The sequence below is a fragment of the Aptenodytes patagonicus genome, chromosome 4 (genome assembly GCF_965638725.1).
Source record: "Aptenodytes patagonicus chromosome 4, bAptPat1.pri.cur, whole genome shotgun sequence".
Taxonomy (NCBI): Eukaryota; Metazoa; Chordata; class Aves; order Sphenisciformes; family Spheniscidae; genus Aptenodytes; species Aptenodytes patagonicus.
This window is the reverse complement of record NC_134952.1, coordinates 52,468,933-52,573,305: the sequence shown is the minus strand read 5'-3', so window position 1 is coordinate 52,573,305 and position 104,373 is coordinate 52,468,933. Positions and strand designations below refer to the sequence as shown.

At 41.4% G+C, this 104,373-nt stretch overlaps 1 protein-coding gene across 1 annotated transcript; it reads left to right on the top strand.

The window, feature by feature from the left end:
- Window positions 1–32,577: 32,577 nt before the first annotated feature.
- On the top strand, window positions 32,578–103,472 carry SNCA (synuclein alpha). Its single transcript, XM_076336756.1, has 6 exons — window positions 32,578–32,859; window positions 34,673–34,818; window positions 41,242–41,283; window positions 50,140–50,285; window positions 101,758–101,847; window positions 102,838–103,472. Exons 2-6 carry the CDS (start codon window positions 34,698–34,700, stop codon window positions 102,868–102,870), a joined length of 432 nt encoding a protein of 143 aa, XP_076192871.1. The 5' UTR covers window positions 32,578–32,859; window positions 34,673–34,697; the 3' UTR covers window positions 102,871–103,472.
- Window positions 103,473–104,373: the final 901 nt, after the last annotated feature.

Genomic DNA, 104,373 nt, shown 5'->3' with positions numbered 1-104,373 from the left:
AAACACTTTTGTATTTAACATCTGCCAATGGCACACACTCAATACTGTGACTTCAGACAAATCCCTGCTCATCTCATTGAATAACTTGAACCGTCTTCAGGGACTTTCAACTCTCCCAAGCACTGTAAAGGGAGCATCAGGTTTGCTCTCTTCTGCAATTATCAGACTGCACAGCCACTTTGGCAGAGCTACTGTTGATTCTCCAGATTATTTAATAACTTCTACAAGCTCACCTCTGCTGCACAGCCGCGGTCTGTCTCACAGCTATCATCCTCACTCTTTGGGGTTTACCGGTAGTAAAGCTGTCCCCAGTTTCAGTCAGAGTAGTCCAAATGCACAGGGGTTAGGCACCCCAGAACTATCCAGGCCAAGGACTATACAGCCAGATCATCTTCTCTACCTATGCTGGCAGCTACAATAACAGCGGTAAAACGCTGCTCAGACCATGGGCTGTATGCCTGCTTAGCACCTAGTGTCACAAGCGATATGGTAAAAAAATGAGAGTTTCTATGTGAGAAAGCTGTTATTGAATAGCACTTTATTCCACTGGCATGCCTACTGCTGGGAGAATTTGGCTTTCCCTTGCCCCAGTTAAAACACATTTGTATTTGAGATAATTTTTCACATTGCTTGCAGTGCCTTTTGGTACCAGCTGAACTGGTCCAGTGAAAAAGCCACTTTGCTTTCTTCTCTCATATACAGATGGGATAGGGCAGCACTAAAGACATGAAAATAGGCACATGAGGATCAGGAAGAAGAAATCACTTCCATAGTCACTCTGCAACGATGCAGAAAATTCTCATCAAGTTATACGAAGAGCTCTAACACCCCTCTATATCAGAAGAGAAAGTATCTTGTTCTTGTCATAATGTTTCCCCTGTAAGCTCCAAAAGCATATTGAAGGCATCTGAGCAATTCTGAATTCCCCCTTTTTTTTTTTAAGTTAACAACTTGTATCCAGTGTATACAGCTGAATAGCATGAATTAAAAGCACACAATATAAGCCACATCATGCTCAAAGTGGCTACATTTTACTGGTTGTAACCATTGTGTACTTAGACAAGAATATTTCTCTATAAAAGTCAATCCAGGAAGTTCAAATTTTACATCTAAAATAAGATTCAACAAATCAATAAGATTTCTTTAGATTACTTTTGATTGCATAATACAGACCACCGTGTCCCTCTCAAAAAATGACTCCTTTGAATCTTACTTTGCTTAGAACAGCAGTAACAGGAAAAATCATTACTTTGTGTAGAAAGGACATAGCAGCAGAGGGATTTTCCGATTAAAGGTCAGTATGTGAAGTTTGCATGCTTACAGCATGAGTTCTTAGTGGTTTTGATGACTCAGCTGCAACCTGGATCCAGCTAAGGCAGAGAGTCATATTCCATCATCAGCATCACTCTTGATCAAACTAAGCGTACAAAATACCCTACACTATTTGAGTACACCTTTGCTGAAGTATCATGTAATAGCTGTGATTTTAAAATGTATTCCAGTATATTCTTTTCCTTTGCCTGTGGGCAAGTTTTTAGCCTTCAGAGACATCTATGTATTGAAAACATCTTTTATGTGGGAACTGTGGCAGCCAATGAAGGAGATTGCTCTCTGCTCTGCTCTAACTTCAGCCTATCCTTAGGGCGAAGTCGACATCAGGTAAGTGGGAACTGGCAATGGTCTGGGTTACTTTTAAAAAAAACCCGTGAGCTGTTCCTAGCATTTCCTTTCTAGAAATGAATTTGACATGCAAATACACCAAAGAACGCTAGGATTTTCCTAGAACAAAAGAAATAACTCGTCGGTGCAGCACTCTAACCTTGGCCATTTCCTTCCCTGTACTGCCTCCCAAGTGTGATGGAGACACTGATCCTTGGTGAGCATTGTAGCCTCTTTTAGCAGCCTCTAGGGGGTGGTGCTAAAAGACAGTTTAGCTTAGGGAATGCTCACACTATTCTGGAGACCAAACCATTCCCAACTGCCAAGAAATCAGCAAAAGACATAGGAAAGCAACAGTTACTTATATAGCCTTTAAATCCAACACTAATAAAAGCTTGGCTAGCCCCAGGAGTCAAGGCTTTATCTTCAGGAGAATGTGGCAAGCTGGGGACTAAGTAATCATTTCTGAAGGACAGAAACTTCCTGGATGCACTTTTTGTCCATCTGATAGTGTGAAATTCCCACACATATCTGCTACTGACAAAGCTTCGTTAGCAACACCCTGTGAAAAACAAACTGGTGCTGCTAGAGATAAGCACTGAAAAGCTCCCATGCTACCTCATTCCCTAGTATGTCGATCAGTAATGTTCTGTGGAAACTAGAAGGAAGCCAGGGCTGTGACAAAAGACCAGAGCAGTAAAAATTTCCTCTGTTGGTAGCACACATTCATATCTGTGCTGGGCTGTTTTCTCACAGCTGAAGGTGGCTCCACAAGGAGTGACCAACCCTCCTGAACAGCAGTGCTGGAAGAGCAGCATTTACCTGAACACTGGCAGCAGTCAAACCCCTTGGCATTCTTATTATGGCAGGTCATCAAGTGCTGCTAATTCCTCTGGAGCGTGAATCATGTCTGTTTTGCAGAGTCTAGTGCTAACAGACTGCATTCAGCATGTGTGTCTCTCTGCTTTGGCAAAAATGGCTCCTTGGTTTGGCTGGGGTTTTGTTCACGTCAGTAGGAAGGAGAAGGGAGATTGGGGTGCTTCCACTACAGCTTTGGTAGCAAAAAGAAGGGAATAATGAAGTGAGAGAGAGGCGACTGAAGGGGAACAGGGCACCATATGGAAAGGAAACTGATAAGAGGCAAAGAACAGAGAGATGACAATTACAGAATTGGTGACAGTTCTGGAAAGGGAACCCCATGCTAAAATTTGGATTTGCAACTTCAATTGAGCTTTCTTCGAGCTCGGAGGTGCTTTTATTTTCAAGCTTTTCCTGATATGGATGAAACAAAAAACCTCAAAAAGTAGAACACCAGAATAAGGCCTACACTGCGTGGTCTCCAGGGCGTGTCCAAAGAAGTCCCTCTCCTTCCTTATACTGTGTGCCTGTGCCAGGATGTAAAGAAGCAGGCAGATGAGTAAATGAAATGTCCATCAGGGCTACTGCTGGCCTCACAAAAATGAGGTGGGAGTCCAGTCTAAGGTGAGAGCCCTTTCCACCCTTGCTTTCTCCTCTCCATTTCACTCCTTATATTTCCTGAATATCATAAAGGATACCTACCTTTCAAAAGTAGCAGCCAGAAACGACCCATAATTACCAAGGTAATAAAACTGGCGAGTCTATCAAGCTGCATGAGGAGCAGCCTACAGTTTGCTACGTCTGCATGCTGGAAATATCAGACTGAAGTGATAGTTGATATTCCTCCCATCACTGTGTTTCTTATAACTGCTGTTTCCATGGCAAATATACAGGCTTGGCTTTCTACAACCACACTCTTTTATCACTTTTCTTGTAGGTATGTATTTCATGGAAAATAGATTTCTTCCCCCTACCCTGAGCAGCTCAGTCTGGAGTGAGAGTCACAGCTCCTTTAAGGGACAGTGAGAAGCCATTTGCTTTTTTTTTAAGCAGAAGGAACTTTGTGCAAGATATGCAAAGAACAAGTCTTAATGGATACAAGCAAGATAAAAATTTGCTATAAAAAGTCTGCATGTGATTTCCTAAGATCACAGGAGTTCTGCTCATGATGTTTTGGTTTTCTGCATTTTCCTCATCTGAGGCACCTATGGGTTGATTTCATTTTCATCACTTTATACACAGAATTGCTGTTTCCGTTTTCCAGCACTGAGGCCCCAGTGTTGCAACTGGTAGTGCCCGGATAGCTATGAAGTTCTTCCATTACGCATCAGGCTATGGCCTGGTGCCAAACTCTGCCTGGGGCATTTGAAAGGTTTAGTGGGATAGAAACCTAAAAGGGAAAGTGATAATACAGCTGTAGACATTTCAGTGTACATAAATTTAATTCTAAGTTTATCCATAATTCTGTCTCCTAATTTTTGCTGCTGTGCTTGAAATTTGTCCAGGTTTGGTTGGGTACGTGACTAGAGCTTGTTGCTGTTCATAGAGTGGGTGTATGAATTGCACAGGAATAAATGTGTCAGGCTCTAGTTTTTGTAGTGAGCTTTAGTTTGCTATTGATGTTCTCGTTCAGTAAGGAAAGAAACTTGATTTGCCTGGTGTTTCCCAGCTGGCATCTCTGGCTTGAAGTATATTGGGTCAGGCTATGGTAGCATCTTAATTTCATTCAGATGTGACTCAGGGGTAAGTTGAGTCCCAGAACTGAACCAGTTAGCTGCACATTTCAGGGGGATCTGCAAAAGTAGCTCTCTCTAGAGTGGAGCAGTCCTGTGGCAGAGGGATGTTTTCTCTAGCTGGATCTGTAAGCGGGTTATTATATGAATAGACTTGGTAGAAGAGCTGAAGATGCTGAATGCCTATACAAGAGATTAATCTGATTTGCAATGACTGACTGGAGCCAATTTCCAGCACTGATTTTGATTTAACCTGCTCAGTTTCTTTTATAGAATTTGCTTTATCATGTTGTTCTCCCTTTTCCTCTACTTATAAAGATACTTGGGGATCTATGTTCCTTAAGATTTGGCATTTGAAGGTAGGGCAAATTACCTCCAGATGTGTCCAGTGAGATCATGTTCTAATTTACCAGTCAGAAAATGGTGTATAGCCATGGGGAAAGCCTAAAAACATGGATTTGTCAGAAAAGATACTCCAAACCAGCTGAAATTTACTCTTCATTGTAGCCTTTGACACAGGAGTTTCAAAAATATCCTTCCCACCCAGACTTAAAACCTCGCATGCTGCTACTGTGTGGATTGCTACTATATGGGGCCATGCTTTGTTTTCCTGGAAACCTAGATAACATGTGAAACTTATCTATATTGAAGGCTTCTCAAAGTCCTCTGATCTTGCAACAGAAGGATGTTGTTCCAAGCTCTAGGAGTGAGCCCTCTGCTATTTACAGAGAAGCTTTCCCCATCATATGGAAAATAGATTTGAGAGACTTTTCTCTGGCCCGTGCAATTAATTCTATTCCTAGAAAATTAGTTAGCAGTCTTGACATGCCCCTGGAGAAAAACAAAAAGAGGGCAACAGGAACCTCTGTGTGTAATCTCCAATTTGAGAAATTGTAGATTTGTTGTAGTGACTAATTTTTCCCTTGGAACCAAAAAGCGAAGGAGGGTTGACTAATGTGCTATGCAATTGTTGCTGCAGCTGGGAGTTTAGAGTTGGACTGATGCCTGAAGGAGCCTAATTTAGAAAATAATGAGCTTCGGGAGTGAGTACTAAATCTAAATATATGTATGTATGCTAATGTATGGTAGCCATGACACCATAAGTGCCACATGGGCGCTTGGATTTGAAAGGTCTCTCTTTCTTAGCTGTATCAGTAAGAGGAAAACTGGAGGTTAAGAGAGGTTCAGAGGAGGTAACAGCAAGCGGTAATGGCCACCAGCAACTGATTTCAAATGGAAGAGCTGGAAAAACTTTTACCAAGTATATAAGCATGATTTCTTATTTCTCACCCTAGATTCTTTGTTTTGTTCACATTTCAGGTTGAATACCCAGGAGTATGCCAGTAAATCCACAGAATAGGTTTATTTCTTAAAAAAAAAATAGAAATAATAATAAAGTCTTATTTCATCAAATTGTTTGGGGGTTTGTTGTTGTTAGAAAATCCCCAAATTAATAAGGTATGTTTTTCATCACCATGCTAGTCACCAGTGGTGAAAAGATGAAAGGGAAATAAAAATAAGAGAAACAAATTGAATAACTGAGAAAAAGCTTTCAAAATAAAAATCCCTTACAAAACAAAACAAAAAAAGTGAATGTAAAATTGCTCCACTTTTTAAGCTAAGAATTTTAAATTTCAAAGCTTCCTGTGAAACTCTTTTCCTCTCTTCTGTCAGCTCTGCTACAGAGCTAGACTGGAGATGCGTTGAACCTGATATGTTTTATCATGTGTAGCTAAAAGGTAGGACCTGCTACCAGCTCTTTTAGCAACTGAGAAATGTAAGACCGTAGTATGACACCTAGCATGGTGTTCCTACAGGAGGTACAGCAATATAGGCCTGTCTGATCTATCTTCTGGAGTGCCTTTAAATGCTTATGAAAAGATCAGGCAGCCTCCCTGAGCCTTGCCAGGAAGGCACTGAGATTTGCTCAAGCCTTCTACATAATGTTCAGACACCAAAAAAGAACAGAAAAAGATGTTTTCCAAGCATCGAGCAACTGCACTGTTCACACTTGGTACAGGAATAGCAAAGGGGCTTTGGGAACCCAACCTCTTGGAATGCCCAGCGTGAACCCGTTTTGAAATGGATAGACAGAAGAATTAGGAGTGAGCAAGGCCTGACCTTCCCTTTAAGACTAAAGCTTAATCCAGTATTTCCCTTTCTAGAGGGAATGGGAAACATCTATTATGAAAAGCCCTGGGTTTCATTGCCAGTCACATTGATGGGCCATAAGCACCAGGATCTTTCAGAGACCTAGAAACAACACTGCCACTAATTTAACCAGCTGCTTCTTGGCCTGGGAGGGGGGTGACCTGGACTTCATATATTGTATTGCAATGAATATCACTGGTGAGAAAGACCATGTAACTTTTCTACATTATTTTAAGCTCTTCCGATCTAATTTTAATAGAGCGAGAAATCCTGTCCTGCTCTTTCAACATCTGCAGAATTTCTTTCTCTAGCTGTTCCTACTGCATGTGCAAGTGTCTTTCTACTCCTGGGGAATGCCGGAGCTCTGAGCCCTTTGGGGACTGATTATTTCTATCTCCCCTAGCTCTTTTTTTCTATTCAGAGGAAGCGGGGTGAGCTAGATGCTTCTCTATTTGTACCAAAAAGCATTTCTGGAATTTCTGAACTTGTTTTGGTTTCCTTGAAGCTTTGTTTTAGCTTGTTTGGTTGTAACAGTACTTAGCTAATGACCAGGTAACTATTACTGACCTTGGTTTAGTGTTTGCTTATCTTTGTACTATTGTGTGACGTAACACTTATTATTACGGATTAAGCTGTAGTCTTGAAGGGAAGGTCAGGGCTTGCTCACTCCTAATTCTTCTGTCTATCCGTTTCAAAATGGGTTCACGCTGGGCATTCCAAGAGGTTGGGTTCCCAAAGCCCCTTTGCTATTCCTGTACCAAGTGTGAACAGTGCAGTTGCTCGATGCTTGGAAAACATCTTTTTCTGTTCTTTCTAGGACATTTGTGTATGGCATTTTTAACTGTATTTCATTTGAACTGTGTAAGTATCATTGTAACTAGCAAGCAGTTATTATGTGTAGAATGAATTATCTATGACCCTCAAATAAAATGCAGCATAAAGGACCACAGGCATGGAATCAGAGCAGGAGCTTTAAAGCACAGGCACAGGATCATATCAGCGGACCCACGACAATGAACAGCTCAGCACTGGTCAATTATTGCTTATCAGAGGAAAGCAACCTTGGCAGCTGGGTAAAACCAGTTCTAGTGGTAAGGGAAGAGAACAAAGAATTAGTATATAACGTATGTTAAACACACACATGTGGCTGTAACGTGGTATCACAGACCAAGGAAGAAAGACCAGAGTGTAGATGCTGTTACCAAACATAAAAACGACCCCAGCCACAGATCCTGGGTTGAGAAGGAAGAATCAATATCCCACTCCTCCCAGAGAGGAGATGCTGACTGTGCTGCAAGCCCCTGCCCACGGCCTGAAGCCATCAACCTTCATACCAGAGGGGCAGTGCAAGGGTGAGCACAATACCAGAGAAAGGGGTAGGTTCTAGGACATTTGTGTATGGCATTTTTAACTGTATTTCATTTGAACTGTGTAAGTATCATTGTAACTAGACTACAAATAGTTATTTGATTAAATGGCTTAGGGTTTAATTAAACTAAAAATAAGTTCTTGGTTTTGCATAAAAGCTGTGTTCCCCTTTTTGCTTATGGATTTGGAGTATAATGATGGATAATTCAGGCAATCTAGTCTTTAATATGGATGCAACAAACTGGTGTAACAGTGCAGAGCAGAGTCTGTCCTGTGAGTAGCAGACTGGAGGCAGCAGGAAAAAAAACATCAGTGTGTGTTGCAGTCCAGCACAGTAACTGGGGCTGTTAACCAGGAGTGTTTCCAACTACTGGAGGGGGAGTTTCGGTGGATTCATTTCTTGTAAAAAGACTCACTGTCAATGATGTGCATTGCTGGTGAAAATCCAAAGAAAATGTAGCAGAACAGGGCAGGCCAGGCTGTGCCCGGCTTCCTGGGAAGCTCCATGGTTCTATAAAATGGGTTGTGCGGTCTGCTGGGAAATATAGGCCTGACAAATTTACAAGGCACAGTAAAAGGAAAAGACGATGGCTTATTCCTGGCTTTTCAAACTGCTTGAACTGAGCAGCACATTTTACTGTCGTGTGGCAAGTCAGGGCCTAAGATACTTGTTTACGATTGTGTGTGAGCTATGCTCACCCTTTGCAACAACAAAATTTTCCCTATGAGCCCCATTTAAATTTCTACATGTTCTGCTTCACTGTTGGTTTCCACTGCCAGCTACATTTGCTGAGTTTCAATCAGTCCTAACTGATAAATTTGTGAGACAAAGGGGTGGAAAATATAGCTATACTTTGGGATGATAGCTGTTGCTGTGCAACAAAATATGCATATCTAAAGCAGCAGGCTACAGCCTTCCTACAGCCACTCAGGTAGGCATTGTAGGGTATATAAAAGAATATGGGAACACCTGACTGAGGGTGCATCATCATGTTGAATAACCCACAGTGGCAGGCATGTAAAAAATTGAGTTAATACACAGAATCTGTGTATACTCCCCTTAGTGTGCCCCAGCATTCAGCCTCACTGCTGTCCGGCTCAGGTGTGGAGTGGCAGTGCATCACGGCTCCCCTAGCCTGAGGGCTGGATCTCCTTCTTAGGGCCACCGGCAAACTGGTGGATAGGCTGGGAGGTGGCTAGGGACCCCTAATTTGACCAGGTTACATTTCGATTTTTTTTCCCCCACTTTGTATGGTGAACTTTATGTTGATAAAAGAGGAATGAACCATCTCTTTATTCAAAGAGAAGAAGTAGGGGGAGCCTCAGAAGTACAATCCATGCCGTTTTAGTAGTATGTTTCCATGGGATTTTTGAACTCTTACCCTTCATAATGTATGTGTGACGGATGTGCTCGATCCCTGACCAGACTGGCGGCAGTTTGGTGAAGGCTCCAGAAGGGGTAAAGGCCTGAGCCGTAGCCAGGCGTGAACTCCTCTAGTTTCCACCTGTTCTCTGAAAACCCACAAAGGAACAGAGTGACCCAGTGAGCATCGATGCATATGAGCTTGGAACACCGATCATGTGATTAACACATGAATAGCAAGTGGCTTTTCCAAGACTCATTTATCAAGGAACAAAGAAAGTCGTGGGTACAAGGAGTCTCATGCATACCTTTTCCATCGCATGGAATTTGACTACGAGCCAACCACTTTATCCCATAAATATGACAGCCTCGGTGAGCCTTCTTTGAGCTCTCCCTGCCAGGCAGCGTGGCTGCATGTCGGTGATCTCCCCTTCAGCTGGGACACCTCTCAAGGTTGCTCCTCGAGGCAGAGAGACCTTTTACCAATGGCAGATCTTTGGTAAGCGACTGATATCGCACATAACCTTGTAGTATGGTGACCTTGACTTTGTCTTGGTAAATTTGATTGCATGCTGGATTGATGCTAATGAAACATTGTATATACAACCCTTCAGACATAAACCGTTGACACGTCCGAGACTAGGTTTGGACCTAGCCACACCTAGACTGCTGTCTGAGAAGGAGTTTAGAAAGCAAGGGGGTCCACTCTGAACTTTGTGACTCAACAGGAGGGTCTTCCTTACCCTTTGTGTCTCCGGTCTCTCTGTGAATCATTCTAACTTGAGTGTAACTCAGTTTTCCTTTGTATGTTTCTTCCATGCAGTAATTAATAGAGTGGGCCTTGCCATTGGACTTTGTTAAGTTGCACTTTTACAACAACGTATTAAAACCACTTTTGCTAATACCTTTGACAGTGATTCTTTAAGCGAGCTAAATCACTCATTCCGTGACAAATTGGCGTAATCGGCAGGATGGCAAGTAGTATCACTGATTACATATGGAAGCATGGAATAAGTCCCAAATTCTCAGAAGAATGGGCTTGTGACCACTGGCATGATTGGAAAGCTGTGGAAGAACAGCTAAAGGAGGCCAGGGGGCATAGAAAGAATGGAAAAGGAGAAATTATTTGCAAAATGCTAGGTACCTGTTTAGAAGCTGCTTATCAGGATAGGAAGAATAACAATAAAAGGGAGCAGGACCTAAAAGAAGAAATAGAAGGCAGAAAGGCAGCTGAATTAATACTGTCTTTGAAAACTGAGCAGCTGCAGAAACAGTTACAGGAAGAAAAGGAGAAAAAACAAGAGTTGGAAGAAAAGATCGAGATGATGCTCATGCGGGACCCACACCTGCCTAACCCCATGCAAATGAGGAAATTAATAGTGGCCCCAGAGGATTGGGATGGTGATATTTGGGGTGATCCTGATGACTGTGATGAGGGAACTGATGACCCCTTGCTCCCCTCAGATTCCTCTGAATATGAGGCTAGACCCATCATTAAAGCAGAATACATTCTGACTCTGGTTGGTCCTCAACGACAATTGGTAAAATTTCTAATAGATACGGGAGCACAAATTTCAGTACTAACACAACAGGATGCTGAGAAACTGGGTATGCAACCCGGACGGCAGAGAGTTAAAGTCACCGGAGTAAACGGAGCAAGTGTTATTTGCCAAACTGCAAAAGTTAATTTATGGCTCCTGGGCGAGAAACGCATGTTGTCTACTTGCTTTGCGATTAAAAAGCACAATGAAAATATTTTGGGTTTTGACATCTTGACTAGGTGAAACTGGTGCCTGCCAGATGGCAGCGTGTGGTCCTTCGGTACAAGTACTGACCCCCGCCTCGGCAGAAATTGGGAGGCTACAGTACGTGTACTCCGCGCAGCCCCTGCATTCCCCAATTCAAAAATCATCAATGTCCCGCAGTACCCAATTTCTGCTGTGGCACAAACTGGAATTTCTGAAGTAACAGAAGATTTGGAAAAATGGCACATTATTTCCAGAACCCACTCCCCGTATAATTCACCGGTCTGGCCAGTCCGAAAGCCGGATGGGAGATGGCGTCTGACAATTGATTATTGGCGCCTAAATGCCAACACAGCTCCGCTAACGGCTGCAGTCCCTAATATTACAACTTTAACAGCCACACTACAGGCAGCCGCACACCCATGGATGGCAGTGCTATATGTGAAAGATATGTTCCTTATGGTCCCCTTACAGGAAGAAGATAAAAAGAAATTTGCTTTTACTTGGGAAGGCATACAATACACCTTTAACAGACTCCCACAGGGCTATAAACATTCACCTAAAATTGCTCGTGCTGCACTTGCTGAACTCTTACAGACAGTCTCACTCTCTCAAGATGTGAAATTGTACCAATATATAGATGATATCCTAATTGGAGGGACCTCCCCTGAAAAACTCAGAGGAGCGGCAGCAACAGCGTGGCAGGCACTATATAAAGCAGAAGTTGAAGTCCCTCCTGAAAAATGTGAGGGATCAAGTAGAGAAGTAAAATTTTCAGGTACTTGGTGGATTGCAGGTAGTGCAGCAATTCCACTGGACAGCCTAAGTAAAACAGAACAATTGCAGATGCCCCAATCTAGGAAAGAATTACAACACAGGGTACTTCAGGGCACTGGAGGAAACGGGTACCTGGATTTTTTATCATTGCTCGCCCACTGTACTCACTTTTACGAAAGGGAAAACCGTGGAAATGGAACCCAGAACATGAAGAGGCAATCAAAACTCTAATACAGGAATCAAAGACATGTCAGTTAAGGGGGCCAGTACACCCCCGCGATCCTATTATAGCAGAATGGGGTTTTGCAGAATATAGTACTTATTGCAATCTATTCCAGACCAGGCCGAATGGGCCAAAAATACCTTTAATGTTTAACTTGACTGCATTTAAAGAGACAGAACAGAGATATTCTGAGTGGGAAAAGGGACTTTTGTCTTTAGTCCGAGCAGTTAAACAAGTTGAGCCACTAAGGGGAAAAACCCCGCCAAGACTTGTATTGTTTTCCCTTTCCAGGAACGATACCGGGAATGACACCAGCACACCTGCCCCTGGAGATTGGGTCAATGGGCAGAGGATTGCTTATCCTTCTCGCAATCACCGTCAGCATGGACCAAATTTGGCTTATACGCCAACAAGCCCGATGCACGGGGTGGAGACCCTCACTTCCTTTATTCGTGCTAATCAGTATGGTAACTATAGTACATTTGGCACCATACATGTTTCTCCGTTGTGGGCACAATCTACTGTGACAGCAATTGTAAGGGAAGGCGATGAGGACACCTTGCCCACTGAGATTTGAAAGGTAATCTGGGATAATGCAACTGAATTTGAAAGGGAATTCCAATCCTGGTGGCGTCTGGTTAATTTCATTTACGACGCCACAGCTTTTGTTTTAACAATATGCAATGCTTCAGTATACACCATACACCCAATCGTTGCTCTGGGATGAAATCACCACGGAACTGTCCTCTATCCAATGGAACATAGAGTCCACTGGGCCCAACAAAATGGGAACAAATGGCAAACTATTGATGTTGATGCATGTGTTGTACGGGAGCAACAGGGATTTATTTGTGAAAGTAATACCATTAAGGCCCAAGACATTTGTCTTGACACTGAACAAAATGTTTGTCATTTTGAAATACATTCTGATGAAACCCCTGAAACTATACTTATATATGTTGGAAATGGTTGTGTTTGTATGAGAATTCTTTGTGATTCTATATTTATAGACAACACCACTACAGAGACATATAATAACTCAAACATCTGTATTTGTAATTTTACCAAAATTATGGGATGCGACTAACTATTCAGCTCCTGTCACAACCCACCAATTGCTACAATCTAACTATACATTGTATCAAGATTTATCGCCTACCCCCATTGAAATGAATCTCACATTGGTGAGAAAACTGTTGCAACATGATGACCTGAGTCAACTGCTAAAACGAATTCAGAAAAACGGACAAGGGACCCTTGTTAGCGTCCATCGTGATGCAGAGAAGATACACCAAGTCCTAGAAAGAATGGAGAAAGATGGAGAACATCACTGGTCAGGACCTCGTTTTGGATGGTCACCAACAGCAACTGGAATGTTGTATTTGATGCTGCATTCAATTGTAGCTTTATTAGTTTTAACCTTATTATGTTTATTGCTTATAATTCTATATATCAAAGTCTGGCAAAAAATGAAACAAATTACATCCATCCACCATGTAAAGTGTATACAATCAACTGATTCTGTATGTAAAATAATATATAACTAACATGAATTATGACACTTAAACTAAACAGCTTATCAAATAATTGGACTCTTACCACTGATGTGCAATACGTCACATATTTATGACAGAGAGGCAAGATGTAACCGTACCACCACTCTATAAGTTGATAAAGCCATCACGAAGATGAGAATACATCCTGTATGTGACTTTTAGACAGTCAAAGTAGTTAACTGGAGAAATCATTTGCAGAAAAAATGAGCAATATGCAGCTGAGCCCCTCTATTTGTCAGGGTCCTGAGGGCATGAAATGGCCTTCTCCGCCCTGAGCAGCCTCACCTGAGCCCACTGAGCACATGTGCCCAGCCCTAGCCCCAGTCCCCTGGTGGTGTGACCCAGGCCACCCTTGTCCCCTTGCACTGTTCTGGTTGTCCCTGGGCTGGCAGGAGCCTGTTGCTACCACCAGCCCTATCCTGCCTGTTGGCAGGGTGCATAATGGAGCCACCCTGCACCCTGTCCCATCCCTGCTGTGTGGGGCAGCCCCCCTTCTTGCTGCTGCCTCATGGTGAGCTCAGGCAAGGCTTTGGGGCCTGGGACCAAGCTTAAATAGGACTCTTAGGCCCTTGCACAGAGCATATGGGGTGGGGGCCCCAAATGAAGTTATTCCGGGCAGTTAAGGCTATTGGTGCTCTTAGGGCCATGATGCTATTCTCATTAGTCATGCAAACATTCATACAGCCTCTCTATGCTACCCTGAGAGCCAAAATGTTTGTTCATTTAAATACCATACCCTGTTCAGAATGAGCTTTGTTGCAGGGAAGCAGCTGTGTCACGTGCACCCTTGTAAATCTGGAGATATTACAAAGCTCAGATATTGAACTGAATTCCCACACTGAAGATGGTGACGGTCTGAGCATGCACAAAGAAAATTACATATTTTAGCATGGATCATTGACCCAAGTGCTAATGACACAGTCTGTCTAAACTGTAATGCAGGGGTTGAGACTTTTTTCATCTGCTATTGTGATTACACATTTTGGACAGACAGCCTATATATGATACAGGGAGAAAATTGGGAGAGCCAGAGCTGCTTGAGAGAACAAGGCTTCCTGAGAGAGCAATGAATGTAGCATTCATGGTTGTTGTGGTTTAACCCAGCAGGCAATTGAACACCACACAGCTGTTCGTTCACTCCCCCCCTCAGTGGGATGGAGGAGAGAATCGGGAAAAAAAAAGTAAAATTTGTGGGTTGAGATAAAGACAGTTTAGTAGGACAGAAAAGGAAGGGAAAATAACAACAACAACAACAACAACAACAACAACAACAACAATAATAATGATAAAAGAATATACAAAATAAGTGATGCACAGTGCAATTGCTCACCACCCGCTGACTGATACCCAGCCAGTCCCCGAGCAGTGGTCACCCCCCCCAGCCCACTCCCCCCAGTTTATGTACTGAGCATGACATCACATGGTATGGAATGTCCCTTTGGCCAGTTTGGGTCAGCTGTCCTGGCTGAGCCCCCTCCCAGCTTCTTGTGCACCTCCAGCCTTCTCAGTTGGTAGAGCATGGGAAGCTGAGAAGTCCTTGACTAGTGTAAGCACTACCTAGCAACAACTAAAACATCAGTGTGTTATCAACATTATTCTCATCCTAAATCCAAACCACAGCACTGTACCAGCTACTAGGAAGGAAATTAACTCTATCCCAGCTGAAACCAGGACAGTATCCACTCCTTATTCTATACCATCTATGTCATGCCAAAGCCCGATATATCCCAATTAATCACCACCACTTTTCCTGTCTTTTGATATATACACACTGATATCATTCCCTTAGTCTATGGGCCATCCCTATAAAATGTTCGTTGAGTTTATTTAGTCCATGACTTTGGACTCCATCTGTCATAACAGTCCTTCAGGGCAGGAGAGATGGTGTGTGGTGTTGGATTGTTGCATTCTGAAGCCAATTTTGGTTCCATTGTCACTGCACTTGTCCAGTTCTATCATCGCTGCACTTTGCTCAGTTTCATCAAAGTTCATTCTTCATTAATCTAGGTGATTCTTACTGTAATATAGCCACCATAGAAGTGATGATATACAGTATTATATAGCAATTAACATCATATAATTTAATTCATTGGCTATTCTCACCCAAAATCAAATCCCCTTGAGGTACACATCGGACTTCCCCAGCCTCCCGCATCACCCACCAAGTGCACCCAGGTCCTTGAGCAAAAACAATCCCACCGATGGGTTTGCCTCTGCCCGAGGCAGGAATAACCCAGACTGTCTTCCCCAGCATATTTTTTACGTGCACTACAGGGACTTTATCCCCATCTACAGTACGTAAAAGTTTTGACTGGGCAGGGCCAGCTCGACTGGTAGATCCCCTACTGTTGACTAACCAGGTGGCCTTTGCTAAATGTGTGTCCCAATGTTTGAATGTCCCAGCACCCATTGCTCTCAGCGTAGTCTTTAACAGCCCATTGTATTGCTTGATTTTCCTGGAGGCTGGTGCGTGATAGGGGATGTGATACACCCACTCAATGCCGTGCTCTTTGGCCCAGGTGTCTATGAGGTTGTTTTGGAAATGAGTCCCATTGTCTGACTCAGTTCTTTCTGGGGCGCCATGTCGCCATAGGACTTGCTTTTCAAGGCCCAGGATGGCGTTCCGGGCAGTGGCATGGGGCACGGGATATGTTTCCAGCCATCCGGTGGTTGCTTCCACCATTGTAAACACGTGGCGCTTGCCTTGGCGGGTTTGTGGGAGTGTGATACAATCAATCTGCCAGGCCTCCCCATATTCATATTTCAGCCATCGTCCTCCATACCAGAGAGGCTTTAACCGCTTGGCTTGCTTGATCGCAGCGCATGTTTCACATTCATGGATAACCTGTGCAATAATGTCCATGATCAAGTCCACCCCTCAATCACGAGCCCATCTGTATGTTGCATCTCTTCCTTGATGGCCTGAGGTGTCATGGGCCCACCAAGCTATAAATAACTCACCCGTGTGTTGCCAGTCCAGATCCACCTGAGCCACTTCAATCTCAGCAGCCTGATCCACCTGCTGGTTGTTTTGATGTTCTTCAGGGGCCCGACTTGGGTACGTGAGCATCTACATGACGTACTTTTACAACCAGGTTCTCTACCCGGGCAGCAATATCTTGCCACAATGCGGCAGCCCAGATGGGTTTGCCTCTGCGCTGCCAGTTGCTCTGCTTCCGTTGCTGCAACCACCCCCACAGGGCATTTGCCACCATCCATGAGTCAGTATAGAGATAGAGCACTGGCCACTTTTCTCGGTCAGCAATGTCTAAAGCCAGCTGGATGGCCTTTACTTCTGCAAATTGGCTTGATTCACCTTCTCCTTCAGCAGTTTCTGTGACTTGTCACATAGGACTCCATACAGCAGCTTTCCACCTCCGATGCTTTCCTACAATACGACAGGACCCATCAGTGAACAGGGCATATTGCTTCTCATTTTCTGGTAGTTTATTATACATTGGAGACTCCTCAGCATGTGTCACCTCCTCCCCTGGCGATATTCCAAAATCTTTGCCCTCTGGCCAATCCATGATCACTTCCAGGATCCCTGGGTGACTGGGGTTTCCTATTCAAGCCCGTTGTGTGATTAGTGCGACCCACTTACTCCATGTAGCATCAGTTGCATGATGTTTACAGGGGACCCTCCCTCTGAACACCCAACAACATCCAACAACATCCAACCCCCGACAGCACCAGCAGTTGGGGTGCCAGGAGGAGCTGTGCTTCAGTGCCGATCACTTCTGAAGCAGCTCGAACCCCTTCATATGCTGCTAATATCTCTTTTTCAGTTGGAGTATAGCAGGTCTCAGATCCTCTGTATCCCCGACTCCAAAACCCTAGTGGTTGACCTCAGGTCTCCCCTGGTGCTTTCTGCCAGAGGCTCCAGGTAGGGCCGTTCTCCCCGGCTGTGGTATAGAGCACATTTTTTACATCTTGTCCTGCCCAGACTGGCCCCAGGGCTACTGCATGAACTATCTCCCGTTTAATTTGTTCAAAAGCTTGTCGTTGCTCAGGGCCCCATTTGAAATCGTTCCTCTTCTGGGTCACTTGATAGAGAGGGTTTACGATCAGACTGTAATTTGGAATGTGCATTCTCCAAAAACCCACAACACCTAAGAAAGCTTGTGTTTCCTTTTTGCTAGTTGGTGGAGACATGGCTGTTATTTTGTTGATCACATCCAGTGGGATCCAACAACATCAATCTTGCCATTTTATTCCTAAAAACTGGATCTCCTGTGCAAGTCCCTTGACCTTACTTTGTTTTATGGCAAAACCGGCCTTCAGCAGGATTTGGACGATTTTCTTCCCTTTCTCAAAAACTTCTCCTGCTGTGTTGCCCCACATGACGATGTCATCAATGTATTGCAGGTGTTCCAGAGCCTTACCCTGTTCCAGTGCAGTCTGGATCAGTCCATGGCAAATGGTAGGGCTGTGTTTCCACCCCTGGAGCAGTCAATTCCAAGTGTACTGGACACCCCTCCAAGTGAAAGCAAACTGTGGCCTGCACTCTGCTGCCAAAGGGATTGAGAAAAACGCATTAGCGGTATCAGTTGTGCCATACCACTTGGCTGCCTTTGATTCCAATTCGTATTGAAGTTCTAGCATGTCTGGCACAGCAGCCCTCAGTGGTGGCGTGACTTCATTCAGACCACGATAGTCTACTGTTAGTCTCCACTCTCCACTAGACTTCTGCACTGTCCATATGGGACTGTTAAAGGGTGAACGAGTCTTGCTGATCACTCCTTGGCTCTCCAGTCAACGAATCAGCTTATGGATGGGAATCAGGGGGTCTTGGTTGAAACAGCAGAATAGCATTAAGCAATAGAACAGTAGGATCCTGTTGCAGTATTACTTTGTAAGGAGAGAGAAAGATAGTTCTTGCAATAAAACCCTACCAATATAAGTCCGCAATGACAGGCTTATTTTTTCTAGCTGACAATCTGGTGAAGATGAAATGTATTTTTCTCAACATGTCTGCATAGGCACATGTAGAAAGACCTGAGTCTGCTGGGGAGAGTGAGATCAGTCTGGGAGGCTGTATAGCAAAACCCAGCCCTGCTAAGAGGCTCAGTGTGACGTACAGCTTCCAGATCTAAGTAGGCATGCACGGAAACAAAAGGTCCCCTTCTAGCCAAGGGTATTCTACATTTGCAGGCTTAGCTAGGGAAAAAGTTAGCTTGTCTATGTTGCCGCACCCTGTATAAAACTGTTAGTGAGTCTCATTTACAGAGTAGATCAAGACTTCAGCTTGCTTGCCTCCTGCATGTTAGTCTTGCCAAGCTTTGCCTTAGTGTCATGGTTTAACCTTGGTGGGCAGCTCAGCACCGTGCAGTAGCTCACTCACTCTCCCCCGGTGGGATAGGGGAAAGAATCGGAAGGGTAAAAGTGCAAAAACACGTGGGTTGAGATAAAGACATTTTAACAGGTAAAGCAAAAGCTGCACACACAAGCAAAGCAAAATAAGGAATTCATTCACTACTTCCCATCAGCGGGCAGGTGTTCAACCATCTCCAGGAAAGCAGGGCTCCATCACATGTAACGGGTACTTGGGAAGACAAATGCCATTAACTGTGAATGTTCCCCACTTCCTCCTCCTTTCCCCCAGCTTTTATTGCTGAGCAGGACATCGTATGGTCAGGGATATCCCTTTGGTCAGGTGGGGTCAGCTGTCCTGGCTGTGCCCTCCCCCAGGTTCTTGTGCACCCCAAGCCTACTCGCTGGCAGGGCAGTCTGAGGAGCAGAAAAGGCCTTGACACTGTGCAAGCACTGCTCAGCAATAGCTAAAACATCCTTGTGTTATCAACAGTGTTTCCAGCACAAATCCAAAACACAGCACCATACAAGCTACTATGAAGAAATTTAACTCTCTCCCAGACAAACCAGTACACTTAGTTATGGTTGAATTATCTTTCAGTCTGGTTTGCAACCTTCTAGGCTTCCTTCCAAACACGTGAACTGCCGTTACCGTTAGAAGCTCAACTCTACATCTGTTTACCAAGCTCTAAGCTCTGAGATGCTCTGCTGTGACACTACCTCTCCTATCCTCTATTATACTTTGTGAGTTACAACCTTGTCTCTCTCTTTTTAACGTACAAGACTTGCATAGGGAGACTTGAAGAGTATGTCATTATGTTGTGGTTGAAGAAGTGGTTCAATAACTTGGGCAGACTCATCAAGCATTTTCTCCAAAGGATTAACACTTCTCTGTATTTGACCTTTTGCTATGTTCTTTCCAGTTTTTAGATGCTGAACTCTCTAGTCAGCCAAAATGTGTTGAGTTCAATGAGAATTAGGCTTAGATTAAAATTTCTGCTGGTTCCTTCTTCTGTTACCTTAACAACCAGTATGTAAACCTCACAAGTAACATTTTCATCTGAAAACATACATTTCCATTCTGAGTATTCACTGAAGAATGATACTGGAAATCAAATACTACATATAATTTATATGTTCTTGTTTTCCCATAGGAATTAAAAATGTCAGGTATCAAGCAGCTCTCCTGCCAAGTTGTTTTTTTTTAATTTACCCCCATCAAAAAGGGAAAACTTCTTGTTTAAGCAATTCAACGCCGAAGACAAGATTGCAAAATGGAGGAGATCAATGGGAGGTTCTCCATTTTCTCCAACAAGCTTTGGATAAGGATAGACAGGTGTGTTTCAAAAATAATTTCCTTGAGAAGCAACCAGTAACCAAAGCAGAATTAATAACTGATCCTCAATTTCTTCCTAAGAAAAAAAGTTCTGCCATGTTCTACATTAACAGCTCCAGGAATAGTAGTTCTCAGTGGAGGACTGCAGATTTTTTAGATGTAAAAAAAAAAATCTTCAAAATTCAGCTAAAGCTGTAAGATTCTCAATGATTATACATGTAAAAGTGCCACCAAATATATACTAGCATGCAGTCCACAACATCCTTCAATATGGTAAGGCTTAAAAATTGTTATATTCCAAGAAGTTTTATCTGGTAATCTGCCTGTATGAAATAATTTCTCTATATGGGAACACTGGTAGCTCAGACTCCTCAATTCAACAGTGCACATCAGCGTGTTCTTAAATTTAAAGTACGCACAGGAGCAACCCCGACTTCATGTATGATTAATGCTCAGTTCATTGACAAGAGTCCTGATATTACTGACCGTATTCTACTCATTTTCTATAGATGGCTGTCTATAGGACTTTTAAACTGTTGTAATACTAAGTTTGCTATAAACCCTATCATGAATGCACTTTGAGGATATAACTAATGTGTATTACGCTTGTGAGTCATCCTTCAGTATGGTGTGCAAATCTTCAATGCCAGTAATCCTTTTCCGACAAATCAAAACCCTTAAGTCATCACATTAAAATGTCTTGCAATGACATTATACTTTTAAAAATTATGTTTCAAACTTGTTAAGGCCTCAATCAAAGAAAGGATTTAACCCTTCCTGAAGTGTTTCAACACACTCTATCAAGTCATAAAATAATGGATTTATAATCTGTTTGAAATGTGTCAGCAAGGCTTAAAGTGAGGAAAAAACAAAACAAAACCCAAAACATTTTCTATTACATTTGTTTTGAAATGGTTACTATTTAATTTTATTTTGTCAGCAGGATAAATTACTCTCCTTAAAATTCCAAGGAAATTTTACTTGGCAAGTGCTTAATGACAGCTAGGTGCTGCTGGAAAATCCTTGGCTAAATTCATAATGCTTACTATAAAATAGGTGACTGCACTTGCAGTTCTTGCCCTGATTAGCTGTCCTGCTGAAGGCAGGTGTGTAGATAAGACAGACAATCAGTTTCTTGCTTTCCCCTCTCTCCACCTTCCTCAATCTTCTTAAGTCTCAGATTTGCTCATGGGCTGGAGTTCCTAGTTTTGTCTCGAGGGCTGATTGCACTCACCTCAGTCATCACACCAGATGAGGCAAAACGGAGAAATAGAGCGATGTGTAAAATCAGTTATAAGCTCTGCTTCCAGCTCATCTCTACCCCAAATTCTTTTCCTCTTCCTCCTCTGTTCTTAGTGGCTTCTTCAGGTCTACACCCACAAGAGAGTAGATTCAGATTTTATCTTCAGTATTGTTTCCATAAATTTGTATTGGGATTACATTTGTGCCAGGAAATGTGCTTAAAGATTGTATAGTTCAGGTGTGCACTTGTACCCTTTGCTGCTTATTGAGCAGAACTCTTTAAATGTTTCTGAGCATCTGGCAATAAGAAAAAGATTAACAAAAGAAAAATCCTCAACCTCCTCCTGTTTTGCTGAATACAATAGCTGAATTACACTAGGAATGCCAGAATTCCTACATCATCACTGAGAATCTCAGTTTACTGCTTTTAGATTAATTGGTATGTGTTTTACACAACATTTGAAGCTAGCAATAACAATTATCTTTAAAACTGACCCCTATTTCCACTCTTAAGAGTGGTAAAATTGACTTAGACATAGAAGAAGAGGTAGTATTGTTGCATAATTGCAATACAATAGTTGTGTTTTCTGACAATACTGGAAATTCCACATTAAAGGTGTACTAAATTTATCATACAATGTAAGAACATTATCTTCTACAATCCCAACCCCACATTTTTAGCAACAAGATAGACCATAAAAAGACATTCTCTAACTGATATAAAATGAGCCTTTGTTCATTCTGTAGTTGTGTGCATTTGTACAATTCAGAAGAAAATGAGAGTTGTACAAAATTGGTGGGTGTCGGTCTCTTCTCCCAAGTAACAAGCGATAGGACGAGAGGAAATGGCCTCAAGTTGCGCCAGGGGAGGTTTAGATTGGACATGAGGAAAAATGTCTTTACTGAAAGAGTGGTGAAACATTGGAACAGGCTGCCCAGGGAAGTGGTTGAGTCCCCATCCCTGGAAGTATTTAAAAGACGTGTAGATGTGGCGCTTAGGGACATGGTTTAGTGGGCATGGTGGTGTTGGGTTGACGGTTGGACTCGATGATCTTAGAGGTCTTTTCCAACCTTAAGGATTCTATGATTCTATGATTCTATGAAAATTAATTGATGGATCCATTGTTCTATTGCTGGACAATGATGTTCAAAATTGGTTTAGGCCATATGATAATTATTTTTTTTTAAATCACAATTGTATTAGGGGAGATTCATCTCAGTGCATCTACATTACTGGTTTAGATCAGATCAGGAGAGTACTTTTGAAGCAGACCTCCCACTCTGTCTGACTTACTGGTTTGCATCACAGACCAGTCTCAGAGTATGCAAACTTTTCCTTTTGGATGAAAATAAATTGGAAGCTGTGCTCATTCCACTCATGGGTATCCTGTCCATGGGACCAAATTAGAACTACTGTAGAACACCTTTGTTCCAAAAGTGTTCTAGATGCTCTAGATGTTCCACTCTAGAACATCTTTGTTCCAAATATATATCTTATGGACTCTGGGTCCTAGCACCAATTTGTTTCTACAGATCTTTCCTTACAATACCATACTGCTTCTAAGTGTAGACATGGCCCAAGAAAACTGTGTCAGGAAGACCTTCTAGAAGGCAGAAGGAGATTGCAACTTCTCTTGTGGAGCTACTGACCGTTAAGGGAGAGAAGGTCCTATGGCAGGGTCATACAGCACCACCTGGAGCCAGAAGCCCGTAGCTCACAGACTGTGGAACTGCTCTGAAGAGCTCAGAGCAGCCAACAGGCCTCAGGTGGGGCTGAAGAACTTCACAAGGACCAGAGGTGAATGTGCAGGGCTTGCTTGCTGCAGCTCAGAAAGACACCGAGTTAATCTGAAAGCAAGTCTGGAAGCAAGAGTTGCTGCCAGAACATGGCAATCAGGGAGTAAGTCGAGTATAAACTATTTTTATTTTCTGTTGGGCTAATTGGTTGGGCTAATCTAATTGGGCTTCACTAGTAAGTTGGGTTTACTTGCCTAGATTTTATTCAGGTCATACCCGGCTTTTTGAACGTTTTGATCTTCTTTAGGGAGCTTCTTTAGGGAAAGGGACAAGGCAGATCCACCTCAAAGCTTTGGTTGACTCAGTGTCTCATACCAGGCCATGTGTAAAGTTAGTTCTGTGGTCCCTGCAAGGAACCAATCTTCCACAGAGCTGGACTAAATGGTAGCCCCAGTCAGACAGGTAAAGTCAAATGAAGATCACTGAAGTCAAAAGCATGCGAGGATGGTTTTCGGTAACTACACACTAGATGTGTCAAAACTGCAAAATTATAACATTGTGTTGAGAAGTTCCTGGATGGGAGCAATATAGCTGACTTGTGGAAAATGTTGAAGACACTGGAAATGCTGTTCTCAGGCTGAGATGGCTTAATGAAGTGTCAAGGTCTCATTTTCTCATTGATGCTGTTAGTACCTCACTGCACAGATGACCCTCACAGAGTGAATGCTATATTATCCACAACAGACAAAAGTAGCAGTGACTGAAACACAATCGTTTAAAATCACTAAATGGAAATATAATACTCACCATTTCTTTAAGGTGTTCAGCACACTGATTTTAAGTGAAAAAAATTAAAGTTCATTTAGGAAGCTGAATGTTCAATTTAAAAGTATGTCATCAGACAAATTTCAAACTGAAACACAAGCTTGCTGATGATGGGGAATGCCTTTCTTTAGCAGAGCATTCAAGCTAGTCATAGAATAATGAAAGCTGCATTTGGGTCATGAATAGCAAGAGGAAATTCTTTACAATTCCAATTTATGCCCATTTCAAGTAGTACTGAAAGAGTCTAATATTTCGAGGGAGTTTCATAAGTACTTAGTAACATGGTTATGAGGATGCCGGCAGAAGATAGTACTGATGAGTATATGTCACAGGTACAAACAATTTACTGCTTGGTTAGACATTAGCAGTAAATAATAATTATTAACAATTGATTAACATTGAAAACACATTAGCCTTTTATAAGTGGTTTATATACAAAAGCTTAATGTAGATTGTAGCCAAAACATATAAACTATTACCTGTGAGACGGCCCTGATTAGGCACAACAGCAATTAGCTTCTGCTGCTCCTAACCGGAACAGCACTGTGCCTGATGGCACGGAAAGGAAGAAGGTATTGAATGGGTTTGTGTGTGGTGTACAAGAGGATGCATCAAGTTCAATGCATCTTGACACAGACATTTTTGAGCAACGGCATAACCAGGAATCTTTTAATTATACAACAAATCAGATCAGTCTCTTTCAGAGAAGCCTGAAACTGCGGCAACAAAGGCAGCCTCTTGTGGTGCGTTAGCCACAGGTTGAACACATGCAGACCTTGGCTGCAAACAGCAGAGAAGATTACAGTGAAAGCTGAAGAGAAACAATCCACTCCATATTCCAAGTTCACCGCTAAAAAAGCTACAGGGATGCTAAACTCTCATTTCACAGGGCACTTGGTACCTAGGCAGGCAGTGATCTGTGATTATCGGTTACTGTGAATGGTTCACCTGTTTCATTCTCACTACTCCTTCTCACATCCTTCATCTGTGCTTTATTTCCCTGTTTGTATCTTGTCATGAAACCAAGATAATAAGCCCTTTGAGCAAAGAATATTGTCTGATCATGGCTGTAAAACATCAAGCACAACGGGGCATTCATCAGCAGTTATGAATGCTAATAAGAAGTGAATGCAAAAATATATTGATAGGGAAAACAAATTTAACTCTGAAAAGACTTTGAATATCTGCTATAGATTAGGACCATGAGGAGCGGATAAACTCCTGGGATACTGGTTCTGCTCAAGTTCTGCATCTGTGTTTCAAAACACAAAAGGAAACCTGCCTAGGGAAAAATGCAGATGCCCAATATGAAAGCAGACCAGTCTTTTAGGATGTTTTTCCTGGAGATACAGGGAACTGACTACTTCTTTTAAAAAAGAAGATTCAGCTGTTTCAGGCAAGATCATTTGGATTTCTTACACAGAGCACATAGCAGGGGAGGGACTACTGAGGTGTCTGAGCCACAACATTGCCTTCAGGACAGTGCAAAGCCTTAACTGTCCAAATGAAAAAGCCTATTTAGATAATCTAAATCAGTAGCCCTATTTTGGGGGGCAACCGATTTTGGGCTGTTACAGGCAACAATGCTGAAATCTGCCCACTTGTTTAGCTGCTTTGGGTGACTGACTTCACTCACCCAAGCATTAAAATCTGAATCTCTCTCTGTCTGACAGTGAGTTGCCTTAGGGTCACTGATGGTAGGAACAGCCTGGGAAGCAAGCACTCCTACGGCTGGGACTTAGGAACTTTTATCCTAGTAGAGGTAGGACGTGATTGCTGTAACTCTGACCTTGCTGGCTTGGGGCATTTAAAATGACCTGGTCGTCTGACAGCTTGTAGGCTTTGGCAAATACAGCTTCTACTCTGACTTTGACAAATGCAATCTTTTTCCAGTATCCCCTCAATAAACTGCTGGAGAAATAATTTTCCTAGCACACTGCTTCCACCATGTCACCTCTCTTTTTGCGTGTCCTCACTGTCCCTTCTTTTTCCTGGACAGCACACCTCAAGGCTTCCTGTGGCCTGTCCTTACCCAACCGACCACCTCCTGTCTGCTGCCAACATGCCAGTTCTTGCCTCCCTTCTGCCAGGTTCCTGTGCCATCTGACCATTAATGATCGTTTGAAAACGTTTCATGCCCTCTCCCCCATCGAACTTCATGCACGAAAAGTCATTCTCCAGAAACTTCTACTTAGCCCACTGACAACTTGCAATTCCTTTCTTGACAAAGCCCTCATTGAGATGCCTACGCAAATTTGACTTGAGTTTGACTGTGGCCTTTCGTTGTGACTACTGCCACCACATTTGCTGCTTTGTCCTCCCTTTGTCCCTTACCTAATTAACTTGTCCCTTACTTAAGTGATCTTTCTAGTCTTTTTCTCCTGCCTCCTGGGAGTCACTGCAAATGCGAATGCTTCAAGCTGCTTGTGAATTGAAACAAATTGGAGACCCTAACAGAAATTAAATGTTTCTGAGGTAGGTTTTTTTCCAAGATCTAAGCTTGAGGCGGTAACTGGAATGGTAATTTAAATTAAATTAATTTACAGGTACATTTATTTTGTGCATGAATATGAGGAAAAATATTCTTTTTTTTCTATTGATTGTCTACATTGCCCAAGCCTGAGTATACTTCCCCTTTTGAAGAAATCTGAAACGGCTCTGAACAGTCACCCTCTGCCCTGCTTAGTGCTGCATATAGATAGATCTTAATAGCCCAGGTGTTGCCTTAAAATTAAGAATTTTAAATCAAGACAAGTGCCTAAATGTTTTGTGGCAATAAAAACATAGACAAGAAGGTACAGGCCTGTGGGTTGGATAGGATAGGATTCCAATAAGTGATTCCGTGTAACAAATGATGGAGCCAAAGAAACGGGAACAGATAATATATGTTCTTATACAGACATTTCCTTTGTCATTCTTGGTTCCCCCGATTCAATCTCTGGTTTGATGTCAGCATGAATGGGAGTTGAATTGGATCTGTAGTTGGCGTTACAAAAAAAGCGCTGGCAACTGATGACTGTGTCATGAGTTTTTGGTGATTGGAGTGGCACCAGCAACCAATATCTAAGGGACCTACTTGGCTGGGAAGCTTGCCTGTTGGAATCAGAGAAATGAGAAAGGAATGATGTGTTGCCTTTTCCAGAGAAGACTTTAGGTTTTCCCTATGGGTTAATATGGCAAAACATAATAAAACAAACTATGTAGTCTTTACGTACTTGTTCCGTATATCATTGTTTATACATATATTTTTTGTACACGCTGAATGTTCAAAAAGGGAATCTCCTTTTTGTGCAGCAAATGTTGGTGAACATCAGATACAGAGAACTGTTGTTTTTATTAAATGCATCAGATAACAGACTTCTAGCAATAAAGCAAACTTGTTCACAAGCAACATGAAAAACAAAAATTTCTGTGTGAAGATGCAGTCATGTGTTTGGATTGCTCATATGCTTATCACCTCTGGATTATTATACCTCTGTCGGCAAAAGTGGGATCTGAGTGAAAACTGTGACTTTTCTTTTGTGTGATGTCTACTTTCCCTTAGAAATTGTAGAAAGAAGACGGTTTGATAGAATGAAGTATGCTCCTGTCTGGGTTTGGCACTTGTTTAAACAGTTTGCTGTTAACTGACTTTAGTATCTAATTAAAGCTGCTGCCTTCCTGGTGTATCACTTGAGAAATGCTGCCATCCAGGTAATTAACGTGCTGTGCCTTCACTGGCTCCGATACCTGTATTTGCAGCAGGCTACTTTAGAGCATGCAGTCTTATCACTGACCCTGGAGACATCCGGTGCTGACCTCTCACTCAAGCAGGATTTGGGACAAGACACAGACATCAGACCTGGCCCTGCATGACGATTCCCACTTTTCTAGCATTAGCATTTTCAGTTATATGAGATACTGCTAACATGTTGCATCACGTGTGAGGAAGATGATTCTTTCTTTCAGTTACAATCAACCCATTGGTGCTGTGTAACGGGAAACATCTTAAAGAACAATCAACACTGATTTTGCCAGGCACCCTTAGGTCAGCCTCATCTGATGTACTGGGCGTCTCTGAGTAGAAACATGCTGCCAGATGGCCTCCTGGGCACTTAAGCTGTTGCTTTTCAGAGTACAGCTTCGCTTACGGTCCCAGGTGCAACAGACAGAGTTGCTTTGCCCTTCAGCACTGAATTTCTAGCCCAGATAAATTAATTAATTTATGAAATGTTACCATTGCCTATGAAAGATGTGATGTCTCTGTAACTTCAGCCTTGACTGCAAGTAAAGGAGGTGAAGGTCTGGCAGGCTTTGCCTGTAACAGAGGTGGTATAAAGCTGTAAGACCCTTCTTTCTGTTGGTTAGAGTTATGTCAAGATTAGTGTAGCTGGGCTGATATTTACCAGGTCAGAGACATACATCAACCTTTTTTAAATATATGTATACATACACACGTGTGTGTATGTGTGTACATACTTCCAACATGGTATTTTGGCATGTATGTCTCTCAATTAAAACATTTTTAATATATATACCTTGTAAATATTCTCTCTCACATATACATATACATATACATATACATATACATATACATATACATATACATATACTAAATCACCCAAAATGGCTGAGCTATGCCTGAGTAGCTTTTGGGGAGAAATCTTATGTTTTACCTATGCTAAACTATTGTGGTGAACGTTTAGTTTGAGAATGTTTATATTGTTCATGTTTGGAAGAAGGAATTTGAGTTTTAGCAACCTCAGTCGAAATATACATGTGGGGTTTTTTCAGATATGCTTTCAGTTCCTGCCTAATTTGTTCAAATGCTAAGACAGGGAAGAAGCCCTCCTTCTTCCGTGATCTCCACCCATGCACCTTTTTCTTGGTTAGGTCTCTGATGCATCCACCTGCACTGGACATGTTCTGGCCTGAAGCTGAACATGGCTTGGCCTGTAGTTTGCAGACATGAGATGGTACATGCTGCACTGTGTGCACCTGAGCGGGGAGCAGGAAGGACTAGACCAGTTGTCTGATCTGACTAGGTCAAATACAAGGGCTGGAACTGCAGAGAAATGAGATTTCTGAGAAAGAACCTGATGCCAGAGAGGAGCAGGTAAATCAGAAGCAGACGAGAAGCAACAAGAATAAAGGCTGGAGCTAGGTCTGGTCATGGAGGTCTATCTCTGTGAAGTGTTCTGTCCGTGCTCTGGTTTTGATCTGAGATGAAGGACTCCGGATGCACAAAGACATCAAGAATGTCGATCTGAATTTCAAACAAACCTGCTTCAGCTCTATTTGTCTCTCTTGTCAATGGTTGCACGGCATGACAGTGGACATCCAGTGACCCAGCCCATAGTCAGCACCCAGTTATATCTATCAAAACAGTTCACGAGCAGAAATGTTTGCAATAGAAATGAATTGGAAATGGCAACTGCTGCATAATAATAAGCAGAATGCTTCCACTGGAAAGCTAACTCTGAAATGATAACTTGCAACTTGATTGCACGAAGGCTTTAATACATGTGCTTAATTTTCAGTTGCGTAAACATCACTGGAAACACCATGCAAGTGAGGCACATACGTGCTCTGGAGTGTTACATTACAACACTTATGAGCATGCTAAGGATTAAGATAATGATGTGCTAAACCTCAGGCTTACCTGTAAGCAAATGAGAGGTCATACTCAACTTTTTTTGAAATTGAGCATGTTTTTGAGTTCTCAGGAATTGCTCATGCACACAGGTAATTACAGCATGGTCAGTGATGACAGCAATGGCCCACAGAGGGACCTGAGTGGGAACAGATATGCAAACGTTGTGATGCAAGAGTCTATGAAAATGGTCTGAACTCCCAGTTGCCTCTAAAGCAATGCACGTAGTAAATTGTTCTGTAAGAAATCCAAAGACTGAAATATATTTGCATAAAAATTGCACTCTTTCACACAGTTAACGGATTTATGAAATTAAGACCATTTTCAGATTATCGGCAATCAGTAGAAAGACCCTGCAGCGGAATAATCAGTGTTACCTGTGAATAGCCTGCCCTAAGACAGCTTCCTTTCATACTGCAGCTTTTCAGGTTTTCAAAGGTACCTTTCTCCTGAGTAACATCACCTATCAGTTCTGTGGTAACAGAGAAAGCCTGTGTGAGTCACTCTTTGAATAAACGGCGGAAAGCTTTCAATTTAGTGTGTAGTGTTCAAGGGGAACACCTTTCCAGTGTTTCCACATGAAGAGTTTTACATTTGAATTTTTTAACCTGAAGACAGTAAATTCTCATCAGTTTTACTCTGCAACATTGTTCAATTGTCAATAATTGTTCTTTTCATAGTGATAAAGTAGATTTACTTGATCACTAGCAACTAAACCAATAAGTTAGCCTGCAACGCAAGGTGGATTGAAGGAGTTTTTATTAATGCTTAATTGATTTTTGCTCTAGATGCTCATGCAAAGTAAACAGTGTCATTAAATAAAGATTTGTTTAAAATGCGATCAGTGGGCAATCTGCTTGCTACTATCCTTTCTTCAGACAGGAAAGGCTTCAGGGGAGAACTTACTGTGATACTAATAGTACTGAGGAGACGACCTAAAAAAAAAAACCACCCAGCTGTTGTAGACAATGTGGTTTAAATAGGAATTACCTTGGAGATGCAATGCTAATTCCCTACCATATTTAATTCTGTTTTCCACTTAAGTCCCATCCATTTTCAGAATGAAGAATTTGTTGTGTCAACGTTCGTACTCTATTTTTTTTTCTTTCTGTGCCTCTTGCCCTCTGATTTAGAATTTAACAGCTGCCTATTTTGAATGCTACAGCTGAAATTTTAAGCTTTATTTCTGCTGTGGTAACTGATCCCTCTTGCCTTTACCTCTCTATTTCTAGCTGCATGATTTTATTAACCGACAAGCTGTTACTTCGTTTAACAGCAGAACATAATGCCTTCCTTTGATAAACACAAGGCAAAAAAACAACCCTTGCAAAAGCTAGGAGTTGCAAACATCTGAGCTCTTCTTTGTAAAGTTTTCAGAAATAGAGCCATAAATATACAAGAATATTTATCGTACTAGATTCTCTGTTATTGCTAACATAATTAAGTAAGTCTATCCAGATTTATATCAGCATAATAAAAAGCAACATTTCATGCCCACAGTTGCTTGCAGGCTAGAGAAACAAAAGGCTTCTTTAAATCCAGAAGATAATACTTGCATAAGGAGTGCAGTATTCACTTTAATTCTAATTTGGGGTCTAAGTTTACTGGCCTGGGTAGTAGAGAATGACTGAGGGAGGGGCTTTCAATGAGCCAATTTATATACTAAGGTATATAAATTGCTGGGCCAGTTAACAACATGTGGAAAGAATATGATTTTTTATTCACTTTGATTTACTGTCTGAAGCTATACCTATTTTCCTCCCCCCCAAATTGGGAGGGAATAGAAATACCACATCTAGTTCTTGCACTACTAAGTATGAATGTGCTGCACGGGATGAATGAGATGAGGCACCTTACGTAATTTAATTCCTGGGGTCCTTTTTTTTTTTTTAAAGGCTTTTCTTGAGGGCAGAATTATGAGGGAATGATTTGTATTCCCAGTCCAAACCTTCTTACACAAAGAAATAAAATATATTGCCGAATGCTTGGTTGATTAAAACTAGTAGTGAAATGAACCAAAGGAAAGTTTACCAAACAGTATAGATATATTAAGGCTTATGAAGAAACCTGAGAAGAGGAAGACTGCACTATGTGTTCAGAATGAAAACAAAACCAGGGATGCATCAGCTGTCTGCACGAGATGATGGATAAAAGATGCTCCTTGCAGCTCACAACCTTTTATCTCAACTATACCATGTTGTTTCTCCTTTTGGAGTGCAATAAAAAACAAACTGTTTCTGTAGGTCTTGCAGGATTTTATACAGCATATGAACTGATGTACTGAAGCTGAAGGTCCATCTGTTCTAATGCCTTGTCTCCTACTGGTCTTGGCTTTTCATGCCTAAATTCTGCTACCAAAATAGAGAAGTTTGATAGCTTTCCCTTTCTGGGGAAAAAGTGACTTCTGTGCATCAGGTTAAGATTTGAATAGCAGAGGCCATGGAGTATATGGTGGAGGGTGCTAGTAGAGGTGTAGAGGTGGGGCAAATCTGGCAGGAGTGAGACGGTGCTTCTCATAGTGTTCCTGATTTGGGATGAAGACTTTTTTTTGGTGTGCAATAGGGTTAAGACTCAAATTACAGCTGCAAGAGCATCACCTCCCACACTTAAAAATGAGCTGGGATCATGCACCTTGTGAGAACACTGACATTGAGCTCCAGTCACTTAGGGCAGAAGATTTCAGAAGTAGAAGAAAAAGCAATTAGATGCTTGGAGAGATTTTCTAAGGCTTTAGTGAAGTGAAACGTAGGTGTACTGCAGTCACCATCAACAGCTTCCTTACGCTTCTTCTAAGATGTGGTGCTCCAGCGTTTTGGGCGAGCGCTGGGTGTGGGGAGTCACAGGGGGACCAAGTCGCCTGGTCTCCCTTTTACTCTTGCCCCTCTCTTGGTCTGCGTCGAAGGAACAAGTGCTCCCAGTTTATCACGCCTCCCACTTCGCTCCCACGGAGGACACGAGGGGGTGGGCGCAGGAGGCCGGGCGGGGGGCGCAGCCCCTCCGCGCAAACCCCAGCACGGGGTGGGCCGGGAGAAGGCGGGTGAGCGTGGCGGGAGCCTCCCTGCCTCCCTCCGCTCCTCCTTCCCTCCATCCCTCCCTCCCGCGGCGCATCCTCTCTCCACCCCTCGCCCTTGCCTCTCCCTCACACTCGCCGCCTGCGGGGCTGCCGTCGGGGGTGGCGCCAGCAGACCCGGCCCGCTCTCCCCCGCCTCGGGGATGTGCTGAGAAGGGGCAGCTCCCCTCGGGCCCCTCCGCGCGTCGCCCTCCGCCTCCCCGTCCCCCCCCCCCCACCGCCCCACGCCTCCTCGGAACGGGTCGGTCGCCGGTGGCGGAGGAGCCCGGCGGTAAGTGGCGGGGCGGGGTGGGCGCCGTCTCCGGCGGCGGCCGGAGGCGCGGGGGCCGCTCGGCTCCGCGGCGGGGCGGCGGCGGCCCCCCGGGGCGCTCCGGGCTCGGTGCGGGAGCGGCGCGGCGGGCGTGAACGGCTCTGCTCCGTGTCGGTGCTGCCGAGGGCTGGGCTTTCTATGTCTGTGTAGCCATAGGGGTGCGTGTGTGTGTATATATACATACACATACAATTATACAGATATAAAATATCTGAAATGTTTTATACATATATATTTCCTGTTGAACGTCCTCTTGTGGGCGGGGGGGGGGGCGGTGGGGGCGGAGAAGCCGGGCGCTGTGGCCGCCTTGTGCCGACGGCGTGTCAGCTGGAGCCTGTGGATGCCCATACGGTCGCGTCGCCCTGCCCTCCTCGGTAGGCGCCTCTCTCTATATATATGCATATATATGGTCACGACGCCCTGCCCTCTCCCTCCCTCTGCAGGTGCCTGTGTATTGTTTGATATACATCCGCGCCGCCCGCCCGCGGTCCACAGGTGCCCCCGCACCTGGTCGCGGTGCCGCCCCCCGCCTGGGGACAGGCCTGGGGACCCCCTTGGTGGAGGAGCCGGAGGGTCCCGCGGGCTGGCGCCTGCCTCCCCCCGTCTCTGTGTGTGTAAGGCACACCGCCCCCCCCCCCCCCCCCCCCCCCCCAGCCCCAAGGTGACAGGTACTGTAGGCAGTTTGGCTGGAGCACAAATACTGCCTTTCTTCACACGCTCATCACGAGTTAGTAGAAAGCTGCAGCAGCCCAGATGCCTTCCTAGACATCCACTCCTCCTACTCAGCCTCCGGCAGAGAAAAGAAAATAACAGGCAGCGCTTCTTTCTGTGTGGGTGGAGGAAGAGAAAGGACTATCAATAACGGATTCGTTGAAGGGACCCTGACTTCTTGGTTTTAATTACTATTTTAGTAGTTTCAGTGTAGCGCTGGGTTGTATCGCTGCCATAGAACTTGCTTGGTAGCTTTAGTGCAGTGCTTTTAAAATCCTGCATTCTTGCTTTTGCTTTTTAGTAAAATGTTTTCTCAGTCCTGATAAATGCAAAGAACCCATTCGGTAGAACTCAATTTCCAGAAGAGTGACGTGGACTGTGCACAAAATGCTGGACTACTGGAAAAGCAGCATTTTCTATTTGCTCCAGTCCTTCTGGGTTGTAATGGCAGTTTCTTATAACAAGTGGACATTTGTCATTTAGAAGGTGGTTGGGTTTTTGTTTTGTTTTGTTTTTTTTTCTTTTGAAGTTGCTAGTGTTTCTTTAAGATGGCTTTTTTCCTCTGGAGGAGAGGTGGAGTATCATCAAATCATGGGGCTAAATCTTGCAATCAGCACATGAACAGAACTGTCCTTTGGAGGAAATGATGCCTTGGTAGGCAAGGAAGGGACTTGTATCAATGAGTCCATCTTCCAACCAGAGCTGTGTTATCAGCAACCTCTCTGTAGGATTCGGTGGAAACAGGATCCCCAGGCTTTTCTTGGATTGAGGGAACTGGTCTTGCAGCACTGTTTAACTTGCTGTGTATGGCAGCACGTGAGAAAATGTAAAGGTGATTCATGTAACCGTATCCCTGAAATACTGAGTGCAACCTCACATACAAGAGAGTTGTTTGTGTATTGCTAATAGAGATGTGGATGAAAGCTACATAATATGGGGGTATAAATAATATAATTTTTAAGTAATTGTGATCCCATTCAGTTTGAATGAAGTTTTCTTCCCTTTCTGGGATAAAAAGCTGAAAAAAATCTTACTGAAAGTGTACTGTCTTTTTCTTCTCTAGAGCTGTGTGAATAAATTCTTCAGCCATGGATGTGTTCATGAAAGGACTTTCCAAGGCAAAGGAGGGAGTCGTAGCAGCAGCAGAAAAAACCAAGCAGGGTGTGGCAGAAGCGGCAGGAAAGACGAAAGAGGGCGTCCTCTATGTGGGTAGGTGGGCAGCAGAGATCACGCTGCTGGTCGGTGTGCTCTGACATTCACTGCTGGATCCTCATCAGACCTATTCTTCTGCAAAAAAAATATGTAGTCACTCATAGGAGACCATTGCAAAACAAACGAGGAGAGTTGTGCCCTCCTGAGCTCCAGTTCTTTGAAGCCAAATGTGGGTTCTTCCATCACTGCGTTGTGCTGGCCATGCATGACTGCTCTGTAGAGCCACATGTGTAATGCCATACTGAACAAGGTCGTGTTGTAGGAGGTGCCTTACAGTACAGGTCACTAGCTGGCACTCTGTTCAAGAAGTTTGCTAGGTTAAGGCTGAAGGGGTAGTTGGTACAGTAAAAATAAATTTAAAAAGATCATGTAAAAGCTGAAGTGGAAGGTAGCTTCACAGCATCCCATAGAACACGTGGGTTTTAAGTGGGATTTTAACAGAAGAAACTTGAGAGGTTAATTCAGGAACTGAGCATAAGCCATGCTGACTGCTTGGCATGTCGACAGTAACATTTTGTATGGCAAAGTGTCATCCTCTCATCTTTTGAAATTAACTTCATGTTCTGTACTTACTATTGCATATCCGTAGCAGATATTTCCCATGACTTCTCAAAGAAGAGCCACTACAGTTAATGAGGTAGGGCAGGTAGACCCCAAGGTCGCAAAGCAGTTGTTAAGTGACTTATCTAGGCCACACAAGAGTCTTGCACAGAGCCAGGGATAAAATTCTTTTCAAATCCCAGATCAGTACTTTGATTGTGCAATCATCATCTTCACTGAGCAATTACCGGGCTTTAGAGGACTATCTTGCAAATGCGACCATGAAAAATTCACAGGAAAAGAATCTGCCAAGACCATATGAATAAGTTGTTGTTTAAAAAAAAAAAATATGGATCTCTTTCTGCTATTCATCAAATAAAGTTGGTCTATAAAAGAATGGAGAGGAAAAGATACTCTTTTCTGTAGGTCCTTTCTTTTTTGCTGATTTTGTAGCAGGTCAATTCTGTAATGGTCGCTGTGTGTACCTAGGGGGATGTGCACAGATACCAAAGAGAAGTGAAACAGAGTTGAAAACTAGAGGCATTTTCTTTTAAATGGGAGCACTGAGGTCTCTGCAATTCTGATGTCTTTTCAGGATTCCCTTTGCCCTTGCAGGCTAGTGCCAGTCCGTAACAATTTATTTCTGCTCCAGATAGTTTGGACTACTCATTTGGAATACACTTTTCTTCTGCTGAGCCATAGCAAAGCTCGGTGCTCTCGCCAACAGAGATGGCAGTCATTTTGAAAACTAATTGTAAGATGAGTCTATTTTAAAATGAGCGTCTGCTCATTTTCAGTGTATCAAAATAGATGTTCTTTCACTGTACGTTGTGCTTGATTTCAGAGTTATTTTTCAGGGGTAGGGCTTTCTTTTTTTATTTTCTTTTCTTGTAGTTCCTCATCATGCTTCTAGAGTCATTGATTTATTTGTATTAGAAACCTGCATTGTATGCTGAATTAATCTTTGTGTCTGACCTGTTCTCCAGGCCATAATAATATTTGAACCTAGTTCTGCTCCCAAAGGCAACAGATTTCCTATTGTCTTCAGAGACGCTTTTGCTGAGGTTGAACTTTGGAGGGCAGGCTCGCTATTTATTTCAAGAATAAAATACTGAGGACAGCGGAGCCCTGAGCCGTGATAGGGACCCGTGCATATGACTGTAGTAATGGTGAAGGATCTTTCCCACAGCAGATGCCTGCTTTGCAGGGGGAAAGAGCTATATGCACGGTTGCAGTCGTGCAGGTAAAAAAGCCCTTGGTTGGAAGCTGTCTCCGGGAGCTCTGGCAGCTCATGTGTCTGGGTGTGTGCCTGCCCATACCTGCTTGTAGGGAGCCACAGTTTCCCCAGCTGAAGTTTGAACAGGATCGATCAGGGTAAGGGGGAAATGAGGAGCTGGGTATTTCTCTGTCTACTTCCCAACCACACAGCAGGGGTGGCTCTTCTCCTGAGCAGCATGAGCAAAGGCTGGTGCGATAATCTCTCGGTTCTGTAGGTTGATAACGCTTGCAATGCAAAAGGTGGTGAAACTCCTTTATGAGCAGAGGAGAGGAGCAGCACACTGCATTAGAGCTCCTGAAGGTTTTTCTCTCCCTTTCTCTGTAGCTGGGTTTTCAGATATGAGTTTCACAGCCAGATTATGCTGTGAAAGCTGCCTGACATCTTGCAAACAAGAACCTAACAACACTGGGCTGAGAGGGACCTGTTTATCGTTTTTGGTTTCGGCAGTCAGCTCCACAACATTCAGCCTTCCATTGCTGTTGGAGAATTAATAAGATGCAAAGTCTTTGGTCCAGATCCCCTAGGTGATATAGTCTCCACTATGAAATCAGTGGAATTTAAGTAAATATTGAAAGCATCTGGACCTTTCTGTCCAGGTTGCCGTTAGCTATAATGGGAAAGATTGTAACATAATTCTACCTGGTAAGAGTTCTGTTAACAAAAGCTACTGCTTGGGATGAAATGTGGTGGTTGTAACTTATTTCTTCTTTCCTTCTTTTTTTTTTTTTGGCACAAGAAAAGTTCCCTTTGGCACAGGGGAAAACTTAGAGCTGAGGGAGAGTGGCGTGTTGGAGGATTAACTGGGGATTTTTTCCCCTCTCTATGCTGAAGTCTGTTCTTTCTTCCCTCAGTCCACTGTCTTTGTCCTGCTTTTTAATACCCCAGATACTGTTCAATACAGTCTGTATATTTTTATGCTTTCAGTTATTTTTTCTCTAAATTCCTCTGCTGATGTACTTCAGCATTGGCCAGCTGAAATCAGTGGCTCTGTCTTGACTCATACAAGCACAGCATCAGAACCTTTCCCTATGTGTCAAAGAATGGCCTGATCACTAATTAGGAAGGAGGACTGACACTCAGCAGTCTTGGGCTGCGTCGTGTATGCCAAAAATTTAAAACTGGGTCTCTATGTGTCCTTCAAGAGCTGTCGGTGTGAAGCAGTGAGGAAACGAGTGGCAATACTTACCCCCATTCGCTTTGAAACCAGGAACTGAGAGCAAGAAGGATGCCCTTGCATGCTTTCAGCGATGTACTGCTCAAGAGTACCTCTGAGCTCTGTGTTGCTACCAGGGAGCTGAAGTTTTTGCTCAATTGACTCTTGAGTGCACGTTCAGTGTTCAGGAATGGAAGTTTCCAGTCTGATCATTTTTGATGTGTTATACCCTAGCAGAACAAAGGAATAGTTTATCAGGAGTGGGGTGGCTAGTGGATGAGTTGTTCACTACTCCCTGTGCTTAGCTGGCACATGGCCTTAGAGTAGAACAGTGCAGTCGTGACCTATTTGGCAAGACCATCCAAATTCCCCTGCTGCACTCTTTTGTCATAAGGTTTCTTATTTTCCTTTGGTAATAGAAAAGCCAGCGGAGTAGTGAAGGGACGTGAAGTCCATCTGGTGGAATAATGGGGCTTCAGCACTTGGGAGCAAGTGTTTTCCTTAGGTGATGATTTCTTCTTCCCCTAATTTGGGCTTATGTCTCCCTGTCTTTAACCATCTCTTACTAAGTGACCTGAATCTCAAGGAGGGCTTGCTTGGAATAGTCTGTTTGTCTCTCAAAAAGCCCAGAAATTAGTATATTGCCAAACTGCTGATATCACTGTCATTATTCCAAAAGGAAAGTGAATGATAATAAATAATGAAGAGAGTCTATTGTATTTTTTTTTAATAATTACACAAAGGTAAAAAATTCTGGTTTTGGCTTCTCCCTCCCCTCGCATAAATATGTATTATAGCAAGGAAAAGTAGCATTACCATGTACTACTATTGCTTCTGCATCACCTAAGTAGTGTAGGTCAGTGTTAGGTTCCTTGGTCTTTTTATTATCCCTACTCTGATTCCTCCGTTCCGTCTCTTACGCAGGGTATAATGAGCAAGATTATTGATGTTTTGGGAATGCCAGAATGAAAGGCAACTAGTTTCTCTCAGAAACAATGTGGATGACCAGCTTTCCTTCATTGCCAGCCAGAAGTCGTTCTACAGAATTCAACTGTTGTATTTATAGGCCTGTTCCGGCAGATCCTATTGTACTTCTAGATCCTGTTGTAGCTGTGACTGCAGAAACAGCTACTTCTATGCAAGTGTGCAGCAGTGGGGGAAATAGTATCGAGCTCTAACACTGCTGTAAGGTCTGGACCACCACTTAGCTGGTTGTTTGCCAATTAATGGATTTGGCTATACATATCTCTGTTCTGTATGTGTCTGTGAGCCGAGCTTTCACTAAAGAAAAGCCTGTCTTTCACTAACAGAAAGAGACTAGCATTTCTATGTTATTTGTGGTTATAGCAATGTTACGTCAGGGTAAGTGAAGTAAGAATCAACTTGCCTATGTCCCTCTGGAGATAGATGCATCACAGAGGTCCTCAGGGAGTTCTGTTATATCATCCATCTCTTACCAGCCCTAGGGAACTGAGTACTTGCTATTCACAGGTTTCCATGTGTTAGTGGCTTGGCTTGCAGACAGTAACTTCAACAAGTGAGTGAGATATTGGCCAGGTCTAACAATACATTTAAAAGCATATGCTTGATGTTAAGTATTCTGATAGACACACTGTAGGCCTGAAATGGTGTTTAGTCTCTTTCCAGAAGTTGGTAGAACCATCATCTGCTTAGATTCCAGCATGAGTTCAAAGTGCTTTGCTTCCCTAGGTCTCATGGTGCCGCAAGATTGAGAACCAAAGTCCTAAAACAAGTCCTTAGACATTAACACCTTGGATTTAATAAAATGGATGATTCTTTCAATGGTAAATATTTTTCACTGAGATAAAACAAGCTTTTTTAAAAGAGAAAATCAGAATGAAGGGGGGAAAAGATTTCTCAGCTGTTTAACCTCTTCATTTGCTAGTTAAAGGAACATGTCATTTTACTTGATGCAACGTTTTTTTCCCTCTTATTTATCATGGATTATTATTCTGCTCTAGCTCATAGATAACAGACCCTTTTCAATGCTGTAATCAATCTGATAGTGCCATAAATACATGGCTTAAGTTCCATAAATTGGCGCTAGCAGCAAGTAAGACATATTGATGAATGAACTTACATTTTATTTCAGTGTTTAATTGTATTATTGTAAAGAATTGTGGACAAAGTTGCTTTCTTTAATATATTTCTGCTCATACATTTTCTTATAATATATTTCTGCTTATATCAGTTTGTATATGGTTTTATACATAGTGTTAAACTAAAATTATATAGATGTTAGAAGTATAAAGTCAGAAGTATAATTTTTGATGTCTCAAGTACTGAATGACATACAGACAAAAAAATTGCATTACAAATAAGGCAATTTCTGTTTTGGTAATAAAAAAAAAGTCATTCTATCTCAGGCAGACTAGGGTAGGATGATAAACTAGGAGCCGTAAACTGTCTCTGTAATGCTTAATTGCACATTGTTAAGCATCGTAGTCCACAGATGAGTACTAATCCCTGAAATGTAGCCAAATTACAAAACCTGACAAGGACAAGTGGAGCTCTGGCAGGGGAAAAGACATGGAGTTATGTTTTCAGCAGCAATACGTGCCAATTTGTTTCTCTTCCCATTGAAGACAGGAGAGATTGTTCCCTTTCATGCAGCGTGGTAAAAAGTCATGATATTTTTACATAGGTGTTCCAGAAATTGGTTTGGTCTTCAGGGTGGCAGAGTTACATTGCTTACACAGGTCTTGTCTTACGTCTCAGTCTAGTGCTAGGTCTAGGTTTCTGTCTGCAGAATCTTTACTTAAGTTGTCACACATGCCTGTGACAAGGAGGACACTGGATGCGGCAGACCTTGGGTTTGACCCCGGTGGCATTTTCATGTTTGAATCCTATCTACTCTTTAATGTTTCCCTTTCAGATTAATTTTTGTCTAAATCTGACTAGCACTACCGGCTCCCCATGATTTTAACCTCTAGGTCTTTCTGTAGTTCAGTAACGGTTGTTAACCCCTGCAAACTGAGATCTGGAGAAGAGTTGTAAGATGGAATTGTAAGGACCTTCTGGAAACTTTGGCTCTGATCTTCTGCAAACGCATGCATGAGTCTCCTTAGGACGTTAACAGTAACATGGTTTCCGTGCAGTCATCCATGTGAGTTTGCAAAGTGAGAGGCTTAATTAACACGTCTATTAAGAAAATGGCAAGAAAGTCAGTACATACAAGAAATAAACTGCAGAAGTGTTTCCAGTATTATTTACCTTTCCACAGTCAATATACATTCGTGCAGTTGTTCTTTATTGATGGTTTTGCCCTTTCCTTTAGATTGAATTCTCTTGAATTCATTTTAATAATCTTAGGAAATACTGTATGCAACTGTATGTAATCTATATATTCATCCCTCTTTATCATCCATCTAGGCTTTACCAGTACTTAAGAACATGTATTTTCAACCTAATATTGTTCTTTCTTTAGGTTCCAGGACCAAGGAAGGAGTTGTTCATGGTGTCACAACAGGTAAGACAATTTTCTCTTAATTTCAACCGCCTCCCTACGTTTGATTAACCAATCATTTAGCTGTTAAAAATTCTGTGTATTTTTTTGAGAGCACTCCAATTTATGAATGATAGAAAAACACAGAAAAATTTAGAGGCGGAAAGCAACATTCTTTTTGTCAAAATTCATACACTGTTTTACAATCAAATATATAAATTTAATATAGTTGTTTCTATGTGAGAAGGGTTTTTTGAGGGGTGTTCTGAATCAAAGTCAAGCTGTGTTAGTACGAGCTAGGAGACTGATGAAACCAGATTCCTAAACAGAAGGAAATAACTTGCTTTTGTAGAAATAGATAAATCAAGGGTCTTTCTGTTGTTTTTTTATTGCCAAAGGTGAAATATTCTGTGCTGGAAAGTTATAAACTAGTTGGCGTAAAAAAGTAAGTGTCTTTCTTAATTTTTTTTTTTTTTTGCTATGAAGAGCTTCGACCTATGGAAAGAGAAAGCCTGGCTTGGGCGCCCACGTTTGTCTCCTTGGGATCTGAGGAGGCAGAAAAGTGGGATCTGGAGGTGGGAGTGAAGGGGAGGAATGCCTGGAGGAGGACTGTGGAAGGCAAAGTGGGGAGGGACTTGGGCATGTGTCGGGAGGACTTTTAATCTGCCGATTTAGGAGCTCGTGGTCGGACAGGGCCGATGCTAGGGACAGGAATTACCGCAACAAATGAAGGAGGGAAAATAATGTAGGAGCCTCCTTCGTACAGTAGGGACTGTAAGAGCTAGGTAGAAAGGAAGAACCACAGGGCGTGTTTGCAGTTAAGGCAAATGAGGTCAGCAGCGTCTCCACACGTTGGTCTTTTCGACTGTCCGCAGCGAAGCTGGGATGCAGCAAAATGGAGTTTCACCTCCGCAGCCGCTAACTCAGCCCAGCCGTACGATCGCTGCTGTTCGCTGCAGCCTGTGTGAGGGCACCCAAGCTGCCGCTAAGGTGGCTGCCGTACGACTGTAGCATGGTCTAACGGTCGCCTCAGGATGGCGGCCTCGGCGGCGGCGGGGGCCCCGCCCGCCCCCCACGCGGGCAGGGAGAGGCTGCGGCTCGGCAGGGGGCGTTCCCCGCGCGGCGAGCCCGGGCCCGCTGATTGGACGAGCCGGCAAGGGGCGGAGCCCGCGCCCGGCCGCGCGGGTGATTTACACCAGCTGAAGCCACGAGCCCGCCTGACGGCGGGCTGGGCCGGCCCTCCCCTGCCCTGCCCTGCCCTGCCCTGCCCTGCCCTGCCCTGCCCTGCCCTCCCCTCCGCTCCCCTCCCCTCCCCTCCCCTCCCCTCCGCTCCCCTCCCCTCCCCTCCGCTGCTCCCGGCGGAACCGCGGCAGCCCCGCGGGCGGAGCCCCGGTCGCAGCGTGCAGCCGTCCGGGCTTCAGGCTGCGGGTTGTGTGCGGGGGGCGCTCCCCGAGGGGGAGGGCGATAGCGTGCGTGCCTGCGGGAGGTGTGACCTGGCGGATGAGCTGCTCTGCCCGGTGGCCGAGCCGCAGGAGGAGGTGGGCGGGACGGGTTGCATCAGAGGGTCTGAGAAGGAGATGGACCCGTGGAGCTGTGCGCTGCCATCTCTGGTGCCCGCGAGCCAGCTCAGCGTGGCCGCTACGGAGGTAGGTCCAGGATCTGTTTTGTGCCAGGAGGAGGGCAGTGTTACGGGGCATAGGGAGGGGTGGAAGCAGGTTACTGCACGGAGCTGTAAGAGGAACCCTCTCGGCTACCTTCACAGAATAGGTATGAGGCTCTGGGTACGGTAGACAAAGCACACGATAAGGCAGAAGAGGAGAGACCTATGTGAGCACCCTCGCCAAGGGCGCATCAACCAACCTCTCGCAGCAAGACCTGCATTAAGACCAGCGCCGAGAAGAAACAGTGGCGAGTTATGGTCACTGGTGACTCCCTCCTGAGCGGAACGGAGGCACCCATTTGCAGACCAGACCCTCTTTTCATGGAGGTTTGCTGCCTCTCTGGGGCCCTAATCAGGGATGTTACCAGGTGACTGACGAGCTTAGTACAGCCCTCAGACTATTACCCACTCCTGATCTTTCATGTGGGTGCTAAAGATGTTGCAACCAGAAGTGCAAGGTTGATCAAAAGAGCTTTCAGGGCCCTGGGAAGACTGCTAAAAGGTTCACAAGCACAGGTAGTGTTTTCCTCAATCCTCCCAGTAATGGGGAGAGACTTTGGAAGAAACAGGCGTGCCCAAGACATCAATACTGGTTCCAGGACTGGTGCCTCTGCCAGAACTTTGTTTTTTATGATCATGGAAGAGTCTGAAACACAAGGTATGCTGGGGCCTGATGGGATCCACCTGTCCCAATGAGGAAAATGTGTCTTTGCTGGTAAGCTGGCAGGACTGATTGAGAGGGCTTTAAACTGGTACATCTGTGGCTGCAGAGAATTCCATGTGAGCTTAATACCTGGGCATCACCTGTGCTCTCAGTGGTTCTTCATCCCAGCCTGAGGTCTGTTTCCGACAACACACAGGTAGGGCAGTTTCAGATAAGGCGTGCCTGCTGCACCCCCAGTCGTGCTGCCGCTGCAGTGTGGACATGCCCCATCGCTCCCTCCATTCCTGAAAGATTCTTGTGACTCATCAGTGTGTCCTACTGGAGCTGGTTGGGTGGGAAGATAGAAGGGAAATGGCTTACAGGAAAGAAACAAATTTCAGAGTTTCGATAAACTGATTTGAATTTGTCACAGTTTTGAGGGTTTTGAAATGTTTTTTAGAACTGCCTAATCTCTCAGTAGCAACAGCACTTTCAAACTTTGAAGTTAATGTTGGGCATGTATATTCACATTAGCATTTCTACACTGAAAAAGAGTAAATTTGCATTTTAAATTGATTTGCAGGGATCATTTTAGCTATGAACTGAAACCAGTAACCAATAATTTGTAGTAAGTGGCAAAATGAATGGAAGTCTTTGATCTGTACAGAGTGTAGGAAAACCTCAGCTGACCATAGTGCATTGAATAGAATGTGTAATTTTCTGCTGTAGAATATGGGACTTCTGGACATGTGAAGAAAATGCGTGGTCAAGAAATTTAAGGTGTCTTTCCCCTGAGAAATTAGAAATCAAATAAGGGAGTAGAAAAGGATTTCTTTTTTTGTTCTGTGTATAGCCAGTGTATCATTCACCTGTGCTCACATAAGCCAATGCAAAGGATAAACAGCTGTAGGGAAACTTGGAAGCACTTAATATCACAACACAAATAAATGACTGAGAAGTCAGTCAAGAGTATTTTTAGTAACAAAACTGAGCATCTATGATGGTCCTTCAGAGTTTAGCCTCAGGCTAAACATGCACGTTCTTGTTATGAGGTTTGAAATCTCAGCTTGTTAGACCTCAATTAAGAGAAATATTCAGAGGGATCATTACCATAACCAGTAGAGGATTGCAGTAGAATGAAGCACATATATCTAATATCACAGATGTGGGAACAGCAACTGACAGCACTAGCAAGCAAGTTAATGGAGGTGATGTTCACCAAGCTGGGCTGTGGTAGAATAAGTCAAGGGCATTTGCACATGTATGAAACTTCCTGAAGCACTGGGACTCTCTAGTAGGCTAGTTTAGTGAGGAATTTCTTTCTCTCCTCCTGAGAGAAACACCTGGTCCCGAATGCTGTGAGTATCCATCTTTATCTGATTGCAATATGTGTAGTGAGACAGGAAATTTTAAGTAGATGAATAGAATTTTTGACAGGTTTCAAAAGATGTTAAATTCAGAAAAGTTACTGCAAATTTTAGGCAAAACAGTGGTCGCTCCTCACCAACTTTACGAAATGGGTGACACAAAGTGAAACACCCAAAGCTTGGGAATAATGGGTTCTGTGCCACAGTTTGCTTCCTTCTGGCCTATTAAACTGTTCAAAAGGAGTTTGGCTGTTGAATGAAAATGGAAAATGAATAGAGGACATGCAGGTTGAAATGTGGCAGTGAGAAGAGGAGACCTAATGCAAAATCCAGAGAGCATGGTTTCTAAAATGAAACAGTATGGGCTTGGTAGTGTAAGAACAGAGGAATTGCTTGGGTACATATTTTAAAAATAAAAAAATTTTAAAAATTGCAAGTCTATGAAGAGTTGCTCTGGCAAGCAGAGAAGGTAGGTAAAAACAGATTTGGGTTCACTGTAGCGATGCTATGAGATATAATACGAAGACACTGAGAAATGCTAGTGAAGTTGTCTTAGAAATCAAATCCATTTAAATCAACGCTATTAAAATTGATGTGACAAAACAGCCTTTAGGGCACCTGTAAAGACCTACTTGTCTCTCTTCACAGGACTAGGAGTTTGCCAGTTCTGGTGGTCTTATGATGCACCAGGGTGTTAATATCATGTGAAACCTGAGATGAAATAACATGTTTTGTTATGTGAATAAAAAGGATTCAAGAGGTTGGAGACAGTCAAATGCAAACTAGAATCGCAGATCAAAATGAGTGTGTGTTCACAGTTGTGCAGTCAGTCCTTTATTACTGTCTGACTTCCAAGGTCTTGCTAGTTTTGCTATTTTTTAATAGTTTGTGGTTTAAAACCCTTTGCTGGTGAAGGGACTGGGAGCTGACACACCTCAAAGTGCTGAACAACTAAATATGCTTTTTGGTCAGTTGCTTTCCAAATGCAGAAATACTAGACTGAGATGTTTCTTGCTTTAAACAAAGTATGACCTGATTGTACCAGGTTTACTGGCATCAAGACACTGTAAAATGAGGATACCAGGCTGTGATTCACAGGAATACGGTGAGCATGTTATTCGTCAGGTCACCCATTCTCAGAACTTCTGAAGATGAAGAAGCTTTGCTTATTGGTTTTATGGGGTGTTAGCTTGCGTATCTGACTCGCCTGCCTAATTAACATGTCTACTGGCCTTTGACTGTAAATGCATAATTCATCTGTCTTGCTTATCTCCCAGGGATAAGTATCCAGAAATGTACAGTATCAAAGATGAAATATTTACAGTCCATATCCTGATAATCAAAGTAAAGCACTGGTTTGTACAAAAGATCAGGGCCAAAAAGCCCTTGATAGTTCAACCACCTGACTGTTTCCTGAAGCTGAGTCAAGATACAATATCAACAGTTATGAAACATAGTCAAGTGTTTTGCTTAATTCTTTTATCTGATCACTCTTGTATTTCTTAACATTCTTAGTCACTGATATTCCTGTTGTGTTTGTTTTAAGTCCATCAGGTACCTTACAGTAAATTGTATGAATTAAAGAACCCCCAATGTATTTATGGCTTCTTTGTAAACAAATTCTTCAAGTACCTCAGGCAACCTTGTTGTCTGAAATATATATTCAAAAGTATTTTTAGTGCAGTAAGAGTAATTTCATTAATTCAGAGAAACCTTGTGGTTTTCATCCACTTTTATTGTTCAAAATTGAAAGCAACTAGTTCTCATTTTGAATTGCTCCAAAGGTTTCTCATTAATATCGTATGTTACCCAGTTGTCTGTAATAAGTAGGGAAAAGAAAGCTTCAATGCTAATAATTTTTGCACAGTGCTATAGTCAGTATTAGAACTTCAGTTTCAAAGTTAGCCTTGGCATGGTCATTGTACACAATCCCAGGATCGTTTACTGGAGTGGACAGTCTCTGCATAGATGGACAGAAGTAATCAGGCTGTAGCATGGCAGAGCTTTGCAGGCACTGATTTACTCTGTTTCTCAGCACTGTGATGCAAAGCAGACATCAGCTTTAGAAAGACTTAATGGCTTAAGATCGTTAAACAACCTGGTATTCAGATTAATTTAATTAGCTGGTATCAATCCCCTGCATTCTGAACTGATTTGTTTGTGCGCACTTAAAGCTTTTCCCCTGTTGCTACTTAGTGTAAGCAATAAAATATGAGACTGGAAACCTATTTTGTGTTTTTCTCCTGTCACTAGGGTTCCAGAGCTGAAGGGTCACCAAGCTGGAGCTTATTTAGAGTCACTCTGGTAATAGGGACTTTGATGGTGTCTAGGTATTCCATAGAGACAGGAAGGAAGACTCTCTTTCTCCTACTACTATGAGTGCTTTTGCAAATCTGTGCTATGTGTGTAGTTTACCGGATTTATTGTCATGGCTCTGATTTCTGAAGCAGTGTATGAGAGATCTTTCATGCTACCTTCTGTGTCAGCTTTCTTAGGCTACGTCTGAAGTAGAAGCAATCTTAAATATACTGCTTTTGTTATTGCTTTTATCAGGTGTCTTGTTGTTGTGCCAGTAACAGTGCTAGCAGCCTGATTCTTTGCTTTTTTGTTTTGTTTGCGTGTACCGTGCCTTTCCTAGGGTACTGTGTTTCTGGGAGGAGAAAATAGGCTTCAGACAGAGCTTTCCCGAAATGCTCCAATAGTGGGAACAGCAGCCACTGGATAGTTGCTCTTGGTAGGTGGTTGTACTTGCCATGACAACATAGTCTGAGAAATGGGGTTTTAATAGTGGCATCAGGAATTAGGTGTTTTATATTGTAGCATCCACAGTGCGCCAAACTTCACTCTCTTTCTTCACATTTTGCTTTTGAGGTACATTTTTTTAAGATCTTGAAATAATGAAACTAGTTACGACTGTTGACAATGGACACAGTGCAGCCATGCTTTATCATTTTATCAGAAGGGAGGAGTCTGCTTAAGAGTGGCTGAGCATGTGATCCTTTGTCAGCATCAAGCCTGCTGAATTTGTCTGTTTTAAATGCTCTGCCATTCAACTTATTTTTGGAAAAAGGAGTTTTCAAAACAGTGTATGTCACTTCCTTTAAAAAAAAAAAAACCCGAAGAAAAAAATATATACATAAAAAAGGACCTTGATGTATATATCTTCTGTTGGGTTTGTTTTCTTTTTCCTTCTTTTCCAGAAAAGAAATGAGACAGACAAAAAATAAAAAGCAATACCAAAACTTACCCAAAACACATCTCTCTTTTTTTTTTTAATTTGTTGGAGAATATTACTTACCTTAAAGCGTATTTTTGCAAGATGCTACTTCTTTACATAGCTCTGTTTGAGATTTCTTCTTGCCATTCTAAATAATATGAAAGTGTTCACAAGTTTCCATCTCATAGTGTTACTCAGTTTGTTTCTGAACGACTCCGTGCACAATCAGATCTTAATATTCTTTGGAAGATATAACGTGTTACTAGGACACGACCTTAAGATATGTGTTTGCAAGAACTAGTGAAAAACTTTCTATATAGACTTCATGTGTAGAATCCAGAGCTTTTGTAGTCTGTAGGTGGTAATAATGAAATAGGGCATCTTAATAGATATCTTCCTGCACTATGTCAAACCTTCCCTGAGGGCAACATTTGCTTTTCAGCAAAACCCATTTTTGACTTTTTTTCTGGAAAAAGCATGGCCATAGAGTACTGGATGGATACGATGAAATTTCTTGTGGATTTATATCTTATTAGCATGTATAGGTTGAAAGGTCTTTGGAACAGGCTGTTTTTCTGTTTCTAGTTTCAGACAATGTATAGTCCATTGTTGTCCTGCTCTATAATGAAAGCTTCTGGTGTTGGTCATAATAGAGATAATACTCAATGGGTTACTAATTTTTCACTTTAAGTTAGTTAGAATGAGTGCTAAATGATCTGCCTCCATTTTCAGTCAGCAGATATTTATTATTTGGGTCTTTAAATAACAATTAGGAAAAAGCTAGAAAGGTAAACAATGTGCCTGATATGTGATTTTTATTACTGTCAATCATAGCAATCTCTGCTGTGTGCCCTGTGATATGGACAGCTGATATTCTTTATGTAAGGAATTAAAGAAATCTAATTTATCCACAGAAAGTCTTCTCTTCATGTGTGCTTCCCAAAAAAGTCTCTGAAAGGGTGGCCTATCTGCCAAGTAGAATCCATGCTGTGCTCATAAAGGGTGCAAATAGAGCTATGAATAAATTTTGTGGATCAGATGGGATTTGGGCTGAAGGAAACTATAGGATTAGTTAGAACTACAAAGCTATCCAGTGGATGTTTTTGAAGAACGGTCCCTTGTTTAGATGAGTAAATGCGTTTTTTTTTTTTTTTCCTGAAAATCTGGCCATGTAACTTGAAGGCATGAAGTCATCCCATCTCTTTTCTTAGAGCGGTTTCACTATAGTGCAGGCTGCTATCAGAAAGAGCCCTTGGGGATGAATGAGCAGAAAGAACCCAGTAATATTCTGAAAGGTAGAATGGCAACCACTGATGTATATGTAGGCTAAATGAGTTGTTGTTTCCCTGGGGCTTGGAAGTTAGCTATTAATTCAGTTTGCCTAGGCATCTTTGGCATTCAGTCTTTTTGTAGATTAGTATGTTATGGATGGACACATCAGCAGTGGGGCAAAAATCTTAGAGAACCAGATAAAAGGTTGTGTTAGAAATTCTCTGAGCAACAGTAGCTCTGCTTATTAATCAAGTATATTTTAAAAAATAAAAATGAAAGACTAATTAATGGATTTTGAGTCTAATGTAAACAATATTCTCTTCCTTGCCCTGTAACATGCAGTAAGTGTTTGGTGGACTAATTGGAATGCATTTACAAACTGGGATATATTGAATGCAATTATTACACATTACACAGTGAGTTGGGCATAATAAGGGCCCTTAAGTAATAACTTTTCTTCGCTAAAGTACAACTAGACATGAATGAAATTGTCATGTCTCCCACGTGAAAGAAATTGAGCCGCAAATAAGGCTTATTTTTACCTCTGTTGCTCCAGTGTTACCAGATGGATAGTCTTATTTCTTAAGATCTGCTTGGGGTACACAAAGTGTAATGGCCTTATGGCTCTTCATGATGTTGGGCTGTCAGCGATAGATACGATTCTCTGAAAAACTTACAGCTCCCAGAGCCGTAATGTGTTTTTCCATCTTCTGCTTCTCAGTGGCTGAGAAGACCAAAGAGCAAGTGTCTAATGTTGGGGGAGCTGTGGTGACAGGAGTGACGGCGGTGGCCCAGAAGACAGTGGAAGGAGCAGGGAACATTGCTGCAGCCACTGGCTTGGTGAAGAAGGATCAGTTGGCCAAACAGGTTGGTTTGTTTACAGTCTTTTCCAGATGAGGAAGTGAACAATGAGCGGCCTCTCTGAACTGAAGGGCAAATGGAGTGTTTTCTTTTGTGTCTGTCAGTGGTATGAGTGCAGGATGATTTGTGTTACGCTAAACAAATGAACAGCAAAGGAAATACCTGCTGTTTATAGCTTGTATTTTGAGTGACTTGCAGGATTTGGGAACTTGAGTACGATTGGGCATCTAGCTTTGCTATTCTGAAAAGTCTTAACAAATTTGGATCACTGTTTAAAGTGTGATCTAGTGGTGATTCTGAACTCAGCCGCCTCCAGTGGGGGCCAGCAGCTGTAGGATCGCTCTACGGTTGAAGGGGAAGATAACTACTTTTCCAAATAACTCAGGATTGAAAAGCAACCTGCTAGAGCTGAAAGGTCAAACAGCAAACCTCAGGTTTAACAGCACAATTTGTATCCCCTGCAGATGAACAGCAGAAGGGATCGTGTACCAATCCACTGACTGGTTAGATACATTGCATCTACAGTCAAGATTTAACTGGAGAGTCACTATCTTCCATGAATATAGTGACATGAACTCAAAAATGCCTCCAACTGTTCTGAACTCTTCACATTAAATTTGCTCTAGCTCATCCTAAAAAACACCCTGTAGATATTTTTATTCCAGCACTGAGGTGAACATTAAGTATTTGCACAATACCACGAGTTACTACACTTCTGTTGCTGGTACACTGCAGTCATATTCTTCCATTTACACTAGGTGAAAAGTGACCCCAGATAGCTAGTGGGAATGATGCTTTCCAAAATGTGTATAGTGTTGTTTGGACACAAAAATAACCCAAAATAGTCCTTTTTTTGTTCAGCTATAAGTAAAATGTGGCCATGGTCCATTGTAAAAGCTGTGTTGAAGATTTACAAAATCGAGTATCTAATAAACTGCCAGGGGACACACAAGTATGGCCTGGCCACAGTAGTCTATGCCCCTAGTTTCTGCTAAAGCTCTTTTGTAGTTTTACGCTGAGAATATTCTCTTCTGTTCATAGCTCTTCAAACTCAGTGTCATAAGGATCATCATTGCTGTAATACGCAATTACCTACTTTAGTATTGGCCATACCTAGTATTTTTTTATCTTAATGTTAATATATACATATAGATCCTTATAAAGTATGACACAAATCTCTGCTGACTTTCATTTAATTCTGTTCTGTATATTGTAAGTCTTAAATATGAGTCATGATGGCTGTAACAGAATAAAATCACATCTGTGAAGTTAAAGAATATCCATAATGTACATGCATATTATTCCATAGCCCTATAAATAGCATCATTATTCTGAACTGGTGCTTTGTTCTTTAGATACGCAAAACCATTCATTTGATTCTTGATACTGGTATTTTTAGACTGGGATTCTTGGTTGTCTACACAGTATGGCCACCTAGCCGATTAGTATCTACGGCTCCTAGCAGACTGCTCTGCGTCTCTGTCTCTTACTGGTTTTGCAAGGGATGAATAGCTATTTCAAAAGTGTTAACATCAAAATTGAATCGTGTAAAGGCATTCTAAAACCTAGTATTTTTGCATTCTGTGCAGTTCAGAGGCACATGAGAGAGATTTTTTGCTTGGATTTTCCAGGTAAACTGACAGTTGGGTGGGGACCAGGCGCAGGCATTCAGAATACCAGTGAGAGACAGGTCCCTTGTAGGAAACAGGGTGAGCCTTTTGAAATAAAAGAAGGTGCCAACCAGGCACACAATCAAAATATCAGTGTAACTTTGTGTATTTTATCTCTGTAAGGTTATGTCTTTTAAGGCTGTGATATCGCTAGTCTACTCTAAACTGGGAATAAGAGACCACAACTAGCAAATTCATTCCTTGAGCTTCAGCATGGCTAGCCAGTGCCATTGGCAGGTTATTCTTCCTATGGACATCTATTTGGAGTTGTCCTAAAGCAAATGGCTGGGTGTCCCATGTGCAAGATAAACACTTACCTTGCTTACACAGTGTAAGCAAGTCATGGGATTTGACAGGGAATTGCAAATGAAGCATATCCATTGAAAGTGGATAGAAGTATGATTACAGGCTATTTTTACACAGAAGGCTGAAAGGCATTAGCCAATAATCTGTTATTTTAGTTGGCTTCTAAACTTGTGACAAATTATTTCTTCCAGTTCACATGGACCCACATAATCGAGTCCAAATCCTCCAACTGAAGGTAGCAAACGGTGACCTCCTGAGGCCCTTCCAAACCAAATTATTCTGTGAACTGCTATAAACTCAACCTCCACGCAACTGGAGGAGTTTGCTTTTTTGCCATCAATTACAGGATCAGGGACTGAAATAAATATAGAATCATAGAATATCTCAAGTTGGAAGGGACCCATAAGGATCATTGAGTCCAACTCCTTGCTGGGATCAGCTGTTTCTAAGCATGTGTCTGGAAGCCCAGCTAAACTAATGGTCGTTGCTGGGATCTGCTACTAGTGATCTGCTCGCCTGTGTGAGAGCCTGCAATCTTGCACAGTGACTGGTATTTTTCTTGTGCTGTGATGGAAGTCTGGTCTTGACTGTCAACTAATTGAAAACAGTCGTAGTGTTTCTTTATCTGTGGGTACAACAATATTTATGCAAAGGAAATACTAAGTAGATTATGGGTAAAATGCTTTCTCGAGAAGCTTGTCTGAGGTTGCCTAGTGCAGCCTTTAATACTGGCATGCTTTGGACCATGAAGCACAGGTTTAACCATCCAACTGAGGCCGGGCTGGAGGGCTGCTGTCACACCACTCTGTCACCTGCCCACCCCACAGCCAGTGTGAGCGGGCAGTGCGGAGTGACAGCTGAGACTACTGAGTGACAGGGCTGACTTGATAGTGCCCGTCTGAAGACTGCCTGGGGGATTTATGCTTTGGCAGAAACTCTCACTGCTTAACACAGCAAGGGTAGTGGCAGTTAGTAGGCTTGAATTAATTATAAAGGGGTTAACATACTGCAAGTAGTATTTTAATAAGTGACAAAACAATTCTTAAGATTATTTAGATTCCAAAAGTTCTTTCATGCGTTGCCAGCACGCATCTACTCACAAATTTTCTGATGCACGCTAGCATTTAGCATGCAGCCTATTAAAAATCGATTAACTCTTTATAAACTAGTTGTAAATTTGAGCCTAATTTTAAAACCTGCCTGTAATAATACTGTTATTTATAATCATTGGGACTCTTCCTGGAAGCAGAAAAGAAGTTGCTTCTCTTTTTCATGCTTTCTTCTCTCTGTTAAGAGAAGATGATAAGCTGAAGTACTGGGTTATACAGATAAAACATTTATTTTAAATTTACTCTGTGCCTGTGCATGTTTTATTTCTGTGTACAGTGTGAGTATGCTTCTAAATTAATTGAGTTAAAAAAGGAAGATTAATGGTAATTGCATTTACTGTAGAAATGAACATGTTTTTTCCTAAGTTAAGAAAGCTGTGGAAGCCTTTGAATATTGTATTTTCAGCTCAGCATGAACATATAAATCCAGATAGTGTGGAAGGATACTAGCTAGTGAATATCTAGTGTGTAATATGCCTGAGAACAAAATATGGATTACAAAGTTTATTATTTTCAGATAGGTAATTAACTAATTGAAGTTCTTAACCTCACTAAATTCATGTCATTTGGTTCTATAGCATCTCAAGAATAAATCAGTTGGTAAGTTCTATGATTTCTATGGTGAATAATTTTGTTTATACTGTTTTAGCACCAAAATCCCTAGTCAAGCTGAAACCTCAAGGTACTTTGAGTACCATGCAAAAATATAGTTAGGTTTTGTGTGCTGTAGGTCTTACTAAAGCAAATAGAATAGCAGGCCTTGTCCTTACCATGTTTGGGATCCATATGATCTATATGGATCATGTTTGGTATCTGTATGTGCTAAAGCCTTTTTCCTTCTAAAGTGTCTCTTAATTTAATGTGTTTACAGTAAATAGCACTGTAAACACAAGCATAAAATTACAATAGCAAATAACATGTAGATAGGTAATATACTTACAGAGCAGGTAGTAATAGCTCATTGGTTTAATTACCAAGCTTTCAGAGAAAAAGACGACTGTAAGTGGGAAGACAGTCAATTTAGGCATTAGGCATTTTTTCCATAGAAAATATTATTTAACTAAAAGCCCTTGCTAATTGCATTTAATATGAAAATTAATATAGAAGAATGAAAGCGATGGCAACTTTGCTATACCTTCTTCCCTTCCTTCCCAGCCTGTATTTCCTGGGACTCCTTAGAATTCAAACACAGTCTTAGCATAAACATTCAGTGTAGTGGACCCCACGGGTATAGAGTATTTCTTGTCTTAACTACTTTTCTTGGCCAGAATAGCTAGTCTTAAGAACACCTGATTTTTTTCCATGGACCATTATACATTACTTAGAGCCAGGGTGAATCCACTTTGGGGAATCATCATAATCAAATATACCAATATGTAGGAGCCTTTTTCATCCTTTTTACAGGGAAGCTTCATGAGACATTGTACACTGCTGAGAATAAAGACATGATGAAACACCTTTTTAATTTTGATAAGATGAGAGGAACTCAGTTTTGATTAAGACACCCAGCATCAGAGTGTACTCCAGCCAGCTATTATTTTTTCATTTGGGCAGTCTTATTGGGAGAAGGGATGTAGACCCTGTAAGTGTCTCTGAAAATTTGTCTCTCTCAGTGGCAGAATGGAGGTTTCTCTTCTGCTTTATTAAATGCCCATTTTTGAAATGCAAGCGATACCTCATCTTTCAAAGATTTCTGTTTTGTCTTGTGAACTAAGATTCCTGAGTGTTCCCAAAGAAGTTTTAATTACCACCTGTAATTTAAAAAAAAGCTGAATATGAAATCTTTAGTTTCTGCACTTTACATTTTGAATTTTAAAAATACAGCGATTGGTTTAGAAATCCTTCTGTAGAAATCTTACACGGAAATAACCAGAAACTTAGGATTGACATTTGACTTTTACTGAAGTGATCTTGGGTAGCAGTCCCCAAAGTTTAAATGCCCAACATTAAAGTCCCCATCACTGTTTTAGTAGTCCCCTTGCTACCTGCATATAATGTAAATGCCTTGCTTAGTACTTGAAAAAGCTCAAAGAGGCATTTTCTCATTTTGTCTTTTTTTATCTTTTTGAGATATATTTTGCATATTTTATTTCTTACTGTGCCGTAATACTGACATGCCACATGGAAAATTCTTGAAAGTTTTAAAACTGACTGTTTTAATGTACTTTTTTTGTAAATAAGGTTTCAGAAATAGGTCTAATCATGCAAAAAATTTGGGTTTAGGTGGAACCATGCATTTTGATAGAATATGAATATCTCCTAGTTTCCTGACCGTCTTTATGCTCAGCATACTGTACAGGATGCTTGGCTTATTGAAGGATCACTGTTCCCCATCTTCTTTCCAGTCTGTAGGTGAGTCAATTAAGCTACTGAGCAGAGATACCCAATTTCCTTCTTCAGAAAGGGAATTAGGGAGTTTTTCCACCTTTCCATTACATTTTATGCTATTAGCCAGCTGATGTCCCAAAAGGCTAATAGACCCCAATGAAAAGCAGGACAGTAAGTGCAAGTTACATGAGACTTAAACTGTTGTTCTTTTGTTGGAATAAGCAGGTTTATTCATCTCCCCTAGAGCTTATTACGAGGAAGAAGTCAAGCCTTGAATTAAGCTAAAACTTTAAGATTTTGGTGTGGCAAATGCAGAAATAGCCTCCACCAAATTAACTTCTGGAGTGGATGCTTTTCTGTAGATGCTGTAGAGCAAGCAGGCTGCAGGGGTGCAGCAACATCAAATTGCCCTCCTCAACTACTTCTTGCCATTTATGGCTTTAATATAAGATCACAGTAGAGAATGGATAAGTTTATGATTAAATATATGTAATCTAGATCCCTAGCAAACCTGCCAAGCAGCCAGAGTTCTAACCCTCTACGCTTGAGCCAAGCAGTGCCAGTTCTGCCTTGTGGTTCAATGCAGAGGGGTGGGATTTTTGGTTATTCAGGGTGAGCCCGACCATGGTTCTGATGTGACACTCTTGCTTGGTCTGTAGGAGCAATTACAGCAGTGGTTTGGAAAGCTTGCATACTGTGGTTTCTGGTAGGATAACTAGCAGACAGTAAATCTTCCTCAAGGAAGACAAAGTGTTTTAGATGATGTATAGGAGAAGGCCTGCTCAGGTAGTCACAACTGAACATCAATCAGACAATACTTGCTTTCAAATTTCTATTTAAATCATAACACATGAAGAGCACATAGTTTGAGATAGTTTGGGGTTTTTTTTCCCCTTACAGTTTTATTTCTTGAGCTATGCATAATGTATGAGTGACTGCTGCAAAACAGAAAGGATACTTAGCAGCAATTAGCAATGTTTCCTTTTTTAATGTATGTAGATGGATTGAGAGTGGAAGAATGAGGAGAGAGATTCCGTATTAGGGGATACACATTGCTCAGGAGCTGAATCACAGAAGACCCCCCTTAAGAGAAAGTATTTCTTAGCTGTTTCTTTGAATTCATGAAGGAAGTGGGACTGTCAGTGAAATGACATCTCTCTTTGATTGTAGCGTAGCTGGAGTGATTTATTTTGGTAGGGCCTTTCTTACTGGTCTCAGAATTAACAGTGGTGTATTGTATTAAAACATCTGTAATGAATCAATTCTGTAAAGCTATTCCATATTCTTGAAACAGGAAACTGATTTATTATAAATCGTAAGGCGCCCATAGGTAGGCGATATTAAGGTTTTGAATCTGCTTTATGTACACAGTCAAATCTCCCCCTCATGACAGTGCACATGTGTTTTGGATGGGAAAGCTCAGGAATCATCTAGGTTGTACAGAGGTATGAATGTCAGTAGACTTGTGAAATTGCATTACGATCCTGTATGAATGCTCTGTATTGGGAATGCAAGTGGCTTTGATTCAATGATTTGTAATTTGTTTTCAAAATAAATTCAACAATTACAGTTGAGGCCACTTAATGCAGTTTCATTAATACAGTTCTGTTTTCCTTTGGTGTTTCCACGTGGGCAAGCCCCATGTATGTAGCTTAGTATATGTTGATACTGTTCTTTACAGTGCCATTATGCAGTACAGAGTGCTTGAAGCAGGCTCCAATGTTTACAAGCAACTTTATTTGGTGAAATACGCTAATGAAGCCCACAGAAAACAGGCTGATAAATAGGAAGGCCACAGAAGTCACAAAGCCAGCAAGGAAATCCCATGTTTTTCTTCTACCTTTCTTTTGCTTTATGGTAAGATCTTACCTGTCACTTCCTTCTCGGCAGGTATGTGCACATTCTGGACATGAGTAGCTTAATTTTATTTCATTCTGAACACCACTATTTGAAATATTTAAAATTAGGCTGGGCAAGATAGAGGTGAATATGCACAGAAAATAACAATACTCGGGGGGGAAGATGGTGAAAGATGGATGACTCCAGGTAGGAGTGCTAGAGTTTGTGTTTGTTAGAGAGTGCTGAAGTGCTGGGAGGATTTTGAATTGCAACCTGTGCTTGGCCTCCCTGATTAGCAGAGAAAATGCCTTTCCTGCTGTGGGGCATGTTGTCAGTATTTTTTCTCAGGGGGCAAAATAGTAGTACTTAAAGGAAGACCATGTTCTCTGTGTCAAAGCATTTTCATGCATTGGCATCTGTGACTCAAGCAGAGCTTGAGCTGAGTCACAAGGGAAGAAAACTTGTGTGGTATTATCTAAATATCCTGGAGGTTATTGCTCTTCATTAATTCAGGAACAAATACGAGTTTAATGTAAATGTGAGTTTTCCTGGTTTCCTAATGGCTTTCATGCTGTGAGATAACATTCTAGTGCAGACTGATGTTCTGGGTCTACCTGCTGCCTTCACTACTTCTGACCATAATGTATTCCTAATTACCTGTGGAGGAATTAAGTTGAGCTTTTGGGTGGCATCATATTGCTCTTTGTTTTCTAGCAATTGCTCAACCACAGATTTAGCTTTGACCCTGGAGAAATAAAGTACCCCCATCCTTAAACTGAATATGCCTATCTCCGTTGGTCTCCAAGAACAAGAATTGTTTGCTAGCTGATAGAAGGGTGAACACATTCTCCACTAGGAGTTGTTCATATGACATGATAATGAGATAATATTTGTAGTATCTACAAATAGCAGAACACAATTTTTCATTTCTTTAACTTGCAAGGGAGAAGCAAAAGATGCTCCCTGTCCTTTTACCTGGAGACTGACTTTTTATTATAAGGGTTTGCTTGTCTGCAGTCTATGCTCTTTTTCCTCCCTCTTGCGTTCTTTTCTCCGGTCTCCCTTCCACCTCCTATATCCTCGATCTCCAGTTTCCTTTCTAATTAACCTAATATGCCCCTGTAGCACGTTCCAGGCTGCACTGTTTGTCTCCCTTGTGTATGTACAGCCATTGCATTATGCAAGTCTCCCAGGTTAATGTGGGACCGGTTCTGTTTCACAGTGTTGCAGTCTTTCCTATGCATCCGTCTGTGGGACTTCATAGAATCATTGAGGTTGGAAAAGACCTCTAAGATCATTGAGTCCATCGACCCAACACCACCACCCACTAAAACATGTCCCTAAGTGCCTCATCTACACGTCTTTTAAATACCTCCAGGGATGGGGACTCCACCACTTCCCTGGGCAGCCTGTTCCAATGTTTAACCACTCTTTCAGTAAAGAAATTTTTCCTCACGTCCAATCTAAACCTCCCCTGGAGCAACTTGAGGCCATTTCCTCTCGTCCTATCGCTAGTTACTTGGGAGAAGAGACTGACACCCACCTCGCTACAACCTCCTTTCAGGTAGTTGTAGAGAGCGATGAGGTCTCCCCTCAGCCTCCTTTTCTCCAGGCTAAACAACCCCAGTTCCCTCAGCCGCTCCTCATAAGACTTGTTCTCCAGACCCCTCACCAGCCTCGTTGCCCTTCTCTGGACACGCTCCAGCACCTCGACGTCCTTCTTGTAGTGAGGGGCCCAAAACTGAACACAGTATTCGAGGTGCGGCCTCACCAGGGCCGAGTACAGGGGCACGATCACTTCCCTACTCCTGCTGGCCACACTATTTCTGATACAGGCCAGGATGCCATTGGCCTTCTTGGCCGCCTGGGCACACTGCCGGCTCATGTTCAGCCGGCTGTCGACCAACACCCCCAGGTCCTTTTCTGCCTGGCAGCTTTCCAGCCACTCTTCCCCAAGCCTGCAGCGCTGCATGGGGTTGTTGTGGCCCAAGTGCAGGACCCGGCACTTGGCCTTGTTGAATCTCATACAGTTGGCCTGGGCCCATCGGTCCAGCCTGTCCAGGTCCCTCTGCAGAGCCTTCCTACCCTCGAGCAGATCAACACTCCCTCCCAGGTTGGTGTCGTCTGCAAACTTACTGAGGGTGCACTCGATCCCCTCATCCAGATCATTGATAAAGATATTGAACAAGACCGGCCCCCAGTACTGAGCCCTGGGGAACACCGCTCGTGACCGGCCGCCAACTGGATTTAACTCCATTCACCACAACTCTCTGGGCCCGGCCATCCAGCCAGTTTTTGACCCAGCGCAGAGTACACCTGTCTAAGCCGTGAGCCACCAGCTTCTCTAAGAGAATGCTATGGGAGACGGTGTCAAAGGCCTTACTGAAGTCCATGCAGTACTCAAATGTATTTTTTTTTTCCCCTGCTGTAAATAGTTGCCAATCCCATGTTAAATATTCAGGAAGGTGCTTCTTGCTGAGAGGAATATGTTTAAGTTCGTTTGGGGATGATTCATATTCATGCCAACTATTCCTGTTCTTGCCCACTGTTGCGCGAAAGATTAAGCTGTTTCAGATGGGAAATAGTTTTATGTAACCCATGATAGTTGGGCAAACAATAGTGACATTTTTGTGCAACTTAAGGTACAGGTTTTATAGGCTTGCAAACGTTACTGGGTTACGGTAACGGTCTCCTTAGCATCTTCTGCCATGTTTCAGTGTTCCTTTCCTCTGCTGGCCAAGATGAAGTGTGCAAGCCTTGGAAGGTAAGGAACTTAAACGTGATTCATTCAGTGCCTATTTGGAAGTCATTATCTTGAAAGGATTTGTGATGATAGCTGGTGCCATTTGCTGATATTGTAAAAGCCAAACATTGCAGCTGGCAGGTTTTTTTAGCTAGCAATGAAAGTTTATGGTGCTGAAGTGACATTTTGGCAAAGCACTGCAATGTGTGTTTATGTCTGCCAGTCTCTGTTCAGCAAAGTACTGCAGTGGGATGCTTAATAGGTATGAGTGGCAAATTGAGGTCCTGGATTGATGTGGTGATGAGGGTTGTATAAACTTCAAAATGATTCAGGACTGAAGTGTGGAGGGAATACCTCTCTGTGGAGAAATAGATTAATACGTATTTTCAGAATATCAATCCAATGTCATCTCCTAAAAACTAAAAACAAATAAACCCCACCTGTAGGTTAAGAGGAAAGGGAAGAAGAAAGAAGGCAGAATGCTTTTATTAGGATTACCTAATTACTGGCGGTGCTGTTACTACTATTAGTAGAAAGGAAGCTCATATGAGGACTAGTGATAATCGGCAAATACCAGTGGCATATGATATACATCATTTTGGTGGCTATTTTGACCACTGATAGAACTTCCTAAAAAATCTGTGGGTTAATAGATAAAAGCTTATATGTAGCCTGTTGATGTCTGGGACTTCTTCAAAGCTGCTAGCTCATAACAAAAGAGATGACCCATCTTTTGTACAGTAAACTGTCATTAAACTTTCTGGCTCTCACCTGCTTTCAGCTGTGTTAAATCTGTCCCTTAGAGAAAGTTAAGTGGCCTGTGTAAGGATTATTGGTAATAATTTTTCAGCTTTTAAGTACTTGTCTCAGTGTTTCAAAAGCTTCCGTGATATATCTGGAGGCTGGAATTTGTTGTTGGAGAAAGATACATTGAATGTCTCAGAAATACATCTGAAAATTTAGATTGCAAACCTTTTTTTGCCAGTGGCTTGTCTAATGCAAAATATTCCCTGTGAGGAAACTGGAGGTGTAAGCTGCTAAAGTTGTCCTCTAAAAAAAACCATGCTTTTTGCAAGAGTGAAGCAGGCAGAGAACCTGATTCTGAAACATATTGGACGTATTGATTGCTCTCCAAGCTTTTGGTTTTAGCTTTCAGAGCTGTTTGCTTGTGCTTTGTTAGCACATGCCCAGGAGGTTTGCCAGGCTTGGGTCAGAAAAGTCAAAATGAAGCTCAAAGTGAGGAGACACAGCCAATAAAGAACTGCCCTGCTTAGAAGGCTAGCTACAAACAGAAAGAGGAGCAGTCTGTAACTGCGCTTCCTTCAGAAGCACATAGAACAGGATTTGTGCCTTTGAAGCTGCTTAATCCCTCTGTCCCACCTCCCACTCCATCCTGTGTGGAAGGGGCATCACCTAGAGCAAGCTGATGCCCTGCCAGTGTTGTCAGTCATGCATATTTCTTCTCTGGGGCTGTGGGACAAAGCAAAGGCTCTAGGCTTTTTTTTGGTCAACCTTTGCTATACCTTTTTATTGTAAAATGTAAAACTTTCTTCATGTGCTATTATATGTAAAGAAGATATGTGGTGTTTTTTTTTCCTTACTAGTTCCCTGTGATGGTTTTAGGGCCCAAAGGGTGCACTCTGGAGTGGTGTGAAAAATTCAATTAGGGTGTCAGGGTGAGTGTCACTCATGAGAAATGTGTTCTTATCCATAGAGACAGTATTTCTAACAAGGAGTGTCCATTCATGCTGAAGGAGGGAAGATGCCAGTGGTTGAAACAAACTGTCAGATCTAAAGAAAATTGTTTTTACAGCTAGAAATGCAAAATGTGCTTTGCATTTTGCAAAGGGGAAGGAAATTACAGGGGCAGCAGAGCTAGGGTAGAGAACACTTTTAAGACTTGGAGCTTCTCTTAATTTTGTGTGAGCCTTTAGGAAGGAGGCTGGAAGCTGTAAAACCTGTTAGCAGTTCTAATACTGAGAACTGACTATGAGCTTCTAATTGCTTCTAATGTGAAATATTTATAAATAATTAAGCTAACAATTTATAATCAGTTAATACTTTAAAGGTGTTGAAATGTGTGGTTTAATTCTAAGCATGTATGCAGTCACTGGCCAGTTTGGTAGAATTTATATCCCTAATGCAATTTATAGATGATAATGTGCGCATGAAACGCTTATGCTTTGCCTAATAAATATACCTATGGCAATTAGATAATAACCTTACACTGTGGCATCAAACACTTCGGTTCATTACTTAACACCCAGTGTATCTTAGCCATGTAAGAATTGCACTCTAAGATGCTTGTTTAACCCCTGTCTGACTTAACTAATGCTTTGTGTAGTTGATCTGAACAAATGCTTCCTTTCAGATTCCTAGTAGCATCAGTTTTAATGGTTGGGTCGCTTTTAATTTTGTGCATGCAATATTTCATCTTACAAATCCCTCAAGATATAACTGACAGAGTTCAGATAGACATACCATATGTAAATTATTTTGTAAAGAAAGATCAGAGATCAAACAGAGCTGGAGGCTGAATTAATTTCCTTCTCTGGAGAAAATTATTCTAACAGGTCAAGAGAAAAGTCACTGGAAAGGTGATGTAAATATGAATGTGTTTCGCACAGATCCTCAGATGGAAGAAAGACTTCCCCCATCATCCTCATCCCTACTGTGGTCTTAGAAATTTGTCTGAAGTGCATTTGCTGTTTGGTGCTGGACCAATGCATTTAGCAGCTAAACGTGCTTCCTTGTCCACAGCATGGAGACAGGCTATGTACTGCCCCGTTATGAGCATATATTTGCATAACAGAACTTTAAAGGGTGAGGGCAGGAAGGATTAGTGGTGGCTGTTGTAATAGAGTATAGCACAGGGTTGTCAGACGAACAGGTAGAAGATGGAAACTTTTACTAGGAGCTTTGTTCATGTCAGTTGTTTCCTTTTGTTAGCTTGGAATTTCTAAAACAGCCTCTTGAAATGAGGATGATTATTTTTTTTTCAAACATCATTATTTCCAATAAATTTTGTGTGTCCTTTTTAAAAAAATAAGTAATAGCTAATCTAGTAGCTTTGAAGGAGGGCATGTGTTCATGTACAGCTGACCCGCTGTCTAAACCAGAGTAGTGAACTTGCTTTTCACGGTCATCAGCATAATGTTTCCTTCATAGTCTATTTTTGGAAGGGGTGGTGCGCTTATCATTCACAGGAAAGGTAACAGATTTAGCAGTGCTTCTTTCCACCTCCTACACACCATCTATGCATCTATGAGATGGGATTTTTAAGTCTTAGTTCTCTCTGCAGATTTTTCCCTGAGCTTCATTTCAGATGTATGCTTTATAATGCGGCTGATTGGACTGCTGTAAATGCCTGCTGTTGTCCAAACTGAGAAATAGGGGAGGCTGGGAGAAGTAATGAAACCGGTTTAAAAAGCAAAGCTTACACCTTGCTTTGCAATCTATTTGGAGTGGTATAAATGCCTTGATGACAGTTAAGATGAGGGTAATGGATTTGTTTGTTCGTCTTTTCCTGGCTGCTTTGTTCCTTAGCTCAGTTCTATGCCTCTAGATTTTGTGTAGTACATAATGAGAAAGGAAGCAACTAAACAGAAGCCTTTGCTGGCCTCCTGAAGGAGAATCATGCTTGGCAATTCATCTTAGTATGCAGACTACAAGAAGAGAACATGGAGAACTATCGGTCGTACTTGAAATAAAATGGATGAGCGTAGATGGTCAAGGGGTTATCTCCAAGTTAGCAGGTTTTCCAGACTGTTAAGGACATTCAGTTACTTCAAGTTCTGTCTGTGCATCTTGGATTTAAAGTTGGCCTGAGAAAAAGGTAACTGTTTTGACCAGGACAGATGGTGCTAAACCCAACCTGGCAGCGTCCATTGACAAAATGCTGTTGAAGGCTGCTGACACACCTTGTTTCTGCTGGTAAATCTTGTTAGCCTGGTAGTGTATTCTTTGTGCTAATTGTTACAAAGCTAAATATGTAACTGTGTTATTTCAGATGGATTACAAGGTTGGTTGGCAGGTAAAGTTTTCTCTTTAACTCTGTCACTGCTTCTCCCTGCAGCTCTGAAATTTGTGCTACCGCTATATTAAACAACTTGATCAGTTCCATGATGCTCTTTATCCTTTACAGGGAGAAATCAGAAAGAAAATTACCCTTATGTCAGGTGTTGTGTGTAAAGTTTGCAGGCTGTAATGTTCATCCCGTGTCAGGATCTGTTCCTGTTTTAGAAATCTTATGCAAATTTAGCCAAAGACTGATCATAGCTGTGGATGCTCTGTCAAAGGCTCTCTTGATTTCAGGAGGAAGATGCACAGAGGATTAGGAGCTGGTCAGAGTCGTCTGTGGAATGATAATGTTTCAAGTCTTCAGGTTTTTAAACACTGATTTGTTTTTTCAACAATTTTTTTTTTTTTGAGAGAGAAAACAAAGGAAGAGCTTTCTTAGAAAGTACCTGAATCATTTAGGTGAATGTGAGCAAGTCTGCTCAACAGTGCTTAGAGTAATTCTCTAGGCAGGGCTTGGTGTTCACAGTCATATGCTTCTTAGTACCTCTGCCACCCATTATCCATTGTAGCCTGTGGTAAGGGAAGAATTACTACCAAGCTATCCTTTGGGGGCAAGAAGAGACAGAAGGCAAGTAGCTTTAAATCTAGCAGCATGCATTGCTGTTCTAGGATGTGCAGCAACAGGTTTCTCTCACCTAGTATTGATACCCCCTCTGAAATGCTCTGAGGTTTTTCTCTGCATCCTCTAGTTAGCAAAAGTCTATTTTGTGGAGACAAAGCAGATGGTGGGGATGAGTTGGGTTCAGGAAGGATGGAAAGACTGGGTAGAGGAGATCTGATGGTCAGGGAATGGGGGTGGGTGGGAAAGAGTGGCCATGCCTGAGAGACGGCAGCTCTTTTGTTCCCCTAACATTCAAGCACCATGAGGCAACCTCTTAATCCTGTTTCCTTGGGGTATGGGATGCTGGCACAGAACTCCCCCTCCAGAAATCTCTGCTTCTGCTCCTGGGCTGCTGGGAACAGGGAAGAAAAAGGGCTCAGGCTGTGATACGGGATGTACAATGGATTCTACCTTTCTCTTACACCCAGCTGCTCATTTTTTGCCAGCAAAATAGTGGCTCTGAAGTTTAGCTGCCGTGGAACTTGAATATTTCAGCCTGATGTTTTGCCTTTTTGGTGAACATCGGCCATGAACATTAATCCTATGGGAGGAAGAGATTACAGTTCAGATTCTTTTTTTATAACTGCTCTACATCAGTCCTAATGCTGATCCTATTGATAATTGCCAGGAGACTTATTTGGAGCAGAACTTCATCAGTGCTGACTGCTTTTGAATATCACATCCTAACACTTAAAACTGGAGTTTTTGCATGTTCTGACTTCGTTTAGAAAAGCAGGGCTTTTGAGTGATTGTTTTTCAGGGGCACAGATTCAGCTAAGATTTCAATTTATCTGAAAGGATTTGTACAGCGTCCATTATGTCATGTCCTCTTCTACTGCTTTCCTGTCCCACCCTTCAATGCCTGAAGCATATTTTGAGCTGTGTGCAAACCATCACATCAGCCCAAGTGTTGCTAGATTCTTTGTTGCTGACATGTCACTAGCTCATCTAATTAGTACCCCTTACCCCAAGGAGAAAGAAAGTGTTATCTTAGGTTCAACTGAGTCAGATTCTGAGGATCTGGTATTTGAATGGGTTTGTATGCATGAAGGAAGGAGAAAAGTAATTTTCAAAGTTTAATGAGTTTAGGAAAAATCTACAGCTATGTGGTTTGTAAGTGCTTATTAATTACTCAAGCTTAAAAAAAATCTGAATACCTTCTAAAATTTTCAGTGAGTTAAAATCTGTTCATACTGGGCCTTAGGTCAGTCTCTCTTGCAAACACTCGTGTGTCCTGTGGAGGAGAACTATCCTTTTGATTTGCATGGGGTGCATAGTGTTTGACCAGCTATTTCACCAGTCTAGTGCAGCATTCTATTGTGCCATTATCTTCCCTGCTCTGTTGTCATGATCTCTGTAGCCATCTTGAGGAAGTAAAGATGACCGCCTTGTATTGGTAGACACTAATCTGCCCTTCACCAGGATGGCAAGGGGAGTGACTGTTCATCACTGGGCATGATGCTGACAGTCAAAGGAAATGGCAACAATTTCAACAAGTGTAGAGAATTTCCCTCTAAATGTTGTGTCTCCTCTTATCCATTTTCACTGTTTCAGGAGTGTTTGTTGTGTGTATACCACAGTTATAACTGCTTCCTGCCCCTGACCTCCCAGGTAGCCTGGCAGGAGATCAGAACTGGATTGATACTTTCCTGCTTTTCTTACCAATCATCAATGTACAAGTCAAACTAGGCTTTTTATTACCCTAATGCTCAGTTTCAGTTATTTAAATCTATCGAAGGCTACCTTGCTTGCCCAGGTGTAAACAGGTACATGATTTTTAATCAGAGTGGCTATGCAGAAGAAACTGAAGATGTAGTTTGGGTAGAAACATCTTTATTAAAATACAGTGATGGTCCAAGAGAAGTAAGATCTCAGATTGACTTTTGGGCTTTTCTTTTAAATTTAGCTGAGCATATCTGGCATTCAGGGAGAAAAACACACCTGTCATAGCATTACTAAAGATTCTTTAGAAGGAAGAAAACTTGAAATAATTTGTAATTTTTGTTTTGACATGAACTGTCCAATGCTTGCAAAAATCACTTCAACGCAGCTGTTAAAATCATGACTGTTTCAAGCTAGTGTATGTAGTATATTAATGAAGAGCTTCTGTGTTACAGTATCTCATCTGTTATGTCCCTTATTGTATGACTGTCATGTAATTTCAGATTGTGATATCTGAGATGCATTGGATTGGTTTGGTTTTTTTAAAATCTCTCTGGAGGGGAGGAGGGAATTCGGCTGGCTCATCCCCAGACATTGTGGCCTGTCTTTCAAAACATCCAACTATGTGTTAATCACTGGCTCTCTTTGTTAGAAGAACACACTGCGCTTTGACAGAATGTCATTCTCCATGTGCCACTGTTTGATTTTAGAGGTGGGGGAAAAGGAGGGCAGAAATCCTGTTTATCTTTGCATCAGAGGAGCTATCTTCCTCACAGTGGGGCATTGCATGAAGTTTCCTCACTTGTTTCGGAGCAAGTAACAGAAATTCAGAAGGTCTGCTAAGTAGGATCCAGGCTACCCAAGCTTAGGAGTGAGGGAACCTGACCAAGTAACTCCTCTTTTGGCTGATGAATTGAACTGTGGCTCTTGAGAAGCACAGCCTGCTTCAGTCCCAAAATTAAAGGGCAGGAGACCAGAGTCCAACACCTGCATGCTCTGTGGACTAGCATTGGCAAGACTTGGGACACACATTTGCCAGTGGGGTACGCGTGAGAAAGAATCACACTGAAAAAACATGCTTATGCTTGAGTGCATACTTCTCATGATCATCTTTGTCCAGGAGTGCTAGACAGGCTTAACCGCTTAACTTAACTTAACTTTAACTTAACTTTACATTAATGTAAAGTTACATTTACTTACATAAGGCTTAACTTAACATTACATTAATGTTAAAACTAGAAGTGCATCAAGGGTAAGACTCTTCTATTCTTCAGCCACTCAATAGGGCTTTGGTGAGCAGGTAAACTGAACTGTGGTCACTGAGACTGCACAAGAAGTAAGGAAGAGTTTCAGTGTTCGACAGGTGATTGCAGGAAGAACAAGCAGAAGTGAATGGGCATATTGATAATATAAAATAATCTAAACTACATACACAGGTATGTATGTAACTGGTGAAGTGGAACTAGAGTATTTAGCAATGATAGTACATTGTTTTGTAGTTGTTCTGATTAACAGCATGCTTTCTCAGCCATGTCTCTAAGTAGACTGGCTACAATAAGTGCATAGTTTCATTAAGCAAAGTCAGTCCTCGGAGTACTTCCATAAAGAGTTTTTACTGGTTTTCTTGGACTCCGTGTTCAGAACAGTTGTGACTCATTTCTGCTTAGCTTTTACTGTTGGAGCAATGCATGCTGCAGTGTTCAAATTTTTGTTAATAATCTCAACCATCATCTGGTAAAGTTGTATGAGAGAGAAATTATAGTAATTGTCCTTGACAAACAAAAAACCTGGGAGTTTTGCCACCAGGCGTTATTGAATAATGATTAGAAAGAAGTCTCTAGAGGGTGGAAATAAATGGGATATATAATTTTTCTGATTTTAAAATGTGACATGAAAATATTTTGTTGTTCTTTGTTCTTTGTACGGTTCTTGCATAGCATCTTGAGTGTCATCTCCTCTACTTTACTGTGGGAGTCAGCATTAGTCATCTGGGCAGGTGCTCCATTCCAGAGACATCAAGCAATAGGTGGATAACATCCAAATAGTATAGAGCAGCAAATAACATCATATTCTTACCATGCAAGAATGGTGTTGGGGTCTGTTAAATTCATCCCTTGATCCCATTTGGTGTGTGTCTTTGGCTGCATGAAGAAGGGCTGTTTTGAGCCTGTCAACTGTCAATTCTCTCTTGTACCATTGTTTCTTTGATCAACCTGGTATGTCTTATAGATTGGCAAGAGTTCAAAGAAACTAGAATTTATTAGGGACTAGAGGGTAAGGCTGGTATGGTGGCAGCTGGGCAAAGGTGGCAACTGAGTTTCCTTACTTCCTTTGACAGTAAGTTTTTTATCTCACTGTTTTCTCAGCCACGTCAGCATGGACTGACACTCTTTGAGGGTAACTACAGCAAGGAAGGATGGGGCAAGACAGGAAGGGATGATGTTGTCAGTCAAACATACTCAACAGAAAAACTTGTGTTCCATTTACTTGGTGGTTGCTTTCTATTCAAGATTGTCCTGGTCTTTGAGTACTTAATTATGCCATACAGTTTTGTTCTAGACTGTGTGGAGACTGAACATCTGAGAATCTGAGATAATTTGGTGCATGGCCAGATTTTTTACTGAATACTCTATTCCACTTCTTGATCATCAGTACTAATATAGTTGTGATACTGGTAAAAAGATTAAGTAGTACAAAAGCCAGGGCGCAGGATGTTCTTGTCAGAGGGAAACTGTTTGGTTCTTCAGCTGTGAATATACAAAATAATGTTCGGTCAAGCATTGCACAGAAATGCTTCACAATAAAAAAAAAAAGCATGGATGTTAGTTGTGCTATTGGGCAGATCATCCAGACAGTCATGTGTTTGCTTTCTTGAAGTACTATTGTATCAATGTGCATTTAGTCTATCGTATGTGCCATGGTCAGTGATGGCATATACTGCCTTTTAACTTATTTTCTGTTACGAAAGACCAGCAAATTCCCTACTCTGTACGCAGACTTTTTAACTCTGTAGTAAGTAATAATAATTTTAGAACTATCCTGTCTTTTTTCTTTTCTGCTTTCCCCTCCACCTTCCTCCTTTCCCAACCCAAGCAGTTTGGGTCTTCACTGCCATATTTTCTGGAATACAGTAAGCTATTAGAGTCTTCTTCAGTCTGCCAGAGAAGCAGGCAATTATTGCAAGGTGATGGGAGTTTTTGATCTGATACTGGATAGAGCGATCACAAGGCTGGTGACCTTTGGGTTCTCAAGCAGTTATTTTACGAGGACAGTGATAGAACACCCTGTATTCTAGTCTTTGTCCTGCATGTCCATCACTGCATGTCCATCACTGCATGGAAAGGGGTTTAGGCAGAAATGGAACAGAGGAAAGTTTTTTGGCTCCGTTGGAGTTTGGATTCTTTGAAAATTCTTCAGTCTTATTACTGGTAGTGATCAAGGATGGAAACACGTTTACAACAGGGAGACATTTCAGAAGAATAGACCTGCAGCTATTAAAATATCAGTGAGATGAGTGTGAAATTTTGCACCAAAGTAACTACGCTTTTAATTTCAGAGGGAAGAATTTTGCCTTGCTTATTTTTGCTGTACCTTCTAGTGCATACTAATTCTTTCATCCTTGTGATTTAAGTGTTATCTTAGTACTTGGGCTGTATCTGAAGTTCCTACCAGAACACACATGCAGTAGCATGAGAGATTATAGCAGTACCATTCTATGCATGTTTTTCTTGACAATGTCTTTCTTCTGTGTCACATGATTTAGACAGGATTGGCTCAAGTGCCACATATAAATGTCTATTTCTGTTTGAGAAAAGAGATGGGAAACTGAATTAAGTGTTCAGTGCCAGTTAGTATTTAAAGGTACAGTTAAAAAGTACATGTTCAGACAGCCTGAACTGGCAACACTGAGCTCATATGTGACTTGTTTTGCTCAGTCCAGACATGATAGATATAGATGCTGCAGAAACAACTGGATTTGCATGTTTCTACTCCATTTTAGAAGATAGTGAGCACCTGGAGTCCTAGTCAGTCTCTCAGCATTGACTGCATTAGCTTTGAGGCCAATCCTTGGGGAGAGTGAATCACTTTACCTCTTGCGTGGCTGGGGAGGAGGATGCCTTGTGCCTTAATGGGTTGCGTTGAGGAGGGGAGGATGCATACAGGCTGGTGTTGGCCTGAAGCTGATATGTTGAAACTTCTCTTTCTGTACCTCTAATCCTGGACCAGACCCACCAAAACAACATTCCCCAATCACAAGGGATTGTCTTCTGAGCACCCACAGTGCTTCCCTCTAACCCAGTATGAACTGAAGTAAAAGCTTGTAAGCAGAACATGACATGGTTTTTAGTAATCTTTGGGTGAAGAGTCCTGTGCTGTTGTCTGAAGTCATGCTGTATCCTGAAGAGTGTAGTTTGGTTGGATGGAGAAATACAGTTCTCCAGGCTTTGTAGGTGTACTGCTTTTTTTGCTTTGGGAGTTTTTTGTATTTTATCCAAGAAAAAAATGCAACAGAAATGTAGCTCGCTAAAGTAGGATCCTCAAACATTTAAGCTGACAAAAATCATTAGTCCTTACACTCTGAAGAGCATGCGGATTATTTCAAAGAACTTAAAAGCCAAATGTCACTTTTCATCTTCAGAACAGATGCTTCTAGTTTGTTAGAAATGCGAGGCAGGAAGCTTGGATTTCTCTTGCTGTTTGGGAGGCAGAAGAATATAAGCTAAATTAATTAGTCCAATGAGTAATGTTGATGTCAGAGGTGGGAACCTGAACTGGCCCATTCTCTGCCAAACATAGACATGTATGTAAGCGTATATTCACTGCCTTAGTATTAATTTAGGCACCTACAGGTAATGTTTAGATGGCTTATTGGAAGATCACCTGGGGCTTTACCAGCGACTATTTACACTGGTTAAAATTCGCCAGCAATCCTAAAGCATTTTAGAAACTGTGCTGTCATCAGTTTCTGAAGACTGAAAGAAATCTTGACGCCATCTGTCTAGTCAGGCACAGCCCAACCCTGATGAATCGCTTGTCCTCTTAAATTTAAACTAATTAAAATTTTATTTGGGTGATGACTGGTTGTCTTCAGCTCTTTAAAGATTAAGTTTCTTACAGTAACAGGAAAACAAAGCTTGGTAGCAATCTCTTTGAACATTTCTATTTAAAAGCTTCTAATACAAAGGCAAGGGGAAGTCTTATGGACCAGCGTGAAATTCAAATGTGACACTGAGTTGAGTTGTTCAGGCTCAGAGCTGTATCTTTTGGTATTGCTGCTTCAGAGCGTTCGGCGTTGGACCAGATTTGCAATGTAGATTTAAATTGTTCATCGTGCTTCTTGAAATTACAACCATCACTGAAATGTTTGAAGTTTCTTATGGTGTTAATATTTTTGTGGATTTTGGAAGGAAAAAAAATGGGTTTTGGTCTTCTATGCTGTCTGCTGAATTAAAAGGAAATGTTTGTTAAGTTCTGTTTGAGTCAAACCAGACTCAAATGGCTGGAATTTCAGTTAACATGTGTTACCATAGCCTTATTTGTTTCTCTGGTCCAAAATGTCTAAAAATGAATGTATAAGAATACCAGCTGTAGTTTGTCTGTCTGGAAACTATTCTGTGTAGCTGCTGTTGGTATATTTTTAATTTCTTTTTTTTCTGGGATAAACCAGGTCAGAGTGAAGGTATATTCAATTTGGGATGTGATAGCAGGCTGAGAAATCCCTCTGTCTAGAATGATGTTTTATAACATGAGACACATTTCATACTCAGCAGGCAACACCATCCTGTTGCTATAGAAGAGCAAATGATTTAATTCCTGATTATAAACACCCAGGTAATTCCTGGGAATGACAGCAGTGAGCATTCAGTATTAAGGACAGAAATAATTTTCCTCCTCAGAGGGAAAAGGGGAGAATTTTGAAACAAAAAACAAACAAACAAACAAAAGGAACGGGTGTCCTGAAACTTCTCTACCTCCAGCAAGGGTATTTTTCTTACTTGATGGTGGCGCTATTTGCGACTTCAGTTGCCATTAGCTTAAGTAGACATTGATATTACAGTAAAAAAAATTAGAAAAGCACTTAAGGACGTTTATCTACAGGATTATTCATACTATTCATTCACTTGAGAGTGAATATTTACAGGGATATTTACCATATCTCCTTGAGGGTGAGTATCAGGAAAAATAACAGCCGAAGCAGTCCCTACCTTCTTGAGAACTTCCCTCCAACATACTGGAATCAATCATATGGTGGAGATAATTGTAAAAGCCATAAGGCTGTTAATCATCATATCTCTTTTCATATCCACAGAGGACAGAAATGGCTTTTGACACATTCCAAGTTCTTGTACTTTCCCTTCCACAAGTGTAAGCTATTTTGAACACATTGCTTTGTATAAGGCAGCTGTCCCTGGCCACTTTCTTTTTTCCCTTCCTGGTGCCTACTGACTGAGAGAAAACTTTTCCATCTTTGAGGAGTCACATTGATTTCCTAGGGGCATGAGTAGTTGCTACAACAACTATCCATCTTCCCCCACCTTGGAAATTAGCATTAGGTGTTTTAGTCCCTTTGCTTATAAATGCATCGGATATAAGAGCCTAAGAAGGGCTATAAATGTTGGTGTGACATAGGAATCTCATCTTGAAGATGCAGGACGTGTGGCATGGTCTCGCTCCACAGTATTCTCCCCTTGCCAGCAGGGATTTGCAATTGAGGGACTTCCTAACTCAGAGATGCCAGTAGGCTGTATGACAGGTGCTATGTTTCTCTGCGATACCCCTCAACTTGTCCAGTGGTTATTTGAATGTATGTAATGTTCTGCACCCACAATGTCCTACGGTAAGGTTTTCATCATGGCGCTTGTGATTTTATTTGATGTCCTTTAGTTTTCATCTGTGAAGACAGCTGACCTATCATTCCTTACCATCTCTGGGCTGTTTAGCAGGTAAAGGTCATGTTGATGATCAAAAAAATATCAAATCTGAAGCTCTTTCAGTTGCTCTTCATCCTGATATTTTTTGATGTTAACTGGGTTTCTGTTTTTATTTGCACTTCCTGAGAAGTATTCACATTGTAATAAAAAGGGAGAGAAGGGGAAATCCTACATTTTTATGTAACTTACTCATTCAGTAGAGCTGTGTTTTTGTTGTCATAGACTGAATGATTATAAGAAACTGGGGGGGGGGGAGGATAATCTATCTATCTTGGTCCTAGTAGCCATCTTTTTCCTATAGTACATTTTCTCATGCTTATTTTGAAACTTTGTTAGGCAGAAAAGACATTTCAGCTGTTGTGTCCACAAATGATGTGAGGACAGATTTCAATTTCCATGAATTTGCCCATCATTCAAAATTAGTTGGCTGTTTCAGCCTATTGATTGCTCTGTCTGTTATTTGCAATTTGTTATTTGTACTCTGTATTTGGTCACTGATTTTGCATAATGTTCCTGCTCTTGGATAGAAAGTCTTCCAAGCTCACAAAGCCTTTCTGAAGGGACTGTGCAAATACCCTGGCAAATACATTACTGCATGCATATTTGCAGTGGCTTTTCATATGTATGATAAGAGAATGTAAATAAAAGGAATGGTGAATGCAATTGAAATGGTTATAAGAATTGTGCTTGTACAAGTGTACTGCAATGTTTTGTGATGGATTAGTGTTACTGCAGCTTCTCCTGAATACTTTAAAATAGGCATTGTAAAGACACTGTCTTCAAACTTCTTTCCTGCGCACCATTGAGGTGCCAATTCATATTGGCTATTTCTGCATGATAAGCCTTAAGTTATTTTATACTTTATTTAAAAAAAAAATTCCATAAGTGAAAATACCACTTAGTCCAAGACAAATTGCATGCAACTACTACTGTCTCAGGAAGGCTCTGGTGCAATATTTGGACATCTGCTTCAAAAAAAATTTTATGACTAAGCAGTGTCTCTCTATGGAGAGCATCATCGCAGCTGATGTTGGAAATTTTGTTGGGAAGGGGTATCTGCCCTTGTGGGTATGTATGGGCATTAGCTGGATGCTTCTTTTGTAGCGAGACTTACTGAGATAGTTAATTGTGCTGACCTTTAAACTGTTGTCATTAGGTTTCAGACTTAACAGCCAGAAGTGAAGGGGAGAGGTGGCATCTCTGAGCTGTCCTTTGGGTCTTTCTGCAGTTTTGAGTGCACGTGTATGTAACAGTTACACTTGGCTCATATTTTCAAGATTTCCTGCTAGAAATAGTTTTTTTTTTAAAGTGAAACTTTAGGCTCGTGAACAAGTAGAGGTATGGCTTCTGAGATAAATGCTGGAGGTTTTGTGCTTGAGATTCAGTTTCTAGATTTTTGTCTTCCTGTTCTGCTGCCAGTATTCAGAATTCCCTCCACTTCATTAACAATTCTGAATTTGTGACTAGTACACTGTCTTTTCTGTCACATCTTTAAGGAAGATGTTTAAAAAAAAATCCCTTTAGTAACTGACGAGGCACCTTCCTTCAAACTGAAACGCTGTCATTTATCAGTATTCTTTCTTTTCAGCCTTTCAGTTTTAATTCACAAGGCCTTATTTTTATTCAAATCAATTTGAATTAATATTTTAATTAAGATTTTGAGGTAAAACACCAGCTGCTTCATTAAAATCTAACTATATTAATTCCACTGTGCCCCCTTAATCCACTAATTTTGCAATTCCGTGCAAAAGAAGCAATCGTGTCAGACAAGATTTGCTCTTGTGTTTTATTGCTCGTGATTCTGTTTCTCTCCTGGCCCAAGAATTTCAGCTGTGCGTAATGTTGGCCTACATCCCTTACCAGTACAGTCAGTGGGAGACTTACTGATTTCTTCTGTGAGAGCAGCTTTAGGGCCTGTGTGGTGTGGTTCTCAAATCCCCACCTTAGATGTCTAATTTTTTGTTCATGAAGTACCAGAGTACTGTGTGACTGTCTGTGGTTGTCGGTTGACTTTCATTGATGCTTATTTTAGACCACCTGAAGATCTGGTCAAGTATTCGACAGTAAATTTGGTAGGAGGGTAACTAGAGTTTCAAACCATGGTATTTCACTTCTAGGTGTTTTTTTATTTTCTTGTTTTGGGTTTTTTTAGTTTATGTAGGCTTGTTCTGGTTACTTTACTCCCCCCTCTGAAGCAACTGGAGGGAAGGTTGCCTTCAGATGTGATGTTCTTACTCTGTGCCTAAGGCTATGAAAGAGGAGAAGCAGTGTTTGCTTGAGAAAGTGGAATAACATACCCATTTTAGCTTTTTAATGATGCAATTCTCCCCCATCAGTCTCTACTCTCTGTGCAATGGGAGCCTATTCTTGGCAGTGGAGAAAGCAATTCAATGAAGATTTATTTGCAGATAACTCTACAATTTTGACTATGTCCAGGTAAAGGAAACTTAAATTCCCAGTTGTCCTGTTGTGTTTTAAAGAGCACCAACTAATTACTTTGTTTCCTTCTTGGCAGCAATAAGTGATGTCATTTCAGCATTAAAAATTAGGACACTGTCCAAGGCAATTGTTGAGTTGACCCATAATTAGGATTCTAACTTCAGGGTGTCTAATCTGAGATTAATTAGAAGTGCCCTAAAACAGGTATTTCTAAAGTGCCTCTAATTGGGCTCCTCAGTGTTACTAATTCTGAACCACTTAAATGAACACAGACTTGGCCAAAAAGTCCAACAACACAAATTCCTCAAGCCGGTGATTAAAACTCCACACTCCACCCCCAAATGCATGCCATAAATAAGTGACATACTCCTACCACGACAAAATTAGTTGAGGAGAAAAAAGGCTCATGGTAAAAACTCGTAAATGACATCTTTGTTAGCATAGCACATGTAGGAGCCTTTTCTAAAAAGGAGGATTCAGTACTATTTGAATAGATGAGTACAGTATGTTAAGACTCGTGAATAACATAGTAAATCCCGGAGTCCTGCGTTACGCAGTATGTTGTTGGGAATGCTATTTCTCGCTGTTTAATTTGTAAGACGTACTGTTCCACCAGCTACAATGCAGCACTGAAATTATTGCTCCTTTGAGGAAAAGTAAATTAAATAAGGTCATTGGTTTCATTTGTTTGAGCCTCTTGGAAAGATACGATTCTGTTGTGTTGAAAACAAATGTGGTACAGAGTTGTCAGAGTCTGGGGACTCCAAGTGCGTAACCACACAAGTACAATTTAGGACAGGTCAGACAGAAGTTTTATTCGCTATGGTCACAGCGAGAGAACACTGGGATGGCGTCTCCCCCTCTGTGCCCCTGTGCTCCGCCAAGTGATTGCGGAGACCCAACCTATAGACTCTTTCAGAGAAAAAAAGAAAGAGGTGAGGAAGAACAATCATTTTGATCTTAAAGCCAGGTACCCATCCTTGGGAGGGATGGACTCCTCAAGCAGCTTGCTAACCACCACAGTTCTTAGAAGGCATCAAACTAAATAATGTGACAATGTGGGGGAGGTGGCTCTTGGAGTGGCACACCCCATATTACCCTAGCTCAGAAGCGGGGAGTGGGAAACCATCACGCACTGTTAGCTTTTAGTCGAAAGGAACGTTCTTTTAGGTAAGATAAAATTCTTAGCCACCAGACCCCTCAAATCTTAAATACTAATAACTTTGACACCACAGAGTGACTGAGAGAAAGCAGAGATAATTTAGAAATGTGAGATTTTTCTAAAGGCTGTAGCTATAGTCACTAAAGCAAAAGGAATGATCTCTATTTGGGAAGTTCAGGAGATGTATTGTTCACTATGTTGGCTTAATTTGTCTATACCTTTGCTGAGACTTCAGTACCCTTTATATTTCAATTAACTTGTTCCCCATTAAAATATATTATAATACATAATTCTGCAAGGAAGTGGTTTTGTTACGGTTCTCAGTGATATCTTTGAACAACATGAGAAACACTAAGGATTCCAACTAAAAAAGAATCAAAAGACAAACTGACAGTTAGAATGGGGGTAGCAGGGAAATTCAAAATTGACTACAATGAAAATTGACTACAACGTGTGTCAGAAAACTTTTCTGTGAACATCCTAGTGAGTTTTGACTCCTGCTGGAAACCGATTGAGAAATCACTGCACCACTAAAATCTGGGATTGCGTGTTCTGCCAGCATAACCCTGCTGTGAACAACCTGAACTTGGCATCAGCTACCTGGTAAAGCCTTGCTCTAGAGCTTTGCTTTGGTGGCATGCCTACCAAATCTCCTGAGGAGGAGCTCGCAAATGGCAGGTGATATGCTTAGCTACGCTTTGAGGACTCAGCTTCAGATTTTCCTCCAGGAAAAGAAAATAAACCCACTTAGTCATTTGAGCAGAAGAAAAGCCAGTACTGTTGCATGCTCTCCACTTTAATTTTTTTTTAAGGGCAATGAACAGAGGTGCCAGGGGTTACAGAATGAATGACAGCGTACTTCCTGCAATAAGAGACTGAAGATAAGTAATTGGTGGGCTATGTTTCTGTGTTTGAAAGATCAGCATGGGGGCTGAATGAATATCAGACAGAGTTTGTAACCTACGCTAAATAATGAGGGGATACAGCCAAAACAGCTGTACACAACCTGTGGCTAAGGTAATGATGGGAGCAGCATACACTGGGGAATCAATCTGCATTATTCCAAAGAAGGACAGCATGTGAAAATAAACAAAAAAAATTAAACAGGCAAAAAAATAAAAGCAGTGGCAGCATTATAAAGTGATCAGCAAAGATCCAGCAAGGTATCCAATGTGGAGAATGTGGCTGGAAAAGAGTTTAAGGCTTCCTTTTTCCCAGCAGCAATTGATATTTTGGCAAAAAAAAAAATGAAAGAGAATATTCATCCTGAACAGCATTATTTGGGTGATACACAAACTTTCACATGGCTCCCACTGAAAACCTGTTTAAATGAGGAAAACCCTTTTTCTCTACATAAGATTCATGTCCCTTTTCCCTGCTGAGGACTGGGAGGGTACTGTGTATGTGAAGCACACGCAGGTAGGTTTTCTTCATAGAAGACAAAGGAGTTCAAAGGACAGTTATTCATAGGATAAAACTGGGGAAGATGGAGCATATGAAGGCTTTGTCAAGGCATCTTTAGTTGAATTGAAGTGTAGTTATGAAGCTGGTGAATTTTGGGGATGTAATCATTAACAATTAGATGTTTTGCCCTTGGAAACAAGCAGTCAGAGAAGCTGACAGTAATGCACGATAACCTGCCTGATAGCAGACAAGCACGTAGTCAAGAGAAGCTCCACAAAAATATGGGAAGTGACATTTGCAGTTGGTGACCCCGCAGTGAGGTCTGTGCATCCTCCCAGGATGTCAAGAGAAAATCAGAAATTAATATATTACATTGTACTGTAAAATACAAGTAATTTCCATGAATTGTTGTTCTAGTGGAAATGGGGACAGTGACATTCAGTTAAGGATTAGTGTAGGAAGCAGGGAAGAAAATTCAAGGTTGGATGGATCAAGTGAAGCTTTTTCCAGGTTCTTCCAGTACCAGTTGTAAATAAAATGGCTGATACTGAACACAAACTGTTTCTATAATGAAAAGGATCACTGAAACAACTTCCATGAAAGTAAGATACCTTAAGGGCACATTGCTAGGCAAAATTAATTTTTAACTCTTGAGCTTAAAATGCCTGGGATGCATTTTGAGCTGCTTTGAAATTTGGATCCATGGACAGAGACCGCTAGAGAAGTAGGAGGAATGGTTCTGCTCTATCATAAACTTCCTGTGGCTTTGCATTGAATCACTGAAGATCTTAGAAGCCCCATTTCCTTACCTGTAGAGCTTGTAGTATGTTTCTGCCTTGTCTATGTAAAATGTAAGAGCTTGGCATGCTGCTGTTATAAGCAAGTTGAAGACTTCTGCAGAGGTGAACATCAGCACAGTGTTTAGTAAAGCATTCAGAACACTAAAATTCATGGATGTGGTTGACAGAGGTGTATAGACTGTTTGATCTCACTTCAACTCCATGGCAGACCTTGAGCACCACTCTTCCCAAAAGTCATTCCTGTGCAAGACAGGTTAACGCTGGATATTTTGTGCTGGGTGATCTATTTGCCAGAAGGTGATTAAGTGAAGATGGAGTCCCCCAATAACTGGGGCTCGTAGGTAACATAGCTGTTATCATAATGGTAACACTGGGGGCGGGGGGGAAATGAAGCATTACAATGGAAGTGATGGGAAGAGGGCTTGAATGCAAGAAGGCGTCTGAAGCTGTCTTATTAGCTTTGGGGTTTTTTTTATCTATTTCCGTATTGGTTTTGAGTAGTTGGGAGATTTGTTTCCTCACTTCACGTGTTTCCCATCAGAAACTCTAGAGGAACAGAGCAATCAAAAACAAGGACTTAATAGTTTCACCAAAGCTACCATGAGACATTTCCTTTCATTACACCATGGAAGTTGGATTAGTAATGATAGCTTTTGCCAGTTCATTCCTTTTTCATACTGATTTTACATGGTAAGATCTTGAGAATGTTTCCCTTGCTATCTACACATTTTGTATACATGGGTTCAGTTCTTTGTTTTTATACCAAATTCTTAGATGCCAAATAACATAAATAGAATTATTTTCCATATTTAAATAAATAATTGTTTTAAAGAAGGAAAAGAAAAATAAATCTACACTACTAATTTGAACAACACTGTAGATATGTGAATGCCAGGATAAATTTCTTCTGGAAAAAAGGTTGATAGGTTAGGAGAAACCTATCAACAGGTGTTGCTGGGAAGTGGCTGTATAGGATCCCTGATTATTCCCACTTTGCAGGCAAGAACAGGACACCTGGCTTGACTCTTGGTCTCAGCAAAAGTTACTACAAAGAGACAGGACCATGGTTTTTTGCCTGTGGCAGTGACTCATTCTTGTTTTTTTCCTGCAGTTCTTCCGTAGCTATTTGCTAATGGTTTGTGGACTCTGCTTACATGGTTACTCTTAAAAACCACTCCCTCTGCTCCTCCTCACTGTCCACCCACCTCTCCTCTCTCTCCTAGAACCAAGGATGAGATTTCCCCACAGTTCACCACAGGGTAATTGAAGGTTTGGGGATGCTGCCACTGGCTCTGTCTACAGTTGCTGTAGGACTGTTTCCTGAAATGATGCTGCTTCCCAATATCACTGCTGTTTCCTAATTACTTTCACATGCACTTTTTGTGGCCATGCAAGTTAAGAATTTTGGTAATGCTAGAGGAGTCCACGTGATGCAGATAAGATGGGAGAAAGCTGACAGCCTCATATTTTGCTTTTTATTATCATTTCTAAGCATCCAAGAGTATAAGTCTAAGAGACAAATGACGGCTCTAGTCCTGCAAAACTTGCAACCACAAAGCTCGATCCAAAACTGACTGGGCTTTTGGAAATAATGCCACTGACTTTGGATCTGGGCCTTTTGCTTAATGCCAAGCACATTAGCCTTGTGTGGTTTTGGTCAGGTAAAATACAAATTTAAAGTGCTTGATTTCTTCTTAGAAAGCTATTGCAGTGTAGAAGCTTGCTAATTAGTTCAAAGATGCCTTCTGAATGTGTGTTGGTGACCACTGTTAGTAGCAGCTGTTGAACACTGCGCAGGTGGTCATTTGATCTTATTTGTAGTAACTTAAAAAGATGGATTCCTGTGTGTGTCAGACATATGTCTGCCTCCCCCTAACAGCTGTACTAGCAGTAGCAGCCAGAGATGAACCAAGCAGATCATCTTGTGGTCTCTCCTCTTTCTTCTTGTTCTTGCACCCAGGAAACCTCTGTGCACAAAACTGGGTAATAAAATGGCAACAAAAAAAAGTTGATACTTGGAAAATAGGCTGAGGCTTGCAGCTGTGCAGCAGGAAAGCACAAAATTCATTAAGTAGTTAATGAGCTCAGTGGTTTTAAGTGTGGGGGAGGAATGGCTTTGTTTTATTGAGGTTGGAGTCTCGGCAGTGAAGGAGAGGGGGGGTGACTTTATAAGAAATGTTCAAATGTTCTGAAATCCTGGTTTTCTCCTGGCTCAGTTGCAGGGGGGGAAACCTGTAACAGTTGTAAGGAAACTACTAACTGCGCTATTTCATATTGGAAAATACAGAAAGCAAAAGAGATGCAACTCTGAAAACTGCCTCCCACAAGTCACACTGCAAGAAACACCGGGACCTGGTTCCTGTAAAGGACTATGTGTGTGCTTGTGTTCGTTCTTCTGTGTGGGTACGTGAACTCATGCGTGTGTATGCAAAAATCCTGAGCGGGATTAGGACATCGGGGTGCTGCTGTTAAAATAAGTTGAGCTGGTGGGTATTGTTAGTTTAAACTTTCTTGTGGAAACCCCAGTGCTTGGGCTGAGCGAGGGTCATGGGGATCAGGGTCACATCATGTTCCTTCAAGCCTGCTTGTGCCAGCTATCTAGGCTTGTGTGTATTTCTTCCTTAACACACATAGCATAAAAATAGCTTCTAACCTGAGGGCAAGTACCCTGTGTTCTGGCTGTGATAGATGTTGTTGGCGATACAGGCCTTACATTAGTCAGATGTTAGTCACAGAGCATTCTGCAAAGATGCACGCTGTATCTTAGCATGCAGAGAATGGAGTGGGTTTTATGTGGTACAGTTCAAACAGCCCAGTGCTGCTTGGGTTGCCCTTCTCCACCTGCCAGCCCGAGGGTGTGCTGGTACCTCTCCACTGCCTATGGCACTTGTCATGAGCTGCACCCCGGTGTCAGCAGGCAGTGGCTGTGACATACTTTCTGCTGAAGAATAGCAAAAACCTTCTTCACTTCACATAAAAATAGAAACTGTGTGAAGCAGTTGAGTAGCACGTAATCCTGATAGTGTAAAGTTGGCAGAGGCAGGAGAGGCAGAGCTTTCACTCCATTCTCCTAGACGCTAACGCGGGCTGTGCTTGGGTGAGGAGGGAATGAGACTTGTGATCGATGCATGGTTCAGTGTTTGAGCATTGCCTGGCTTCCAGAGGGGGAGAGTTCAATTGATTTCTCCGTCAAGAGCTCTGCCAATGTAAAAATGGGGCTTGGAACAGGATTTTTCAATGTTCTGCGCTCATAGTTAAAACTAGATTTTTGAGAGACTCAGTACGCTACCCTGGATCTTAAGTCTGGTTATCCCTTTGGTACCCTGGTGGAAGCTGAGTTACTTTGAAAAATAGTCCCTGGAGTATACTTAATATCCTAATAAATTTACCAGTCCAAATAGTTTTAACCCACTTTCCTGAGCTTCTGGCTTGCACTAGTTTCCTCAGGCATGAGGTGGATTGGAATGTTTTTGTTTATTTTTAAATAAAATGCAATTGTGTAACTTTGATTATGGGAGCTGAAAGCATAAGAAAAACACCCGATATCATGAGGAAGGTGACTAATGTTGGCAAAGCTGGCAATGCTGATAGACATTAGAAGATAAAGGAGAGCAGATGGTGTTTCATGATTTTTTGAGTGCTTTGCTTATCTTGGTATCTCTAATGTAGCCCTTTGAAGAACATTACCTGAATCTTAACCTTTTCCATCTCTCACAAAAAAAAGTGAGAATAATCACAACTTTTTCAAGGCAGAGACTATGTTATGGTCACATCTGGTAATTTCACAGCGTGGTACCAAGTATCTGCATATGTACAAAGATTTGTTTGTGCTTGGAAGGCACTGCTTTGTATTAGCAGTAAGCATTTTATTTTCAACTTTTCCCTCCAAAACTTCCCGAAGAAAACAGAAACTGTAAGTAAATATGGCATGCCTTTGACTTCAAAACCATGGCAAGCCTCTGGGATTACTTGGCTTTGTAGTGGTGCAAAGCCCATCGCTCCACACTTCAAATGAACCTCAAGAAGCAGCCTGGGAACTGGAGAGGTTGTCCAGGGGGAGGGACTGGGAGCCGGTTCCTGCTGTGCAGTTTGTAAAGAGCAAGCATCAAAGGGCGGTTTTCGCTTGTGAACTTTACAGACTTCGAAATAGGCTCTTTCTCAGCAGTCATGTGGCACTGGGAGAAAACGACTAACTGCACAGTCTAATAATCGATGGGAAAGGAAAGAAGTGTTGTCGAAGAAGTGCTGGCAGATCTATACTATCCCCAACCTGGCAAAGGTGGAGTTAAATCTGTCACTGTATGGAAAGCTTGAACAGAATCTGTGTGTATCATGAGAGGTTATGATAGATGTCTGAGGAAAGGTTATATTTAGAAGGCAGAGAGATAAAGATACTGGTATAGCTTTCTGAGGAACATCATCCCAAATGTCATCACAGCTTTTATTGTGTAAAAAAAAAAAAAAAAAAAGTTGTAGTTTAAGGAAGTTTTTCAGAGTATGCCATACCAGTTAAAGAACTGCATTACGAGAGTTGGTGCTGGTATAGGCGTATCAGTAAAGACAGACCAGTTTCATGATCCCAGTATGTACAACTAATCCAGCAAAACTTTCCAGTGGAAACTCAGTCTGGGATTTCTGCAGGGTGAGTGCATTCAGCATTTTGGCAAGCTTAGCAGCTAGACTTAATGACTTTGTTAGACTCCCATGCAGAAAGACAACTTTTAATTTGCATTTGGTTAAATATGGGCTATTGAGCAGCATCAGATTGCCATGACTAAAGCAAAGAAATGCATTATGGAAGAGGATAAAAAGTTGTTTTATCTGAACTGGAAAGCTCCTTTAGTATTTTGACAAGTACTCTTACCATGCTGGGACACTTAAACACCTACTGGTTAGTTTACTGAGATTTCAAGTCTCAGGGTCAGTTAAAATGTAGAATTGAAGTGGCGGAGCAGCAGCATTGATGTTCCCCAAGCTGGAGTGTTGAGTGATATTGCAGATCTGGTCAGCACTGCATTTTGGTAATCTTCAACTACGAGGCCAGCATGCTGGAAGGGTTGCGCTGACAGCCATCCAGCAGTGACCATAGGGCTTGGAGCAGGGTAGGTGCTCCTCTGGGGACGTGGAGGAGAAAAGCTTCATCGCTTCCAGAGGTCTGGCCCTTTGGGCCAAGACATCTTTCTGTGTAATGGCAGGGGACCGTTCATTGCAACAGGTCAGTGCTGGCTGGCCTTAGAGGACTGCTCTTACCCAAGGTGAAAAGCACAGTGAGATGGGGATGGTGAGGTCCTCGCTGAGGGGCCATCCACCAGAGGAGCTGTGACTTTGAGGGGCTGGCAAGACATGGCTGCTGGGTTTGTGGTATGTGATCCTAAAGTGTGTTTAAAAAAAAAAAATAAAAGCAGAAGGGGAAACAAAATGTATTTCAGGCAGAAAAGCAAAGCTGCCTGAGATGTGAGCTGAGCTGGGCTGGGAGTTTTGTCAGCTGCAGGCTGCCCCTTGCTGTGATGAGCTCAGGTCTCAGCCTGTTGTCTGGCAGCAAAATGTATTGCTTGTATGTAGCATGTATAAAAGTAGGTTGTTTTCTGCGCTCAGCCACATCTGTGCCAGAAAGGTATTTATTTAGGCAGGCAAGAGGAAGAATGAACACTTCCTTTCAGCTAGCTGCAGACACTTGTCCTGTGGAAGGAAATTAAGTGGTGTTTCCAGGACACAAGTGCTGGGGAATTACCCACTTAGCCTGGTATATCCAGTCTTAGTGGTGTTATGTTATGTTATTCAATGCTTTTGTGCATTGAATCTGGCAGCTGCAGTTGGGAAAGAAGCTTCGCCCAAGAAGCCATACATGAAGAACTGTGCCTTTGGCTTGGCTGAAGCTGACTGCTTGAGCTGAAGTTAAGCAACTCTGTGGGAATTGGTACCCCAAAAGATGCAAACAAGCATTTTCAGTTGATGTCTGGGTTACTTTGTTGATATTTTTTTAATATACTCAGAAGGTCATTTATTTCCTTTTTTCTTGCCTGTCACACCACAGGGAAATATTCCTGAAATTAAATATTGCTAGTTTCTCATTGCAGAGTGACAACTGAGTTACCAAATCAGTTGGTGCTGTAAAGCTTTCAGATAAAGCTGCAAACATTCTGCCTTGACTGTATGAAGAAAACAAAATGAGTGAGTATTAATGGAAGTCAGAAATATCTAAAAAAATAGTTGTGGTTCAAGAAAATTTTTCTGCAAGTTTTGGACCAGATGCTCAATGACACCTATTTTTTCCTGGCCCGTTGTTATGAAATCTGCATCCCTCTCAAACAGATGTATATTGCTATAGTATTTTCTGTTCCTCTGAATTTATGCTCTGGAACTTCTAAGACAAGCATTAGCACTTTAAAAGCTCAGTTTTATAATCTGGAGGTGGAAATTGCTCACCAGATTTAAAATAAAATACAACCATTTAGAACTGTCTCAGTGAAAAGCGGTTATGATGGATGTGACACAAGAAGATAAAAATAAGGAATGGTTACTAGGCCACACAAGCTCAAAACCTAATATCCAAATAACTATTTCAGCCATGGTTACTGAGAAGGGAGAGACTAGATTTCCATGTGATTATTATTTTTCACAGAGTAAAGCCCAGGAAGTGATGAACAGCTGCGGTATGAACCCTCACAGATGGACAAAATGAGTGTGTTTACTCTCCTAGGATCACTCTCATCATTAAACTTCTATTACCTGAAGTTACTTTTCCTTCAACACTGGAGAGCTTTCATCAGCTTTATAATACTATGAAAATATTTACCATTTTTTTCATGGACCTCTGTCTGTGTATTCATTAATGTGAACTTTGGTTTTTATGTTAATAGTGTTCCTGGAGTTTTGTGTCATTTTTCCATTGGTATGTTCACTGTATAAACTAGCTAATAAATTTAATTTTGCTTTGCATACAACCAAACCTCCATCAGCTGTTGTGGAGCAGCTTCTGTTTTTCAGAAGGACAAGTGGGATCATTCAGAACCAAATCCCTAGCAAAATTATCTGCCTTCACACAGTGCAGTTGAACAGTTATGCCTAATCAGGACCATCTCAGCTCTTTAATGTGTATGTACTGGGAGAATTCAAATGACACTGTGACTGTATGATTGACCAGTCTTCCTCTGAAATTGTATCAATGTTTTATATTCCAGTTAATTAAATCTTACATCTGAGTGTTTGGTTAGAACTGTATAAAAGCCTCTCCAAGAAGAGTTGTAGCCTTAATGAGTTTGGCTTTTAGAGTTGCAATGATATGGGGTAAATTACAGTCTTGGTAGATAAGCGATCTATCATGGTAGGTAAGTGATCGATCATGGGGTCTGAAGTCAGCGCAACTGCTCTGATATACACCTGCTGAATGTGTGGTTCTAGATACCTAGAAAATATGTATTTTAAGAAAGTGGTATGTCAAGGAGTGGTGCAGCCTTGATGCGTCACTTACATATCTATCAAGTTTCTTGTGCTACTGTGTCAGTGCTCAAACCTCTATATCAAATGGTACACTTATCGGTGTAAGAAGTTAGAAGGGAGAGTTATTCTGTTGGTCTCTGATAAAGCCTCTTGGGTTGTCTGCATGATTGACAGCAATTTTGAAGTTTTATCGGAGAACAAATTGATGGGCTAACCAATGAGTGGCCATAAATTTACATCAGTTACACGTTGTTAGTTTTTGCTAACAGTGCACTTTGCCCTGGTGTTTATTTGTGTGAAACCGGTTTTAATCATACTCTATGAGGCCAAGTTACTTTGTAGTTAGCGTTAATAAAAGGAGGTCATTTGTCAAATGGAATAAAATGAAGTTGTTATAGAAATAATTAAGAAACAGTTAATTGAAACTGGAAGGGATGTAAAGAAGGAACTGTGAATCTAATCTAGCGGTGGCAGGTATGCGGGAGAAAGTGGCAATAGTCCACCAAAAGCCAATGCTCTTCCCCACAACCTGCAGCTCTTCTCAGCAGCTTTCTCATTCTCATAAAACATATAGCACCTTTTGCAGAATATTTCAAGGGAGATTTTTTTCTTCCCCTGAAGAATAAATCAATCTGTAGTGCAGTGCATTCATTATTTGCTCTAGGTTTTTCATACTGTTGAACAAGCTAGTCAGTGCTTTTTCTACAGGAAAAATAGACTGGGCTGTAGTACAGGACTAATTCTCTGTACAAGCATGTCACTGGGAATGCACCAGCAGTGACCGTCTGGCCACCCATGCAATTTAACAATCACATTTTGAAGGCAATAGTTTGGCTGGTAACAAATATCCAGGAGATGCCCAACACTGGGCTGAAGAAAAAGGGATTGTGACAAAGTCATTGCCGAAGTACAAGGCCTGACCCACAAACTCCTTCCCTGTGTTTGTAAGGCTGAAGCCCGAATTATTCATATAGCGGGGACTCCAAGCAAACTGCAGAAGTCAGTGTGCTTAAGGTGATTAATGAAGAGCCTGAACTGGTGCTTTATGATGTGGATGAGTCATTAATATAACAGACATGCTAACAAGCATGGGAGAGTGTTTGTGTGGGAGGGTGGAGGAGCCATCTCTCCTTAGGTTGCTAACAGAGGAGAGCCTGACCAACAGGGCTGGTTAAATCTCAGTGCTCCCAGGTGTTTAATTTCAGCTCATTGGTTAAAGAGAGACACATCCTAGTAGTGTGTGATGAATATAATGATGAAAAACAATCACATGCACTTCAATGGGATTAACATGTTCAAGTGCTTTAGGGTATTGGTGCCCGCAGGGCTGGCGTCCTTCACCTTTGAAGAGGGTAGTGTTAATTCTGTGTTCAATGAGTTGAGCGTGTCTCCAGCCACTATTCGCGAGGCACTTAGCTTTGAAAGGGGACATGGTAATTAAAAGTTTATTTCATAGAAGCCCCTAAGATGTACATATGTTCTGTGCATACAGATTGTGTAGCTTGTGGTGTTCACAACCCCATTTTCTGTCTGTTCATATTAAGTCTGTCTTTTTTCATTAAAGTTTAGGAGGCAGATCAATTTTTAATTTGAGGATTTTATTTTTTGCTGGAGAAATGGACAAATGGTGATACATTGTATTCACATGAAGGAATTAGTATTAGGCTTGAAACCAGTTAAACAATCATGGAAGGAAAAAAAATCCTTTCTTCCTGACTGCTAAATATTTAAGAGGCTGCTGAATGATCAACGGTCCCTTTTAAAATTTTAAAATGAAGAGATAAAAATTAGTTTAAATTCTCTAACATTTGCATTTGTGACAGCAAGAATATGAGAAGCAATGTCAAATGCTTGAAGTCCTCCCACTTGTGCAGTGATCACTGAGTCACTGTACTGATACAAGCCAATTTAGAATACTTCACCCCTGCTATAAACGTCGGGCCTAACTCAGTTGGGAAATGGGAGAATCACCCACACAACACAAAGCACTGGAGCGTTTTTATTTCACGCAGGGTAATCAGCAGCAGTATAAAAAAGTAACTGCAGTGCTGAAGGGGTTCTGTTTCTGCAGTGAGTAGTCATTAGGGGAATATTGTGTCCAAAGTTTGCTTTGACTTACATAAGTCTTGTTTTCTACAGGTTTATTGGAACATGTATTAGGAACATGCTTTGCCTGAATGCTGTCCCTTTATGTGTGACTCTTAATGCTCCTATTGCATTGAGGGTACAGTAGAAGAGCTCTCTTGTCACTGATTTAATTTGGGAAATTACAGATGGATAAATGCTGAGTCTGTCTATCTTGCTGGATAAAAATGGCTTGCATCAGATTTCAAAGATATCATACCTTATCATATTAAGTAGTTTGTTCTTTGGCACTTGAAACACTTTGAATTTCTGAAGTTAGTTCTTGATTCACTACAGTGTTATTTTCGTATTAAACCTATGTAAAAACTTTGACTTCTGTGGAACTAATTACTTGCTTAAGTGTATGCTTGAAAATCTTTTGCTGAATCAGGGCTTATATGAATTTAAATTTGCAAAAATAATTCAAGTTCAAGTAGATCAGCTTTTAAGCTTTCACTAGTAATGTTGTATGTAAGCAATCTGATAAGAGAAGCTTAAAATAGTATACATTTTTGTTGTTGTTGCAAAGAATGCGTTGAATTCCTTTTCTGCAAGAATCCATGCAGAAACATGTTTCTGAGTATCTGTGGTACCAGCTATTATTCTGTAAATAGCTTTTTGAGGATGCTAGATGGTCCAAGGCACATCCTGGCAGAAGCGTCTCCTGTTTAGGTAAGTCTAGCCCACTAAGCATCCGCACTTTACATATATATGTTTGGAATGTTGCAAGTATAGGAAAGAGATTAATAACATTAGAGCAGTTGCTGTTGCAATTTCCAATGTCACTGCCTTTCTTGGATAATCTTGGCACATGGGCAACTAAACCAGAAAATAAGAACCAGTCAGTTTGCCTGCTCTTACAGGAATGATACACATATATAACAGAAATCACCATTATTTTTCAGCATGGTTTCTCATTGAATCTGCTTGTTGAACAGTGCTTATTATGAAATAGTAAACACGTCAACTGGCTTTATGCTAAACCACTACAAAAATCATCATACTTTAATGACAGCCACTGAAGTACCCTTATGATGGGAATGCACAAGTACTTAGCATCAGATAACTGAGACAAAATTATTTGGAAATCATGATTAAAAGATGATGATAAGCATACTCCTGAATTTCATTTTGTTTGTTTGTTCATGGCAAACTGCATTTACTTGTAGCCCCATATTCCACATAAGTACTTTCTAGCATGGCTCACTTCTAAAATGGCATTTGCACATAAATTCACCAGCTGGGTGTCTAACTGATATTGCTTGAGCATTTGCAAACACTTGGGCATCCGGCTGTGGCAATCATGCAAGTGAGTTGTTTGTGTTCATTTCTGCATGGGTGATTCTTAAGATCTGGCTCTTGTTCTTATCTAAATGTTCACCAAGCAGCAAGTGTAGAGAAATGTCTTTATGGCTGGTAGCAGATAGGGTTTTGTGGTGTTTTCAAACTACAGGGAGTCATATTATAAATGCACCATCTTCTGAAGCATGGACTGGTCCTGCCAGTCTTCAGGCATCATCCTCAGTACTGAAAATATGAAAGAGCTCCATCATAGTGAGAACCCGAATGCTGAAGATGATGTATTGCTCTGGGCAGCATATCAATGTTCATTGCAGGAACTGTGAATGTGACTTGTAGGAGAAAGAACTGTAGTAACTGTAACTGATGTGCCACGTGTTCTTTCAATTCCTCCTCTGTTTTAACTGAGCACCCTTGTCTCTATAGAATAAGCTTTGATAATCATTCTCACTGGCATGACATGCATGGAATTATTCTTCCTCAACTTCATCTGAACTTCTGTAAATCACATGTAGCTGACTGTTATGCCATGAATTTGAAGAAAAGTGGTTTGGTTTGGTTTTGTTCTATTTATCCGCAAAGTAGAGGGTATAATGAGCGCAATTGCTGCCCTAGCAGTATTTCACTCAAAACTTCCTAACAGAAATGTGGTTTTACCTGCTATTCTGGATGTAGTGAACAGAATGAATGCTTTGCCTCAACTGCTTTTTTGTGTGCTACCTCTATGGTGTGTATGCATCATTTTTTCCTCTTGTGGAGGAAAACGTTTCCTCCTCTTGTTTCCTAATGGGGCCGTGGCTGGAGTATTATTAGAGTCCCCTCTCTCAAGCCAGAAAAGTGGATGTGGAGAAGAGGCTATTTCCCTTTTCTTATGTTCCATGTGACTGTGGGACCAACTGCTCCTTGTGAATTGTAGCAGTTTACGGTGATTGCTTTGCTGTGACTCCAGTGCATTCCTGGGTGCAGAGGGCAGACCCCTGCTTAGCAGGGGAAGTTTAGGGAACTACTGTGATTAATAATAAGAAAGGACCAGAGGGGAAAGTGTTAGTTGTCAGAATTGTTAGAACAACATTCTATGTTGCTTTGATCCTTTAAAAGCAGCTCTGCATTTTAATTTCAAATGGTTTGATGGAGTTTATTAATAGAAGGCTCTTTCTGGTAAAAACGGTGCAGTAACAATTCCCCTTTGAAGCTCCATTTATGGCTGAGGAGATCATCAGCCCACACTGGTTCAGGTAGTTTTCTGACATTAGACACCGCTGGGGCTTGCCCTCCTTTTCCTCTGTCAGCCTGGTGAGCAGTGTCTCTGACCTACTTGACTCTTCTCCAAACGCCAAGCAGCCACATCCTGACTCTAGCAAGACTTACCTTGTGTGCAGTTCTCATAAACGAGCACCAGAGATACAGGGTAGTGGATGCTCAACAGGTTAGGAAACTGTATGGTGTGAACAGAACAAGGTGGTATGTTCCGGAGAAGGCTGAAATGAGTCAGGATAAGTCTTCCCGGTATCAAACCCTTGCTACAGAGACAAGGGGACTGTGTCCACTGGGAATAGGACTAGAAATGCTGGTGCTGAACAGTAGTGAGGGAGATTGAGGTTAGACACCAGGAAAGATGCTAATGATGACAGCAATTAAGCGCAGGAATAGATTGCCTGGGGATGCTGTGGAATTTTCATCACTAGAGGCTTTTAAGGCGGCTTTTCCCAGACATTTGTTGGGAATGATTTAGGGAAAGCTGAACCTGCCTAAAGCAGAGGTGTGACTTTGGATGGCCTTGAGGAGTCATCTAACTTGCACTCTTATGATTTTCTGTATATGAAGAAGTAGTGAAGGTTTTTATGGTACATATCCCTCTTGGAATAGCAGCAGATGCCTGAAAAGAGGATCATTAAGACAGGCTACTCTCAGCAGTACAGGTATGAGTACAAAAGCGGCTTAGTGAGGGGAAGAGTTACACCAGGCTTATATTGCCATAGATAAGAGCAGAATTTGGCCTGGGAAAGGCTGTTTGGCTTTGAACTCCACTCTCTCACAGTGTAGGGGATAGCAGACTTCAGTCTGATGCTTTCCTTCATCTAAGCCAGAAATGAAAAGCAAAGATAACAGTAACAGTGCCAGGGGAGGAGGGAAAGAAAACACAGATACTCAAGGATTGCATATTTAGGTACTAGTCCTTTAAGAGTCTCCTCACCTTCTACACTTTACTAAGTAAACTTTTTATTAAATAATTCTTTCCACTTAGTTAAAAAGAATTATTTCTTCTTCTACAGGAGAAGAATAAGCTGAAGAGATATTTGTGTTTCATGCCAGTGGACTGAGTAGTTGTCTTTCCTAATGCAAGTGAAAGCTCTGAATAGTTGTATACTTGCTTCCAGATGAAGAGGGATACTTCAGGAATATAAATTTTAAAATGCAGGCTGGCTCTCCAGTCTTTTGTAGTGTTTGATCTGCTGCTGAACAGATCACAATTGCAGGAAATACTCCTGAAACCTTTATAGCTCAAATAATTGTTGCAAGTGTTTTTCAGAGCAAGTGCTGGTTTCTTCCTTAGAAGAAACATATTTTAAAATTCCCTAGCTAAGTAAAGTGCTGTAATAGATTGGAATTGAAGGAACGCTTTAGAGAGATGCTTACTGATAATAAGTGAAGGATAACGACTTCACTAACAGTATGTCCTGTCAATCAGTTACAGCCTTTGAAGGTGACCATGCTGCCACTAGCTCTCCGGTCAGCCCGTAGCTCTACATGCTGGAGAGTAAAAGCAAATGAGTCAATGCTGACTGCATTAGCTTATCCGCTCATACTCTAGAGGAAGGTGAAAGGGAGAAAACCCTACTCGCTTTCCACTACCTGTAGAGCTTGCTCGCTCTTTCTTTAAAAACTTCCTTGGCAATGAGTGAAGTTACTTCATTGCTTTGTGAATACACTCACACAAGATGGGGTACAGAACTGAAACGTGTGCTGTCTCTGGGGCTATCTGTAATGGAGTGGGAACTCATGCTGTTCATGATGCTAGAGGGTGGCTGGTCCTGCAGTTCTGTATAGGGGAGTTTTTCTAAGACTAGGAGAAATAACTGGTTTAGAGATTGCTCTTTTAGATAATGCAGCATTGAGTTAACAGTTTGCGTGAGTGGAGAATTCTTTTTAGAGGGAACTTATTTTCCTCCTTTAATTTTGTCTCTTAGGAAAGAGAATATTTACTCATGGATTCTATACAATAATTTCTTCTGGAGTTGATCTGCACTAAAAATGTATGTAATGTTGGAATGTGGTTATAATATTCAAACAGTTTTAAATAAAGTATGGTAAAATAACTTTGCAGCTTTGACTGGAACCATGCTGTTTAAAATCATCTTTACTGACTTAATGGAGCCAAATCCGGATAAGGTTGCTCACTTCTATGCTGACTGCGAAGCTGATGTGTACCATTGTTTTAATTAATGTGATCAGTCAAGATCATGTATCATATGTTCTAGTTTTATTTAATGAAGACAAAGCTCAGGTATCATTCTTGGTGATGGGTTCATACAGATTGGAGAATCCTCCATTGCTGCAGGGGGACAGATGGGTTTAGCTAATCCCATGGAGCTCCTGACAGATGTAGGGCCAGGCTGTTCTTAAAGACTTCTCATTAAGGCGATTCCTTTAGGATGATATAAACCTAGTTCACTTATGCCTTCCTGACAGGTTCCTTCATGTTTCCTCTCTGTTCTAGGATTTGATCATTCCTGCTGTTCTCCTTCGGGATCTCCCAACATCCCCAGCAAAGTGCATTGTGTAGACTGAATTCTGTATTCAGGAGAAGGCACCCTTGGGCTCGATTGGACCAAGTGGATTACCTCACAGGCCTTGTTAATACATGAGGGAATAGCTTGCCTTTTTTGCAGTAACATGGGTTTGCTGGTTTATGTTTTTCTTTGACTTTGTAATTCTTTTCTGTGCACCATTTGCCCTTCCTCTTTGATTTGGTGAGCGCCTAAGTGCAGCATATTAACACCTTTTCCTATTAAGCTGCATCTTATTTATTTCAGTCACTTACTCAGTTTTGTCAAGGTATCTTTGAATTATGTAGTTCTTTGAATTATGTAGTAAGAATAACAAAAATAAACTCAGGCTATTTATTGTTCCTTCTTTATGCATAAGACCGAGCGTACAGTTAAGTGCAGTCCGTGGTCCTTCTTCCAAATCCTTATTGAAAATAGTGGTATTACTGGACTTTAAGATTTCTGTGAAACTGCACTCTGAAACTTCAACTTTGAGAATGTAAATCACGATGTTGATAGTGGATATTGTTCGAGCAGATCAATTACCCTAAAATATTTTTATTGACCTATGCTTCTCTACCTTGTCCAGGAGAATGTCAAGTGAGGCACAGCTGTGACCGCATTCCCCTATGTGACAGTTAGCATGTATCATTCCCACTATTTTGCAATTAGAAATTACTTTAGTCTTTCTAAATGGTAAGCTCGAGCTTTTTCTTTCCCTACCTGTGGTGTTTTAAATGGCACCATAGATCTGGGAAGCTGAAAAGGGTGAAGCTGAACGGGCTGTGTTTTCTGGGTGCATTTACTTGTGTTACTGATGGCGCACTGACTCAGCTCCTAGGCAACCTGTTATTTTAAGTCATCTGTAATTAATGCATGTATCCATCACTTTAGAACTCATATGACCTGCTGGTCTGACCTGGGCGATGGGCAGGTTCTCCATGTAATCCACATCCGTTTATCAGCAAATAACAACATACCAGCAGCTCTAATTAGGTAACTTTACCAGCCTGGTTAATGCAAAACATGAATCTGAGTTTGAGGAAAGTTGATTGCTCACAGAAATGTTCCTCTTGTACTCTGAACTGAGTTGAGTCTTATCTTTACAAGTAATAATAAATGGGAAATTTTAAAGGAAGGAAACAAAAATATACACAATCTATGTTGTACTGAAATTTGCTTTTCTAGAAATTTACAACAGTTCATAAATTGTTGTAAACAGCAAGTATTTCCAGCTATTTATAGACACCAGGATGGACCTGTAACCACAGACACTTAGTCTTCACATTTGTCCCTCTCTCCATAGGCTTCAGTCTTTATCCTTTTCACTTTTGTCATTGCCAGCTGAAGGGCATAAAAACATGAATCAAAATGCAGCCTGTAGCACTTGCAGGCAGTATGTTAGCCTTTCATTGGAATTGTGCTATCGTGCTGACATTTATTTGTTTAATTAAATGTCTCTTCTTCACTTCCACTCTCCATTTAAGGAGGAGGGCGGTAGTCCCATTTCATTATTGGTACTCTAAATGAGTTGTGCACTGGAACAGATAGTTTCCTTCACACATAATGCTTTGTCATAATTTCCTTCACTTAGGCTTAGGGATAATTAAAACAGTTTACTTCTTTCTAGCTAGTGTGCAGATATGTCTCCTCTCTGTACCTCTGGAGTAAAACCACTAGACTGCTGCTAATGCTTTATCATTCACAGCTGAGGCTTAGGCGCACTGACTATTGCAATGAGTGAGTGGGAGCTTTAGAGCATCCTAAACTGACCTGGCAACTCAGTTATAACCAGACAGCTCCACATTTAATACCTTAGGACTAGGAAAGTAAATAAATCGAGGCCATTTTAGCATATCTTTGTTTTGCATGTTGTTGAGAATTTGCTGTTTTGTTCAAGGAGTTTTCTCCCATTGAGTAAGTTGGGCTTTATGGTCAAAATACCTGTAAAAAATAAGTTACCAAATGGAAGAGGCAGTTATTTGTTCACTTAGGTCCAATATCTAGCCCCTAAGTATCCTGATATTTGATGGAGAAGAAAGAATACAAATTTTTTTTTTTCAAAAGGGAATTTTAAGCCCATTGGCACAGCAAATTGTTATTCAGCTTGTAGCAAGAGGTGAATTTGGACAGTACGCGTAACAGCTGCACTGAGGGTATACAAAAGGAATCCCAAAATTTTTCTTTAAGCTCCACCATATATATAATGACTGACAGTTCCCGAAGAAAGTTCTTACAGGGTGCGTAATACCAAAATGAAATGGGTTTAGTCAGGCTGGAGGGATATTCAGTTACCAGTTGTAAGGGCTTAAGGCAGCCCTGCTGAGTTATACATTTGGGATGCGATAACAGGCATGAGACCAACAGCTTTGGGGATAAACAATTTATCTCTAAATAATGGTGTGGTAATAAAGACAGATTAGTAGTACAATTATCCAGACTGTAACAACAGCAAATTCAATAATTTACTAGTACTGGGCTAGACTTAATATCTGGGCCTGCAAAGATGTACATCACCACGGCTATCAGGCAGACAGGCAGGCAGGCAGGAAGCAGGCATGGCTTCTTCTCCAGACGAGCTACTTGGACCAGTTGATGAGCTCAGGGAATGCCAAATTCCCTGATGGGACTGTCCTTTCTATTGTTGAGTCAGGAAAGCACTGTTTGGGCTTGTTCACCAAGCGTCATGTCCCACCTCTCTTCCAGTTCTGTCCTTGGTGTGCACAGGGCTTGGAAATACAGTATAAGGCAATACTACCCTTACTCCAATCTGTCAGTACATGGTAATTTTGCAAGGTAATAATGCTGTTGGATGTGATTTTTTTCATTATTATTTTTTACATTCTTATTTCAAGCCTTCCCAGGTACCAACTGGTGTGTGTGTGTACAACAAACTGGACTACTTTAAAAATGTTTTGCATGGAACATTCGTTGGGGATCTCAAAGGTCTTTCCAAAAGGGACTTTTTAAAGGTCTTTACAAAAGAGGCGTACCAAAATTATCTTGTAAACCAGCTTTTTCCCTATTCTAGTTCACTACTTTTTCCATAGTGCCTTGGATTCACAGCTAGTCAATAATTATAAAACACTCAATAACAGACTGGCAAGTGATGTGGTGTAACCAGTGCTCATTGAGTTTATCATAATCTATTTTATTGAAATTAACTCTCATGTTACATTAATTTGTTAGGTGTTTGAGGCAAGCCTTATTTTTATTAATTGATTGGGGACAGTAGAGCTTTATACTAAAGAAATAAGCCTCCCACAATATCTGCATGGGAAATTTATATAGAGTTCTCAAGAACAGACAGAAAAACAGCAAGTGTGAAACAACACGAATGTGAAAGTTTATGGGGGGAGCTTATCAATGTGTATAAATACCTCATGGGGGGGTGGTAAAGGGGATTGAACCAGACTTTTCAGCGGTGCCCAGTGAAATGGCAGGAGGCAGTGGGCACTAATTGAAATGCAGGAAACTGCATTTAAATGTAAGAAAAAGCTTTTTCACTGTGCGAGTGGTCAAACAGTAGACCAGGTTATCCAGCAAGACTGTGGAGTCTCCATCTGTGGGGATGGTCAAAACCCAACCAGGCACAGCCCTGCTCTAGGTGACCCTGCTCTGAGCTGGCAGCTGGGACTAGATGATCTCCGGAGGTGCCTTCTGACCTCTGTGATTAGTGGAAGTGACTTCCAGGATGATCTCCTCTTGCCAGTATAAACGTTTTAAGAGCTGACGCTTTGATAGCCTGGTTTATTTATCACAGAATATGGAATCACTCCAGAAGGAATTAGTCTCCAGTAATCATGAGGATATACATGACTGTAAGACTCCTTCAGCATTCATAATGGAAAGAAAAAACATGTTACTATCCAGAGAGATAGTAAATTATAACGCTTAAGTAGCTGCTAGATTACAGTTGCAATGCTTCCTTTTGAAGTTGCTGTTGTCTGACACTCTGATAATTTATTTCTGATGGCAGTAACTTGGCATTCAAAGACATGTCACCGCAAGGACTGAATGCACACACCTGAAGGTGACCGTTTTGCCACATGGTGCTGACATAGGTGTGGTACCATGAGCAGACCTCTTGGTCTGTTTTCCATGCATAGAGGATCTTAAACAGTCTCTCCCCTTCCACCAAGAGTGTGATGAGGTGGGAAGGAGGGTCTGAGGGCACAAGACTCTCTGGAGAGTGCAGAAATATGAGTCTTACCCAGAGTGTCTGTGCTTCGAACCAAGATATAGGCAGGCATTTGGTTTTTCGTAAGGGAAGCCTCAGGGGACAAGCAGATGTCCTCAGCTCACCATGCTTTTAACACCTTGTTTATTGCATGAGTTGCAATTTTCCCTTTTTTTAAAGTGTTTTCCCTGCAAAAAGAGCTCATGCTTCCCAGTTAAAAACTGACTTCATCTCTGAGAAGCTTTTGTTTAGCTTTTCAGATCTTCTAATAAAAGGCTTTCCCTCTGGAAATGCCCTTCTATATAGTTTAAAAATAGAGGTGGCAACTTCAAGAGAAAAATCTGTCATTAATACTAAGACAAGAATTGGTCTATTAGGTGTTTTTCCTCTTCCAAAACTGAATTATGATATGGAATTATTGATCATGAGAACGTAAAATTGCATTTCTTTGTTTTAAACCAGGTAAATAATGATATAAGGTGTACCTTAGATGGCTCTGTGTTACTGGGGGTGGTTGTTCACTTTTGTGATATCGTAACTTCGGAGGAATGGTACATCAGAAGCAGAGAGAGCAACCATTAAAAATGGTGTGGCCGCCTATGCTGTACATTTAAGTGTAACAAATGTGATCTTGAGTAATGTCATTCTCATCTGCACTGCAGCGACATCAACATGAAAGGTGGTGTTTGCGGTACTGTTTGCAGCTGGACAAAGGTGATAAGCCTTTCCCAAGCAAAGAGTTCCCTTGATGGTTTGATATGGCTTATGATTTGCTTCATTTGAGAAAATATTGGTGTTGTGATTGATACTGTATTTTACTAGTGCTGCTGATTGTTTTCTTTGAAGCTGTAGAGGAATCTCCATCCTGAACTTGCTGAAGGAACTTGGGAAGATGATAAAATCAGCCTTTTTTAGGCATTGTGTCTCTGTAATCCTGATGGAAAGTCCAGACCCGTGGCAGAGGTTCCTAACAAACAGTGTATGAGCTTTGAAGCTGTTCTTTGAAGTTCAGCTGGCAAATCTTTTTCTTCATCATTACTAATGGTCCTGGCAGTTTCACTTGCCATCTGTTTTCCTGCTACAGATAACATTAAGCAGCATGCTTTCTTCCTCGTACAACCTCAAGACTGATTTTGGGCACAGTTTTACGTGATGTACCAATTGTTAGCTAAAACTGTTCCTTAATGATAGGGGAGTTAAATTATAAGCAGAAGTTAAATTATATTTTGGATTAAACAGGAGAGCAGTAGACTGGAGCTGTAGGTCCTTAGAGCTGGTATGTTAGATCAAGTGCTCAGTAATAGCTTTAAAATTTGCATCGCACACACTATTTAGCTATTTCAGTCAAAGCTGATAGGGATTGAACTACTTCTCATAAAAGTAAATAGGCATGAATACTCCTAAAAATTGTTTAGAAGCTAAGGTAATTAAATATTGCACATCAGATAATCTTAGGAGCTCGTGTGTTTTGATAAGCTAGGGCAGAACTGTAATTGGGCCCAGTTTTTCCTGATAATTTCATGCTTGAAAAGTTATCTGTCATGTCAAACATCCAAAATGATTAGTTCTTCTGGAAGACACAGGCCTAAATAAAGATATTAGCAACCTTATTCATTGATGTCCCTTGACTTTTGGAATTTGTCCGTGTTATCTATGCCATAGAGCAGTGCAGGGTGTTAACTGATAGCAGGCACATGCATGGAGGGAACTTGGCAGAATAGTAGGCATTGACTCCACACGGACTATGCTGTTTACCGCTAAAGCAAAAAGGATCTATCTTCATACCAGACCTTTTAAAGTCTGAAGTAAGAGCTAGAGAGAAGAATCCACATTATGGAAATAAATTCTGCACATCATGGACTTTGAGGGTGGAAAAACCTGTGTACATGCACATGCATCAGTGCCAGAAGAGGTGACCGAACCAAGGAAGAACAGGATTTGTATCTGGCAGATAAAGTCACAATGTGTGCATGGAGAGATGCAGCACGTGAGGAACAGAATATTATGACTACAGTCACCTGGTTAAACCACAGAGGGAGCTGATAAGTGGCAAACAGTGAACAGCAGAAGCATGATAAATGCGCTTGTTTTGCATATTATTTTCTATTTTTGTTAAACTCAGAGATGAGTTTCAGGTTTAGCTTCCCTTATGCTCATTTTATCTATATCCTAAATTTAATTTAGCATCACTATCCTATAAATTGCAGACTTTGAAGAATTACCTCATTAGTCTGGTTTGTGACTTACTTAATTTTGTATTTCTGTCTACACTACCAGCCTGCAGGGTTTTTTTTTAAGTGAATTTCTTCCTGAGTGTCTGTAACTGGTTTTTAGTGCATTTCTGTCTAGATTGGCAACTGGTATAAATCAGCATAGTCACAATAGCTCCACTTAGCTAGTCTGTCTGTTTTCATATTAATTTTCTTACAGTTCAGGATGAACTCCAGCAGTCTTTCTTCTGGCAAAACTCATGTTTCTTCTCTGTGAACTTCTGTAGTAACAACTACTACAGGAGTTGGCCCAATTGGAATGGTTTTTTTCCTTTATAATTTGTTTGTTTCAGATGGTAAATAGTATCTATAGTTCTAGGACAACACTTAAGTAATCCTACTCAGCAAATTATTCCTTACACCATTGCAATCCCCTTAATTCCAAGAGGCTCTTATGAAAATTGCTGTATAAAATACAAGTGCTTCTATAATGGTCAATAACAGATGCCCAGAAAAAAGTATAAGAAGCTGGGTATCGGGTAGTGCCATGTATCATACACTAATACTGCATAGAGTAACATGCTGGTTGATATAAGAAAGCATATAGAGGTGTGACCCATTAAAGGAAAAAAGCTTTTCCCAGTACAGTTAGTTTCTAAAATGGAAGGAATAAACCAGCATGCAATAGTCTGAATTATAATAGTTCTCCCTTTTTTAGCCACTTTGAAATGTACTTTGAAAAGGCTAAAACTGTAAATTGAACAGTGATTTATGAGAGGATTGATGTGTCTATAACATGAAAAAAATATATAATTGAATTACTATTTCATTTGTGTGTCTTGATACTACCCAATTCTTTTGGCCTGCTTTTACAACTACTTTTGCATACCTGTGACTCTATTCCCCCAAGTAGTTAAACAGAAATTAATGTGATAACCTAATTAAACAATTTGTGTGGGACTATGTTTCCCAGATCAGTTTCTTATGGAGCAAAAAACTTGTTTTGGTTTGCTTCATGACTTGACCAAAGCATTTTCTGTGGGATTAAAACATTTTCCAAAGATATTCAGCAAGTTGGTGGTGGTACTGTTCTTTTGGTCAGATTGACTTCTTGGCCTGTCCATGGCAAGAGAGAAATGGGATATCAGCACTTCAGCTATTCAGAAAGATGACAGTAGTCATTCCCATGGATACCCCTGTGGAACATGGAGAAGATCTCTCTGGAGCTGATGTCCTCTAGCTCTTCACAACCCCGGCAATATCCCGCAACCGAAGGACAGGACAAGAAGTCAACCACTGATGGGGAGGAAAGACATGCTTTGGCGTAAATGACAAGGCAAGCGGTTACAGTCTGTCACTTTTCTTTTCCTGTTTTAAATGTAGAATGAAGAAGGTTTCCTGCAGGAGGGAATGGTGAATAATACAGATGTTCCTGTGGATCCTGAGAATGAGGCTTACGAAATGCCTCCAGAGGTAAGTCTGTTGTGGTATTTGCTGTGAATGCACGTAGGAGAAGGGCGCAGGATGGGGCTGCATGCTCGAGTTACATCAGCCTGGCACAGGCTGATGCTGTGAGGCTGCAAGGGCACAGCAGAAACGTGGTCTCTTTGGCCAAGGTCTTCCAGAGGTATAGTGCTGGGAATCAGAAAATCCGTTGCTTGCTTGATAGTTTAACAGGAAAACATTGTGTGTGTTTCGAAACACTTGCGCCTGGTTTTCTGAGTAATGCGCAGTGAACTTGAATCTTTTTCTTATGTTCAATAGGGAATATGGGAAAAACTGCATCTTCATAGATTGTTTTAGTAGCTTGGCCATTTATCAAAGCATTGTGCTTTGTAAAACACAGTAATTCATGATTATACTCTTAAGTTAATGCAATAATGGGAGTAAATTATTTTGTTGTTTTTCATGAACCTGCTATCTAAAATATTACTATAATGTGTGACATGATGCATTGGTAGTTGGAGTGGCAGTTTTATAGTAGCACAGATAATTAGGCTGAAAATGAGAGATATAAAACATTTACGCCATGATCGAGTAAAAGACTTAAAGGCATGCTTGATTGCTAACACCTTGAATATCACTGCAATGATAGTAGTTAAACATACATTTAAATGATTTACTGACTTGTATGAGTATCTGCAGCACCTGGTGTGCGGTTCAGCCCAGAGGTAGTCCTCCTGCCTCTCCAAGTGAATTGCCATGGGTGGCCTCGTGAGGTCCTGGCAACATCGGCTGACCGACGTGTTAACCACTGTAAAAGCCTAACTCTCCTGTAAATACCACAACTTGTAAGGCCCAGTATCTGGGAGATGTGACAAAATAATAATAAATGGCAAGATCCTGATCACATGAAATTCCATAATGTTTTGGCATTGAATACACTAGGACTAGAACAAGCAGTGAAACTAGGATGTATTTATCTAAAATACTAGTAGCGCTGATTTCTGCTCTCCTCATTAGGAAGAGTACCAAGACTATGAACCTGAAGCATGAGAGTCCTTCCCTTCCTTTATATCTCCTGAAATCTACTAACTACTAAAGACGTCCCATCCTGTACAAGTGCTGAGTTCCAATGTGCCCAGTCGTAAAATTTTTTTACAGTTTTTACGGTGTATTTTGAAGTCTTCCATCAGCAATGATTGGAGTATCTGTGACTGCATCCACCTTGTTTCAGCATTTCCCTCCTGCTGAAATGAAAGGTGGTTGGCAGGGTCATTGTTGTGCTGTGGATATTGTGGCTTCAAGTTTAAAAGTTAAAAAAGAAAATATTTAAGTAAAAACACCTAAGTGTCTACTGCTTATTTCTAACTCTGTACATGTTTTGTTGATAGCCTGTCAGTAATTTGATATTGTTTATGATACAATTTTTATTTGTTTCCTATGACTATTCTTTCTGTGCAGAGATGACTTATTGTGAGAGCTTTATATATATGTGTATGTATTATACATATAAAAAAAAGTAATTGAGCATGAACTATGCACCTATAAATATTAGCTGTTGAAATTTTATTGTTTCGTGATGTGTTTTATTAACTTGTGTCTGTAAATAATGGTGTTCAACTGAAGCGAATAAAATGTAACCCATTAAAAATGAACTTCTAAATTAGTGATGATTTATAATACCTTCTTGCCTCTCCAAAAGCCTCTGTTAAAGCACTCAGGCTGTGTTGCTTCCTGTGAAGGAACTGGAGGAGCAAAACCAGCAAATGGAAGCCTGGTCTACACAAAAAACAGGGTGAAGAATGAGAATATCAGGGCTGGCTGCCTCAGCTGGAGTAAATTGTTGACAAAATAGATTCATTTTTAGTGCTAATAAGCTTTCTGTTGTAAGGAGAACCTGAGAGTGAATGAAGCCATTAATAACGGGTTGCAGCAGATTATCAGGAAGTCATGAGGCCCTTTGAAGAATTACTGTTTCAAGGTTGTTAAAGCACTGGGCTATACAGAAGAGTGATGGATTACTTGCCGTCAATTTGTCTTGTATAAAGTCCCATTTAGCAAAAGTACAGCCTACTGTCTGTTTTTAGACACGGTAATTTTAGTTATGTTGCCTGGATACTTTTCCATATAGAAAAAAGATTTAAATGTGAGATGTTTCTACTTCGCTCATGTTTTATTATCTGTTATTTTGGATCAAATGTTGCCTCTAACCTGAATGATACAGTGTTCTTTTTGTTTAAGGTTCTCTACTCCTGAGTAGGATTTTGAAATTCCCTTACAGTTAGTCTTTCCAGTGTTCTGGGGCATGGACCTTAAAACAGGTAAAGATAATTGTCTGTTTTTTCAAATGGGGAAACTTAGGTGCAACCACATAATGCGTGTCACTGGTATGTTCAAAAAGAGACCCAAAACCCAGAGGCTGAACTCTCTAACTTGTTCTTGAACTGAGCTCCTTTCTGGCTTTCTGCAACCTTCCTGGTATTAGCATGCCCAACGTAGGATAGATCTTTCCAGGTATGTACCCATCCCAGCTGTGTACAGTGGGAGCTGTATGGT

What these genes read in the sequence shown, in the direction of transcription:
- SNCA (XM_076336756.1), top strand. Translation starts at nt 34,698, where the DNA reads ATGGATGTGTTCATGAAAGGACTTTCCAAGGCAAAGGAGGGAGTCGTA. An exon ending in AGGATCAGTTGGCCAAACAG is followed by an intron (nt 50,286 to 101,757) that starts GTTGGTTTGTTT and finishes TTTTAAATGTAG; the next exon opens with AATGAAGAAGGTTTCCTGCA. An exon ending in CTTACGAAATGCCTCCAGAG is followed by an intron (nt 101,848 to 102,837) that starts GTAAGTCTGTTG and finishes TCTCCTCATTAG; the next exon opens with GAAGAGTACCAAGACTATGA.